The 144179-nt window shown below is 33.5% G+C and overlaps 1 protein-coding gene and 1 pseudogene across 2 annotated transcripts; both read left to right on the top strand.

Moving 5' to 3' along the window:
• Window positions 1–37065: 37065 nt before the first annotated feature.
• LOC143228560 (uncharacterized) lies at window positions 37066–62253 on the top strand (annotated as a pseudogene). Its single transcript, XR_013015348.1, has 8 exons — window positions 37066–37196; window positions 37322–37428; window positions 43059–43083; window positions 48365–48413; window positions 58199–58287; window positions 60434–60512; window positions 61323–61489; window positions 61883–62253. The product of XR_013015348.1 is annotated as an uncharacterized LOC143228560 (transcript).
• Window positions 62254–75226: 12973 nt separating this feature from the next.
• LOC143230830 (protein GPR107-like) lies at window positions 75227–136118 on the top strand. The gene is made up of 16 exons (XM_076465046.1): window positions 75227–75384; window positions 78016–78126; window positions 85473–85523; window positions 87063–87160; window positions 88048–88208; window positions 100074–100234; window positions 106076–106183; window positions 106676–106809; window positions 108306–108381; window positions 110270–110343; window positions 110956–111073; window positions 114983–115113; window positions 118146–118239; window positions 121209–121256; window positions 128835–128992; window positions 132028–136118. The coding sequence occupies exons 1-16, from the start codon at window positions 75289–75291 to the stop codon at window positions 132134–132136; spliced, it is 1728 nt and encodes a 575-aa protein (XP_076321161.1). The 5' UTR covers window positions 75227–75288; the 3' UTR covers window positions 132137–136118.
• The last annotated feature ends 8061 nt before the right edge of the window (window positions 136119–144179 follow it).

The raw sequence follows: 144179 nt of genomic DNA, 5'->3' as shown, positions 1-144179 counted from the left end.
CGCCAAAGCAATTCTATAAATATGGAACAAGAAAATACATCTTGGAATCACGTTGTTGTTTCTTAATGGGTAAAAAAATTACATTAAGTTTGGTTTGTCAACTTCATAAACATATAATTACTCTCTAACGAAAAATGACATTATTTTAATGTATTTACACCCTATTATTGGAAGATAACTGGTTTAGTAAATAGCTGTGCGCGCTATAAAAGATAATCCTCCTTTTGACTGTGTGACGTGCGAAAAAAAGCGTATATTAATAAGAGCTACACTAATTTTCTTTCATCTATTGTTTTTATTATTATACCTGCCAAAGCACAACCTTTAATATAAATCATACTTCTTCAAGCTACTCTTGTTAGGTTTAATAACTGAAGCATAAATCTCGAACTGACATATCTGCATGTAGCCACCCAGAAATTTCTCGCTTCACTGTACATGAAGTAAAAATGAAAGTGCTTGTTATAAGGCACGAACACTTTCCTGTTACATTGGTAGGACAAAACAAAGTATTTACACAATAGTCTGTTTGTTTGTTTTTGGAATTTCGCACAAAGCTACTCGAGGACTATCTGTGCTAGCCGTCCCTAATTTAGCAGTGTAAGACTAGAGGGAAGGCAGCTTGTCATCACCACCCACCGCCAACTCTTGGGCTACTCTTTTACCAACGAAGAGTGGGATTGACCGTCACATTATAACGCCTCCACGGCTGAAAGGGCGAGCATGTTTGGCGCGACCGGGATGCTAACCCGCGACCCTCGGATTACGAGTCGCACGCCTTACGTGTTAGGCCATGCCGGGCCTATTTACATAATAGAAACTCTGTACAATGCTACAATGACACACACTAATTTTGTTTTACTCTCGGTTCGTGTCTAGATCACTTCTTGATTTTTTCAAGCCAATATCTTAGATTTATTCCACTTTTAAAATGCAGTAAAACATAATCCATCGAGCTCATAATTACGGGTTAAAACCTGATGTGTCTAATAATATGAACATTGTCACAATTCGCAAAAAAAATAAATAAAGGAATAATGAGTAAACAAACGTACGTTGCTTCAGGTTTTTGTTTAAAATTTGCAGATTTATCAATTAGTACTATTTTTATGGACTGGAATAATAGAAACTTTTATATCATTCTCGATAATGTGTAAAATGAAAAACAAAGTATAAAAGTAGTTGTAAATAGTTTTAAGCGCATGATCTCAATAAGATTGTACACGTCGATTACCTTATTACCAAAAACTCAAAAACAAACTAGAAAACGTGACATCCTTGAAAAAAAGCACGTTATACCATCACATAGGCAAAAACAAATCGGAGTTTTGTAGAATTTTATTACCTCTCCTTTCAAGTGCTTCACGATACACTGAGATTAATTAATAAAATAAATCAGCGAAACAAATATCTATATTTTCTGTTGGGTTAGGCTTAATGTGGCTTATTAACCCTTAACCGACGGCCATTTTCAATTCATTCTGCTACCTACAACATTTCCGCTGTTTAAGGGTTAACCAAAATTTAATAATTCCTTTGCGAAATGCGAAATATATAATACACATTATTAAACATAGAAAGAACTGAAACGTCTTTGTTACTGATAACATCTGTAGTTAAGCTCCCTACAGTTTCAAAAACCTTGAAACGTTACGTATTCATTCAAGTGAAACGAAATAATTATGTGACATACTTCCTTCGACTCCACCCATGATATGTGTGCTACCCAGAAACAAGCCAAAAGATGACGCCATTAACCTACAGCTTCTCAAAACTACCATTTATAGTTAGGAGTTATTCAGACCTAAACTTTCTTACTATGACCCTAAAAGTACCTCATGCATATTATTAAGCCTGACCCCAAACTGTCCTACAGTTATAAAACACAATGTGTTTTCATACTGTTATCAATAATTCTTAAAACAGTTGTTAGATTTCTTCAGTAACAGATAGATAACAACACCCCAAATAAATAACACAAGGATTTGTTTTGCCGCCAGCTAATTAGTAAATAGGAAGAATTAACTAGTCAATAGCACTTTTAAAAATAAATTAAATATCAGGTCATCCCTTAAGTAATGTCCGATTTAAGCTTCAGAAAAAAAGAAAGGATTTCAAACGCTTTTAATGCTTTTTAATCAATAATGTATGTTCTAATATTATTAATTACTTCCTGTCAATCATTCACAAGCTTCTGAATATTATTTCTATAAAATTCTTGGGGTTTGGAAGAAAAAAATGTAGAGAGGGTAGTTTTGACACCTTCATGTGTTCTAAGCTCTTTTTCCATCAAGACAGTTTGCAAACTTCAGAATAGATGATAAACAGATGGAGCAAGGTCTGGAGAATAAGGAGGATGTGCAAGTTTTTCCCAGTCTAGCTCTTCAGTCTTTGCAGATGTGATTCTTGCTGTGTGGAGCTGTACATTATCCTGGTGTAACGCAATACCCTTACGATTGATCAAAGGTGGTCTCTTTTCTTTCAGTGCAACATTCAAACGCTCTAACTGTTGACAGTAGAAGTCCGATGTAATCAATGCATTGAGTGGCAGCAGTTCAAAGTTGATCACACCAACAATATCCCATCAAATGCATAAGAAGACTTCTTAGGATGGAGGTCCATTTTAGGCTGTGCTTTATCCAGTTTACCGGCACCGAGCCACAGTCTGCGGCGCTTAACACTTTTATAAAATATCCATTTTTCATCTCCAGTCACTGACCTGTCCAAAAAAGGTGAGTTACGTTCACGAGAGTGCAGAGAAGTGCAAGTCTCCACTCTTGTTCTAAGTTAGGCTTCTCTCAAATCATGGGGGACCCATTTTCCATGTTTTCACAACTTTTCAAGCTGTTGCAGATGACGGTGAATTGTTGAATTAAGCCGCTGTGATAGTTCTTCAACTGTTACAACACAATCTTCATCAAGCAGCAAGTCATCATTAAACTCAACAGTACGACTTAAGCTGTGGTCACCTGATCTGAACTTCTGAAACCACCTTCGACATTTTCTTTCATTGAAAGACTCCGCACCAGAAACACTTTGAATGTTTCGTGTAGTTTCTGCTGCACTATTGCCTTTTTTAAACTCATAAAGCATTACATGCTTAATGTGCTCCTCAGACGCATCCATCTTCATAAGGGTTTATTTGATTAATGATCTGAAGAAATGGAGTTGGGTTAGTTTCTTTTATTCGTTTGAACATTTGTATACACGTCCTGCTACATATTGTAGTCATTAAAGCCTTCTACAGATACAGAAATGGTGATACATCTTCTGTATTAAATTTTCTGACATTACTTATGGGATGACCTGATAAATTTAAGTAAAGTTTTCCTAAAGAAGAACATTTTAATAGAGTGATTGGAATGGACTTCATATTGTCTTTAAATACTTAATCTTTAACTATTCTTATACAATATGATTACCAAAGCTAAACAAGACGAAAGAGAACTTGAGTCTTGACGTCTGGTGTAGTTTTTAAAAATTATAACATAGTTTGGTTTTGTGCAAGAACTGTGCAATAAGGATATTATAAAATCGTATTTTTGTTGGCCTTTTCAACATAATAGGCTTTGAATACCTCAGATATTTGTGTTCAAAGTCTCATAAGTGGGTCAAGTATCGTACTAAAATATGCAGCTTCATAAATTTGCCGGTCCGGCATGGCCAGATGGTTAAGACACTCGATTCGTAATCTAAGGGTCGCAGGTTCAAATCCCCATCACGTCAAATATATTCACCCTCTTAGCCGTGGGGGCGTTATAACGTGACGTCACTCCTACTATTTGTTAGTAAAAGAGTAGCCTAAGAGTTGGCGGTGGGTGGTGATGACTAACTGCCTTCCCTCTAGTCTTACACTGCTAAATTAGGGACGGCTAGCGCAGATAGCTCTCGTATAGGTTTGCGCGAAATTCAAAACAAACAAACAAATATAAATTTTATTATTGACTGACGTACCCACATCCTCTGGCACTAAAGAGTATAAAACCTGTAATTTAAGTTGCACATTTTTGGATATTTTTTCTTACATATTTTAATTGACATGAGTCGTAGTATTAATGTAGCATTTGTTAACTGTTTGTTCTTCTCACTTTAGTAACAGGATGGTTAATATGCGGTATATTCCGAAACTTGCAACATGAATGTCAACTTCATGATGACGAGAAACCCACTGAAGTAAAAATGTATTCTAAAGACGGCTGGTAGGGGTATTAAAAATTTAATTAAAATAAAGTACAGAACAACGTTATGATCTTCTTTGGTCATCTTCAAGTTAACAAAGAGAGTTAGCAACTGTTGCTAACTTTTGGTAAGAGTAACCCAGGAGTTGGTGACGTATGGCGTTGACTATACTTTCCTTCCAGTCTATCACTTACAAGTTAGGTTCGGCTAGTACAAATGGTCCTTGAGTATTCTTGCGCAAAATCTACCAAACTAACAAACCTCGAGGGACAATATCCCAGATGCATTTTAATATCCATGAAAAACAAATCGAACAAAAAAACTCAAACTTATTTTCTGATAAAGTCATGAGAATAAATGAGATTTTCGTCATTTTTGCTAATGTTTGGCTGTAATTTCTGTGTTGTCAACTGACGTAGATATGCAAACAACAAATCATGTTGAAGTAATTTGCGATACAATAATGGCAAGAGAAGCAACATATGTTACAGAAGAAAGGTCGCACAGTAACATGTTAAAAAGTGTAAAAACCTGACACAACTTGTGTCACATATTACCTAAACGTGTTATAAAAATATATGTCACAAGGTTGTCAAATACATGACAACAGAAAAAAAAAGGGCTCCACGTCCAAGTTTAAGATTGCTGATCAAGCTATTTTTGTGGATTCTTCGCAGAACTGATAAAAAAAAGGCATGAAGGTATAAGATCCATGGCTCGGCCCCTACATTGAGTCTTCAATTTAAAAAAAATTCCCTATAAACCATCAGAAGTCAGAAAGTGGAACAGTTTTGGGTAAAAAACAAAACCCTATTCAATTCTGAAATTGTTTTATTAACATGATAAACAGAACTTATTTACCACCTTTAGTTACAGTGATATGCCTGTGGAATCTCTGACATTAACTGAAGAGATCCAAGAAGCAAAAACTACCTTGTCAGATTGGTGATCTTTCGCAATAACGAATGGAAAATGGCGAATTTACTGTTGTACGAGGATACATTTTACTAGATCACGATAGTTAACTCATTACCCTAAAATGAGAGACAGATAGTTAGATGAAATAAAGTAGAATGGAATTTTGTTGTTGTTGTTTTAGTAAAGTTGTGCAATTAATGGAGCAGTCAGACAATCAGGTTTATTCAACAGTTCCAGTGTAATAACGTAATAGAATACGATCCCTGAAGATTAAAAAATGGTGTAATTTAGAACTTGGGTAACCGATGTTGAAATAATGGCAATCGCTACTTTATTACAGAAGTACTGTATATGTAAATATTAAATATAATTATAACCTGTACGAGGGGTTGACTTACAAAGTATTGTATATGTATTATACGTTAATGCTGACATAAATGACTTATATCTGCAATAATTAGGCCTATAATAATAGTTATAGGTCGGTCATGTCGGGATCAAACATGACCAGGTAATTAGTGCGCTCGACTCACAATCTGACGGTCGGGAGTTTGAGTCCCCATCCAACTAAACATGTCGCTCTTTTATCCGTAGGGACGTTATAATGTGAGATCAGTCTCACTATTTGTTGGTAAAAAGAGTAGCACAAGAGTTGGCGATGGGTGGTGGTGACTAGCTGCCTTTCCTCTAGTTTTACACTACTAAATGAGGGACAACTCTTGTGCTACTCTTTTTACCAACTAAACATGTCGCTCTTTTATCCGTAGGGACGTTATAATGTGAGATCAGTCTCACTATTTGTTGGTAAAAATAGTAGCACAAGAGTTGGCGATGGGTGGTGGTGACTAGCTGCCTTTCCTCTAGTTGTACACTACTAAATGAGGGACAGCTAGCACAGATAGTCCTTGTGTAACATACATGTTTGTGTTTGTTGTATTCCAGAAAGAAAGTATATGCGTATTATTTGAGTTAAGAGGGATAGTAAAAACAAAGTAAACTCAATACACACAATGCAATGAATAACGTTTCTACTCATCTACGTAACTAATATATCTATAATATTACACTCTGTTTGCTTATTTTTCATTTTGGTTTTGTTTACCATGTGCAACCACCATAACTTTTGGCTCTGTAAACCACATTAACATCAATATCACTTTGTATGGTAATGCGTACACCTAAGAGCAGAAAGATGTCCATCTTATTTGGTCCACAACATAAATATACGTTTCAATGTAAGTGGTCGTATAACTGAAAAATAAATACGAGCGTATATTTTTTTAATTGCTTAGAGACAGTGACCCCATCTCTCGCACAACATGAGAACTCCTGGATTAAAATTAGTCTAACCGTTACGCTTTATGTTCGTGTACTTTCACTGATATTCTAGACACGTTTCATAATATGTAATAGATTCTAGGAAAGCACTACTAAACATGATTTGACCAATTTTTTAGAATATTAGATTACGCCCACCTTGTCCTGAGATGATTGTGTAAATGTGGGAATATCGCAGGTACCTTATTTAAGGACATAAGATTATAACGCGTGCCAGCCTCCAGCTCGTGCCATCCAACTGCGAGTCCAAGGCGCGAAAACCTAAATAACAATAAAAAAAGAAAGCAAAGGAAGATTTCTTTGTTTGTTTTCTTGAATTTCGCGCAAAGCTATCTGCACTAGCTGTTCCTAATTTAATACTATAAGACTAGAGGGAAGACAGCTACTCATCGCTACCCATTGCCAACTCTTGGGCTACTCTTTAGCCAACGAATAGTGGGAATGACCGTCACATTATAACGCTCTCATGGCTAAAAAGGTGAGCATGATTGATGTGACGGGGATTCGAACCCGCGACCCTCGGATTACGAGTCGAGCATCCTAACCACGTGGCCATGCCGGGCGAGGGAAAGAAGGAATCGGACCAGCTCAATCAAACAGCAGGTTTTATTTCTATTCCAAGAAATTTCTGGAGAGTAAACAAAATAACACAGAAGTTAAGGGGTCTGTGGGAACTATTACCCCAAGAAATAAAAACTATACCTGTTGTTAAAATTTGAATTAAACCCTCGTTTTGATCACTAATTACCCCATTTTTAATCTACCATTGTTGCATTTGTAGTTTGAACTATTAGTAAGATTCTATTATACTTAAAACTGTCGTTTTTACCATATATTATAAAGGTTCATCTTCCTCCCTCTCCGAGAGAGTCATCAGTAGATATGATGGATAATAACGCTAAAATCATGGCTTCGATACCCACAGTAGAAACATCACAGATGACACATTGTTTTGATTTGCGCTTAAATAATGAATAAAATATTATTTAAATTCACTCTTACAACTCCTTATATTTTATGGTAATTTCTGATAAAATTAAATCTACAAAGAAGGTGAGAGAAATATCTAGGGGATATTCAAGCTCTAAAAAGTTTACCCAAATGTTGTTCATGACCGTCCAGGTTCATTTACGTTCTGCTATTGGATAAAAAAAAATGTTATTTTGCGGATTTGTCGGCGACTTTAAGTCCTAAATAAAATAATGACTGACTAGGTTAAAATTATAATACACATAGTTCTGAACATGAGATCAAGTAAATTATTATTTTATTCATATTTCACTATTTTAAGATGTTTATACATTTTGAGGTAATATTAATTGTTTAAAATCAAGTGGGTAATAGCGACATGTGAAAACATTCGTTTATATTGTTTGTCAACAGATGGCAGATAAAGTTTGTGTATCAGCAAACTATTGTAGAAACTTTAAAATAACTTTCACTTCCGCATATAACTACATATTTCCAAAAGTTTATGTGTGAACTTTCTGTAGAAATTATTCATTCAGTATTTGGCTTCAAACAAATCCAGACATGCAAAGTTAAGCCTAAAAGTGTCTTCTTTTTCGATGCCATTAATCATAAGAGAAAGCTCTCATGGCTGTCGTCTGGGCGGTGTAAAATAATAATTTATAAACACCGACACTACAGTTTAAATCTTTTTTAAATACTGATAAAAAATATCGTGTAAGAAGATGTAGCTTGTTGATTTAGAATATAAAATTGGCTGTTAAACATGTAATTTTATGTTATTAACACTAGATGTATTGAAGGGTATGGTATTAGCGAATGATTTACGGTTACCATAGCTACCAAAAATATATTTGTTTAAAATATGTTAAAATAGCGTGGAAAACGCAACATAACTGTGTCTTTACATATCAATCAAGCTCAAACCATGAACTGTATTTTGAGTTACACTAATTTCGTAAGTTATTTAAATAACAAGTAATAAAATGCATATAAGTCCAAAACGGTGCAAAATTTAATTACCAAATTTCGACCGCAAATGTACTTGTACGTCATACAATGTGAGACGAAGAATAAGCAACTCGTATCAGGATTCACATGACTTTAGTTTATTTTATTTTAACTCTCGTAGAATAAACGTATAACAGTCATCGTCTGGAAGATTCTACAAAGTGAGAAACTATCGATAAGCTAGAAGCTGGAAAGTCATAGATCCAGATAGTTGAATGGATAAATGAAAGCAGTTATGTTGTTTCCCATCTATGGACACAATTCCATTTGCACGGAGACACTGCTCGAAGATCAGTACAAAGTAGACCATGGGTTGCGTGTTTTAATTCACTAATATTCAAAGTTTTTTTTATATAATGGCAAATCAACCTAAATATTCTGAAGGCTTTCTTTTTCTTCTGTTGTTCCTAATGTTATTTTTCTTTAGCAGATCTGCCTTTGTGCATAAACCTGTAATGCGCACTCAGTATGCACTTTAATCCTTCTACAAACTCTAAAAATTAGATTATTTTCTTAGAACAAAATTATATAACGTATATTTTTTAGAATATTTTTCGTCTATTCTTGATAGATTGTAATATTGCTAAATTATTTTTACATGTAAGCCTAACCATATTTATTTACAAAATCGGAGCTTGTCAGTATTTCTGTCCTTCTTTAAATTGCTTCTGGTAGTCCAAATCAAATTTTTGTTTGTGACAGTTCTTGTTCGCAAGGGGCAACCGAATGTACCAGTTCGATTAACGAAGAACCATACTCTCAAATTTGATCATTTGAACCAAGTGAAACAACTTAAATATTTTCAACCTGTTGTCCAACCACACTACTGATGGGTATTCGCTGCCTAGCCAAGAGCAATTAGGCACTCGACTCGTAATCTGAGGGTCGCGAATTCAAATCCCCGTAATACCAAACATGCTCGCTCTATCAGAAGTAGGGGCCTTATAATATGACGGTCAGTCTGACTATTTGTTGGTAAAAGAGTAGCCCAAGCGTTGGCGATGACTGGTGGTGATGACTAGCTTCCTTCCCTCTAGTCTTACACTACCAAATTAAGGACGGCTAGCGCAGACAGCTCTTGTATAGCTTTGCGCGAAATTCAAAACAAAACAAACAGTAATTAAACACCTCTTGACAATTCAAAGGCACGCCACCTAACGAACAGTAAATATGTATATCAACAGTGTTGAAGTATACGAGATGCCAAAACCTCGTGAACAAAATGAGTTTAAGAGTGAAGAGAAATAACTGTTTTGTGTGAATATGGAAAGGTCGATAAGTAAAACAGTTGCAATGAACGAGTTCTCGCAATGTGATATAAATAGGCGGGGTCTACTAGCTAGCTTACCGAGCTACTGATCTGTTTGTTTCATATTTGCGTCTTGGTAATGCAAAAATAAACAGACATAGCTGTAGGTGCGTTATATGAGTTCTACGATCAGACAAGATTACAAGACTACATCAAGAGTTAGCAGTGGGTGCTGCTCACTAGCTGCCTTTTCTCTAGTCTATTAGTTCGAAATTAGGGTTGGCTAGTACAGATAACCTTTGAGTAACTTTACGCGACTATCCGAAAACAAATAAATACCACGAATAACACCATTAAATGATATTGAGAACTTTACTGAATAGCATGTAAAACAAATTCAGTGGAAAATTCTTTCAGATGTTTACATATTATAACTGTGCTTGTTTGTTTGTTTTGAATTTCGCGCAAACCTACACGAGGGCTATCTGCGCTGGCCGTCCCTAATTTATCAGTGTAAGAATAGAGGGAAGGCAGCTAGTCATTATCACCCACCACCAGCTCTTGGGCTATTCTTTTACCAACGAATAGTGGGATTAACCGTCACATATAACGCCCCCACAGCTGGGAGAGCGAGCATGTTTGTTGCGACAGGGATTCGAACCCGCAACTCTCGGATTACGAGTCGAGTGCCTTAACCACCTGCCCATGTCGGGCCCTTGTTTTTGTTGTTTTATAATTTCGCCCAAAGCTACACGAGGGCTATATGCGTTAGCCGTTCCTAATTTATTAGTGTAAGACTAAAGAGAAGGCAGTTAGTCATCGCCATTCACTGCTAACACTTGGGGTATTCTTTTACCAACAAATAGTGGGGTTGATCGTCATGTTATAACATCCGCACGGTTGAAAGGGCGAGTATGTTTGGTGCGATGGGAATTCGAACTAGTGACCTTGAGATTACAAGTAGAGCGCCGTAACCACCTGGTCATGGTGGCTCATGATTGTGATATAAGGTGTTAGGAATCCTCTTTGTTGTATCCGTTATAATATAATACTAATAGGAATCGTCCAGTATGCTCTCTAGTGGAATTTGGACACTAACCATGTACCACCCACAACAACAACGTTCGTCATGATTTTGCTTGATGTGAAGCTTTTTAGTACCATTAATAACTGCTTGTAATTGCCTCTATACTGATACTGTGTCCAGTAGTGGTTTTAAACATGTGATTCATTCTGATTAATCTGATTCATAGATTAAGTTTTAGTGGAGCCCTAGATCCAGCTAATATTTAGAAATAATGATAATAATAGCTCAGTCTTGACTCTATTCTGCTAGTTTTCAGAACCATAAATAATCATTTTACTTGGATGATCAGCGGAGACCCTGTATGGCTGAGGTCCTCGGCCCGGATCTAGGCAACCTATACGTTAATCTGGTAACAGATGTGATGATGGTCTGACTTATCTCTGTGTCTGAGTAATTATAGCAATAATTTGGCTTTTTATCTTAGTAGGGCTTCAGAATGTGTTATTTGTGGTTAGCTATGGTTCGTTAGTACTTTAAATACTAATTTTAATTAAATATACACTGAGACAATATTGTGTACGTTTGTACGGCTCTATTTGTACAAGTAGGTCAATTAAGGAGGGCCATTTGGCTCGGACCTAAAATGTAGACACTTGTTATCATTTTGGGGACTTGATTTTATGTGCCTTCCATTCAAACCAAAATATGACACCCACTCTTAGCTTAAAACTGAAAATTATACAAATTAAATATCCAAATTATGTTTCACTAATATTTTGGGCTAATGATTGTCTTAATTTGATTTCTTGTGTCGTCATTTTTTTATTTTTTTTATTACCAGAGGCCTAAAACGATAAAAGTGGCAAGGCTTCTCCGAACGTTTCAGAGGGCCTGTATAGGACTAAAGAAAACCTTTTAACAAAGGAAGTAATTGTAAGGATGGCTCGCAGTGTAGATACACAGTGCAGTAGAACGTTAACAGAAAAACAAATGGAATAAACTAAACTCAGTTATGATGTAATAGTTATATCTTGTCTATGATATTACATATGGATGATGCAAATGTCATCCATACTATTTTTTGCATTGTTTTGAAGGATAGATGTTAGGCATCTCTACATTTACTTTCTCTTCACCAAATCCCAGGCTTGTACAGTCGTAAGTCTACAGATTTACAACGCCTAAAATCAGGCGTTCGATTCCAAGTTCTAAATACAATTAGGTTCCAACTCTAATATTTGTTGTTTATCTATTATTGGATGGTAATTACTGTTTCGCCGTGTACTTAAGTTTTTTTTAAGATTATTGTCTGTAAGAAAGTTAATTTCAAATGATAATGAAAGCATCTTTTACACTAGAATTGTGATTTTTTTTAAAATTACTACTAGTTATTAATACTTATAAAAGCTGATACTCCATCTGAAATTATGTTATCTCAGTGAAACTGGTTGACACCATTGTTTTGGTTTTTGAGTTTTCATGTAACAAAAAGAAACAGAAGAAAGAGAAACAAGAAATTCAAATATTTTACAATAATATTTACAGAACTTGTGACTCAGTCATTTCATGGATATTGTTATAAAAGAAAACACTGTATGGTATTGTAAAGTATAGATGACATATTGAGAAGATATTTAAAATACCATTTTGATGAACAATGCCAGCTATCCCTACTTAACTAACGACATCTGCCTGATAAAGTATAAGTTGAACAACCATCAATTTGCACTTCAGACAGTAGAACTGTATAAATGTGAACTGAGGATGGTGAGTGGTATCATTTTATAACAGTGTGTGTGCCTTTTCATACTTGTAAATACTATAAATCCCAGTCATAGTTTAATTATCTTGTAGTATGCAGTAAAACTACTTGTGATGTCCTAATATAGTTACATATCTACTGTCATGCAACCTGCTTTTGATTGTTTGTTTGTTTACTTTAGAGAAAATCCACATTGGGAAAACTACTATGTCCACCACTAGGAAATGAACCCTGAATTTTAGTACTGTGAGTCTGTAAGCTTTCCACTGTCCAACCGTGGACCTGCTTTTGAAACTGGAGCTGAAATGTCATGAAGTAAAAATATTGAAGAAAGAGTGAATGAATACAGTTGCAGATTTACTGTCATGCAACCTGCTTTTGAATTATTTGTTTGTCTATTTTAGAGTAAATCCACACTGGGCTAGCTGCTACGTCCATCACTGAGAAATGAACCCCGGATTTTAGTACTGCGAGTCTGTAAACTTACCAATTTGGCTGAAATGTCATGAAGGAAAAATATTGAAGAAAGCGTGAATGAATAATGGCTGATGTACAATAAAAATAAACTTATAAGTCACTGAAAACTTATCTGTGGTGAATGATGTCTTGAAAAGCTATGACCAAACATGAGTTTCAGTGAAGTAAATCAACTCTTATTTTAATAATTCCAGTCAAGGCTTACGAAACTATGGATCAGTAGTAACTCTTTAACAGGGATCTCCAAACCTTTTTGGACAAGGACAGGGAGGTAGATCTTTTTAGGCTTCGTGTGCCGGAGGGGTTGTGGTAAGATTGAGTAGGGATACATACATTATTAGAATACAAATCACTAATTTATTTCTCGTAAAAGCACATAATTAAAATATTTAAGACACAATCGTCTTTTTTAACATTAGTTACAAGCATGAAACGGTGTTTTTCTAACAAAATTACACTTAATTGAGATTCAAAGTCAGTGCTCCCTATCATCAAAAGTGGTTGTAACTGTTCATCATATAAGGCTGATCTGTAACTAGATATCACGCACTTCATCTTTGAAAATGTCGTTTCACAGAAATAGGTAATGTCAAAAACTGAAATGAATCCACGAGCAAAGTTTTTAAACGAACATATTGATCACTTGGAAGGCATTTATAGAACTTTGTCAGTTTTCCTTCTTTGTATTTGTCCTTTAACATGTCATTGGACTGCAGATCAATCACTTCCATTTAAACTTCAGGTGACAGTTCAGTAATAACACAATCAAATGGGTTTTGGAAGATCCTTATTTCAGTTCCTCTCGCATCAAGGTCAGAAAACATTCCTTGAACTGTAGTTTCAGGTCAGAAAGGATATCTTGTGCAAACCTGCATGGGAATGGGGATCCCTGCTTCTTGCCTGAACTTTTCACAACATGGAAAATGTGTAAAGCAACTCCACATCATTTGGGACTGAAAAAGAATTAGTTTTTTTGCCGAAATGTTTTCACCTCGGTGTGCATATCGCAGATAAACGCGGTTTCGTTTTGTAATTTAAGACTGAATTAATTCAGTTACATGGTCAAGTCTACAGAAAAAGCTAATTTCCAAAGCCATTCACTGTTTGTGAGTAATCCTTAAGGGCAGTTCTTTTGTTTTAATAAAATTTAAATCTCAATTATATGCTCAGAAAATCATGACATAACCTTCCCACAGCTAAGCCATCAAACTGAAGTGTGGTACGACAACTCGAGATATGTTGCTTCTATTTCCACCAAATACTCACAGAATTGACGATAATTGAGTCCATGAGAGCGAATGAAGTCTACTGTTGAAATTAGAGGTTTCATGACACATGACAATTCTAGATATTTTCCATACAGTGCCCGCTGAAGAATAATGCAGTGAAGAACCATAGGCTTGGAACAATCCTCACTTTCAACAGCTTTGTAAATGTGCCCAACTAAACCTTTTCCTGCACTACACATACCTTTACCATCATCTGTTGTAACGCACTTTAGCCGTTTCCATTCCAGGTTGTACTGAGTTAGTGATGTACTCACCTATGGTTGTTCTACGCATAATGTACACAGAAGCTAATTCTTCAGTCACTTCAAAATTAATATTGACTCCGCGAATAAACAATAACAACTATTAAATGTCAGACACATCTGTTGATCCGTCAAGCGCGATGGAAAAGCACTCGAACTCTTCGGTCTTGTCTTTGAGCTGAGACACAATGTTGCTTCCAATGTCCTCAACTCTAGCAGCAACAACTGTGTTCGCCAAAAGGCTAAAAGTTTTAAATAAGTCTACTTTTTCTGGGCACATTTCTTCGGCTGTTTCAATGATACATAATTTAATTAGCTCTCCATCAGGAACTTGTTTTCCTCGCTTGGCTAACAGGTGTGTCACTCGGAAACATGCTCTTGTGGCTAACAGGTGTGTCACTCGGAAACGTGCTCTTGTTGCAGCTTCATCCTCTGCTTTCTTCCTCTTAAATACTAACTGTTGTGATGATACGTTATGTTTCAAGGTTTTGAATTTGTCTGAACGTAACTTTCCCATGAACTGTTGAGTGCTTGGTTTGGAAATGTCTACAAAAGTTATATTATTTTAGCACTGCGATAGTCTCGTTGCATATTAAGCACAACGCTTTGTTACGTGATTCAATAACGAAATAGTCCACATTTCACTGTCCTTTAAAAACACGACATTCAGAGTCAACTTTTCTCTTTTTCCCTTGTCCTGGTCCCCTGGTGGGACAGCGGTAAGACTACGGATTTACAACGCTAAAATCAGGGCTTCGAATCCCTTCGGTGTATTCATTAGATAACCCGATGTGGCTTTACTATAAGAAAAACACACACCCTTGTCCTGACATAATAACTAGGAATAAGTATGAACTCGAATATAAAGAAAATAGCAGCATTCACTGACACACACTGAGGTATCCGGGACAGGCGTGTGAAGAAATACGCAACTTCAGGCCACTGGGGTCGATAAGTGAGATGGCACAGTACTAAGTAATATGACGTTTCCCAGCAAATAGAAAAGTGTATCACACCTAGATTGGCTTTTGCTCAATTGCGTTTTATTTTCCCTCTGTAGACTCAGCAGATAGCCCAATGTAGCTTTACTATAAGAAAGCACACACACATGTTTTATTTTTATATTATTAAAAATGCAAATGATAGTCATATAATTATATCATATTATTGCTTTAATAAACTGTTGGCGGGCCGGATAAACCGAAGTAACGGGCCGTAGTTTGGAGACCCCTGCTGTTTTGTAACGCGTTGGAATACTGACCTAAACCGAAGTATAGAGGAGGGACTGTAATGGAAAACTTATTGGACACTGTGACTTCAGCTACTGTCTAATATAACTCTTATTTGTCACTATGCTTCAAATTAATTGCAGTGTATAAATGAAACATACTTTGAAAAACCGTATTTCAAAAACAAGTTTAGTGTAACGTAGCTCGCTTTGGGATACCTAGGGGCTAAGCAGTGTTTAAAAGAACTTTGCTTGTGTAAAATAAATCAAGCATTGTTATGTACATTAAAAATTCCCTGAAATACTAGTGTTACGGTAAATAGTTACGAACTGTGTTTATTTTCTATATTAAGTTGTGAAATAGGGTCGTATGTTGAAGTAGGTGTAATATCTTTTTTTAAATATACAAGAGCAATTAGATACACGTGTTTATCACGTAATTTACAGATTATCCCCTTTGTATTATAGTAAATAATGTATTATCTGTAAATGCTATAGTAACCACAAAAGGTTGTTGTTCAGTATTAGTAAATTAATATCTAACATTTTACGAGCCAAAGCATGGCCAGGTGGTTAGGGCGCTCGATTCGCAATCTGGCGGTCGCAGGTTTGATTTCCCGTCCCACCAAACATGTTCGCTCTTTCAGCCGTGGAGGCGTTAAAATGTTACGATCAATCCCACTATTCGTTTGTAATAGAGTAGCCCAAGAGCTGGCGGCCGGTGATAATGAATAGCTGCTTTTCCTCTAGTTTTCACTGCTGCATTAAGGACGGCTAGATAGCCCTCGTACAGCTTTGCGCGATATTCAAACACTAATTAACAAACTTAACTTTGTGCATTCGTCAAGCTGACTAGTTTTTAGTATTTGATATATTTCCCCGAAATACTAGTTTTACGGTAAATAGGCTAAACGATCAGACTAGAAATCTCAATCTCAGGTATAGCTGTTCATAATTTCGAATTGCTGACCATGGGAAGAACCACCAGTCAGTAGCACTCGCTGTATACTAAATGTCTACTCTTAAAGAAATAGTTAAATGGACTCTCACTTTTATATCGCGCCCACAGCTGAAAGTATGAAGCGTGTTCGGTTGAATGGTCGCGAGGCTGGACTTTGGACCTTTAGGAATGAAGTCTGTTACATTAATCAAGTCGTCCCTATATTATCCTCTACCCTTAACGTTTTATAAGGGGCTGGGATTAGTCTCACTTAATACTAATAATATTTATTTACCCCTTTATAAAATCCATAATTTATTATTTATTTACAGAATCCACACTAGTAGAAACCTTGGGGTAAGTTGGGTAAAATTTCAGTGTTTAAAGCAGCTAACCAAGAAATTAATTTGTTTTTTAACAGATCATATTTCACGCTAACACTTTACAGTTACGTGCACTACGTTTAATTAATCGCTTACGGTATACCTGTGTAATTTCTACCAACGTGACTACTACATGTTTGTTTATGTATAGGTGATTATACAAATGTCTTGATTATAACAAACTTTAGAAAACCGAGGTTTGTGTTTCCATAGCTGACTCAAGTCTTGAAAGAAAATCTATTTTCAGTACCACTATATTTACTTCTTAAAAACTGTAATTAAAAAGAAACACCTGTAAACTTAATGGCTTTAAATAACATACCAAGTACAGTAAGAGAAAATCAAACTGGACGAAAACATATTACATTATAACATAGTTAGGTCACGTAGTTTATTATTAGTGTTCGTATCGGTTCATGTCAATTTATTCTCAGACATTTAGGAGTCGTTTGCTACTTTATATTGTTAACTTCTTGTTTCTTCATAAATCAATAAAATTGCCATACGAGTAAGTATTGATTGTTCACCAGGAAAGAACTCACATAATTTCTAATCGCAAATTCATATAACTAAAAAAAAGATACGAAATTGTTTCATGTTGTTGGTGGTTTTTTGTTTTGGTTTTTTCAAAAGTCGTCGGTGTGTGTGAGGAGGGAAAACCTTCTCCTATAACTCTGGATTTTGGAGTTGCTAACCGCGTTCGAATCTACTATGATACCACAAAATATTTGCCGCAAATATGTGTGTGCGTGTGTGTGTTTTCCTTATAGCAAAGTCACATCGGGCTATCTGCTGAGCCCACCGAGGGGAATTGAACCCTTGATTTTAGCGTTGTAACTCTGTAGATTTACCGCTGTAACAGCGGGGAAGTTCCGCAAGTAAAGATGTGTGGGCGTATTATAAGAATGATAACGTGAATAGCGTGTAGCATTGGGGTCAGATCAGTAGTTCAAAATTAAGGACGGCGGCAGATGGTCTTAATAGGTTCGTCCCAAATATAAAATACAAAACCATTTTCCTCGTATGTGTGTTTCGATTTCTTCATTTACATTTTTTTCACTTCCTGTTTCCATTGTTTGTAAGTAAAGACAGGTGAATATAACAACCAAAAATTGAATTTTCATGTTTTCCCTTTGGCAAAGCTTTTTTGTTTTTGGGTAATGTAATAATACTCACTTTATTTTTTACACAAATAAATGAAAAAAGAATTATATGATCCAGAACATAGACTGTTGTAACATTACAAACGTGGTGATTACGCAATTACCAAAAATCCAGACGAATCATTTTAATATATGTATGTGTATGTATGTATAGACTGCTTCGAAAATGATGAAGACAAAGACCCACAAAATGACAGCACACATGCCATACCTACTACGCATCATACTATAATGGAACTCTTGCTTATATGATAGCGGAAAACCTTTTTTTATACGATGTTCAACCCTCAACTTCGCGAAATATTTGATCCTGTGTGCATGTAGATTTGCAATATGGATCACTATTTTCCCGTTTTGCCTCCGTTTTCCGTCACGAAGAATTTTATTTTTCTCCATTTTCAGGGTACGAATATGATGTTATGAATGCGTCACATGTGGATCTAATGTTCTGGCGCCACGAGTAATTAAAAATAATCTTTCTACTTACAAAATAGTAGAATTTATCTTCCAAATAAATAACTTTTAGACTAAATAAACAAATTTAGAAACATCATTACGATTACTTGAAACTCGCTGTGACAAAGCATGTAAAGATTTTGAACGTATTTACTTTTATTACGAAAGTAGAAACACGTGAACCTTCTTGTTTACTCTACTGCAACTCGGCTTTTGCTTGTTCTGAAAATATGCGTGCATGTGCACGCACGTCATTTCAATGGATGTAAACAAAAGGCGGGTGTAATTATATTTCAGTGGGCATTTTCTATAACAACGTATTAAAAGCTTATCAATGTTTTTAAAACGCCTAACATTACGCCGTAGAATAACATTATAAGTTTATTTATTGACAGTATATCTTTATGTCAAAAGAAGTACTTTTGCAGTAAAGATACTAATTTGACTGTAAATGTTTTTGGGTTTCTGTTATTTATAAAGAATACACACAAACAACAGTGGCAGATTCACTATCTCAGAAGACTAGGGACATTTCACAGATTAAACATTTACAAATAGTGAATAGTGAAACAGTCAGTTCTTTTAAATAAACAACTTAACTACTCGACTACAGTATACTTTGAAAGATTAATATTACACAACCATAAACATGAAAGACATTTCATGGATAATATTCGTACATGCTTTTCGGGTATAGTTTTATACAAACTATATCTGTATACTGATATGCTGTATGCAATTTTTGGCTTGCTTCGTATTTTAACAGAACCTTAATTTTAACTTTGCGAAAAATAGATGAAGTGAGCACGGGGTGGTTCTTCTGGCTTCTTCTCGCGCTATTCACTAACTAGACTACAATAACCAACAAATGTTTTGTTTTTGTTTCTGTTTCACTCGCGTCGAGGACACAAGACTTACTAGAATACCATAATCAGTTCGTCCTTTTGTTGTTACCCTCTTGCTACCAAGTCTATAGGTCCGTAATACTGTAAATAGGTTTTCACTACCTGTGATGAGCAGAGTATGGATAGTCTGTCATGTAACTTTGTGTTTAACAGCAAACAATCAAACCACCTGGCTCCAATAGAGTTACAAAATTATCAGGAATATAATAAGAAGTGGATATTTTGTAGCTCGTCCCAAACTCAGGCTACTATGTTCAGGATGAAAGAAAAAAAATTATATAGTGAACCTAATTTTGTATCTTATTATAACGGAGGTTGCGATATATACGTCCAAAATTAGAATCTCAGAAACTATCGCACCGATCATCACCAGTCATAACTGGATAATATTTTGATAACTAGGCAGTACTTTTATAGCTGAGCAATAAATAAAACAATTCAAATATCCCACAAAAATAAAGTTTTTCAGATTTAACCAATAAAAAATTACAAAAAAAAGAAGTAAGTTTCAAATATGAAAACAAACTTTAAATAATTTGTTTTTCTTTCGTGGAAATCTCATAAGTGTTGAAATAGAAAAGCTAAGCTCTTTTATTGATAACTGTGTCTAAAAAAATATCAATAAAAACTACTATTTGATGTAATGCTATGATAATAGCTCATTTTCAAACTAAAATTTCAGTAAAATCCTTTTTCTCAAGGATGGTGAACATTATTGAATGTTAAGTATGAACACATTGTTGAAGAACTGTCAAACAATTCCAGAAAAAGCCTCAGGTCTAATAGCCTTCCGCAGGAACTAGTAGTTATACCTGGCCGAAAGGTGGGTAGTTTGTTTGTTTTTGAAATTCGTGTAAAGATACACGAGGGCTGTCTGCGCTAGCCATCTCTAATTTAGCAGTGTAAGACTAGAGGGAAGGCTGCTAGTCATCACCACCCACTGCCAACTCTTGGACTACTTATTTACCAACGAATAGTGGGGTTGTCTGTAACTTTTTAACGCCCCCACGGCTGAAAGGGCGAGCATGTTTGTTACGGTGTTAATTACAGTAAACTTCATTTCTTTCTCTGTTGCATTTTCTTCCAATAAATGATTTGTGTAATTAATGTTTACACTATTTTGTAATTCGTTTCTGTTTCTTTATTCTTTAATTCTCTCTTTGTATTCATCTCATTTCAATTTTTTTCTGTTCTATTTAAGATTTGTCAACTTTCATTCTTAGGCGTTTCTGTCTTTATGTATCTCTATACATTGTTAATGTATAGCCCACGTTGTTAATGGGGGTTCATTGATAATTGTACTCTTTGTAAAATTACATGGGATGTAAGACTCACAAGAAATATCAGCCCCTGGGCCCACACAACCTTAAATTTGCTACTGCTTATGTGAATAATAAGCTAAATTTACATGTGGCTGATTACTTCTTATACGATAAAAGTTTTCACTATATTCACAGGTTTGTTTGTTTTTTTGTTTGAAATTAATCACAAAGCTACATAATGGACTATCTGTGCTTTGCCCACCACTGGCATCAAAACCCAGTTTCCTAGCATTGTAAGTCCGGATCTTTTGAAACCATTGACATTGGCATTCATATTCGCACGCTTACAGAGATCGTTGTTTCGCTTGTCTGTAATACCAATTCAAAGTACTCTCACTAGTTGTTAATTTATCTTAACACGTACAACTCACTGTGCAACATTTAAATAAACAAGTTAAAAATGCATCCACTAATGTCTAAATGTCTCTGTCAAAACTGCCCTGCTTAGGACTGACTTAAATCGAGGTTATACGAAACTAATACAATAGTCGACACATTTTGTTATTATTAATGTTGTTTTGTTTTCTGTGTAATTTAAGTGCAAGCTACGAAAGTAACTGGAATACAATAATCAACAGAACCTCACTTGCTAAGTGACTCAATTCCAGGATACGAAACTGACTAGAATACAATAATCAGCAACTTTTAACAGCTTTAAAATAATTACTTGAGAATAATGCAGTTTTAGTTACCTGTCTGTTCATAAAATCGTGAGTCTTAACTCTCTTATTAATTTGAATAAACAAGGTGTCACTCATTCGCTTTTTCTTTAGTCGATTTAATAAGGAGAAACTAAACTACACAATGAGATGTGCATAATAAGTTATCTAGTGCAGTAAATCAATAAATAGGTAGGAAAATACAAGTATCTGTCTGCATAGGTACAGCTTCAAACTGGTAAAAACTGCATTGCATGCACCGGATTACTTATGGAACAATAAATATTAGTTGTTGTTTTTTAATGGCAATATTGTTTTGCCTGAAAAAAGACAATTATGTTAACTAATTTTTGTTGTTGTTTTTTTCAAAGCCTGGCGTAGTATAACAAGACAAATTACCTTATAACTTGGCTTTTATCAGAATTATAAATTGGATTTGCTTCACAGTGGATACACGTTTTGTTTTAATGGTGTTATCTGTGGCGCAATAAAAGGATTCTCACGGAATTCTTAAGCTCTCTTATTTTTGTTTGTAAAATAATTGCGTAAAATTAAACAAGAGTTATAGGCTTATAGCCGTCTCTAATTCTGAATTGAAAGAATATAAAATAAACAACTAGTTAGCAGCGCCCACCTCTTCAAGTACTTTAACCTTCACTTTTGCAATGTACATCTCTGTTACAACAAGAGAACGAACGTGAATCCTTGCCATTAAAAATCAGAGAAGTAACACTGAAACCACAGTGGATGGTTGGAATAAGGTAATTGCTAAATTATTGCTTATAATATGATCAGTAATGCACACTTTCTTGAAGATATTACTGGTAGAACTCAGGAAATTTCTTAAAAAGCAGGTATTATCATTTGAAAACTCAGTTTTGCAATATCTCAGTGCTTATTTTGTGAAGAAAGACCACGAAGAAAACGTAACACTTACCGTGCTGTAGTTTACCCAATATAAAATTATCGCAAAGGAAAGGTGCGTAGGTCGTCATGAAATAAAAACATAGCGTGTTAAGGCGTTCTACTCGTAATTCGAGGGTCGCGGGTTCGAATCACGGTCGCACCAAACATGCTCGCCCTTTCAGCCGTAGTGGCGTTATAATGTGACGGTCAATCCCACTATTCGTTGGTAAAAAAAGTAACCCAAGAGTTGGCGGTGGGTGGTGATGACTAGCTGCCTTTCCTCTGGTCTTACACTGCTAAATTAGGGACGGCTAACGCAGATAGCCCTCGAGTAGCTTTGCGCAAAATTCAAAACAAAAAACAATAAAAACATAAAACATTATACACGGTTAGGACTAAATGCGTTTCATACCCTTCTAAACCAGCCGCGTCCTATATCACTTTACAAGTTTTATTACTTCATAAAGCAAAATAATAGGTAAAAATAAACTGTGAAAATGCTATAAAATTAATGGTATTTTCAAACGTTTTCTGTTCATTGCCAATCTTCCATTATATTGTTATGAAGAGTGGAGTCCAAAGTGTCTCTTATCAGCTAGAATATCTACGGTAAGATATGCTCACGTGGGAGATGTCACGATCCTAAAAACGTTTCAAGAAGGATACGTTGCTTTTTTTTTCATCTGTTTGATGATCCATCAATACGTAGTTCAAAAATAGTGAGATAAACCGAGTTTGAGTTTTATATGAAAGATAAATAGCAAAATAACTTCAAAATGTAACCACATATCAAATTACACTTATTTTCAATGAATCTTACATTTACAAATGTAATATATGAGTATCAATCTAAATGAAATTACAAATTGGAGACGACATAAAGTGTAAAACTGTTTATTTCATGATGTGTATTAATGTAAATCTAATATGTCGGTGGTTAGGTGGTTCAAAAGAATATTTAACATCTGTAAAACTGTAATTTTCAGTGTAAGTATGTAAATAAAATCCGTTTTTAATTTAAGATGGCAAATATTATTTAACAACATTTTAATTACAGTTTGAAACAGAAGAACGAAAGTATTTTATCTTGTATTATGACTAGTATAATTATGGGATAAGCCGCCGTTCTGTGAGATATTACGAGTGTAGAGTGTTTTTGTTTGTTTGTTGTTTGGTTTGTTTTGAATTTCGCGCAAAACTACTCGAGGGCTATCTATGCTAGCCATCTCTAATTTAACAGCGTAAGACTAGAGGGAAGGTAGCTAGTCATCACCACTCACCGCCAACTCTTGGGCTACTCTTTTACCAACTAATAGTGGGATTGACCGTGACATTATAACACCCCCACGATTACGAGTCGAATGCGTAACTACTTGGCCATGCCGCGCTTTGTTTGTTGTTAAACGTAAAGCTACACAATGGGTTATGTTTGTTGTGACCATTACGGGTATTGAAACTTGATTTTTAGCGTTGTAAACCTTCAGACTTACCGCTGAGCTACAAGAAGGGGGCAAGAATCGTTATTTTCTTTTCCCCAAACTGTGTAGATTACTTTATTTATATTATTGATTATATCATTATATGATTGAATAATGACATATATGTAGTGTTAAGTACACTTTCAACAGCAAAACCTTTTCGAAAACTTATGTTTCACTTGTGTTTTCTTTATCTTCTTTATTGCAAAACTGTACAACAATCTTCTCTCTGTCTACCACGGAAAACTGAACCGTGGGTTTTGGTTTTGTTAATCCCTACTTAATACAGATCTACTAGAGGACATTCCTATAATGGTTATAAATGAGTTTAACCTACTACAGGGTTTGTTTGATAGACGTCATTTTTCATCCAATCACGTTAGTGGAGCCGTTTGTTTGTTTAGTATCATTATAAAAGTTAAATTATCCCGAGGTCCGGGATGGCCACGTGGTTAAGGCGTCGCGGGTTCTAATCCCCGTCACGCCAAACATGCTTGTCCTTTCAGCAGTGGGGGCGTTATAATTCTACGGTCAATCCCACTATTCGTTGGTAAAATAGTAGCCCAAGAGTTGGCGGTGGGTGGTGATGACTTCTTTCCTCTAATCTTGCACTGCTAAATTAGGAACGGCTAGCGCAGATAGCACTCATGTAGCTTTGCGCGAAATTCAAAAACAAACAAACAAGCTATTTCGCATTGTTAATTTAAAGAGTTCAGTAAATCGTGTACGTAAACACATCTAACTATTTTTCATTGTTAAATATTATTCAAACACAACTTTTAAAAAAGTTAGTTAATCATTACGCACAGTTTTATTATTATTAACTTATCGCAAGTGTCATAAAACTGTGCTAAACATGTTAAATATAACGTTTTTATTGTTTCTAATAGCATGATGTTTCTTAAAAGGACAAAATTTAAATTCATTATTTAAAAGGTTTGCACTCCATACAAAATCCACATAGTAAATCAAAGAAACTAATGAAGTGACGACAATGCCTTTATACTAGAATAAGTTTGTTCTATAGCGTATGACACGGAATTAAACACATTATACCTGCGCTTCAAATGTATTAGATACAATATACAAGACTTTGTATCAGTTTAGCGATGTATAATGATTTTGAAATGGGCAAAAACGGAGCAACTGAATATTTGTATTTCTACTGTGCTATTTTCACGAGTTAACACTAAACACCACACCACTATTGATTAAATTTATTCTAGTATTCATTAGACAGTATTTTAAAAACGCTACTTCATTAAAGCAATCCCACATTACCAAGTTATCAGTTATTCAATGATTAACATCGTTTTATGCAGTCCACTGCCAACTACATTATAACAAAGATAATGATTTTCCCCCAGCCACTACTTATCTGTTAACCAACGTTTACTGGTTAACTCAGTAACCATTCGTGACCCGACACGGCCAAGTGATTAGGTCGATCGACTCGTAATCTGAGAGTCGCGGGTTCGCATCCCCGTCACACCAAACATGCTCGTCCTTTTAGACGTAAGGGCGTTATGGTCAATCCCACTATTCGTTGGTCAAAGAGTATCCTAAAAGTTGGTATTACACTGTTAAATTAGGGACGACTATAACAGATAACCACCAACCATTTCTAAACTGAAAGAATTGTTTTTGGAAGTCTTGATAAAAGAAAAAGGAGCACACTTTTCAGAGAACCTTATGTGGTTCTTCTATATTTCTATATGTATTTATAGCACAGCTGTCTGCAGCTGTCCCTCACTCTAAGCCACTAACCAGAGACACATAAGCCATTAAGTAATACAATGCTACTTTCAGTACATACTAAAGGATTGACTCTTGTTCATGTAACGCACTTGCAGCTTAGGCTTAGTTCAGCTTAGCACATCTTATGTTCGAACCAACTTTGTGAGCTGTGAAATCAAGAGCTTTACCATAGAACCATCCCGCCGCCAGCCGTGGCTCTCCTAGCATTATTTCTTGAACCAGCAGAATGCACTTTCCATAACCTTTTTCACATACATCAAAATAATTTGCTCTTATGCTACACAGTTAGGCCTACAGATTCTTCCCAACACTCTTATTAACTTCATAACTACTTAGATAAGTTATCGTTTATATTAAGGCTATCGTTACGACCTTCGTTGTGCTCGTGTTCGAGATTAAAGATTAGTTTAAACTTTACCAGATCAATAGCAAAATGTTTATATTCCAGTTGTTCGTAGATGACTTTATTAATGCTATTATTACATATGTTTAACAGTTAAATATTAAATCTCCTCTACATAAAAAAAATATGATTTACCATGTTAATATACGTTCAGCAAAATGCAATGTCAGAACGTTCTCTTTGATTGATATGGTTTGTTGGTTCAAACAACGATCATAATAAACCAGAAAAATAATTCTAGATCAGCTCAATATAAAATATGGTCTTAATAAGTTATTTATACACAAGTTTATAAAGGTAATATGAATATCGACTTCTAAAGACTGTTTTATACCGAGTATGGTGTTTTTGGTGATTCTTAGAAACATTCCAATTTTATATACTTATTGAAATTATAAATATACCAGGCAGTCCCTTGCACTTCAGCTACATTAAGGGGCGAAACTTGTTGTTTTACTTCTGGGAATAAGTTTCTCCGATCATTGCTATCTATTGATTGTACGCATTTCTTGTTGTTTTCGTATTGGTTATTAAAAAAAAAATTAGTTGCTTTATTTTTCCGTTGCGCGAAATATTTATAATTTTAAATAATTCTTTGACTTTACTCGTTAAAACACATTTCAATTACAATGTATTTCAACTTATTTTTACAAAAAACGTTATATGTGACCATTAGAAAGAGACTAGTGAGAAACTAATATTATTTTCCAAAGAAAACTGACACCTGTTGTCGAAAACAATAATATAAGAAAACATGTAATGCTGCAAAACCCACAAGTCTGTTAAATAACTAGAGAATAATTATTCCTAACATTATTTAAGCCATCAAATCAGAACGAGGGTAAAAATTTATGATACACCATTTTTATTATTAATATCACTTATTTATTTATTTTATTATTAGTTTAACTAACTTCACTAATTCAGAAGACCTACCAATCCGACAAGCTAGCTTTCTTGTATTTAGAGCAGGTTACGCAACTACAAATGAACGAAAAAAATAACTATATTAGTAATTCTCGGAAACTATGAGTGAAAGCAAAAATAATATGTACTAATATCTCAACCACACTGTAGCTGTTACAGCTGGTGCCAACGAGACCTAACGTACAATACCAGGAATCCTCTAACCGGTTCGGATACGGCAGATTAGTTAGGGGTCGAGGTTCTATTTATATGATCAAATGATTTAGATTTGTAATAAAATCATATGTTTTAACTGCAGCTACTTCTTTCGAATAGCTTTTTTTTTCTGTGAAAGTCGATATTTTACGTCATAAAAAACTGATAAATAAACTATTTAATTATTTGTTGGTGTTTACCCGATTTGAATTTTATCCAAGTTAATTCTGTTTCGTTCCAAATTTTCATAATTTTTAAATAATTAAAGCATCGTTAATCTGTAGTTTAAAAGAATATTAGCATGATAGTGAACCAACAATTTAAAATGTGAGACTATATAAAGCTAGTTTTATAAAACAACTGTACCGATAGCGTTATTTCTGAAATGGTTACTTTAGTTATCATTCTTTATGAAAAGCACGATTTAATAATTTTCTAATTTGGTTTACTTACACCTTGACATATCAAATCAAGTCAGTCTTTTCAGAGAATCAGTCTAAGGGTACGTTTGATACACTATATAGCTGTACAAACTACGCATGTGCAGGCTCATATTTTTCTTTTTTCACTTAAAAAACAAGACAAAAAAGAACTTTCGATTTTATGTGACATTTTACATAGCAGTGGATCAATCTTGTCGCTGACCACTCCCAAAACGCGATTAAACCACATGTTATTTTGAATAAAGGAAGGTCTATCGATAAGCTGTCAAATCGGCATAAAATAATAATACCCCAAGTACAGGTAACAATTATCATTATGCCGCAAAACTGACCGCATGAAATAGTTAACCTTTTAAACATTAGCAGTTTCTTTACGAGATTTGACGAGAATACGTAGAGAGCTTTTTTTTTAAAGGACGTTTGCTACGCTCTGTTAAATACAATTATTTATATTAAGTGATTCATTAGATCAAATTAGAATTTCAGGTTCCGTTGAAAAACTTTAATAGTTTTAGAAAGTGCAGTAGTGACTTTTGGTAATCAGTTTTTTTGTACAATAAATTAAAGCTTAGTAGGTCAAGTGCTATATACAATTTTATGAAAGTTGTGAGCTGTGTTCCTTATTTATGTGAATTAATTGCGAATTACGCTGATCTTAGCACAGCTTTTCTTTGTTACGTATTGCGGAGAAACTAAAATAGTAGTGAAAGTAGGTCAAGGAAGTCCCCTAGGGATATAACGGTAAGTCCAAGACTTCTAACTCCAAAACCCGGTGTTCGAGTTCCGCATTGGACAATGTGGCTTTACTCTAAAGAAAACACCAACTACGGTCAGAAAAAGTAAAGGTATGTAGCAATGATATATATTTCTTCAGTGACTGGCGATGTCCTGGTTATATCTAAAGTGATTTTATAGCAGTATTTTCATTAGTGCAGTTAATGTTTTTAAGTAAATTTCGCAGACATAAAAATCTGTGCTAGACACTAAGGTCCCTCTGTGGAACAGTGGTATATCTACAGCTTTGCAAAGCTAAAATTCGAGGTTCAATTCCCCGTGGCGAAAACCTCACAAAGCCTAAAGTGGTTTTACTGTTGTAGCACATACATACTTTAGGTTATGTCTTTTGCCACCAGTTATTATATAAACCACAAGGAATAATTTGATCCCGTAAGTTAGTAAATCATGGCATTCAAACACTGGTTCCTTAAAAATGAACAAAAACGCTACAATTTATAATTTTTGACCTTCCATAAAATTCAGCTGAATTAAATTGACTTATTTATATTCCATTTAACTTTAAAAGATTTCCAACTAAATGCCCATATGATGCTGCAATAATAACCATACATACACAGACTGTGGTTCGACCTGTGTATGTTTATTTGTGTATGTGTGTGTTATTCAACAGTGTTATACCATTATGAAAAAAATTTGTATATAAATATCTCCTTACCATCCATAATCCAACATGGCGGCTATTATATCGCCACTAATTGCTTAAACTCCAACGGGTACATAGTAGTTTATGATATATCTCACCGTATTATTTGAAATGAAGATGTGTACATCACGTTGTCATTTGTCGTCTGAGAAAGCATAATAGGTAAAAGTAATATAAATAATTATTAAAATTTTCTCACGGTTTTGTATAATGTTTTGATAGATAACTTCATTTCCTTCAGGTGTAAAAAAGTTTCAATAAAAAAGAAGGAAACGGGAACACCAAGGAAACAAGGTAGAAATGGGCGGTAAACATGATAACACTTGGTGATTTTTTACACAGTGCAACCTAAAAGTAGATGTGGTCATCGCCTATCCCCTAGTGGGGCACATTCAAACTATCATTTCTCTCGTGCCACTTTGCAAAACTCTGACGTCATCTAATCTTCTGGTTTCAATTGTAATACCCCACACTCTTGATGACGAGAAACCCACTTGGAGTTTAAGCAAATAACATAGTGCACGAAGAAACACAAAAGGTTTACACTTCTCGTATAATCCCCGTTGTGAAGTAATTCGAAAGGTAAGGTCGAAACATCGTTCTCTGCTTGTCAATAAGAGTGCTAATAATCATACCTGCCGTTTGAGATACAGTCCCCAACCCTGTTTGATCTCTCCTCCTCTTCATATTATGAGGCGCCAGCGTTCTTTGGGATGAATACAGTACTACTGTTAAATACACTTAAAGAAGGCACGGCATGGCCAAGCGTGTTAAGGCATTTGACTCGTCATCTGAGGGTCGCGGGTTCGCATTCCCGTCGCGCCAAACATGCTCGCCCTTTTAGCCGTGGGGACGTTATAATGTGACGGTCAATCCCACTATTCGTTGGTAAAAGAGTAGCCCAAGAGTTGGCGGTGGGTGGTGATGACTGGCTGCCTTCCCTCTAGTCTTGCACTGCAAAATTAGGGACGGCTAGCACAGATAGCCCCCGAGTAGCTTTGTGCAAAATTCAAAACAAACAAACAAACAACAAACACTTAAAGAAAGTCGAATTAGGTAACCCTCAAACATGCATCTTCTATACGAAGTAGTAAACAAAATCAGGTGTTAATATATTAATTTGTTCTTATTTAATTTGTTGGGTCAAGAACTATAAGGTAGACGAAAATATTCGAACATCAAAAATCAAATACTGGTCAAATGTCTATGATTCTAATCTTCTTTGCACTTTTAGATTTAAAGATAACGTGGTACAGTGGTAGTACGAGAGAAAGAAGGAAAAACATTTTAAGATGCAGTAAAAGAAAGCTAGTTAAATATTCCCACGATATTATCGTGAGTAAAGAATCCAAGGTTTACGAAGCACACACTTCATGTTATGCTGTAACAGTGAAACGCTGCATTCTAATAAAGTCACATTAACAAATATCAGTACAACAAACAAAGGGAAAACCTAATTAAACTAGAGTGCAAAATCCGAAGATCGAGGGTTCGAATTTCCGTCGCACCAAACATACTCGCTCTTTCAGTCGTGGAAGCGTTATAATGTAACGTTCAATCCCACATTTCGTTGGTAAAAGAGTAGCCTAAGAGTTAGCGGTGGGTGGTGATGACTAGCTGCCTTCCTTCTAGTCTTACACTGCTGAATTATGGATGGCTAGTGCAGATAACCCTTGTGAAGACTTTGCGCGAAATTTAAAAAAAACAAACAAACTGAAAAGAGTTTATAAAATAGTATAAATTAAATAGGCAATAATATGCTACATATATACAGGTTTTTGCGACTACAAGCGTTAAATAAATACGAATCTGTATAAATACAACTAGAATTAAAATGTAAAATTGCAGATCACAAAGTAATCGCTTTCTTATTCCCATTCCACATATTGAAACGTTTAAAACCCACTACATACTACATTACGTACACATTACACACTACATTACGTACTACATTACATGCAAGCCACGGTTAGCGCTGGTATTAACGAAAAGTTGTAACACCACATATTTTATAGACAAATATAACTGCGAAATAATGTGACAAATGCTGTTTGTGTGATAGCAAATGTAGACGCAAAACCATGTGACACTTCACAATTTATCAAATAAAACAATATTCTTGTAGCCAAAACAAAAGAAAAAACATGAATATTTCATGCTTATATAGTTTGTCCGTTATGTATAAAACAATCTTCCTCCGCTCTAACATCATGCACCTCTAGACTTTACTTTTTATCCTAGAACCTTGTAACTTTCCAGAACACTCCAAAAATTGTAAGCACTTCTAATGATTGTCCAACAATAACAAAATGGTGCAAGTGTCATTTTGTTAGTGATGTAAAGGTGGAAAGCTCAATGTGCACACTTAAGCAAAATATTGTAAACAAAGTGCAAATCTGCTTTCAAATGGCTTTCAACATAACCTGTATTTTACCATTATTTACTGCTAAGAAAAATAGCTCTTGAAAATGTAATTACGCAAATTCTGCAATATATACATATATATATATAACCAACCTAACCCTATTAGCAAGAAATTGTGAATTCAATCGGCCTTCTAGTTAGCCGAGACAGGTTTTTGTTTTGTTGTTTTTTTTTTTTTTTTTTGCTGTAAATCAATATATATTCTCCAACCCACGCGACATCATTCGTGAATTAGAGAGAACATGAAGTAATATTGTCATCCTCCCCTTCCTCTGGTAGTTCTCGTTCCATAGGCTCATATCTCATTGTTCAGTTGAGAACCCGAGTGTTATCCGGTGCCACTGCTGTTTCCGGCTCTTTCTGATAAGTTATCATTCTTAAAAAGTAACACACTTTCCAATCTCGTGTAATCTACTTGATTATGTATTTATAATATCAACAATATTCTGATCCTTATATGACTTGAGCTCCTAATTGCTCAGCGATAATTGAGAACTGGGGTTCTGTACCGTGCACGTTAATTATCAAGCCTCGCCTTATCTAACGCATCCAGGGGTATTTGTAAGCATACGTAGAAAAATAATTTATTCGTCCAACGCTCCAATTAATGTTTAAATGGATAATTCGGGGTATTTTACTTTTTACAAAAGTTTGAATCAAAACTATATGTAAACATAAGGTTATAGCGCTACACACCAGGTTTCGATTTCCGTAGTAGGTACAACACACATAGTTCATCGTGTAGCTTCGTGTTTACCAACAAAACAAAGCATATTGTTGTACGTGTTGTCACGCTGTAAAGATCTTGTTGTTGTTGTGGGCTATCTGTGCTCTGCCCACCACGGGTATCGAAACTCGATTTAGCGTGCATTAACATACAGTGGGGCGTGTAAAGATCTAATTAACCAGTAATGTGTGTGTGTGTGTGTGTGTTTGTATTTTTGTATAGCAAAACCACATTGGGCTAGCTTCTGTATCCACTGAGGAAAACCGAATCGCTAATTTTAACGTTGTAAATCTGCAGACTCACCGCTGGCCACCCCAGAGGATTAAATAATAGTGAAATCCGTTCAAAAATTAACTTTTGTCTTGTCAAAACTCGCGCAAGTTTTACCATAAGAAGAGAAGTTTTAAAAAATTATTTGTTCATTGGGTCATTCTGATACAACATTTTACAGTATTTTATTTTGGAATTTCGCACAAAACTACTCGAGGGCTATCTGTGCTAGCCGTCCCTAATTTAGTAGTGTAAGACTAGAGGGAAGGCAGCTAGTCATCACCACCTATCGCCAACTCTTGGGCTACTCTTTTACCAACGTGTAGTGGAATTGACCGTAACATTATAACGCCCCCACGGCTGGGAGGGCGCGCATGTTTGGCGCGACTCGGGCGCGAACCCGCGACCCTCATATTACGAAGCGCACGCCTTAATGCGCTAGGCCATGCCAGGCCCAACAACATTTTACAGTATTATACAATGCGATCTTATGTAATCTGGATTAAGCAATGTTTTTCCACACACATATACGAGACAGTCATGTAATAGCGTATGTGATTCTCATATTGAAGCAGACAACACTATTCCTTAATATAATACTGACATTTTCAAAAGGTCAGGTGGTTAAAACATTCGACTCGTAATCTGAGGACCGTAGGTTCGAATCCCCCTCACACCAAAACATTATTGCCCTTTCAACCGTGGTGGCGTTATAATGTGACGGTCAATCCTACTATTCGTTGGTAAAAGAGTAGTCCAAGAGTTAGCGGTGGGTGGTGATGACTAACTGCCTTCCTTCTAGTCTTACATTGCTAAATCAGGGACGGCTAGTACAGATAATTCTCGTAAAGCTTTGCGCGAAAATCAAAACAAATTAAACCATTTACAAAATGACAAAGAAAAATTATTTTGATTATGAAATAACCTTTAAGCCATATATGTTCGACATGCTTTTTCCAATTCCTTGCACAGCACGGAATATCGATCATTTTCCCTCCAGTAATAGGGTATCAATATTTTACCTTAAACTGTCTTACGTAAAATGTTGATATAGATAAAAGCAGAATACTCCGGCTGAATACTATTTATTTGAAAGTAATAGAACCTTCATAGAAACTTTCTTTTATTTTTCAGTAAGGATGATGTACGTTATACACAACTCTGTACTTTAAATCTTAAGCAGTGTTACTAATTATTGAAAAAAATATTTATTTACAAACGACTTTTGCGATAACGTTTTTCACAAAAATTGCTCGAAGTGTATCAGTTGAGCGTGCAACAACTTTCACAAAACAACTGTACACTGTACGTAGATAACTGCAAAGTATTTCTACTAAATGAAGTCTTCAGTGGATCAACTGTAGTTGTAAGGACTTAAAATGTCAAAACCCAAAGTTCGATTCTCTGCGGTGTTGGTTTGTTTGTTTGTTTGTTTGTTTTGAATTTGCAACAAAGCTACTCGAGGGCTATCTGTGTTAGCCGTCCCTAATTTAGCAGTGTAAGACTAGAGGGAAGGCAGTTAGTCATCACCACCCACCGCCAACTCTTGGGCTACTCTTTTACCAACGAATAGTGGGATTAACCGTCACATTATAACGCCCCACTGCTGAAAGGGCGAGTATGTTTGGCGCGACGGGGATACGAACCCGCGGCCTTCAGATTACGAGTCGAACGCCTTAACACGTTTGGCCATGCCGGGCCATTCGCGGTGTTGGAGAAACCGCAGACACTCTATTGCGTTAAAACAATAAAATATTGTTATACTCCATCATGTACTTACTTTATTGTACTAAAACAGTACGACCCGGCATGGCTAAGCGTGTTAAGGCGTTCGACTGGTAATCTGAGGGTCGCGGATTCTAATCCCGGCGCACCAAACCTGCTCGTCCTTTTAGCCGTGAGGGTGTTATAATGTGACGGTTAATCCTACGATTCATTGGTAAAAGAGTAGCCCAAGAGTTGGCGGTAGGTGGTGATGACTAGCTTACACTGCTAAATTAGAGACGGCTAGCGCAGATAGCCCTCGAGTAGCTGTGCTCGAAATTTGGAAAAATAAACTAAAACAGTAGGGACATGTATATAAATATCTAAAACACATGGGTCATTGTTATGAAAACAGTTATGAGAATTCATCTCTACATGAAAAAAACAGTAGCGATGAATGACAAAAGTAAAGTTAAAAATGTCGAATATATACTGATTAAAACGGTAGTAATAATTTATAACATATGATGTTAACAAAAACACCAGGCCCCCGCTAGTGCAGTGGTAAGTCTACGGATTTACAATGCTGAAATCAGGGGTTCGAGCTTACCAGATAGCCCGATGTGGCTTTACTATAAAAAAACAAACACCAAAGCAGTAATAACGCATAAATATACTGAGGCCACCAGTAGACCAAAAACTGTAATAAGTAAAAATATTAAAAACTTTTAATATACTCAAACAAGGAGTTAATCAATAATACACTAAAACAGTTAGTTAATCAATAAGCTAGTTTAACCTTTGCCGTGGCTTTACAAGGGAGACACTTTCAATATCCAGTTCTAATAGCACAAGTAGATGAGAACGGTGACCGATCTCACCAGTAACGATGCTAGCCCACATCAGAATAATCCCTTAGTGAACAGCAAGCACCCATCATACAGCTTTAAACAATGAGGTAAATGAGATACAATCGCTTGACGTGGAATAGTCTTTAACTCATAACTATCCGACAAGGAGACCGAAACATGAAGTCTTTGGGCCACACTGGACCACATTAAAACTCTTCTTACTGTGAAAACTAACTGGAGAGATAATAAATACACCGAAATCTGATATAGGTCATGAATACGAAAGACTAAACATAATTAAAGTAAATCTCACTGGAGAGATCATCAATACACTAAAATACACCAAAAGCTTGTGTTGGTCATGAATACGACAGACTAAAAATAATTAAAGTAAATCTAACTGGAGAGATCATCAATACACTAAAATACACTAAAAGCTTGTGTTGGTCATGAATACGACAGACTAAAAATAATTAAAGTAAATCTAACTGGAGAGATAATCAATACACTAAAATACACCAAAAGCTTGTGTTGGTCATGAATACGACAGACTAAAAGTAATTAAAGTAAATCTAACTGGAGAGATCATCAATACACTAAAATACACCAAAATGTTATATAGGTCATGAATACGACAAACTAGAAGTAAGTAAAACTTGCAGAAGTCATTATAACATCTAAACAAGAGTATTTATTAATAACAATTTTGTAAGTAACGCGTACGTGAGAACAGTTTCCTTCCAAATGACATCGTATTGAGTAGTAACCCGAGGGGAGGTTTTATTACATCAAAGTAATACTGCCTTACTCCAGTATTTATTACAACAGTTGAGTATTATAAGATAACACATAAATATGGCTCTAACAAAAAGCAGCAGAATATAAAACATCGTAGTTGTAGTAAGTATTATGTTAGAGATTCCTGAGAACAGGACACCACTGGTTATAACCGTAACGATTGTATTGATGAGCAAGCTACGTCACCACAATCCATACTACTTACATTACCTAAATAACGTATTGATACGTTGTCTAATCCAGTTGTCTCTGTGTGTGTTCTCTTATAGTAAAGCTACATTGGGCTATCTGCTGAGTCCACCGAGGGGAAATGAACCCTTGATTTTAGCGTTGTAAATCCGAAGATTTACCAGCGGGGACTCTAATCCAGCTTCACTCCAGTTTCACTTTAATATCTTTTTTTTTTTTCGTAAATAAAACGATTACATTTACAGCGTTTCCAAATAAACAACACTGATCTTCACTGCATAAAGACAGTGCTTAGTTTAATTGAGAAGGTAGTAAAGTTAACGTCGGTTGTAGGTTGCATCATCAGAAAAGCTTTGGCAAATAAACTGTACCAGTTTTCGCAACATAAACATTTTATTAAAGATAAATCAATCCACGCAGCTTTAGGTATGTCGAAATAGGAGTAATGTCCACTACTTGAGGTGGTAAGGAACTCACTGTTGCCTGCTGCTTAACAGAGTATTTTCTTTATACAGTGGATACAACTTGACGAACATGTTAACACATTTTCTTAACTGTCTCAGTGCGAAGAATGTCACAATTTTTGTATTTATATGTTTAATGTAAATGTAAAGTCAGTTATTTATGTTTGTCGGGGAACTTGGTTGAGGTATATAATATAATAAAGAGGGAGGCTTCTCAGGTTTGTAGAACTAATATCAGAAATCATAAACAGATATCATATTACATAATTACAATGCTGTAATCGTTTACATAATTAGGCCTAATAACGTCATTGAGTGATTATTAGGCTTGAAAGGGTTGTTATATGGATTTATGAAAATAAATGAAAAATATACAAAAATCACACTTTTTCAAAGAAAATAACGATTTTTAAGCAACTAAAGTTTTGAATAATCGTCAAGAAATTTCCAGAAACATGACTAAAAAAATCCTAGAGCACTAAAATGATTATTAAATTAAGGTTATTCGTGTTTATTAATAAGTTGTTTTTCTAAATAATGAAGATAAAGGGAGTCATAATTTGATTAACAATGACATTTAGAAAAGCAGAACTGCAGGTTAAATTTTCACAGAAGCGTTCTGCACTGTTACGTTACCACGACAACCGGAGTGTTTACGGTATTGTGAAAGAGGGCGTTGAGAAAGGTAGTACCAGCGCTGGGTTGGTAAAAAGTTGTCAATGAAGTGCATTGCGTTCCTTCCCTGGATAGCGAAGGGAGAAGCCGCCTTCAAGACAAATCCCAATAAAGCCGTAGTTAATATTAACAAATGTTAGTCGTTATGGTAACCTAAATACTATGGGGACGGCAGCTTCTTTCCTTTTCAAGGGTATGGGAAAAGGTCAAGTAAGCTGAATAGAAATGACCTGCTGGAGTTGGAGTCAACAACAGGCTGTAAGTATTCTGTCGAGCACTACATGGCTCAACTGGTGTTTGAAACGGGTAACAAAAGATATGTAGATATCGAAACGTGGTATCCGTTGTGGAACGTTCCTTTTCTCAACTTTATCGTTGTTAAAAAAACGGAATTGTAAAGTACTTTGGTATGAAAATAAACATCCTCGACCTATTTGTTGATATTTTTATAACTTGTACGGTTTGAATAGTTAAATATCGGTTAAGAGTCATTTTTTTCAAACATACTTGTGCTACAAATGAAGTTTGTTATCAAAGAGCACACGGCTCAGTGGGTCAAACAAGGATATATAAAACACGCACACTGACTGTTGAAATTATAAGAAAGTGTATTTCTTTTCTACTTTTAAATAGTGGGTAATATATTACAAAAAATATATAAGTTTTATTTGTGGTCATTTTATATTGACTTTATATATGTAAAAACGGCTCGTTTGGGTTGAGAAAATTTTTTTACGTATAGGAGCGAACAACGTTTCGACCTTGACGATGACCGAAGAAGGTCGAAACGTTGTTCGCTCCTCTACGTAAAATGTTTTTTTTCTCAACCGAAACGAGCCGTTTTTACATATATATTTTTCTCTACAACTGGGTTTTCTCGACATCACTGATTATATTGACTTTATTTACTCGCTTAGCGTTAGTAAGGTAAATATTAAGAAAATGGATGCTTAAATGTCTATACCAGTGACTCCTACGATACAATACTCTTTGTGTTCAACTAACGTTATAATGAGATCAAGCAATCTTATTAAAGCAATATAATTAATAAAATACGGTTAAGTTGATGACAAACAACATCCAGCACACGTTAATTATGGTTTTGATTTACATATTTTAATTAATTTATATAACTATAATTATTTCATGTATTAAATTTGTTTAACTTGCTTTGGGTTATATCATCATAAGCAATTCATAATTATGTATGTGTAAGTGGCTTAAGTTCATTAACACTGGTATTAACATTGCCATATTTGTTCGCGCCTGCCACAATATGCTTTTTTTATATTTCACTTCAACATTATTAGTTCAAGCTTACACTTAACTAGCTGGTAATGTAGCAAAACGCATCATCAGAATTTTCCGGGTTGATCAGTATATAAACCAAGAGAGTTCATTCAAATTTGTAGTATTTACTTGGTAGTCTCACTTTCATTTAATTGCTTCATGTTTACATTTTCATATAATAGTTTTATGTTTACACTTTAATATAATGGCTTCATGTTTACACTAATATAATGGTTTCATGTTTACACTTTCGTACAATGGTTTCATGTTCACCCTTAAATACGATAGTTTACACTTTGATGTAATTTGTAACAGGGATCCTAAAACCGTTAGGTTTTTTAGGCCGGATTCTTTACAGTATGTTTCTGGGGGATATTTCCCCAGACCTCCACAGCACTGCATGCTTATTGTGCTTTGCACAATATGTGTTGACTTCAGATCTCACAAATTTGAACCTCACTTTGAATCATTCTGCGTACAGACCTGCTTAAGTTTGCCAGACGCATTTTATATCTAATTCATTCATACCACGATAAAATAATGCTAAATTACACCTACATAATGCTTCATACATTGTCAGTTTGAATATGCATTACTGCGAATGTCTAGAGCATAAACCAGTATAAGTAATTCTAACTTTCTCAGCACAACTCGTTCCATTATACACTAGATTAATTAATCCGGACTTATATTAATATACCTACCTAGAGCATCTAATAAGATATACTAACTCGAGCTTATACAAACATAGCTAGCACAAACGCATAGCATCTTTGGCAAACGTAGAAATTCTTTCACAAGATTACTAAAATGTAGAGCCAAATAATACGACATTTAAAAAAAAATCACTCTCGTAGAAACCCTCGTGCAGCGGAACTTAGAACAGCAACCGCTCGGAAACGACATCTTAAAATAATTCCGAACAATGTGTTTTTGTTCAACACTACTCTGGTTTTAATACATATTTATACCTTGACTAACACGTAGTTTCAAAAGTGGTTGTACACGTACAGGTTGTGGTAATTGGAAAGTCTGTCAAGACGAGCAAGACTGAGGTTGTTTTTGCGTAGTCAGAAACTGAGTGTGACAATGGAGGAAACAGATCCAAGAGTGCCATGGAGTTTGGGAATCTTCATTATAAATCGCGATTAACTCTGACTTGTGTTTAAGTCTGGATAATAGTGTAGAAGTTACATTAGTGTAACTGTTTTGGTCATTCAATTTACATAACTAACGTGGCCTTGTATCAACATAACTATCTCAGACTTGCATCAATAAAATCGACTCGATCTTCTACAAGTGTAACAAGTGAGAATCCTCAGTAGCCGCGGCACTTGAAATTGTATTAGGCAGGACTAAAGAAATTAATCTATGAAATCTCCTTTTCACATTTTATTATATATGTTTTGTACACCAGCAATAACAAGCGTGGGGCGCATGTATACCCGATTTGATTTCATTACTCATCAGAATATCTACAAACCTGCCCTTATAGTTGAAATTATTTTAGGCACAATTAAGGTATGAGTCTTTGGATGCGTTTATATAGATCAATCGAAAGTGTCTGGTCTCAAGTCCAACACTGTAATTAGATCTGAACTCGATCAAGAAATGACGGATCTACGAGTTTGTACTAGTTAAAAAACAAACAAACTTAGAGCCATTCTATGAACTGCCATGCCAAACATCGACATAACTTTCTTAAACATCCAAATCCACAAATAATTTCGCTTAACTTAACTGACTCGAGTTAACGTCAACATCCAAGCGACCTAATGCTTAGCGTACCCTAACTGTGAACTTGAACATTGTAGTCATGGGTGACATAAAAACAAAGGCCAACTTCCACTATTCGATTACACAAGAGCAGCCCCATAGTTAGCCAGTGGGGGCCGTTGGCCAGCTGCCTTCTCTCTTGTCCATCAGCTCTAAATTAGGAACGGATATGCGCTGACAACTCTTTTGTAGCTTTGTGTGAAAATTTGAACGAAACAAACAAACTTTAGCATCTGTTTAAAGACTAGTTCTTCCATGTGATCTCCTTGTGTCTGGAGTTTCCACGTGTATAACTAACACTGAACTCCTAGTGGCTAAAATTTTCACGTGAATAACTGACATTGAACTTCTAGTAACTAGAGCTTCCAAGTGTGTAACTGACAATAGCTTTCAGAAAAATATCTTCCTTGGTTCTAAATACTTGTTTTTTTTTGTTTTTTTTTGAATTTGTGACACGAGGGCTATCTGCGCTAGCCGTCTCTAATTTAGCAGTGTAAGATTAGAGGGGAGGCAACTAGTCATCATTATCTACCGCCAACTCTTGAGCTACTCTTTTACCAACGAACAGTGGGATTGACCGTCACGTTATAACACACTGAAGGCTGGTAATAAACGTCAGACACCGTCAACTCTTGTCTAACTAATTATTAAGAATTAAACCACCACTGTTATAATGCGCCCATGAGCCCTCGAATTCAGAGTCAATACACGCTGATAATAAGTCCACTCCCGGTCATTTTTCAAACGTACAAACCACTGCTGTGTTATATAGGAAATATTGTCGCTTGTCATAGTTCCTTAGCCACCTGCTTTATCAACATCAACCTATTCAGCTTATTGTACCATATTCATTAGACACTTTAATATTCTGTCAAGATGTATCTTATATTGCATTCATTCATCGAGATATATTATTATATTCTCTATTTTCTGATAAGTAACATTCTCTATACAGACGTTTTTCATTTATTTTGTACTATTTTTCCAAGATAGTGAAGCGTAAGTATAATTAATTATACATATTATAAGACATCGGTATTAAGTTTATTATATTATTGTGTTCGTTATATTCCAGCTGACTCAAAGAGATCAAGGATAGAACGAACCACGTCTTCGACAATGAATATGGCGACCATAATGTTATTGAAATGCCGTTATCATACACTCCTTTAATTCTTGAAAATGTCTCAGAGACTACATACAGAATGTAGTGTTTAAACATATATTGGTCATAAAACTAATGCCTTATGACAAGCGTAATTAATTGCATTTTGTATTTTGTTTAAAATCTCGTTAGCGTTTCATCGAACCCTTTTTATTTCGCGACCAAGTCAGGAATTTGAAAAACTATTTATAGTATACCCTGTCTATGCAATTTTCTATATAACTTATGCTGTTTAAAATATACTCTATGCACTGAATTTTTAACGCTTTACATGAGTTGTTGGATAATTTTGTTTCATCCTATCTGATGATATGTTAAAGGTGTCTTCGACTGACTGAGTATTGGAGAATAAGTTGGTAGATTAACACCTTTAATGCTCATGACATTTTACTTCAGTATGAAAAACGGTTATCACGAACTGTAAAGACAGCCTGACATCGCTGATGCATGCTTAAAATCAGTGTTGGTCAAGTTCGTTTCGTTTGTTTTTTTTAAATTTCGCGCAAAGCTACACGAGGGCTATCTGCGCTAGCCGTCCCTAATTTAGCAGTGTAAAACTAGAGGGAAGACAGCTAGTCAGCACCACCCACCGCCAATTCTTGGGCTACTCATTTAACAATGATTAGTAGGATTGACTGTCACATTATAACGCGCCCACGGTTGAAAGGGCAAGTATGTTTGGTGTGACAGGTATTCGAACCCGCGACCCTCAGATTACGAATCGAGTGTCTTAACCACCTGGCCATGCGAGGCCAACTATGAGAAAACTTTACTTATAAGAAAATCAACACTTTAGCAAAGTGCACAAGGTATCTTATCAAGAATTCAGTATTCTTGATTTGTAATTCTACATTCTTGTCAGACCAAGCGTTACAATTCCGGTTGAGAGGGTAAAATCGTACTTTTGCAACTACATTTACTGCAATAAAATAAAATAAAAAAGGCTGAATTAAATATCACGTTCACATGCCCTACAAATGTACGGTAACCAATTCTTTAAGTTTCAGAACTTCGTTATTTTAATATGATGCTCAATCACGCAATCCTATGAACCTTTATAACTACAGCCTTGCGATAAGACTAGAAAGATTTTTCATTTCCCACACTGTGTATGACATAGGAAACAGAAACATGCAAATAATAATATATTAATTTTCGTATTTTTGTACTTTTATCATTTGGAAATTTATAAAGATGGATTGAAATGAACGAAATACATTTTGGCTTTGTCTTTAAAAATATAATGTTGGCTCTATTGATAAGTATCTCTTCATTTGTTTGTCTGAGCATACGTGACGAAATAAGGAAGACGCTAGGGACACGTGTCCCCAATTTTTATCCAGTAACGAAGTGCCTCTTGGAATGGTAGACGGAACCTTGTGTGTAACTATCGTGAAAGACGCTACTCCAGTTTTGAATTCATTGGTCATGGTTAACATAGCAAAGAAAATGTACCCCAATTGTCGCCCTCACCCCAGTTGAAATAAGTATCGCCACCTATGTGTCGAAAAGCTCCCACACACGACAACTTGTAAGAAGAGCATTCATAGTGTTATAAATAAGTACAGCATACATTTGTTCTCAGTGGATTCTTCTTTGTTAATTAAATCACACAGAAAAACCCAGTCTCATAACTTTTCTTTTCTTTTCTTTACAGTTGAAGCAAGACAGCTGCAGAAATGGTAAGTTTTATCATGGTTGTTGTATTGGAATATTTTTATGAAAAGAAATACTTGCAAGTAACATTATTATAATGTGATTAGACTAAAAAAGTAAGTTCTAAATATAAGGAGTGATTTGTGTTACCGGGAAAAACAAATGTTCCAGCTTTTCACTAGAGCCTGTTTGTTCGTTGTTAAGCGCCAAGCTGCCAGTGGGTTATCTGTGCTTTTCCCACTACGGGTATCGAAACCTTGTGTTTTTTAATTATATGATCCTTCAGCATTACCGCAGAAACATTGGAAGACACATCAGAGTCTAATCTTCCGTGTATATCAGCGGTAAATTTACATATCTACGACGCTAAAATCTGGAATTCAATTTCCCTCAAATAGCCCATCGCATAGCTTTGCGCTAAAGAAAAAAGCAATTAGGGTTTTTATTTCACGCAGAGCTACATGAGAAGTATCTAGACCAGAGGGAAAGCAGCTAGTCATCACTACCCACCGTCAATTCTTGGGCTACTCTTTTACCAACAAATAGTGAGATTGACATTTACATTATAACAATCTCACGGCTGAAAGGGCAAGAATATTTGGTGTGACGGGGTTTCGATCCCGCGACCCTCATATTACGAGTCGAGAGCCCTAACCACTAGGTCTCTTAGCAGAAGAAACAGTGAAGATACTTATTTTTATCTCGAAGTTTTGTAACTTTTCAAATGTGAATTGTAATGAATGTGGTAGATTTGAGCTGTTTACATATCTTAAAGCTTCAAAAAAATTTATTTGGATATCATTTCATTATTTAGTGCATGCCAAACTTGATTATATGCTATAATTGACTATATATATATATATATACTAGACGATTTTGTCGTGGCGCCAGTGCATCATACATACTTGTGACGTTTTTATGACGTCATATATTCACCATGAGAATAGGGAAGAATAAAGTTCTCTGTGATAGGAAATGGGAAAATTGTAACTCCTTCTGCAAATCTGCATGCACACAGGATAAACATTTCGTGAAGTTGGGGTTGTACATCGCGTAATAAATAGGCTTTTCTAGTATCATATAAGCAAGAGTTCCATTATGGTATGATGTTATATTACTTTTAATTTTATATATATATATACTATATTACACGTGATTATATATAAATTATAATTTATTTTATATTATGGCTCTTTGTATATCATGGTTCATCCCTTACACCACAAATGTCATATACACACTGCTAGTACAGCGGTATGTCTACGGATTTACAACGCTAAAATCATGGGTTCGATTCCCCGCGGTGGGCTAGGCAGATAGCCCCCGATGTGGCTTTGCTATAAGAAAACACACAAATATCACACTAATTTATTAAAGATAATTGTTCTATAGATTTTGAAGTACTGTATGTTTGTTCTATTAATATGGGACACAGTGTATAATGGGTTTTTGACCCTGTTTATGGCTAATCTAACCTTTTTAGTGTTTTAGACGCGCAGTAGTAACAATTGAGCTATTGGCATTCTTACACAATAGTACACAGTAAATATTCTTTGAATAACGAATGTTTGCTGTCACTTTGGCTTACTTAAATTATTTTGTTATTTTTGATAAAAGACTTTGCGTCTACATAATTATAGAAAAAAATCAGCTTTGTAGGCAGTATATGATGAAACATGTGGTCATAGTCTTCAAACTAAAAATTAGTGTGAACTTTTATTTAAAAATATAAGTAATTTAAAATTGCACTTATAAAGTGCTGTTTTTTGTTTGTGTCTTTAAACATAGCTTTGCACAATGAATTATCTGCGATGTGCTACAAAGTGGTTGAAATGCCCGCGGTTATTAAAGTCCACTACTTATGCACTGTTACAGGTTGCGAGTACAGCGTTCGAATCCTTGTTATCTCAAACATGCTCGTTCTTTCAGCTGTGAATGCTTTAAAATATGACGGTCAATTGCATTATTTGTTGATAACAATAGTACTATAAGTGTTGGTGGTGAGTGATGTTGACAGGCTGCCGTCTCTCTAGTTTATCACTGCTAAATTAGGGACGGCTAGAGTAGATAGCTCTCCAGCTGCTTTGCGCGAAATTCCAAAGAAACCAAACTTTAGCTATAAATATTCACAAAAATTTGTTGGACTTCACCAATATAACTCACTATTTTTTTAAATCCTCAAGTATTTGTATCATGTGACTTGAAAAACGTGGTTTTATTCAACCAGGTAATAAAACTATTTCTGTCATCACTTTCTGTAATCTTAATTTCTATGGTCAGAATACGCTACAAAAGACACTTGACCAAACAGCAGAAGTGAGGACATCAAAACAGAGAGGGAATTTTGTTTTGGAAACTTGAAATGTCATGCGAAGAATATGAATGAATCATTGCTTTGTTTTGATAAAAATGTTTTGAGCAAATTTTTTATTATTTCGCACATTATTTATTTTATTTTTATTTTATACTTAGGTAAAAAAAATAATTATGATATTTTTTGAAGAAATAAAACGCTTAGGATATTTAAAATTATTTTCTTCAGAGCAGAAAAAGATCAGGCCTGGCATGGCCAAGCGGGTTAAGGCGTTTGACTCGTAATCCGAGGGTCGCGAGTTCGCTTCCCCATCACGCCAAACATGCACGTCCTTTCAGCCGTGGAGGCGTTATAATTTGATGGTCAATCCTACTATTTGTTGGTAAAAGAGTAGCCCAAGAGTTGGCGGTGAGTGGTGATGACTTGCTGCCTTTCCCCTAGTCTTACACTGCTAAATTAGGGACGGCTAGCACAAATTGCCCTCGAGTAGCTTTGTGCGAAATTCAAAAACAAAACAAACAGAAAAATATCAAAACCAAATGAAATGCGTGAGTAATAAGATTAAGAAACACGACTAATGGTTTATAGTTAATGAGGATAATTAAAGAGGAACAAGACAATACATTGGAAAAATTAAACATGCACTTAATTATGAAACCGCGATGTGAGATGTTTAATTCCTGTTCAAAAACCACGTACAGTGAACAATAAATACTTCGGTAAAAAAAAAAAAAGGTATATTTTGGCAACATTTGTTACCAGTCATTTAGAAATAACAGTAGCTATTTTATAATCTACAGTTATAATATTTTAAAGTAATGACAGGTCTGAACTGTTTCTGAGTAGCAAGTGCCACTGTTGTTATGAAAGTCACGTGACAACGTATATCAATGGAGAAAATAATTAATAAACATATACACAAATATGCTACACCCACGTTTCAGGCGAAGATCGGAATATTTTATTTGGTTTTCTACCCACCATGAGTATCGTACCCTACTAAGGGACGATCGGAATACAACACTTGTTCAAAGACAATGTTTCACACGTAAGTTCTTGTATGTTGCTGTATCAGTGTCTTAGTATACGTGTATTAGTGTCCCTTTACGAGGTATAACTACCTTATGAAAACGGTCAATTGGAATGTATTAAAAATATTGATTTATCGATTCTTTCCCTTTCATGTTTGGACAGTACATTTCTTCGAAAAGTTAAACTTATTAATAACCGTTTGCTGTACATTTCATTACTCGATTACGTAAAAAGAAGTCATAATGTAATAGAATTAGAAATGCACAATTCTTTCAACGCTAAATCTGAGAATAATTTAATGCAACCAGGTTGTAATAACTGGAGATTAAACCACTTCAAACTATCAAATTTTGTAAAAGTTGACAAAATTATATTCTGGCCAAACATTTTAAGATGTTATGCAGTACAAAATAAACTTCCTTTTTATATCAAATTGACGATTTTCGTGAAATATGCATAATTGTAAACAGATTTTAAAAGATTTACGAAACTGCTAAATTCTGGTAGAAAATAGATTCGTTTTAAATACGTTGTTCTGTTTCAAACAAAAATTCATTGCTTCAACATTTTTATTATGATTGCTATTTTTAGTTAGATATGTTTATATTACGTGCGAAACATTTGAACAAAAATAATTGAATTTCTACTTACTTTACTAATCCAGAATTTGATACGCACTTTCTAATTATCATTTTTATGGAATTTATGTTGTAATATTGGTGTAATCATAATGTAACAACATAAAATATCTCATATTTTGGTCAATAGTTGATGCTTATGGCTTGTGTAAATACAAAATTCTAATTACAGTAAAGTAAGAGATTGTTGTTTAAACTTTACAAGAACATTTCTGCTTAGTAGCTACGTTTACAAATGCTCTAAGCGTGTGCTGGAAACGTTAATTAAGCAACAAAGTTATATTTACTGGCTGTAAAGTTCCATTAGCAACAAATATCTATGATAGTGTTCAGTATAAGGCTCTACTAAGCTTCGAGATTCGATTCGTTAGCTAGGGCTCCGATATAATATTTTCGAATCTAGACCATTTCCTGTCAACTTTAAAAATTTATGTTTTAATGGAGTCTATACACTGGAGCCTATTTCCTTGTAACGACATTTTTGTACCATTCTCTTCGACATGTTTAAATAGATTATATGTTTTGTTTTCTGAAATTTTTAATATTATACTCACTATTAACTGTACGTAAAAACACTACATAAATAAAAAAAAAACATGTCTTATTTGATTTAAAGTTTAATTCAACCTGAATATCCTGCAATCTATATATGTACAGCCAATTCGAGTTAAGAGTCAATTCGATTCAAAAAAAATATTGTAATTTGCAATGATCTCAGTTCAGTAGCAAAGGTTAAATGAGAAACACAATAAAATTTGTTATTCGATGGAAACTTTAAGTTCTAGCGTTTGCTAGCAAGTAAATTACGTGCAAGTCAAGCAGCCCTTGTCTTGGTAACAGAAGATGTAGCAGCCCTTGTCTAGGTAACAGAAGATGTAGCAGCCCTTGTCTAGGTAACGGAAGATGTAGCAGTCCTTGTCTAGGTAACAGAAGATGTGAAAACATTTTGTTTTTAGTTTCACACGATATTTCGGAAGATTCCAGTTACTCTATATACTTAGTTGTCTAAGTGACGTTAAAAAATGGTAACATTACATCAGTACTTAACAGTCGTTTATTCAATTATAATAACAAAATTTTATGTATACCCTCGAATTACAAAAAAAAAAGAGGGCTTTACTTTGAGGTTAACCCACATTTGTGTTTGACGACTTCGAATGTAGGCAGTTTGTGACTTTCGATTGATTGTAAACAATAATTATAATTAATAAACATTCAGCTTTTTTATAATTATCATAATAGGGGTTAAAGTGTGTGATATTATTTAAACTGATTTCATAATATGAACATATCAAAACTACTTAAATTTATCTATTTTCACAGGTACAGAGACTTTATTCAAGATTGCCCGGATGGTCACATGACGAAGGAGGTAAGCAATCCACAAACGATTATAATAAAGCAACAGATGATCTTGAAACTGAATTAAAATTAACCTCCCATGTAAAAATTACATACGCAAGAAATTGGTATGTAAAAATTAATTATCAGTTGTAGCTTCTTAATGAATGAAATCAAGTGGTGGTACTTTGTATACTTTTATTTTTTCTTTATTTATAAATACTTTACTGCGCAGCTCCTTTCAATGAAGCGTGCGATTTACTTTCGTTGCATTTGTACAATAGTTCCGACAATTTAACCGTTTATAACGTGGCATAAATAACTAATATAAGTAATGCGTAAAATAGTTATTACGCTTATATTAAAATGGCTAAAAAGCAAATTACCCAGGTTTCTCACGTATTTAACAAATGACTTAAACAATCAATTTCTAGTTATGCATAATAATCACAGAATATATTTGTTTGTTTTTTGAATTTCGCGCAAAGCTACGCGAAGGCTATCTGCTCCAGCTGTCCCTAATTTAGCAGTGTAAGACTAGAGGGAAGGCAGCTAGTCATCACCATCCACTGACAACTCTTGGGTTACTCTTTTACCAACGAATAGTGGTATTGACCGTCAAATTATAACACCCCCAAGGCTGAAAAGACGAGCATCTTTGGTAGACGGGGATTCGAACTCGCGGTCCATAGATTGCGAGTAGAACGCTCTAACATCTTGCCATGTTGGGCCTAGAAGATGCTATAGTAAATGCTTTCCACACTTTTGAATCGTTACGTATGGATGTACATTGGAAGAACTATAATAATATATACACTTATGGTAACAGGTATATATATATATTATATGTGTGTGTTTGTGTAATACATTGTAGACCGTATACACAATCCTCCAATACCGGAAAGCTAAGGTACAGTAACACATCAAGCCCTTCTTCGAGATTAAGTTTCATTTGTGTGGGCATTCAATCCAACGTTACAAATTACTTTTATCAAAGTAAACACACTATATGTATAACAGTACAAACGTTTCATAACCGGTATGCTACTTCTACTAAAGCCCAGATACATCAGCCATGTATATAAACAACATATAGAGAAAAGAGAAAAAGAAAAAAAAAGCTGGTTGTCCTGTTTCTGCGAATTTCTGTTTGTTTCCCTCCGCCTGCGTATTTCTACCTTTTATTTAACTATTTACTTTTTACATTTTGTGTAGTGTGCGCTGTATCACGCAAAAGACAATTTGCGCATATGACAACCAATTAATCAATAACGTACCATCCTCCTGCATCTCAAACCTTTATGTTTTATCGTATTTTCAAATAGTTATTTATATATAAATTTTTGTAGGCAATGAATTTATAGTTTATATTGCTTTATGCATGACTGCAGGCAGTTCAAATAAGGACTACTTTTCTTTCGATCTGTTTGTATTATTGTTCCAACTGATACATTATGCAGTGGTCAGTTAGCAAGTCTGTCATTTCATCATAAAGGAGTTTGCCACTTTTGAATAAAAATATTTTTAATTCAATCTTATTCATCATACTGAAAAGTGAATCTACGTACATGTGATTACAACTCGGTTAACAACAATTACCTTTGGTCACTTAGATAATGGTTTGTACCACAATGACATGTACCAGGTTAATTCTAAATGTATTGAAAGAACATGCCTTTTACAAATAAAATATTTTACAAAACATATACATTATGTATCCATAGACATTTATTTAACAGTTTATTTAAATTAAGTACAATTAAATTCAGATACCCCTTGTTATATATAGAGTGAATGTTATACGAGAAGTTTTATTGTTAGAAAAACAATGTACAAAATTAATCCAAATAAAATGGCCTTTAAAAAGTCTCAAAACCTTTAAAAAAGGATTAAGTGATATGATAATTCACGTTTTTCAGCCATTGAAAAGACATATATTTCAACTTCACTAGTAAATTTGTTAGTGCATTGTTTTTGTCACAGTAAAATTCTCACTACTACCACGAAGAAGATTTAAAACACCAACTTCCATTCTTTACATTAGGACAAACTTCTTTATTGTTATTTGTAGAATATTATTGTACACTTTATTGTATTTGCACCCAGAAATATGTTTAATATACATACACAAGCACACTTTGATATTAACAAAAATGTTGGGGCAGCACCCTCTTGTCAAAACGAGTTTCCACTTTCTCCGCTATACATAAAAAGTGAGCTTATTTTAGAAACAATCGAAGCCTATACCTATGTTTGGCTGCTGACAATTGTTATACTTCTGATGGAACAAGCCAATATTCCTCTGATAAGGCATCTTTAAGTGAAATGAAATCTTGGTTCGATCTTTCAGGTGGTGTTCTCAAATTTCCAAGAGCAGTTTAATTCGATTTATAACAGAGGCTAAGATAAGATAACTTACGAGCATTTTTGTATCTCAGGTTGAAACAGCTTGGTTAGAGCATAGCAGTTCAGTTTCATCAGTTCAGCATTGTTTACAACATGTTAAAACATGTCATACATAATTTCTTCAACATACACCAATAAATAGGGTTCAAACAACTTAAGACATACCTGTACAGGCCTACACCATGATATTATCTCATAACTTTTCACGATAAAATCCAAATTTCTCCCAAAGTTGCCAAACCTACAATTCAGTCACCTGAAATAAATTATAAATTATGAGGTACACAGCTCATGATGCTCTTTTCTTCACTTCTGGTAAGGCAAAATATGAATAAACTGTCTTTCATTCATTACTATAACGCCTGTCCGTGAAACTAAGAAGCCTGGAACTCACCATGCAGGCTTAATGCACTGGCATGTAATTTATTTGATGTCATACATGTGGTACTCTTCCGCCACATGTTTCAAATTTCGCATGGAAGTGTCGGTGAATAATTTTGGCAGTCAGGCAGATATTCCACACTGCGTGTTCATATTCGTTTAATTTCTGCTTTACACTATCTATAGTTGATGTGAGCAAAAGCAGGCGGTTTAAAATGTCCCTGGAATCATATGTATAACCATTTATTTTGTTATGCCCGTTAATCGTTCTTTATAACTCCTTGACCTCAGTTGGTTATCAGTTCTTCTTGCAGCGCACCTTAGAATTCATTTTGCAAATTGTAAATGTTTACAGTTATAATGTTTACAAATTGTAGAATATGTGCTGTCCTTACATTGTTCACGATACGGTGTTATTTCTAAAACATAAGTACTTCGGTCTGGAATGGAGTGGGGTTGTGGGTGTATGTGCCTGGTTATCTGTCAGTGTGTGCCTCTACAAGATAATTTGAAACGTTTTCATCTATGAAACTTTGTAGAATGGACGGCAACTGACCTGAAGGCGAAAGGCGGAAGACTTTCGAAATGTCGTCCTCTAGAGTTGTGTCTCCACAACAGGAAGGTGCCGTCCATTCTACAAAGTTTCATCATTAATATAATACTCTGCCTAAACAATCCATCAAAGAACACGTTTTCATCTAGTTTTGATCAAATTTAGTTCAAATGCTGAGTGTCAACTCAGAACCACTTGTTCAACTTTTGGTCTGATAACACTGAATCTCAATCATTGTCGTTATAAAGAAGCCAAAGGGGGATTTGCAAAAACAGTCAAAACTCAAAAACAAATTCAAAAGTAAAGAGGAATTTAGTATATATATTTGAGAATGAGGGATTGTTTAGTGTTTATTTTAGACTGGTCACTGCAAAAGCCATTGCAGGGCTGGATTTGTATCTTTTGGGTGTCTTTCTAGAAGTGCCCCCTAGTGGCTCAGCGGTATGTTTGCGGACTTACAACGCTAAAAACCGAGTTTCAATACTCGTGGCGGGCAGAGCACAGATAGCCCATTGTGTAGCTTTTTGCTTAATTCAAACCAACAACAACAACTTTCTAGAAGTTCATTTGTGGTTGAGTTTTTAATTGTACTTGCAGTTAAATTACCCTTTTAAACACAGGGACACGATAAAGTAGATTGGTCTGTATTTTGAGATCAAAAATATTATCAATCAGATTTTGGATGTGTTTAGATATATTTTATAAATAAAGGAGTTGAAAAATGAAAATAAAGTACGAAAGGGTATCTTAGTAATATCTTTATCCAAACAACGTGCTTACATCATGACTGATTTATAACAATTTGATAAAATATGAATTGTGGCTGTATAATGATGTAACTATGCTTCAGACGTATAGTCAGCTATCATATTATATTAATTCCTATTTTCTAGTGTTAATATTCCTGCTATTTGTTTTTTAATAAACAAATTAAGCTTGACCTAGCAGTTAGCGTGCCGGTATGTGAATTCTAGAGTCCAAAATTCAAGCACTATTTCGAGAAAAATCGTGCTTCGAGTTTGGATCCGTGGATGTATAGGTAAAAGGGACGATCAAATCTCACTATCTAGTCAGTGAAGAGTAGCCTTAGAGTTGGCAAAGGATTCCGTTAACTAAATACTTTCCTCTAGTTTATCAGTTCAAATCCATTTCTGATTATCCGGAACAAACAAACCAAAAGCTTTTAATGATTTAATTATTCTACGTAGGTTGAAGAAAAACATCACCAGAGAACAGTGACTGATTAAAATATTATATTCCCAGTGGCGGCGCCAAAGGGGGCTTGTGGTGGCTTAAACTCCCCCAAAAATAAGCCAAGCCCTCTCAGCCCCCCCCCAGTATTGTTACCTACATATATTCACAAAATATGGAAAACACGATCGTCGTTGTTGCTTAACAATTAATATCAAAGAGACATAGATTTGTATAGCTCAACGTCTTCATTGAGACGGAAGTATGTGTCATTCGTCCCATAGCAACGTACTGAATGCACTGAAACTCATGCGCTTTATTGCCGCTCCCTGTGTAATGCCATTCTATCTTGAGCTTTGACAAAGATTAGATAACCACGTTGATTTCAAATTACAACAGATCATCAGGGATTTTACTTGATAAACCAAAGGTTTCACAGGTATTTACCCATTAATTTCATTTATCTTTTATTGAAAAGTAAAACATAGCATGCATGTATAAGTGTTATATTTCTTTTGATTTGTAGCTTTACTCTTAATGGTATATTAAATGTTCAATCTCAGCTAATCTTGATTTTCTTTCTTATTATGTATTACCTTGGGTGGAATTTAGGTGAGCTTCCTCTCTTACATATACGCATATTTTCATAAACAGATTATTTCTAATTTGTAATAATGAATTATTAATCAGAGTTTGAGTTTCCAATGAAAACTGAATTGAAAACACAGTTCAAAATAACACACCTTTCTGAAATGTACCTTGGTATTTACATTATTATAATTTACCACCTATACTTCATATTGATGGCATTTTGGGAATCCCCTCCACAGTTTACGTTAGCCCCCCCAACGAAAATATCCTGGCGCCGCCACTGTATGTTCTGATGTATAATCTTGAACAATTAGAATTTCTAATTGTACAGTATAGTTCTCAGTAATTGTTATAACGTATTTTTACAACTTTAATTGTTCAAGATCCGTGATTTTAATACAAGTAAAAAAAATTAAAACTTTTCGCTAGCACTTTGGAAAATACATGAGAACATTTGTTCTATGGTTAGCGAACTGATTAAAGTTAATGATTCTTGCTTCATTAACGCTAACAGTTATTTGAATATTTGGCATAAGTTTATTTTACTGACCCCGTTCGTCATGTTTTACTCAAATAAGCAAAATATAATGACGTTTAAATATTTCTTCAAAGCCATAGGTCATTTCGGGCGTGTTTTAATCAACAGTGTAAAATAAGCTTAATGGAACATAACATTATTTTCGCTTATACATATATATATATACATATTTGAATGTGTGTAAGCGTTACTCTAAATCTTAGAATTCGACCAAAACAAAAAAATTATCAAATTATCAATAAATAAGCAGTTTTTTTTATAATGTCTTTGTTCCTTATTTGTGCAAAACAATTTAAACAAATCAAAACGCGTAGTTGCTCCAAACACAATTCACATAAACATCAACATGACTTTTCAACTAAACAAAATGTAATCGAGTTTAACTATTTCTTAAAGGCTACAGTTCAATCTTTTTAAACCATCAAAATCTAAGAAATTTAAATTGACTGGTATGACGGGAGAGTTAGAAGATCAAGGAAATTGTTTAAAAACGAAATTAGGGCATTAAAAATGTATGGAAAGGTTGACAGAAAATATTTAAAAAATAATAAGGATTTCTTTCAATACATTAGTGGCAAACAAAATGTTATGATGAGATTGGATCTTGGAGAAATGGTAAAGGAAGTCTTGTATCTGATGAATATGAGATTGTTGTTTTATTAAATGCTGTTTCTCTTCAGTTTTATACTAAAGATTTAAAATGTATTCCTCACCTTGAAGAGCTGATAGACTGAAACAAAACCGAACAATGTGACCACATTAATTCTGAACTTGTTAAGAAAAAATTGGAAAGTTTACAGAATAATAAGACTCCTGAACAAATAATATTTCCCATGGGTTATGAAGGACGTTAAGGATTGGATACGTGAACCACTTGCTTCTACATTCTGTGAGTTCTTGAAGAGTGGGCAGGCACCAGAAGATTGGAAGCTGGCTAATGTTACTCGTCTCTTTAAAAGAGGTGATAAAATATTGTTCCCAATAACTATGGGTTTATTAGTCTTACATTATTTACGGGAAACGTTTCGAAATGTCTGGTAAAAGATTCTTTGCAAACTTATTTTGCAACATTTAGAATTTTATTCGGTGATCAACGTGGTTTCACTATGGGAAAATTCTTCCCTTTTATCATTCTTTAAAAAGTTTACTACTTATGTAGGTCAGGATAAGAGTGTAGATTTGGTATATCTGGATTTACAAAAAACATTTGATAAGGTGCCACATAAAAGGCTTGTAAAACAACTATCTCGGTAAATGTGGAGGATAAGTTAACTAATTGGATAGAAGAATGGCAGGATGGCAAAAAGCAGATGGTTGTTATTAATGGAGTTCAGTCAAACTGGATTAATGTCATAAGTGGAGTACCTCAGGACTCAATCTTAGGACTTTTGCTCTTTTTGATTTTCATCAATGACGCAGATGAAGGAAAGAATGGTTAATATGCTACTCAAATTTGCAGATTATATTAAGGTCTTGAATGTTTATTTCTGTGAAGAGGATGCTGCTACTTTATAAAAGAATTTAGATCATTCAGTGAGTAGAGTGAATAAATGACAGATGGGTTTTGATTGTAATAAATGCAAGATAATGCATCTGGGTTATTATAACTGGATTGCAATATCCTTAACAGTGTTATGAAAGAAAGGGTTCTTGATGTAGTGGTTGATCAGTCTCTAAAGCCATCCATGCAGTGTGCTGTTGTTGGTGCTAGGGTAAAATAATTTTAGGTTGTATCTACAGAAGTACTAAATACAAGTCTAAAGAAATTATACTTTCATTGTATATGTCACACTGGTTAGGCTACATTTAGAGTATCGTATTCAGTCTGGGGATCAATACCTTAGAAAGAACATTAAAATGTTGGAAAGGGTTCGTAAGAGAGATACTAGAATGATGCCTGGGATGAAAGGGGTTGTCATATGAGAAGAGTTTAGGATCTCTGATTGTGTTTTATTTCTTTTGTTAAGTAAAGCTAAAATTAATTGTGTTGATGTATCGTCTTCATTCACTCTTAATGATGATAATGGTAAGACTAACGGATACAAATATATGTTTTAGCAGGATAGGAATCATCTTCAGCTAAAACAGTTTTATTTTCCTAACTAGGTTATTGACCGTTGTGGAGGTAATAAATTTAAACGGAAAAGCTTGATAACTATTTCAATTATAAAGGCTGGTTTTAGTTTTGTAAATAAGTTTAGATTACTTTGGAAGAAGGGACAGGCTAGATGAACCAATAAATCTCTTGTCGTCCCTAAACATTATGTTATGTTATTCCAGTCATTGATTTTTTTAATAGTTACCGAACTCTAAGATGGGGCGCAACATTTATATGCAAAATAATAGGTAATATATATCTATTTGTATTGTGTGTGTGTGTTTTTATATAGCAAAGCCCCATCGGGCTATCTGCTAAGTCCTCCGAGAGGAATCGAATACTGTTGGTATTGTTATTTTCAAATTGAACATCACGTTAAGCAATAAACAAGCTAAGAAAATAAAATTAGAAAAACGTAAAATTCATGTTTGACTATTGTCAGCATTATTCATCACCGCGAATGTTTCTTTCTTGTTTTGAACCAAGTTTGTTTTGAAGCGTTTCGCACAAATGGCGCTACTCTTGCATAGCACGTTCACCACTACTCCCGAGGGCTATCTGTGTTAGCCGTCCCTAATTTAGCAGTGTAAGACTAGAGGGAAGGCAGCTAGTCATCACCACCCACCGCCAACTCTTGGGCTACTCTTTTACCAACGAATAGTGGGATTGACCGTCACATTATAACGCCCCCACGGCTGGGAGGGCGAGCATGTTTGGCGCGAACCCGCGACCCTCAGATTTCGAAGCGCACGCCTTAACGCGCTAGGCCATGCCAGGCCCCTTAAAATAGCTACGTTACTTAGAACCAAGTAACGGAATTGACTAACTTTAACGAACAATTTATAAAACATACGCAATCAGCGATCAACAGCATTAACATTTTGAAGCGTATTCAGCAAGATGGCGCTGCGAACTTGATGCCTTGGTCAATGTGTAATGGTCAATGCAAGCAACAATAATATACCTCAATATTGGATTATTATTAAACAAATTAACCGTGAAATATCGCTCAGAAAAAAAAATGCATTTGCAGCTTTACTAACATGGGACGAAAAAAAAAAGGAATTATTACACTTGTATGAAGGTTAATAAAGGTATTCACCCCAGTGGCACAGTGGAATGTCTGTGGATTCGCAACACTATGAACCAGATTTCGATACGTGTGGTGGACAGAGCACAGATAGCCCATTATATAGCTTTGTGCTTAATTCAAAACAATATAATACAAGCATAACATTTTATACTAATATTGAAAAATTGTTCAATACAGCGATTCAGTTATCGCATTGAATTAAAATTATGAGTCAGCTGTCTAATTTTTGTTTCGAATTTCGCGCAAAGCTACACGAGGGTTATCTGCACTAGCTATCCCTAATTTTGCAGTGTAAGACTAGAGGGAAGACAGGTAGTTATCACCACCCACTCTTGGGCTGCTTTTTTATCAACGAATAGGAGGATTAATCGTCACATTATAACGCTCTCACAGCTGAAAGGGCGAGCATGTTTGATGTGACGGGGATTCGAACCCGCAACCATCAGGTTACGAGTCGAATGTCTTAACCAGCTGTCCAGAATTTTCTAAAACAGTTTATTTATTTGAAACTTCTGTTGGACGAAACGATCCAGTAGAACTAGTAAACATAGGCAAAGGTTGTTAACGTTCTGTTTTCGTGTGTATATCAACTTCCAATTATGGGATTTCATTTTCTAGTACTTAGAGTGTAAATTTATCATATTTTAAGTAACGTCTTAAGTTTGAACACTCTATGTTGTTTTCCAATAAAACGTTTTAAACATTTGAAAAGTATATTTGTTTTTACCTTATATCAATTTATTTAACTCTATATTTAAGACTTGTCTGTTGTTTAATACATTTTAATAATATATTTTGAATCTTGTTCTCGTAATCGATTTGAAAGTATCCATTGTAGGTAAGCACAGTGTAGAAGAAATATTGTATTAAAAAGTTACAGTATTCTCGTGAATGGAGAGAAATTTTCTTATAAGATATTGAATGAAAAAAATCCTTACATACATGTGTTTGTTTTTGTTTTCTAGGTGTTTGAGAAAATTTATGGTCAGTTTTTTCCAACTGGAAATCCGTCCCCTTTGTTGACTATATTTTTAACGTATTTGATGCTAACAAGGTAATAAATGGCATTTTTCCGTTTAGGAAATATATTTTCATAATCTGTTGCTTTCCTTATTGTATCTTCCATGTGATTTATATGAATGTTTTTGATGTTATTTTCTGCTTGGAGGTAAATGTTATTTTGGTTAAATGTTTTATTATATTCTAATAGTTTTGGTTAAATGTTTTATTATATTCTAATAATTTATCCCAACACTTATTAATACGAAATAAACTGTAAATTATTTAGTTAGTTGTCTTCGTTTAATTATAAAGTCATTAAATAATAATAATTTAATCTAAATTTCAAATATTACATTTATGTGTGATATTAATTATTGCTTAGAAAGTGAGTAATCTGAAAAATAATAAATTGTAACTTTTAAAAAAACGTCTTTTTTGAAGAATTGTTTTCTTGTTTTTGTTATTAAGCTCAAAGCTAAACACTAGGTTTATCTGTATTGTTGGTGTGGGTATTAGCATTTTCATTACAATATAGAACAACATTTCTGCCTTCGTAGGCTATCCTCAGTTTAACGTATTTGATGCTAACAAGGTAATTAATGGCATTTTTCTTTTAAGAAATATATTTTCATAATCTGTCGCTTTCATTATGCTATCTTCCAATGCATAAAGTCAAGAACCAGGTTTTGTAGCTTTATCCGATTCGATAGTGTTGTACGGTCGGAGCTTTTATAGTGTTTTTTTTTTAATATTACTGCTGAGGGAAGACATGTGGAATGAAGAAACAAGTAGGTAATTTTAGGGAGAAAAATAAAAATGTATCTCAAGAGCAACAAGAAAAAGAAGATTGAAACGTTGTTCTGTACTTTATTGTAATAAAAGTGCTAATACCCATACCAGCCGTCTTGAGAATACATTTTTACTTCACGTGAGTTTCTCATCACCACGAACTAAGTTTATCTGTGCCGTGTTCACCACGAGAATCGAAACCCGATTTCTGATGTTATAAGTATTCAGGCTTACCCCTGAGCCACCAAACCAAGAACCTCATTTTTTGTCAAATCCATTTATTTTTATAGATATGCATAATTCACCCAATAGTTTTTTAAATCCATTTATTTTTATAGATATGCATAATTCACCCAATAGTTTTTCAAATCCATTTATTTTTATAAATATGCATAATTCACCCAATAGTTTTTAAAAAGTTTGCGTTTCTACTTTACACTTTCACTTTCATTTTTGTTGCCTAATTTGAAACATTTTTAGTTTTTCTTACGGTTTTAGTTTTATCTTTACTTAATTAGCTATTATTAGCTTTTAATTTCTTATGAATTTTAATTTTCCCTCGTAGGAGTTTAGGTTTTAGTGGTTCAGTGTTTGTTTTTTTATATTGATGACCTACTACCCCGCTAGTATAGCGGTAAGTCTACGGATTTACAAAACTAAAATCAGGGGTTTACAAAACTAAAATCAGGGGTTCGATTCTCCTTGGTGGACATCGATAATCTGTTTGTTTGTAGTTACGAATATAGATACACAATGAGCTATCTGTGTTCTGCCCACCACGATTATCGAAACCCGGTTTTTAGCATTGTGAGTCTGCGAACATATCACTGAGAGGCATTGGTAATCCAAACTCGCTTTCAGCTGATATTAAAACATTTCACGAATTTAGTATTATCTTTGTGTAGTGAGCAAATATTATGGTTTATTTTGTTATTTTTGCACGTTATTTGAATCTTTTATTTGTAAATTAATATATAAACAATACAAAAACGATTCTTAACGTTTCTTGTCTTAAATTATAACAAAGCCACCTATTTTTATAAGACTAGCTAGTGTGGTGTTTTTTGTGGATTCGAAATATTGTTTAAGAAAATATCTGTTCAAAAGATCTTTGATCTATGGTTGAGAAGTTTCTAAATCATCAAGTTGTGTCTCAGCCGTAAGCCTGAAAACTTATTTGTTTAACTTTGCACTTAACAACAAAAACATTTTTTCAAGTTTTAGAGCGACTTACAGGTGTCCCAAACCAATTACGTACAAAATTTAACAGAGTTTGACCATAAGAATACATTATGTAAGGGAAGACCTAAACGTTTGTGTTTAGCCAGGTCATTTGTAATTATATGTGTATAAAATAACGTGATCATCTATTCGAAAGAAACAAACAAACTTTGTTCTCTTTCGTTAAGGATGGTGTCGTCACATTTAAGGAATTTATCACAGCTATCTCTGTGACAACACATGGCTCTATTGACGAAAAACTGAATTGTAAGTACACTGGCTTAGTGCAGGTAGTCTTATATATATAGATGTTTCCAGTTTAGACCTTTAAAAATGTTAGCTGTAGGTTATTAATAGACATGTCTCTATAGTTTTGGAATATAAAAAAGTAATAAACCTCGTCTTAAATACCTGGAACATTTTCTTTAAAGGCACTTAAGTCAATTTCTTAGTTAATAAAAAATTATATTTTAACTGCCTTTTTTGTACCTCATGAAACAGTTTTAAATGTAACTCTATCACAAAAATATATATTTTACTGTTTGAATTTGGTGTAATTAATTGTTTTCTGTAGAATTCTTTAAAGATTCATTTTTTCGGTTTAATATATATTCACTTTTTATTTTTTGTAGAGCCTAAAATAAATAAAAGTATTATGGAAGCTATATTTCATGTCTTAGTTTGATTTGTTTGGAATGTCGCTCAAAGCTACACGAGGGTTATTTGCGCTGGTCTTCTTTAATCTAGCAATGTAAGACTAGAGAGAAGGCAGTTAGTCATCACCACCCACCGCTAACTCTTGGGATACGCTTTTACCAATGAATAGTGGGACTGACCGTCACTATATAACGCCCCCACGGCTCAATGGGCGAGCATGTTTGGTGCGACCGGAATTCGAACCCGCGACCCTCGGATTACGAGTCGAACGTCTTAATACACTTGGCCATTACATTTAGGGAATAACATGTGTATGCAACCATAATAAATTAGATGACCGCACACTTTTAAGTATGCACGTAAGTTCTGATCAATTTTCCTGCGAAATTCAGATATTCGCACTGTTGTTTTTACCGCTAGGGGCATTCCGATTGTATGATATAGACAACGATGGCTATGTCGGACGCAGCGAGATGCTTGACATTGTTACCGCCATCTATCAGCTACATGGAAGATTTTCCAGCTCTCTCGGTACCAGAGATGCCCCAGAACGTAGAGTGAACCAACTGTTTATCAAATTAGATAAGGTAACGAAACACAACATGTAAAATAAAAGTCGTTATAAATGTTTTAAACTTAAATAAATATTTTACTCAATCAAGGTTTCGATGTTCTTCTGAAGTATTTTTTTCTTTTTTAAATAATGTTTATTTATTAAATATTGTATGTATTATATAATAAATTAAAAGATTTACAACGCTAAAATCAAGGGTTCGATTTCTATCGGTGGACTCAGCAGATGGCCCGATGTGGCTTTGCTATAAGAACACACACACATAACTATGTTACTTCAGTTGAAATTATTTTCTTAAAACTATTGCCTGGATGAAAACAAAAAACGAGTAACCCACCCGCTCTACAGCATGGTTGTGTTTTTGTTTTTTTTTCAGAATTTTAATCACAAATGTTTTGTTTTCCAGGACCGTGACGGAAAGATCAGCTGTGCCGACTTTTGCAACGGCTTCAAAACCGACCCTGTGATTGTGAAAGCTCTGCTTTCCGGCAACTTAAAAACCTCACACAGAACTTCCCGCGTGACGTAAACGTTGTGTTACTGCAGTGGCTGTACGAATGTTGTTTTTAGTTTTTATTTAGTGGATGTGAATGTGCCTTGGAACTTTGTAGGCTCTGTTGGAGATCTTTTGTGTAGATTTATTGAGTACGAGTCTTTCAAAGTTTAGAAAACAAATCTCATCAAGTTACATTACGTTCATGTATGTGTTACAAGATATAAATTATGAGTAATTATTTCTGTTGGTACTGACAGAATACTGTATCACTTTGTGGAACAACCTAATATTAAAAATATATATATATATATATTTTCCGACACACTTTGGTTTATTATTGCTACTTCTATGAGAGTTTATTTTTGGCATTAACATTTTACATCTCCTAACACGAATTGTTTCGTAAAGTGTTTGAATTACCATTTGGTAAATTTTAAGGACAAAAATATCTATAAATAATAAGTATTTTAAACTAATGAGAGGTAATATTACGTGAGCTTCAACTGGATATTACGATAAAAGCAAACGAATCACCTGACTTATAGTTTCAAATTAAAACCATCTCTATGTTTTAGGTTTAATCAATTGGGAACAATATTTATTGATGTTCGATAAGAGACAATAATGTTTTCAATAATATCGTCCATAACAACTACTTGAAAATCAAACTTCAATGCAGCTAAACATTGTGAGAAAATAGAAACTTTGGCCTCTCGTATGTTACATTTTAATAAATTTTATTTTACTGGTATGATCCATATGTATTTTAAGAAAATGATAGCGATTTGTTTTGCATGAACTGAGATTAACAATTATCCTTCTCACTTCTTGATTTTATAACGTTATTAAGAATATGTTGTCAATCGATTTTTGATACTTGTGCAAAAAAAAAAAAACCATTATATATAACAATATGCATTAGTTCTTCTTCTGTTAACTCTAGTGAAAACATTGTGAAATATATATATATAAGTGTATCATAGTTTAAAAGTTGTTTTGGCTTTTCTTATTTGCATATTTTTTACACTTTTCATCAATAAATTCATACATATATAATAACATATCCCTCACTGGACATGATCAGTCGTAGTTAGGGCGTTCGACGCGCAATATGCACGTTGTGTGTTTGTATCCCCCTATTCCACCGAATGTGTTCTCCCTTTCAGCCGTCAGGGCGTTATAAAGAGTAGCCCAACAGTTGGCGGTGGGTTGTGATGACTAGTTGCTTTCCTTCTAGTTTTTCACTACTAAGTTAAGGACGGCTAGCGCAGGTAGCCGTTTGTGCAGCTTTATGCGAAATTCAAATAAAACCACCGGTGGGACTGCAGTGTGATGCGAAAATTTGAGGTTTGATTCCTCGCGGTGGACGCAGCAGATAACCCAGTGTGTCTTTCTATTGAAACATAATATTCATGAATAATCACTAGGGAGGTCGTTTTGACATCATCTAATTCTTTACTTGTATAAAAGTCAAACATATTTTTAATCAGGCACAATTAATCAAGCACCACCTATCGTAAGACAAAATTCAAGGAATCTCAAAACAGTGAAGTGAGCTGTGGTATCGAGGGAATTTTTATCCCACTCTGTCAAAATTTAGTTGCGAGTTTTATTTTGGCTTCCTGAAACTTCATGTGGTTGGGTGGAAAACGTTTGGTACGATTTTTGTTCTTTTGGATTTTCAGTGATATTTTTACCTATCTATTTTTGCGCTACCATGCAAATATTTTTGTGCCACTTTGATTCCAGATTTAGTTTTTAACTCTAAAATTTCTAGTTTGAATTTGTTAATGAAATCAATGGATTATATTAAAGTCCGTACGCAGAATGCTTGAAGCTGGGTTATAAATTGTGAGATATGATGCCAACAGATATTGTGCAAAGCACAATCAGTATGCAAAGTATGCCAATGCTAGGGGGATCTGGGGGTATGTGATTATTTGAAGCCAAAAAATGCTAATGCTTCACTAGAAAACGTTAGATACCATAAACAGCTATGCTATAAATATATAAACATATTTTTTTTACATCATCCGTGAACGTGCGTGATATTACGAAGGCTTCGTATGGCTCAGTGGTAGCGCCGAAGAGGATGGATGCCAAAGCCCCGTTTTGGGGGTCTTTCATCTCCTCGTAAATGAAAATGTTTTAATTTTTTTTTCAATATTGGCTACAAATAGCTATAAAATGACTCTTCATAGTTACTTGAAATTCAGCAAGATTGTGTCGTTAAAGAACTGTCCTTTTTCATTCAGAACAAAGGCTTAACTCATAGTATATCTTGGCAAGTATTGTTTATGGGCATTTAACCAAAGGATCAAGGAAATGGTGGTAGTGTATGTAACAGCAGACTTATTTTTATTAAAAACAATAACTTTGCTTAGAGTGTTAATATCATACGAACGAGAAAGCAGATACGATCAACTTCACGTGATGGATGTAGCAAGACAGCAAACACACAAGACCACTCCGACAATTGGCATCTATTCATTTGACACAGATGTATTTATCATACTACGCCCAATACTTTATCAGAGCAGTTATTTCGTTTGATACCGATACAGGCACTAATGCAAGAAAAATCAATATATATGAGAGTTACTCTGTAATTGGAACTGAGAAAGCAACAGGTTTTTTGGACTCCACTTGTTTTCTGGATTAAATTAGAGAATCAAATTTCCTGATGTTTTGAAGTAAAGAGGTTTGACGGTTTACTTTGATCTGAAGCCCTCCAGTGAGATTGCAAATTATTTAGATATCTTTGGAGAGAAATTAATAGATCGTAAGTTAGAAAAAGATGTTTTGGAGAAGCATGTTTGTATGGTGTTCTCAAAGAAAACACATCGTTAAAATAAATTAAAGGAGATGAGGAATATTTAGAACGAAAACCCACGAAGCCGAAGAACTAGCAGCAACAAAATGTGCTATTGTTCCATACGTAAAAAAAACTCGTTTGCATACAATAATCCCCAAAGAGTACAATCGGTCTACACTCAAATTCCACAAATAATTGAGAATGATTGGAGGATAAATAGTTAAATACTTGTAGTTACAACCGTCCAATGCTGTACTATAACTTATGAAACCTGGATGCAACGAACAGTGTAATATTAACAGAAGGTACTCTTGTATGGAAAGCAATTTGTCGTGTACACCAATATGCAAACGATGACTGTAACAGCAAAAATGTTTACCATCTAGATGAAGGCTATAATGATCGAAGACTGATTAGATGGGAAGCGCACTTTTACTGCAGGTTATGAAATGGCTTTTCAGACTTAGTATTGATGATCAAGCGCACAGGTAATTTACGTAATCTGATAAAATTATGTTTGGGTAGAACAACCACATATAGAAGGCGTTTTCAAGTGATGCGAAGAAAAAACATAAAATACTGAGGTCCGCCATTGTTCAAAGTGCCCCAGATTTGTTAAGGATACCAAGCAATGTATGACTTAATTGAACGCATTTTATTTTTGGATAAAATGCTTTATTTTTCTCATATATACTCAAACATTCTGAAATTTACCACCATTTGAATATTTTTGAGCGAAATTGAGTACCTTAAATCGGATCCCCCAGAATTATGCTAAACCCCAGCCACTCCAATAGCGCAGTGGTGTGTCTGACTTACAACGCTAGAAACCGGATTTCGATATCCGTGGTGTGTAGAAAACAGATAGCGCATTATGTAGCTTTGTGCTTAACTACAAGCAAACAAAAATAAAACTGAACCTCAAATAAAAAATGGCACCAAGTATTTCTCGTCTGATTAGATCCCAGTAAATGCAATAAGCAGATGAAGTCAACCTTGGAAAACAAATCTCAAATGAATGAAGTTTTAGAACATTCCCTGCTATGGTTGCATAGTTTCGTTTGTTGTATTTCTTAATCACAAATTAAAAATGCTGTTGCAGTTGTTTTTCCCATATGTTTCAACTACATACAACATTTTAAAATGTTCGTCATTGTATGTTTGGGAAGACACATATATTTTTCAACTTAATTCTATCTGGAAAGTTTTGATAATAACTAGGTATCTAAATTATACTAAAGGTTTAAAAGTATTGAAAACAGTTTATTTTTAAAATTGGAACTTTGTTTTGCTTGCTTAAAAATGAGTTCGCTATTAGCAGAAAGTCGAAACTTATGACACATCTTAGCTGGAAATCGACCGAGTTAGTACGGTTAGAAACCATATTACAAGATGTAAAAGAGACACTGCAGACTGTTTTATGGATTACTTCTGACTTAAGAATGCTTTGAATATGATTAAAAGCGAGCGATAAATTATAGTGTAACAGTAACAAAAATTGAGTTCGGTATGATAGCATGATACACAAATCTAATCTTTATGATGTTTTCACTTGTAATTGTCTTCACTATAAAGTACTTATTTCAATAATACGATACCAACTGTCTGTCTCAGAAATAAGTTTTAAATCGGTTTTTCTTGAAATAGAAAATTAAACAGTATCAACATAAAACATTTAATATCGAGTGGCAGAAAATAACTTCATATATATAAAAATAACATTGCAAAACTTATTTTCTCTATATAAACGCGAGATATTTCAATTAATTTACAGCCCTTTGAAAAGACGTGAAAGTGGTATAAAATTAAAGTAATTATGTTAAGTTAATTAATATCATTATACTGTTTAACATACAATTTCCTCACTTGTTCAAAACTGCTGATATGTACCATTAGGACAAGAAGTAGAATAGTAAAACAAAACGTAAAAAAACAAGATTGAAGTAACAAAACTTCTCTAGTGCTACAGTAATCTTGGAAATATACAAACATTGATCATTTCTAAGACATATTTACAAAACGCCTTTTCTCTCGATGGCATCAAAACGTTCTCTGATAGAACAGTGGTAAGTCTATGGACTTACAATGCTACAATCCGTGGCTCAATTTTTGCAATGGACACTTATTTGTTTGTAATTAAGCACAAAGTTACACAATGGGCTATCTATACTCTGCCAACCATAGGCATCGAAACCCATATTCTAACGTTTCAAGTCCACTGTCATGTCGCTGTGCCATTGGGGAGTTGTAGTGGACGCAAAAGATAGTTCAATGTAGTTTACTTTAAAACAAACAAAGTCACTGGAAAGAAACTGCACAAACTGTACTCATAAAAAGCCAGTTCTGTCTTCCTCATTGCCTCAAAAATTAAGGAAAATGTTTTCACAAAATAAAGTTATATTTCTAGCTCTTACAAGTCCTAAATCTTTTGTTGCATTAATTCATATTAAGAGACGTTTTATCTTTCTAAGCGAATGGTTTGTATTTCATACACATTTCCAATTCCAACTTTTTTAATTCATTTACAGTTTCAGTTGTAAGAATGAGATATACTTTTCTTAAGACTACATGTAAATTTACAAATATTCGAAAAGAAGAAAGTTAAAGAAATTATCATTACAAATGAAACTTAATAGACTAAATATTGAGAACTCGTTAAGTAAATATATCTGGGACATTTTGTCATATTTTGTATAACTAACTCGATATACAACAGAATGGTTATAAAGCTTGTATAATGTGTTTTATTCTATAGATTGAAGTGCACGTAGAAATGCTTGTTTGTTAGTTGTGACAAGTGCCGTCAACTGGAAATAACTCTAGAGCAGTGATTCTCAACGTGTGTACTACGAGAGATTGGCAGGTGTACCGCGGTGTTTTTGAAACACATTCAACTTTCTTGGGATTATACACGCAAATCGAACACATCAGTTAATAAAAGCTAGCATAGAAACACTCTGAAATCTTTCAAAACATTCGATGGTTTTCATTGAACTCGAGCACTGAGAAGTTCATACTTAAATTTCATTCTCGACTGCAACGTTTCGACTGTTAGTTTAATTGTGGCGCAACAAGCGTTTCGTACGTCATAAATGATGCATCAAACAATGAAACTGCTTTCTGGAACACGTTCTCATTCTGCAGTAAGCTACAACTACTACGCTGTAGGTAGGAATTTTATATCAACTGCAGAACTTCGTGCTTATCGTGTATGAATTAGCTTTATCATTTATCCGTGGAAAAATATTTAAGTAAGTCTGGTGCTGCAAAGGAGAATGTGTTGAATCAAAAGCAAGGAATCAAACGAAAGCACAAAAATGAATACATCGAATACGGTTTTATCGTTTTGGAATCGGAACATTCTCAATTACCATTCTGCCTACTCTGCAATGCAGCTTTATTGAACGAAGCGCTTGCTCCTAGCAAACTGAAGAGACACTTGAAAACAGAACATTCATCTGTGAAGGATAAATCAAAAGAATAGTTCGAGAATCTCGCATTTCAACAACATGAAGGAAGCTTGTTACACAAAACGCAAGAAAGTACCGAATGATTGCGCCATTCACAGAAACTATGCTTGAAACGGATACCGCCAAAAGGTTAAGCAAGTTCCACTGTCCAATGACTTTCGTGCAGAATTGTAGACTTGTTATCAGATTTGAAGGATCAAGTTTGCGAACACTTCAGAAGCGCCTGAAGATGAATGCTCTGATATGGTCTCTTCAAGTTGATGAATCTACTGACGTCTGTTCTGGCTTTGTTCTATGTAAAGATAAAAAAATCGTAAACGAATACTTATTTTGCAAAGATTTAAAAAGTTAAGACATTTTGAGTTGGTGAATGAAAACATTTTGCTCTTCAAATTACATTGGAATAACTGTGTCTCGTGTTTGCATTTATGGCTTCAATCAAGGAAAAAAAAGAAGGATTCGTCACTCTGGTGCTCCAACAAAATCTTAGATTGTTCACTACATGATTCACAGAGGCGGCCTGCCGAAAGATTTGCAGTCTGACAAGATATTCAAAAATTTCATCAAGTCTGTATCACACTGAAGTTCGATGGCTTTCGAAAGGAAAGGTGTTAAAGCGTCTTGTCCAACTAGAAACTGAAGTAACTTCTTTCTTGGAGATTGAGAAAGCAGGTTTTGAATTTTCTTTTCACGATGATATCTGGTGGCTGAAGGTTCAATTTCTCTCCGACTTGTTTGACAAATTAAATTCTTTGAACTTTAGTCTCCAAGGACCATTTGAAAACATTATTTCTGCAACGTCCAAACGGAAAGCTTTCGATGAAAGGTGACGCCGTGGAAGAATAATATCTGGAAAGGAGTTCTTGATTGTTTTCCTTCTGTTAACGAATGTTCGTCAAAGAAGAAAATTGTCCTTCAAATTTTGAACACATTAAGCGACCTACAGTCCGCACTAAAACATTACTTCCCGTCACTTGCTGGCGACAAATATAACTGGGTGACCTATCCATTCGGAATTAACGAAACAACAAATTTTATCAGTCATTGTTTCCCGTAAAGAGCTTGGATGAGTTTGGATCTCCATTAAAAATTCATATCCTGCAATCAGTTTAAAAGCAGTTGAAGTTCTGCTTTCATTTGCATCCTCGTAGTTTTGCGAAATTGGATTTTCAGCATTGACTGAATTTAAAGCCAGAAAGAGAGAGAGGCTTCTTACAGTCGTTGATTAAATGCGAGTTTGTTTGTCTACGTTAGAGCCTCGCTTCAATTTGATTTGCTCTCGGAAGCAGGCACAAGCGTCACATTGAAAACATATGTAAAAAGAAAAAGTTTTGATTTTTCTGCTATACCACAAAATCGTTAAAAAGCCTTAGAACGAAAATCACGGCTAAAGCAAACGATATTAATGTCATCTGCACATTGACAATATTGTATAACGTGTACCTAACAAAATCGTTAAGGCTTTCTAGGTGTGGCACGAAAATTTTCAGATTGTCGTAGTGTGCCGCAAGTCAGAAAAGGTTGAGAACTACTGCTCTAGAGGGTTCCAGTGTGAAGACTGTTACTACTGGAAGTAACTCTAGAGGGTTCCAATGTGAAGACTGTTACTACTGAAAGTAACTCTAGAGGGTTCCAATGTGAAGACTTTTGCTACTGGAAGTAACTCTAGAAAGTTCCATTGTGAAGACTGTTACTACTGGAAGTAACTCTAGAGGGTTTCAATCTGAAGACTGTTACTACTGGAAGTAACTCTAGAGGGTTCCAATGTGAAGACTGTTACTAGTGGAAGTAACTTTAAAGGGTTCCAATGTGAAAATTGTTAATAATGCCACCGTTCTTTTACAATCATTGCACCTATCTTTGCAATGGTATTAAATATTGTCATTCTAAACTTCTTCTCAAGGAATCTCTCGAACCTCTATTGCAATACCATCCGTTGTTAATAGTTGCTGGATTATATCAATTGACCTACCCATTCAAGAGAGCATGATGAAAATGGCGACTTTTAACCTGATTCTCTTCAAAAGTCTGTCCGGGTTCTGTATGTAAGTGTTGGTGACTATGAAGCATGAATATTGCAGTCGTTTTTGGTTTTTATTTGTGTTTTTTGTGTTAAAGCTTATATAATCCCTTTTCCAAACTGAAAATTGTTTCTACCTTCAAATGCTGTTTGCTCAAACCTGCACTTTTATACCAGGCTAATCTGGTTACAATCAAAAGCACAATCCCTAGTGCCATATTCAGAAATCACTGAAATGAACTTCTCATGATCTCTTGTACATTCACGAACAATGAGCTGCTTTGGGCTTTGGGGTATCTGTTGTATCCACTAATTGAAATCGAAACCAGGATTTTAACATTGTAAATCCGTGAACTCGCCACTTCCTCATCAGTGGCAACAAAGAGTATAATAAACAATTTAAAATTTTATAAAGACAAGTAGGGATCGATATATACCTAACCTAACTATCTATAGTAATGTAGAAAGTTTTAATATTACGATAAGTATTGAAACAAGAAAGTCAAAACTACGATAAATGAGTTACTTGACCGTTAGAAAATTATCCCTACTTTAGCAAATCACTATGGTTATGTTAGCTTAAGTCAAAGTAGAGATAACTTTTTAAAATTTTAAGTTGTTTAATTTTTAGATGTTTACCTTTCTTGTTTAATACTGTTACATATATAAATACACTGCTACTTGCCTTTATAAAATTTATTTGTTTTGTACTATATTTCTTATAGAAAGAACATGTATAGCACAATAATAAGCTTTTCCATACCAGGATGAGATTTACACTTAAGACGTTAGTGTCTGTTTATTTATTTAATATACGCTTCAAATACTATCGTGATATACAGTTAGCAACCATTTGAAAGAGCTGAGGAATATATATATATATGTATAAATAATAACAGAAATAATATACATTTCTTCATGTTTGTGCGCGAAGTTATACAACAGGCAGCTTCTGTACTGCCAATCGCGGTTATTAGAACCCTATTTTTAGCGTTATAATTCTTCAGACGTACCGTTGAGCCACTAGAGGGCAGAAAAAATTATAGTAAATGATAGAATAGCTTGTTTTTGTTTTTTGAATTTCGCACAAAGCTACTCGAGATCTATCTGCGCTAGCCGTCCCTAATTTAGTAGTGTAAGACTAAAGGGAAGGCAGCTAGTCATCACCACCCACCGCCAACTCTTGGACTACTCTTTTAACAACGAATAGTGGGATTGACCGTCACATTATAACGCCTCCACGGCTGAAAGGGCGAGCATGTTTGGCGCGACGGGGATGTGAACCCGCGACCCTCAGATTACGAGTCGCACGCCTTAACACGCTTGGCCATGCCGGGCCTAAAACGAGAGCTATCTGCGCTAGCCGTTCCTACTTTCCAGTGTAAGCCACATCTTGAGCTTCTTTTTTACCACAGCTGAAAGGACGAACGTATTAGGTGAGAAGGGGTTTTGAACCCGCGACCCTCGGATTAGAAGTCGAGTTCCTCAACCAACTGGCCATACCGGGCCAAAATATATCTGATAGTAATCGGGACTTTAGTAAGAGTTGTTGTTTGTTGTTGTTTTCAATTAAGCACAAAGTTACACAATGGGCTATCTGTGCTCTGCTCGAAACCCGGATGTTAACGTTGTAAGTACGCAAAAGTATCGTTGAGCCACTAGAGGGCAAAAACAATTATAGTAAATAACAGAGTAACATCAGTTGGATAGCTTAAAGCATAAGGAAATAATTAGCTAACTTTATACATTTCGTTAGATTACAATGATTTTTGTTTAGTTTTCAATGTCTTATTGAAATTTTCCACCGTGCGATCTTAGTGAATTTGAGAAACACGTAGTTTAAACATTTACAGAATGTTTTAAATATTGTACCAATTGCTACTCTTTCATATTTTGGAATGATTAATTGCTAATATTTACGGCATGTTAAAGATCGTTGGTCAAACTCTTATCATTTACCGATGGAAAAATAATTTGAAAAATAACAGAATTAATTATTCGTAAAGTGTTTCTCTCACACTGTACAGTTCTTTCTCAAATAAATGAATGTTGTAAATTACCAAAGAAATACTAATGTAAAAAAAGAGCATACATTTTGAACACAAAACATAAAGAATCAGCGCAGTGTTTAGTTAAACAAGTGAAGTTTTTTCATCAATAAAACAACAGCATCTGTAAATAAATCTGAGTTTTATTTCCATGAAAAAGTAACATAGATATCAACATTTTCAATAAGAACTTAACCATTCTCTTGAATACAAATCATCTAAATAAAGAAATCATTACAAATAGAAATAATTGTGAGGCATTCGAAAATGCGCTTACATTATATAATATACTCTTATGTTACACTCAGTTTTAATATTGGCATTGGTGTAAGTGTGTGTTGCTTATATATATAACAAAGCCACATTGGGCTCTCTGCTGTGCCCACCGAGGAGAATCGAATTCCTGATCTTAACATTGAATCCCTAAACTTATGGCTGCTCATTGGGTAACATGGCCATTAGGATATCAATTGGATGTTATTAATTGAGTAACGTCATCTCCAGGGTATCAAGAACAAAACAATTGTTTTTAATGTATACAATTTAATGTTGCATATAAGATTAATAGAAAACAACAAAAGTTGTTTCAAGAAGCATTTCAAAAGTTATAACTTTCAGTTAACTAATCGAGTAATGAACCATTTTAAACTTATTTGGACCTAAATATGTTTCATCAATCTGATTAAGAGTAATACCATTCCACAACGTGTTTTGTGATTGAATCCAAATAACAACAACTTCAACCATATGACACTGATTACTAAATCAGTGGATCATTGTGTTTACCAATGTTTGAAACATAAAAGAATTGCATTCACACTCTCTCTTTTTCGGTCATTTGATGACAGTTTAAAACAAAATTTATTGTCATGTCGAAGTATAATTTCACAAACACGTGGTGACTTTTACGGTATGGAAGAGAAGATGTATGTATGTGATTTCTTATAACAAGGCCACATCAGGCTATCCGCTGAGTCTACCGACGAGAATCGAACCGCTGATACAGTAGGCTTACTGCTGTACCAGCAGAGGACGGATTGTTTGTTTGTTTTTGAATTTTGCGCAAAGCTTAACAAGGGCTATCTGCGCTATCCGACCCTAATTTAGCAGTGTAAGAATAGAGGGAAGGCAGCTAGTCATCACCACCTGCCACCAACTCTTGGGCTACTCTTTTACCAACGAATAGTCACATTATAACTCCCCACGCTTCAAAAGACGAGAATGTTTGGTGCGACGGTGATTCGAAACCGCAACCCTCGGATTAATAGTCGAACGCTTTAACCACCTAACCATGCCGGGTCCGGAGGACGGAAGAGAAGAAAGGAAAATAGCATAAAGAGTGAAAACAGTTGACAAAAAGAAATATCTTTGATGAGAATAATTATTTTATCAAATTGTTCTGATCAACTGTACACCATTTATGAGAACACAGGTTTTGAGTGATAACAGTTTCATAAAATATGATTGATTTATAATATTATTTTCGTGCTTTGATTCAAAATATCAAAATGGTTTACATATTCTGGTAAAACAGAATAAAAACTCGATCCAGCTTATTTTACCATCCATGGTATATTACTGACTTATAATATAGGGTAACTGGGAATTTGCTTTTTAACTTGATTTTCTTAACTACGTTGGTGTTTTAAAGAGAAAAAAAAACATTATTGGAAAGTTTACTAGTTGAGCTTCAGAACACGTTTTGATGATCGTTGTTTAGGAAGTTACTATCCAAAAAACGTTTTAACCAGTTTGTTTAAAATTCAAGAAATTATTGGATCCCCATTTGACCAAAACACAAACCTAAAATTATAAAACCATTAACTAACGCCATCTGAAATGTTTCTGTTTGTTTGCAAAGTTTACTCAAAGCTGTGTATATGTGTGTTTTCTTATAGTAAAACTACATCGGACTATCTACTTTGTCCACCGAGTAGAATCAAACCCCTGATTTTAGTGTTGTAAATCTGAAGACTTACCGTTGTCCCAGCAGGGGACTTACACATAGCTAAAGAAGGATTATCTGTTCTAGCCATCTCTGATTTTAAAGTGACAGATTAGAATTTAGACATTTATTTAATAACACGAACTACAACCTCTTAGGCTTCTCTAATCAAATAGTTAGGTTAACTATTATAACGTTCCCATCCCTTAAAAGACGTGCATGTTCAGTGATGGGATTCGAACCCATAACTCATAAATTACGAGTGGAGCGCCCAAACCACCAACTCCTATTCAGTGGCAAGAAATTATTTTTTTGCCATTTCAATAATTAGTCATTGGAATTATTTTTATTGATTTCTAACCTTTGTGTATACATGTATGTGTGTCTACCACGCAACACTCCAGTATTTATAGTCCGAAAATACTATTTATTTCACTGCAATGTTTGGTAAATATTTTTGTGCAGCTGTAAAATAAAACACACCATCTTAACTGGCTCAAAATATTCGTAATTGACCAATTTAGTTTAATTCAATTAATAACATGCTTTAGGTCATTGAACTAATTTGTGGGATAGTAGTAAGTCTATATATTTACAAAACTAAATTTTCAGTTCGATTTCCTTAGATGAACGCAGCATATAAGCTATCGTGGCTTTTCTAAAAAAGTAAAAAATTCTTTTGGTGTAGCATTTTATCGAAACATTTTATGAAAATTGAAATCCACCGAGTTCGTACATTTTCTAATACCCAAATAATATGTAACATTCTCAAAAAGTATATATTTATACCAATTACACATTTGACTTTATAATTTGATGAGGAGAAATACACTTTACGTCTAATACAGTTTAAAGATAGTTTCCCAATCAAGCCGTCTTTAAACTTGAAATACGATTTCGTTGTGCATTTATATATTTTTTCTAAGTAATAGGATTTAATTAGACATTTAGGGAATATGTTAAATAATAAGATAAGTAAAGTTAGGTGTCAGCACTTTACTTTTGGGATAGGAGAATAATGAATGTTGTACGATTTCAACGTTTCGGGCTTTTATTAATATTTATTTTATTTTTTAGTATAGTGAAAGGACGGAAACACCATTTAACGTTAATAGTAGGTATTTCTTATTGTTTAATAATATATATATCGTATATATTATATATAATAACGGTACTATGACTTTGAAATCGATGTTGTAGTGGTAATATGATACGATACTCCTAATCTTATGTTTAGGGCTATGGCCTACAGTGCTATTGCTGATTAGTAATGTATTTTTAAGGAATGTGCCTGAGCTTTTATCAAAGAGCGTTTACTTGTAACTTAATTTTTACTTGTTCTCCAAACATATTCTAATAATTTCGAATTAAACCAGAAGAGCTTACCCATACAAATTTAAAGTGCCTTTTATATAAGTAGGGAATTTAATAAACTATTTTCTGTAGTGTAAACATTTTAATTTGTAAAATGTCAAAGAAAAAAGTTAATTCCACATTACTTGAAATTGTTGCACTGTGGTGATTATAAAAGAAGTTGTGACACCTTTACTCTTAACTGTTGAAAGAATGCTAATTCATTCCATGTAAATTTCAAAAACTATAAATATAAATGTTGGATATGTCCCATAATGTACAAAATTTAAAAATCAAAAACAGTTATTATGGGATAGAAAAATACATTTTTTAAAAATAAATCAAACACTAGGAATTTTATACTTATGTGGTTAACATCACTGATTGGGTATAGTTAGTGTCTTTTACAATTATGCTGAGTATATGATGATGCCATGCTAAGTTCCAAAATATTGTTTTTCAATAATGCATTTTTTCTCTCCCACATTAGATATTTTTGAATTTAAATTTTAAGTCTGTGACCAGTAAAACTTATTTTTAGCTATTGAATTTGTAGAAACAAAACCATTCAATAAGCTTTTTAGTGTGTATTACATGATGCATAAACCAATATATGGATATGTCTGCCCAAGATGAATTAACAGCATGTCAAATAATGATAAATGGGGATTTTAAACAGACAGTATGTTCTGACACAGTTTGCTGTGTCATGTTGTTAAGTGTGGGGAAATGAAAGAATGTTACAATAGTCTGATAAAAGTGATATGAATGATTTATCAATTACTTCAGGACATAACATAGAACAGGTGGAGGATACTACTGTACATATCTGTTAGTCACAGTATTTGAAGTTTACAACCATTATAATTAGAAAATCTTATACCTTCTTAGGCACACAAGTAAGCTCAAATTCCATTTTTAATACTTGGTCATTGACAGTTTTTAGTTGGTGTAATTAAAAGTTATTTGCACATTATTTGCTTAACTTACCAGTTGATCCAACTTGTTTTGAATTACCTCCACCTCTTCATTAACATTATATATTCTTTCTAGCAAATCCCTATGGAATAAACAGGACAAGTACTCAGTATAAACTTATATTGATTCAATACTCTGATACAAATAGCATATACTTGTTTTGAGTCAGTAAATGGAAATGCAGGCTTTTAAAAAGCTGTTAAATATCCACAATAAAAGCAGTTACTGTTTTTTGGCTAATTTTTTTGTATGTGTTGCAGTATGATATACATTATAATATATATATATATAGGGAACAATAAGGAAACTGTTAATCCTATAAGGCTGTTCTATACAGTTAGCTCCTTCTGTATTGGGCTCTTTTTGGGTGGAATGAGCTCAAAAAAGTCAGGTTTTATTATTTGTCTTTATGATAGCCTATACTTGTATATTAATGAAATAAAAGTTATTTTATGATCAGTTATTATACTTCTGAACAAAATATACTTGCTTTAAGTTTTAATAATGGTATAATTTAGTATCTCTTAAACATTATAATTGCTTGGTGTGAAAACATTTAGAAAGCAAGATTAAGCCTGTAAGTCCTAATGCTTTGGGAAAATGTCATCTTGAGGTTTAAGTGAATCAGTAGCAGTGGATTTTCTAAGAACAAAAGTCTATATCATCAGTACTTTTTATGTAAGTGGTGAAGTTAGTGTGAATGTGTTTTAAAATATGAATGTTCTTGGAAACAAAAAAGTAGTGATATACTAATAACTGAGTTGGTAAAAATACATAGCTGGTGTGTAATAACATTGTGAATATAGGCACCAGTTAATAAAGTTAATTAACAGGAAGTTTCAAGAAATTAGAGAAATTAATTAATCAAAATGACACTAAACAACCTTGAACTAATAAAAAACAATTATGAAAAATCATTATGGCAGTTCTTTAACTGCCAAGGAAAGTGGAATAACTAAAATCACTAATTTTGATTTATTTATTATTTTCATGATACTAATCTGTTTAATCATAATATTGATTAATCAGTTATATTGCATGACACTTGTTGATGTAATCAATGTGTACATTATTGAGTTAAGCATCTTGCCTTACTCATGTAATAAACTTGTGTAAATTACGTGGTATAGCCAGTTTAACTATTTGCATATATTGCATTTCAGAATATGTGGATGCCACTTGTATACAATAACTTTCATAATTCTGTGTAAAGGACAAAATGATAAACACATTATACATGATCAAGCTGAATTTCATTTTTGTTGCAATAATTTCTTGTTACAACATTGTAGTTTGATTGGTATTAATGGTTTAAGCTAGTGGATAGGTGAAACTTTAGCATGTAATATTTGAAATATTTTCAGAAACTAAAGTTTATAGTGTTAAAGTATTTTGTGATTGTTTTTCTTTTCAGAAAGATGTCCGTAGATACTTCACTGTTAGTACATTTGGTTTCCTGAGAGGTGGAAAACTTGATGTACAAGTGAATGAGTTATCATTTGTTCCCCCAAATTTTGAAACGAAGGTGAGTTAAAAATTTTACACAGTTTTCTGCTTATTCTGTGTAATACAAAACACAACTTTTACAATGATAAAAGCTTTTTGAATTGTAGCCAGTTTATGTGTGAAGACAATTGAGACTTAATACCAGTAATTTTTTTACTTGATATGTACATGTAACATTTCAATTTAAAGGACAATACAAGTATTTTAATGAGACGAAAATGAATTGTACATGTAAAGTTTGTGAAAACTAATTTTGTGCAAAAAATATTAATGATTATATAAACATATGTAATTTAGCTGTGGAAAGTGTAAATGTACATCATCAGTCTATACTTACACATGATTATGTAGTGGTAGCATGTGTATGGTGTTTGAAGTGAGAGGTAAAACAACATTTCTTTTTCAGTTTTATTACACACACTAGAAATATGGTTGAGTAGAATCAAAGTAGAAAGTATATTGCATGAAATATTCCAACTTAATTCTCAAATTATGCAGTATGTATAAATAAATAAGCAGCAAATTTAATATTTGTTTACCATATTTTTCTGTGTATAAGATGCACCCCTATTTTTGAGGCTGTCTTCAAGAAAAAAATATTTTTCACAGTTGTAATTTATTTATTTGTTCAACATCAGCATAATCTTTCATTATTCTTTAGAATACTTCACAAATAATAGAGGCATAACATTTTTGACCTTCAGTGTATAGGATGCAGGGTCAGGGATTGAGACCCCTTTTTATGCACCAAAAAATATGGTAATTTATTGTGAACTTCTTTATAATCTATAGTAATTTATCAGTGAAAAGTACAGTGAACTCTTTTTATCTTCTACATTTTTTGTTTTCAATGAGGTAATATTACTGAAGTACTGTAGACCTTTGTACTTGAGTTTGCTATGATGTTTTTAACAAATATGATTTAGAATTTTGATTGACTCTTAGGTATCAAAGCATGCTTTATTTCCTCATAATTCTCCACTCGTGTGCCTTTCTTGTGATGTACAGCACATTCCCCAAAATATCTTGCATCTGTTTGTTTTTTGTGTGAGTTGTAAATTCTGAAGTTCACATTACTACTGAAACTAATACTTCAGCCAATGTGACAACTTATTTTTTCTTCTAATGCTTCTATCAAAGATACAAGTACTTTTACTTTTCTGAATTATTATTTCAGTAGTCTTCCCCTGCTGTACAGGTAATTCCTGTAGCTGTACTCTCAGTCTGTAATGATGATCATGTTTGGGCCATTAATGCCATGGCGTGTGTGTGTGTGTTCTTTGCAAGTAGCAAGACCTCATTGATGCCACTTTGATTGGCAATCAACCTCTGTCCTCTTTCTTCTTTTCTTTAAGGAATAACATTTTCTAGTCAGTTCTAGTACTGGTAGAACTACTGTTGAACTTGTACCAAGTATGAATAATTTTAAATCTTGAAACAGTTTATTACATTTTATGGTTCTAGTGTTTTATTCCTATATTTCATTTTGACATGTTTATTTCTCCTTCATTTTGGCATTTGGGCTAATGCTGATGCTTTTAGAAATAGAGGCAGTTCCCAATTTTCTCATTCCACTGATTTTTGAGCAGAGTCTTCTTTATATGTTCATTTATTATCTCAACTTTTAGATCCTTAATTAGTTTTTTTTCTGGGGATCATCCATGGGGTGTCCCTTCATGTCTTCTCATTAGCATTCTTACTTTTTCTCAGTTATTAGCTATAAGCTGTTCTTGTTCTGTTTGTTTTTAAGAAAGATAAATGGTTTATTTGTTTCTTTTTGTGCAACACAAACTGACTTGGTCTCAGGTACAAGGCAACTTGCTTGTACTTTTATGTTATTAACTCATTGAACTTATTTTACAAAGGATTCACTTTATTTATGATGATATCCAAAGGACCTACTTCTTGCAGCCTTTTGTTTTTATTGATATTTCTCATGAATTAATTTCTCACTCAGGACAAGCTTGTCAACAGGTGCTGATGAGAAATCTACTTTTCAACATACATCTAGTTGTTGGTGTCCTTTTGAATTACCCATTTCTTCCTCTGACACCCTCAGATTTTTAACTTCTACTGCTTCTTCTTAATCTTGCTCCTTTAGAGTTGCAAAGCATCAAAACAACCAGGGAGTCTTCTCAGCCCAAACACTGACTTTCTTTTTTTTCCAAGTAGCCTCTCTTCTCAATCCTTTAGGTGGCTATCTGGATATCTGTATGAACTTTTGAAACCCTTTGGTTCACCAGATTTTTTCTATCCTATTTCATCATACTCCAGTCTCTCTTCCTCTTCTCTCCAGTCTAATTTGTATTCATGTTTTAGGCCAGAAAATTTCAGATTTTCTACTTGAGAGTTGTACTTGTTTGGGATATGTTTTGAGCTTTTTGCTTATTTCATTTATAAAATACTTATAAGATATCCGTAGTGAAATGTTAGCTTTTGTCTTAAAATGTTTTACTTTATTTTCTTTTGAACGTTGGTGATTTGTTTCTCTCTACCAACTTTTCTCAAAGACATGTTTTCTTCAGTTTCTGGGTTTAGGTAGATGATGATCATGCTTTTATCTCATAGATGCTTATACCCTTTATCTAGGAAGGCTGTTTACTGGTGTCCTAAGAGGATCTTCCTTCCAAAGACTTGGGCTAGAAGAGAGAGTAAATTCTGTTTTCATTGAATCATGTCATCTACCCTATTTTATGCAGATTCTCATTCAATAGAATGTTTTCTATGTCATCTCTAGACTGTTGATTGCTATATTGCACAAACAATATTTTAAAGGAGATTGACATTGGTTGCTTACATCCTATGACAAATCATTCTCCACCCACATTAAAGAATTGGCTTGTGCAGCTAATATGTATTATTTGTTGAGAGTACCTGAACTTCTTAAGGTTGTGTTTAAGGTTACATCTCATTAAAGTTGCCATTTTTAAATGTCCAATAAAGACTATACCATTTAGTAGACAGGGGTAGAAATATTCTAAATTTTCAGCTGGACAGTGAAACTTGCTGAACATTTGAAATTTAAGCAGGACACCTCAAAATTGTCACCAGACGTTACCAAAAACAAGAAATCAAGTAGAGACAATTATTATATAAAACAGAATCATTTTATTTGTGGCACTGAAACATTATTTCAAAACAAGTGGCAACAAGCCTTGTATCCATTAAAAATGACACATTAATCAAACTGGTAGATTTAGTCGTCCAGCACTAAGACATCAGCTGATGTAAACTCAGTATCTCTATTGTCTCTATGTGTGTGAGTTCTATGTGGACTCACAAATCATCTGGTTTTTTTACTGTCCTTCCACTAGGATTCTACAGACTTGCACAGTAATTCTGTGCTTGCAAGATCGCAGGTCTTATTTCATAGCTAATTTTATTGTCATCAAATCATTAAGAGAATCATTTATTAGTTTGGACTGCCAGTCATCCTTAATAACTGCCATCTAGGAAAATCCACGTTCTGGTTCAGCAGATGACATGGAAATCACCTGCATCAGGCATACCAAAGCCAACACTGTTAATCCAGGGAAAGGTTTACTGTCCTCAACAGTAATTTTACTTAACATGTGGGCCCACAATCCACTTGCACAGCCAGGAACTCATCTGATTTGGCAAATCTTGTGGCTTTGAGTAGTGTCTCACGTAAGTCAACTTGGCAAATATCAGCTGCAATGTTGAAACCTGTAGCTTCTAGCAGAGCACCAAAGTGGTCCAGTAGTGTCTGGAGTTCATTATGGCCATAAGATGACAATGCTTTCTTGATTTTAGGCCAGTTGCTTGGTTCAAAAATTTGAAAGGCACCAATAAAATCCTTATCAAATTCTTAACTCTCTCATTCAGACATGTGACAATTTTACATATGAAGATGGCAGTTTCTTCAGCCACGGATTGAGCCTCTGGCCCTTGTCTGACCACTAATAGCAATCACCTTTCCTTTAAGTAACCACTTGCCAGTTTGTTCACATGTTGTGAACTAGTTAACAATTTTGTGGGATCTCTCAACATGATTCAGATTGCCCAGCTTCTCTTTGCAAACAGCGATTTTGTCAGAAACAACGTTCACAGTATCAAAATTGTCTTGCATTTTGAGACTAAGAGATGTCAAAACAGGCAGAACTGCCAAGAGTATGTCCATGTACAGGATGAATTTAAGGCTTGTCAAATTACTGTATAATCCTGCAGCTTTCTGTCCACATTACCCTTTGTCATGCTGCTTTACTTGATACAAATGCTCTGCTGAAGCTGGCCAGTTATGAGAAACTGACTCCAGAGCATGCTCTTTGTAGGCCATCCACCTGTCCCTTTTGCTGGCTTTCTAACAACAATGTTGTTGGCTTTACCAGTTTCTTTGAGGCCAGCCCAATTCTGTGGCAAATTATCATAAAACTTCCATAGGTTTTCTAAAAAAGGTTTGGATACTATCAAGGTAATGGATGTCCTTGATGGTCTTCTTGATTGCAAATTCCAATCTGTGACTAACACAGTGGATCCCTATCAAATAAGGTTTTTGCACCATCAATCTGTTGACAAGTCCTTTATTTGTGCCAAAATTGACAGCTGCTCCATCAGCTGTCAGGCATACAATTGATTCAAGCCAGTTGGAAAACTTGCCATATATGGACAATGCTGCAAGTACAAAAAATTAGTACCCAATATTAGTTACTTTCTGTGAAAAAAACACAAAATGTAGATTTGTACTTTGGAAAATTCAATTGCTCCATTATCTGTTACACTAGTTGTGTTAGGTTAAGCTCCAGTTCTGTCAGTGGTAAATACATGGTTCTTCTTGGTTTAAATCAATTGAAAAATGCTTGAGTTTTCACTGATGTATATTAATAATGGAGTGACTATGTAAACCTGAATTAAAACACAAATGTATATGAAATATTGTCCATTTGTGTTTATAGAAAGTTGGAGAGTGTAGAATTATGGATAATTAACATAAAAGACATTCATAATTTTGAGTCATGCTTGTCAACAAGATGAAAGTCACTCAGTAGGGAAAGATCTACAATATCTTAGAAGTTGCTGTTTGATATTAATTTTAGTTCAAAAAAACATTGAAAATTAAACAGGTCTTTGTGTATTTGTAAAAAGCTAAAATAATCAATGTTCTTGCTATTTTTAAAACCTTCAAGATTGTTGAATAATTTATTTTAGTTATATTGAATATATAAACATTTCATTACCAGTCTGTATATTTCTTTATTGATATTGTGAATACATCCCTTGTATTTTCATTTTTTGAAAAATGTGAATCAATTTAAATAGTTTACAGTGTTTTATGTTACAATATTTTATAAATGAAAGGCAGGATACCTGTACAGTATAGTCTCTTAGGCCTAGGGTATAATGATAAATTTTATGTATAGCACTGGTGCTAGAATGAAGTAGAGTGAACTGTAATTATAATCTACTAAAACATTTAAGTATATATTTCTCTGTTTAATTTCTTCCACATCCACAAGTTGTGATTTTAAACCTAATAAAGTTGTATTAATGTATTGTAATAATGTGAAAGTTAAGATAATACTGTGTAAAGTATGGTGATTGTTTAGAAATTCTAATCATTTTGGTCATGAGCAACATAATACGTGACTTAGAACTTCAGAAGTGAGATTTGCACAGCAGTGGACATGTAGGTTAGGGAAAGAAAATTATCTCTTCCCAATGCCCAACTTTACTAATGTTGAGTGAACAAAATAATACACATTTGTAATATAAATAAAAGAAAACCACATTTTACATTGTTTTATCTTTTTGTATAATATTATGGAAGAGATCATGGAGGGAATCTAGTTTTAACTTTCACATTGCAACTGTTTTCAGACAAGACCTCAAGGCAGCTGTCCAACCTATATATACATCACTATTACACAATATTACAAAATTTAATTGGTCAGTAGGAAGAAGTTTTGGTATAACAAGACAGGTTTCTTATCATAAACCAGGAGATACATTGTACTGGACAATTGATACTTTTACAATCATATAAATAATCAATAAAGTAGTTATTCTGTGATAGCTTCATGCAAATTCTTAGTCAGTTAAAAAATATCATAACATACATGCTTTACTAAAGTAGCCTTATATCTGTCAGTAAAAGTGAATATGCTGATATTTTCACAGCATTACACTTTTACAGTTAAATCACATATGATGTATGTACTAAATGCAGCAGTGGCCATGTTCATTATACAGCAACATTTTCATGTGCTTATTGTAGATTAACATTGAGTCATTAACTATAAGCTATTTAGCAGTTGTTAATTATACATGTACATCTTGCCTTAAGGTATAGGCTATGTGCAAAATGTTTTAACTATGTTCTGGACACTTTAAAAAAATGTTAGCAGCTAACAACTTTTAAATCTACTCCTGATGACAGTTTTTTATTCTAGAGTATTATTGTAAATCTGTTTTCAGTTTCTGATTAAATACCATTTCAATTAAACAGATGCTTTTTTTTCCATATTTAAATACTTCCCCTCTCCTCAGTGTGGTGAGCAGTGAGTAGAGCTAATAACATTAAAAACTGTTTTTTGATACCTATGGTTGGCACAGCACAGATAACCTGTTATGTAGCTTTTTACGTAGAAGTAAACATATTGTAAATTCATGATCTACAGATGTGTTTTGATGAATTTATAACTTATATTCCTACAATTAAAAGATGTTCCCCTAAATCCTGATTTCTAATGTAATATGGTGTCATATTTTACAAAAAAATAAATAATCAATAAACTAATTTGCTCTACAGCTTTTCTTTTTACCTCTTTGACTCGTAATCTGAGGGTTGCATGTTTGAATCCCCGTCGCACCAAACATGCTCACCCTTTCAGTCATGTGGGGCATTATAATGTGATGGTCAGTTCCACTATTCATTGGTAAAAAGAGTAGCCCAAGAGTTGGCAGTGGGTGGTGGTGACTAGCTGCCTTCTCTCTAGTCTTACACTGCTATATTAGGGACAGCTAGTGCAGATAGCCCTTGTGTAGCCATGTGCAACATTCAAAACAAACAAACAATTTAAAAATATAAAGTTTCATATTTGCAATACTTCCTTGAAATCTCCACTACTTAAGTGTGTACCTCAAACATCATGGTGTTTGTTCATCTGTTTCTCAGTGAATAGTTAGAAATTATTCCTATAGGTTTTTTTTATACAAATATGTTTGAATTCTTGTGCAACATGACAATAATTTGAAGTTCAATACATAATATTAATGCTGACTTGCTAGTATTCTTGGCATAACTTTAGGTTTGATAATATAATTACTACATTTGTTTTATGAAGTACATATAGAGATATTATTTGAAGGTATTTTAAGAACAGTTTACCAAATTTCTGTATTTTTCAGTTTGGATTTACTCTAATCAGAACAAATAGTGACAGTGTGACCCCATATTTGGTAAGTGTATTTCACATTTTGAAAGCATAGTGTGAAATAATTGAAATTAGAATTATGGGTTGCTCCTATTACTCAAGTGATAAAAATATAGCCATTGTGATTTATCATTATTATTCCAATTCTTATGTGAGAATAATCAGCTATTTGACTGTTATTAGTTAACTCCTTAAATCAGTTGTGTTTTTTTTATGTTCCATTGGAGATCTGAAATTTTTTCAAAATAAATAAAAATCCTCATGGAACTTCTGGTCTATTTATATAAGGTGAGCAATAACATGGTTTGGATTAGTTTTCAGTCATAAGAGACACAAATGTTATTGGATACTATTACCATCCCTCCTTGTGGGTAAATTGGGATTTTTTGACCAGGTGCTAGTAGTGTCAGCTTATGTTTATGAAGTTAATGATTGATAAGCTTTCATTAATCATCCAGCTGAATTAACTTTATCTACTGGTTAGCTCTTTAGACTAGTAACGGAAAGACTATGAAGTCAAAAGTTACCCATCCATAGTCATTTAGTCATTGAACAAAACACTTGCCCAAATTTGGTTTGTCTGCCCATCTGTAAAATGGATACCATGTAATAACTATGGATTAACCTGTGATTGACTGACATCATATTCGAAAGAATGTGAAAACACAGGAAGCCAGAGGAAAGCACTGACTCTACTTGACTTGAAGACAAGGAAACAATTCAACTATCAAAATAATTGCTTTTTAATACATTACATTTAAAAATAAGTTATTGAAAATTAACAAAATAAAACTTGTGATTAACACAGATCATAACATTGGCCTTATTTATTTTCATGTCATCACATGTATTTGTATATTATCTGTCTTACCGGTTTGCAATATTAAACATCCCAGCATCTTAAAAGTTATTTTTTCTTTTAATCCTGTTGATTAAATTTGCTGTTTTACCAAATACATACCTTCAAAAAGTATGAGTCACAGATATTTGACAAAGGTTTCAAATGTTCCCTTAACCCTACTTAAAAGAAACCATTAAACTCTTAGGCAGAGAAATGGCACAATGAATTGGCCTGTTTATTATTACTACTCCATGTTATCATATGAGCAAGTTTTGTATAGTGATAAGTGAAACCAAGAAACAAAGATTGAGAACTGCAAAGTAGATAAATACTATGCAAGTTCATAATATTTTTCAAATACTCAAAATATTTAAGTTATATCACAATAAGCATTGTAGAGAGACTTAAAAAAAGGAAGAAATACAAGTTTAATACTATACCAGTAATCTATTTTGTAAAGTTTGTTAAATAAAGCAAGTTAATATCTGTGCAGAAAGTGATGTCCCTTTATATATATATATAATATACATGTTTTGTTGTTGTTAAGTGCTGTAAAGTTAGGGCTAAGCCTCTTGGAAAGGAAGTGAAATAATCAGTTTAATTCTTAATTTTAATATTTCATGTATGAATTTGTAGTAAATAGTAAGGTTTACAATCCAGGGGCATGTAAGGGCACTATTGAATACCTTTGTTGTTGTTGTTTTTTTGTTAATTGTGTTATAGGAAAACCACCAAGAGAAATGTCTTCTTCTTGATGACTCATTTAAAGATGATACCAGTATTGATATAGTTTCTTTTGTATTGGATTTGGGAAAACAGATGTAAGTTTACATATTATTCACTCTGTCTTTTTTCATATCTTTTTTTACTGAAAATGTTATTGATCTAATAATTTGAATTAGAAAATTCCCTTCCTCTCACAACCTGGTAGGTTTTTGTGTGTTTGTCACCATTGAATTTTTATTTAACTGGTAGTAAAAAAAATAAAACAAATTGTGATTGTACCAAATTTAAAAAAAAATAATTTGGCCAACCTCAGTAAAAAAAAAAAAAAAAAAATTCAGTTGAAGCCTCAGTGATTTTGTTTTTCTATGTATGTTTTTACTTGTAAATCTACTGTCAGAGTGGAGAGGATGTTATTTATATACTTCATCCTTTCAATTCTAAAATCAGTTTTTTATAAGATATCCCAACAAAATGTACTTTTTCTCTGTTGATTAGCTCATTCTTTAATTATTCTTTTATTTCAAGAACATGCACTAAAATGTGTAGTTTGTAACATTATAATTACTTATATGAAAAAAATGTACACTACTTTAATAAATTTACAAATAACTTACCAGATAGTGAAACAGAAAGATAATAAGGTATACCAAGGTGCAAATCAAAAAGACCATGATTTGAGGCACAATATGCAGCTTAATCTATTTCACAGTTTCAACTATGTGACAGTTGGTTCAGCTTGTCTCTTAAAGATTAGATGTATAGGTAATGGATAATACTGACCAGTTGTTTGCTCTCTGGCCATGTGTCACAGAAGATGTTATTCAATTTGAAAATAAATGTACCCAATACCAGGCTGTTGTTGTTTTTTTCCAAATTCCAGAACAAAGAAAGAAATGAAAAACATACTCTTAAAAACTGAAGTTCAGAAAACCCTTCATGTATTAATTTCTAATTTATATGCATATTCTTTGTGATCTTTCAGAATTAGTGTTAACTGTAGCCATATGTTGTCGACACTTATTATTGAAAGAGATCAGAAATGGAACCCAGCAAGTGAAACCTCTACTCGGAAAAGACGAAACATCGGAGAACTAACTAGTGATAGTTATCTTCTTGCTCGCCGAAAAAGAGAAGATAGAAAAAGTTAGTCTTTATTAAGTGAAATATCCATGAGAACATAACTAATAAATCAATGAAAAGAAAGGTTAACTAAAATGTTAGACAATATAAACAAAAATTATATTATATAAGACCTTTATGAATAGTTCATTCCATAGGTAACACCAAGAAATATCAGTTTATATTACTATGGGTTATTTTTAAAGTCAGTTCAGTGGTTTTCAACCATTTTATATCCATGGAACTCTTCAGGCATCGAAATTGTGTCATAAAACCCTTCACAGCAATTGTTGCAAAAAACATTACTGCAATTCTAGCAGCTGTTTGTACCTAGTCACACTTGTTAATTTAAAACAGTGCTGTAATTTGTTGTTATGTTATGTCTTTATAAAACTCATTGTACAAAAAACGAAATGTGATGTAGTCAGATTATAATCATGTGATTATTGTGTATTCATACACTAGAATATGGGGAACTCTTGCATTCCACAGAACCCTAATATCTTGCAGAATACCCAGATGTCTGTCAAGGAACTTGGGGGTTCTGTAGAACCCTCTTGTTTTTATGTGGTCAAAAAAACTTAGTCTAATCTTAATCATTCTGTAAATGGACTACTGAAAGACAATATATGGCATCTAAATGTCTTGAATAAAATTTAAGATGGGAAGTTTTTGCAAAATTTTTTTCTGTAATTTATTGATATGTTTTCATCTTTTTACACTCAACTACATTCTTGTTTTATTTATTTTGTAAAAACTCTGCTATTACAGATTATGTTCTTTGCTAGGAACAGTCTTGTTTTGTACATCTTTCATAATAAGTGTTGTTGTCTGGATATATATGTATCTAAGAAGGATTTAGCTATAGATTAAACAGTTTGTGAACTAGTGTTCCAAGTAAAATGTTTGAAGTTTGATACAAAACAAACTACTTTCAACTTTAGAAAAACAAACCTGAAAAGTGAAGAAAGATTCAGGTACAATACAATACAAAAGAGAGTATAACTGATATAAAATTATGGTGTTTTTTTTTTACAATGTTCTCAAAATAAGTGTACTGAGAAGTCTTGTGACATAGCATAAGACAGCTATGCTAAATTTAATTCTTTAATCACATGGCTAAGGCTTGACATTGTTGCATAGATGGTGAGTATAGAAATTCTTTAACCATAATAAGAAAAAGAAATGTAGAGAAATATAATAAAAAGAAACACATAGATTTTGTGTGAAAAGTACCATTATTGAAGAAACAAGCTTCAGTGTATGATTGGGGAGTAAATGAAACCTGTAATTTTGGAAATAAAGTTTCAGGTTGTGTCACCTTAAGTGTAAAAAAAGTGTCAATATTTGAATGTTTAGACATTAAAATTGACTCTTTTTTTTTTCATAAATGAGGGAATTGATATTAAATTTAATACAAAGACATACACAAGAAAATTTATTGCAAGTGGTGACCAAGTATAAATTTATATACCTTTTTTTTTAATTAGATTAGAATTAACTGTAAAATATTAAGACTGTTTGTTAGAGAACAAAGACCCAAAACTTGTGTTAATGAGAATAGTTTAAAGATTGAATAAAATAAGAGCCTTCTATACGTTTTCTGGGAATGAACATTACTTCCTGTCACATGTTCAGTTTTGCTCCATATATATGCAAAAAAAAAAAAAATTAACATGCCACAAGCCTTGAACTTCCACCATTAGTGTGGTTTAACTGCATCATAAATGTAAATCATCATGTAATTCTTGATGAGGAGAAACCCACTTGAAATAAAAATATATCAGAATGGCTGGTATGTGTATTAATGCTTTTATTGATAAGCAGAGAACAACGTTTTGACCTTCCAAGGTCATCTTCAGGTTAACCTTTGATGGTTTTTCTGTCTAGTGGGTATATATTTGGCTGATTTTGTGCACTTGTGATGGGTATTCACTGCCAGTTTGGATGATCCAAGGTCTGTCAGAAAGACTTTTAATTTGTTTCATTTTCTGATCAGTCATTTCCCATACCAGTTTTCTTCCCAATAAATAGGTTTTCTTACCAGTCTGCATCTGTTCATTTCTTTGCAGACAGTTTTATCACAGAGAGCTATTAAGCCTGACAGTTGTCCTTCTCCAGGCTTTTTGTCATCCTAAAAAAACAAATCAGGGCACTGGCATTCAATGATTCATCTATTCTCTCTAAATGTATTTCTGGATCTTCCCCCAATTTTTTTACCATGGAGTCCTTTATCACACCCTGGTGGACTTCTTATCCAGAATTGTGGTTGACCATGAAGGATATTTCAAATGTCTACCTCCATATTCCGGTTTCTTATCACTTTCGACACTCTCTTTAGTTTGTCCACTATAGAGTTGTGTATCAGTTTCAAGCCTATCCTTTTAAGCTTTATTCAATATGGTATGTATTTTTTTGGGTGATCATAGCCTTTTCCCAACTTATGCATGCTCGATTGTTGTGTTTTCACCACTACTAGGACAACTTGTTCCTGTTAGCTCATTCTGAACTGGAGTCTTCTCAACACGTGCATCTGCTTCTAGAAGAAGCAACTCATGTTGGTTGGATTTTCATGTAAAAGAAGATTTTCTTGTAGCCTACCCACTATTTTATCCACTTGGGTGTACTTTTACACACCCACCTCATTCAGACCCAACCTTCTCCACTTTGTCTTCAATCGATAGAGCTTTTCTCCTTGCACTTACTACATGTACTGTTTTTGCATGCAAGGTACTTTCACTTTTTGGACTTGGATTTCTGTGGAAACATTTATTCCTTTGTGTCAGACATGTATTCATTCTTTGGAATGGATTATCACTGAGGATCCTTTGGACTCCCATATTAGTCATCCTTCTTCCATTACAGATAATTTTATTTGGTGGCTGAAGAAGGTCAACACACAGATGAGGGTACTTCTTCCTTTATTGGGTTTATGTGCTACATATCACTTTCCTTGCATAACTACCGTCCAATTACTTTGACGAGCTGTCTCTGTAAGACCTTAGAAAGGATGGTTAATGCTCATCTTGTTTGGTTCCTCAAATCAAACAACCTCCTCTCACCTGCCCAGTGTGGGTTCCGATGACAGCACTCCACCACAGACCACCTAATTTGACTTAAAACATCAATCAGAGAAGCCTTTCTCAAACGCCAACATCTTGTATCAATATTCTTTGACATTGAGAAGGCTTATGACACAACATGGAGGTATGGCATTTTGCAAGACCTCCATACATATGGGTTACATGGCCATTTACCCACGTTTATTAAAAATTTTTTAATGGACAGGAGATTCCAAGTTCACGTGGCTTCGACACTTTCCCATTCTTTTGTACAGGAACTTGGAGTCCCTCAGGGCAAGAGTGCCACACTTTTCAGTATAAAGATAAATGCCATCACTGAACAACTCCCTCTCACTGTTGCGAATGGGCTGTATGTCGACGACTTTCACATCTCGTGTCAGTCGTCGAACATGAGATTTTTTGAGTGGCAACTACAAACTGCCCTCAATCGTGTACTGAAGTGGACTATGGTGAACGGCTTTAATTTTTCTCTCTCTAAAACCGTTTGCATGCACTTTTGCCACCAACGGGGTATTCGCCCTGATCCTGAACTTCATATTGGTGAAGTTTAGCTGCCAGTGGTCCCTGAGACCAAGTTCTTGGGGCTTATCTTTGACTGTAAGCTGACCTTTATACCACACTTAAAACAGCTACGGGTCAAATGCACAAGAGCACTAAACATCCTCCGTGTCCTCTCTACTGCCAGTTGGGGAGCAGATCGATGTTCTATGTTAAAGGTATATCATGCTCTTATTCGATCAAAACTCAACTATGGATCAATGGTCTATGGCTCTGCCAGACCCTTGGCTTTAAAGATGCTGGACCCCATTCATTAACAACAACATCGACTCTGCACTGGGGCTTTCCGCACCTCTCCAGTTCAAAGCTTATACATCGAATCTCATGAATCTTGTCTGCACCTTCGCTGTTTGCAACTATCTTTACTATATTTGAAACTTTGTTCCTTACCAAAGCATCCCATCTGGGGATTTGTTTTCCTTCCTCAGTGGGCCGTACTTTTTTCAGAACAGATGATTTGCCATTGCTCCTTTTGGCCTTCGCATCCAGGCTCAAGTGGATGAATTGGGTCTGTCCTTGGATAACATTGCAGAATCCACAGGTCATCCCATCCCACCATGGCTTATTACAACCCCCAAATGTGACCTTTCTTTCAGTCATCTGAAAAAGGCAGATACTCCTGATTGGAAGTATTGTCTTTTATTTACTGAACATCTTTCAAACAATCATTCCATTCCAATTTATACAGATGGTTCCTAATTAGGTAATTCAGTGGGCTCTGCCATGGTTTGCTGCAGTTCGGTGGTTGTGCGCAGAATCCCCTCTACAGCTTCTGTGTTCACTGCTGAACTGTACGCCATATCTTTTGCCCTGGATCATATTGAAACTGAGCAGTACTCCAACTGCACTATTTACACTGACTCGCTTAGTTCTCTACTGTTTCTGGAATTGCTACACATTGGCTCACACCCTGTTCTCGCTGATATTCAAAACTTACTGGCCCATTTCTCATTAACTGCTACTTCTATCCAGTTTTTCTGGATACCAGGCCATGTTAGTATTCGCGGGAACGAGCTTGCAGACACGGCAACTGAATCTGTCTGCTCAGACACTATCACCACTGTGCGTATTCCGTACATGGACTGTGGTCCTGTATTCAAGGCTTGGCTCCATGCCAGCTGGCAGTCCACTTGGAGTGAGTAACGCAACAACAAGCTTTTTCAAATAAAACCCTGTATTGGGCTTTGGCCATCTAGCTTCCGTAAGGTACGGAAGGAGGAAGTTGTTCTAACTAGACTACGCATTGGTCACAGTTTTTTAACTCATCATTTTCTTTTATCTGGAACTGATGCACCAGTTTGTAGTTTGTGTAACACGCAAATCACTGTAAGCCACATTTTACTTTCTTGCCATCGTTATGACTCTCAACGACGGCACTATTTTAAACATGTTTTTTCCCAGGGTTTATCTGTAACATTGGACAGTGTTATTGGTGAGAGTGACACTGTCCACCTTAATAAAGTTTTTAGTTTTTTAATGGCCATTAATCTTTTTAATCTCATTTAAGTGTTGGATATTTATTCATTACACCTTTTTTAATTGTGGTTCCTTTTTCAAAGTTTCAATCTCTCTGGTTCAATTTGAAATTGGAAAATGGCCAGAACATTAAATAACTCGACACCAGGACTGGAAAGGCCAACTTCAGGTGACTAATGCTGCTGTTTGAACTACCTGTTAGTCATCCTGGCGAGTTGTTATTCCAATTTTGCTGCATGTCTTTTAAACTTTTATTACTTTACCCTTTGATACTGGCCATAATGACACATAACTCGGAACTAGGACTTTACAACTTTATAGACTGGATGTCAACATCAGTTTTATGCAATTTTCTGCTCTTAATTGCTGTTTTGTTTTTACCTTCATTTACGTTTACAAATTTTACTACATTTACTTTACTTTTACCTTTTTACTGGACATTTGGCTACTCATTGTTACGATTTTGCTATGTCTTTTAAAACTTCTATTATTTTACATTTTGATAATGGCTGCTATGACACATAACCTGGAACCAGGACTGGAAAGGCCAACTTCAGGTGTTAGTCTTCCTGACGGGTTATGATCATTACCATTTGGCTAGAGAAAGTACTTTACAACTTCTCTTACTCTGCTTTCTCTCTTAACATTGTAAACTAGGTGTCAACATTGGTTTTATACTTTTTCTGTTTTTCAATTTTACCTTCATTTCCTTTTCTGTATTTTACTACATTTAATTTGTTTTTACCTTTTTACCGGACATTTGGCGCAGATAGCCTAGCTGTTTTGTGCCATAAAACACTAAATCAATCAATCCTTGCATAACATGTTCTGGGGGCTTTCCACCATGTTTCACATTATTTTTCAAAGATCTGACTAGGTTTATTCAATGTAGTTGTCTCTTGATCTTTAGTTTTTCAGGTGGCTATGCAATTAGTGAGATACATCTCATGTGGATGCCTATATGACACTTTACTCAAACACCAATTTTCTTTAGTCTTCTATTCTTATTCTTCATCCTCTGGTCCTAACAGTGGATGTTCTCAGTCAGGAATGGCCTGACTGGTACTTTTTTCATTTTTTTCTCTCATCATTCAGTTCTTTCAGATTTTAATGTTAATATTGTTCTTCACTGCCTTCCACTCCATCTTTTTGAACCTTTGTCCTCATGTTCAATTTTTCAGCTATCTATTCAAGCTTATTCTTGTATGTCTTAAATCTGTTGTATTTGCCACAACTGTTTCACATAATTTCTTCTCCATATATGTTCACCTTTACTTGGATCAACCTTTCCTGCCTAACATTTTTGGCATCTAGTGAGGGACATTGTTTCCTTCTTATTTATTTCACTTTCGTTAATTTCCCACCTTTATTCCCAGTCTGATTTGGATAGATTTCAATATCCATCACAAGTTCTTTATTGTTACATTACTGTTTGGCCTCTTTTTGCAGTTACCATTCTCTCCTTTTCTTTTCCTAGCATCATTCATTTGTACACGACCTTTCTCCTTCTAGCCCTCCAAGTTGGATTCATCAGCTATTTCTTCCAATATTCTGTTCCAGTTGTTGTTGTATCAGTTTAGGCATCTTATTTGTTCCTGTTGTTTCACCTTTATTGTAATTGAAGGAAACTATTCAGTAAGCCATTTGACTACACCCTATATATTCATCTCTCACTGCCTTCATTATGTAGCTGTTTTTTTCCTTGTCAGAATAACTGCTTTCCACTTCCACCTGTTGCCATCCTTTAACCTTTAGTGTGGCTGTATATGTTGTTTTTTCTGTGTATACATATGCACTTTTCTCTCCTCCAGGGACTTGCTCCATTTAGGATTAGGATCCTAGTCAGTGGTGAGTGTTCCTTGTCCAGGTATGCTTACTATCTCTCAAATCTACACTGTACAGCCAAGATCTATAGCTATGGCCAGTAACACTCAATTTTGAGATGGGATGTTTTACAAGATCACTAGTTGGTGTTTCCTCATGATATGTTTCCTTCATCAGTATGCCAGTTCCAGACCTTACTAACCCATGGAACTACCTGAATAAAACAGAAGGGATAAGCTTCCTATAGAATGCTTTCTCTTCAATTGAATGAACAGTGGTTTGCTTTTTAGTTTGTGTTTGCATGGTTACCCATTGTACTGTCTCCAGTGTTGGTGTTCATCCAGATCCTGTACTTTGTTTCTTCTCTCTTGTTTTTCTAGTAGAGTATTGGAGTCCTTACCACTTTCTAGCTCTGAGCCATGGGGTGGTGGATCCTGAAAGTATCCTGCTGAATGTAATCACTTCTATTCAGTACACTCCACCTCCTTGTGGTTGGACCTGGAGGTTGATGTTGAACCCAGTTTTTGTGAAGTCCTGTCCTGAGGGTTAGGTTTAATATGTTTTGTACAGGTGATTCACTTTTGTATGGTGGGAACTGAAGGTTGGTGTTGTATTTCTACTTCTTTGCAGTCCTATCAGGGGATGTGTATGTTCCCCAATACATACTCTCCATCTCCTTGAGATTGGTCATAGAAGTTGATATTGCACCCAGAGTCTGTTTGGTTCTATCTAGAGAGAGAAAGGTTGTGTATATTTTGCAGAAGCAATCCACTTCTGTATGATGTGACTCAGAAGTTGATGTTGCACTACAGCATTTTTGTGATCCTAACTTGAGAATGATGGTGCTTTGTAGTAAATCCATCACATTGCAGTTCATCCCTTCTATTAGAACTCCTCTTGCTATCACATGGATGTCAGTTCCCAATGAATGCTTTTGGATTAGAGCTGGATCAATCAACATAAATATTCAAAAGTGGGTCCCAGCAGTTGATGTTGTGCACATGTGCCCCAACTTCTGTGTAGTCCTATCCAGAAGATGATGATAATGGTTGGGATTAAGGTTCTCCTTCTAGCTTTTCATCTGCTTGAGGCTGCTGTTGTGCTGAGGGATTTCAGTTGGATTAGGTTCAATATGAACCACCACATCAGCAAATCCTTTCATACTCTCATTCAGATGTTGATTTACTGGATTTATGAGTGGTTGTGGAATTGTATACATGAGCCCTATATAGTAGATCTATTCAAAAGGTATATAATTTCATTCTACTCAAAGTGAAGGCAATATGGACCCTTCTCCTCTCATGTTGTAATCTCAATGCAACATGGTTTTAGACTACATTTGGAACACACTCATTTTAGCTTTCTCCAAATTTTTGTCTGTCAATGGTCCTTCTGTAGATCTTTCTTTACCAGAATTGAGATTCTGGTATGTTGTAGAGTAAACCCACTCTATTTATTTCTTCCACTTTGATTGTTCTTTTCCCACTTTCTGCCCATGTATATGTCATCTATTTTCACACTGGCAGAGAAGTGATGTGGTTTCATGTGTGTGTTTCTTTTTTGCAATGACAATCACACTTCATGGGTGTTCTTGAGATGCTTCTTTCCTTCCTGGTTCCTCCTCCTATTCAATGTGGAATTTTGGCTATACATGTGAAAAGAAGTAACATACTGTATCAGAAATTATTATTCTGATAATGAAAATATATTTCCCATTGGTATTTACCTCCTTTTATGCTTCCCATACTTCCTCCCCACTGAAAAACCTGTGCATTCTTTTTTGCCTAATCTCAAAGTGATAGTTTGGTAGAATTGGTTAGAGAAAATTGTGTATAGTGGGGTTTGCCGCATGATGATTTTCATGCAATATACAATTGAACCATGTTGGTTGTAGAGTACGTGGGAGTTCGTGGCTTGTTGCACGCCAAAAATATTTTGCATATAAAAAGCAAAACTGAATGAGAATAGCTATGGAAGTAGGTGCCTATTATAAATATAATTTCAATATAGGAAAGTAACTTTGCACTTCAGAGAATTGGGATTTTTCAAAATGAATTGTGTATGACTGATGTCATCAGTGATGTAAAAGGTTGCTCTGTATTCTCAAGATGGCTAGTATGGGTATTAAAACTTTAATTAAAATAAAGTACAAAACAATGAGTTTGTTAATGGTCAGTTGCAAACTCTTTTTGTCAACCTTAAGATGACCTAAGAAGGTTAAAAAACTTTGTCCTTTACTTTATTTTAATTAAAGTTTTAAAACACATATCAGCCGTATCGAGAATACATTTTTACTTCAAGTGTGTTTCTCATCACAAGAAAAGGTTGTTCTGTTTCTCTAATGTTGATTTGGAAGCAAACTCTGCATCATAAATCTTATGCTAAGTGGCCAGGTTGTCAGGGCTTTTGACTCTTCACTTTTCAGGTTGTGGGGTTAAAACTTGTTGCCAGACATGTTTGCCCTTTCAGCTAGACAGGCATTACAATGTAGGGTTCATTCTCTCTGTTTTTTGGGGAAAGAGTTGGCGATGGATGTAATTGATTAACTGCCTTCTAGTAAGTCATTTTAAAGTTATGGACAACTAGTACAGATAGCCCTCAAGCAGCTTTATAAAAAATTAAATGAACAAGTTTATGCAAGTTTTTTATGACACAAAGGATGTCCATTTCTAATAATAATAATAGATTCTTCTCTGTGCACACACTGTCCCATTATACAGCTTATGTGATGCACATCTCATTTATTCACTGAAATTTGTTTGTTTACCAGTACTAGTTTTAAACATACTGTCAGGTTTGAGAATTTTTAATACTTATTTATTAATTGAAAAGTTTCCACTTTAAGAAATAAAAAAAATATTTATGATTTTCAGACAAATAAGTATCTATGCATGGAAAAGTATGTAAGTTCTTTTCACTAGTCATGGTATTACTTCTGCTTTCAAGTTGATTAAGAACTGATATTAGATCCTGAAGTATAAAGTTATACTGTAAGAAGTACTGTCTGTTTCACTGCTTATTGGACATTGTACTTGAAGGTGAAACATTTTCTTTGAACTTGTCTAGTATGATCAGTCCTTGGAATTAACAACAAACATCATACTTGCTGTTAATATACAGCTTTGCAGTGTGATGAAAAACAAATTGCAAGTTTCTTTTTTTCCATTAATTTCATGCTCTTCACAAGAAAAGTCAAGGTTAGTTAATTGTACCACTGATATTCTAGGAATTTACACCAGTTTTATTTTTTGTGTAAAATATCTAGAATATCAGTGGTACAATTAACTAACCTTGTCTATTTTGGGATGTCAGTTGTGATTCAATTTAGTAGATTGTTGTAACAAACCAAGGTGAATGTCAAATTTGTAAAGTTTCTGTTAAGTGAGTAATTACCTGTATGTTTTTAAATGGGTGTGAAGTGCTACCCTTTGTAAATAAACAGTTTGCTGTTATCTTGATTATCCTACTTTAAGTGTAATGAAAAAATAAAATGACACAAGATAATGAACATGTTATATTTAACCCTTTTTAATTTATATTTTTAGATATGATAGATTAATTAATATTGCTAAAATTTAAGTGTTTTTTTTCTATCTATTCATGACATCAGTAACTGAAATTATACTGTTACAAATAACAAGGAACTTTCTGGATTATCTTTCTGTAAATGTCATTACAAATGGCAGCAGTTATAAATCAGTCATCACTTTGAATTTACAGTAAATTAACGAAACTTGTATTCTACTTCATACAGAGCAAAGAGAAAAGATAAGTTTCTCTATATGTTATTTGAAGAATGAAGAATATCTGTTTTGAAAGGATGTTATGACTGTTTCACTGTATGATTCTAACATTAAACAATAAGTTTTCTTTTTGTATGTTTTTTACATACCTGAAAATTGAGTATAATGTGGTTGGAATATGACAAAGCTGATGCCTGAAGGTGAACTGGAAGTCTTTCTCTTATTATATGATTTTATCAAAAAAAATTAATGCACAAATGTAAGGCAAATTCTTTGTTATGTACCTTGATGAGTCAGTGCATGCCTTGCATCCCATTTATGTATTAGGTGTCTTTAAGTGAAGGAATTTCTTCAGAATAGGCCAAGGCATTTGCAGTTATATTATCCTGATTAATGCGCTTATGATCTAATTTCGAGTTCCGGATGATATGGTATTAAGAGATGTTTCATTGAATGTATGTAGTATTACTCTTAGAGGTTGTTTTTGAAAAGTTTATTGTGCAAAAATGTTTTGTTTTTTTTGGCATGTGTTTTAGAAACAAATGCATTTCTCTATTTTGCTTTAAAGTACTTGAAATTTCATAGTATTGTGGTGACTATAAACTGAGAGGCACTAGAAGTGTGTACTTATTAAAATGCTACATACATTTCAACTGCAAGTCAACAAGATATTTAAAATCTTTTTATGTTTGTGAAATTTTACTCAGTCAAATTACAGTAGGTAATTTTTAATTTCTACCTCTCACTATCATGGGCACGCCTCCCCATTGTACCACTGACATGGGAGTTTAGAGTTTTTATTAAAATGGGAAACAAAAGTGCTTTTGAAACATTCCAGAGTTTACAGCTTTCAAGCTTTAATTAAGTAATTAAATATAAAATGTTCTGTAGCTAAAACTTGGTAATAGGTAGGAGAGCTATTCTATAAACATGGCAGTGAAAGAGTTAAGTGAGGCCTAAAATGCTTCACATTATTCATTATATAAGTATGGAAATTTAGTAATAATAATAATAATAATTAATATAAAATATAAATGTGACTTGATTAGTGCAGAGATTTTAAGATTTATCAAACCTGCATTCTATTCACATTGTGTATTTTTTGGGGGAAAATAAAACTTGTGAAGAACTTATCTACGAAAATCATTTTTTATTAACATTTGGACACATGCATTAATCTGTTTCCTAATATTCTGTGTTAACAGGCCAGAATAAACTTTCTAACATAACTAAAGAAGAACTTCCAAGTACAAGCACCAATGTCAAAAGTGAAGCAGAGACTGCAGAGAAGAAAACTCTTAAAAATTTATGCTCTACTGTACAGACTCTGCCAGTAAATAAAACAGGAAATATTTACAGTTTTCAGGTAAAATTTTTTAGCAGTTAATCAGAGCTAGTCAGTTTTATAGGTTGTGAAATACATTTGAGTTTTCTCAGTTAGGTTTTAGAGAATTTCTTTTACAAGTAAGAATTTTAAAAGTAAAATATGATTAAAAATTACCAAAACAAATAAATATTAATGTGATTTCAAACATAACTGAAAATATTTTTGTTGACAAAAATATTTTGGTACTTTCTACATTATAGAAAATTCTGAAGTTTAAACTAGCAGGTAAACCATAAATTAATATTGATATATGTGGAAATTAGTTGTAAAAATGAGCTTCAAATGCTCTTTTATACCTGTTTAAAGTCAACAGAATATTGACCCTTTTAGCATTGTCCAAAACAAGAGCCAAAGAAATCATAAATAGTGTTCACGTCTTAAAGTACAGAGATACCATCCTTAACAATAAACTATACATTATAAATCAGTGCCTTAAAAAAAACAAATTTTACACATAGTTATGGAAAGCAATAGGCTGTATAATTTGCTAAATATTCTATCTGAAGATCTTGACTCTTTAAATGAAAAGATAAAAAACACCATTTATTTAGGCACATTAAACAGAAATGCTGGCAAGGAATGAAATCTTTAAGTAAATTCTTAAGGATATTGAATGAAATCAGAAAGTAATTTCTTTCTATCAGACTGTAAATTTTCAAGTTCTTTGTGATATTTACAGAAATGATGGACGAAGTTGTAATGTCATTAAGAGACAAGGAGAAAGTAAACCTAATCCTTTAATGTTGAGCATTTAAATGAACAAAATATAAAACAACTGTGTGCAAGTTTTTCTTTTGTTTTAAATAAGTAACAGTATTATTTACATAACTATGGTGTGATGAAAGTTAAATTCTCTGGAACACTGTTTTAACCTCTTGTTTATGACAAACAATTAGATGAACTGTGAGTTAAAAGAGTTATTTCATTCATATTATAATTCTTATCTGATCTTAACTTGAAAAGGTATAAATAGCTGGCAAGGCTAAGAACAAGTAGATAAATGAAAGTCAGGAAAGGAAAAGAAGTAGAGAAAAGACAACAGATCACCATCTTAACATAATTTTCTGTATAAACAAATCAAATACCATAAAGTACATCATATACCTAAATATTAGTTATTTATAAATAAAAGTTCACTAAAAATCAATGCAAAAAATGTACTTAATTTTTGCATATATAGATATAATAACTGTATTCTTCATAATGATAAACCCATTTGAAATAAAAATGTATCTCAGAATAGCTGGTATTGGTATTAACACTTTTATTGATAAGCAGAGAACAACGTTTTGACCTTCCTAGGCCATCTTCAGATTAAGAAATAGAAAGTTTGAATGTGACAACTGTTGGATATGTCTTAGGGACATGAGTATAAACTGGTATGGGATTTTAGGGGGCGTTGCAAGTGGATGTTAGGTTATTAATTAGTATAGGTATAAAGGTGTTCCTTTATATTGATTTAATTTTGGTTTCAGTTGCGGTATAAGTAGGGCTTCTTTGATTTTGTATTTGTTGCCCTGCTTAATATCTAGCATGGGCATTTTCTAAATATGTAACATCAGCTGGTTTCTTTTTCAAAAACACTTTCAACTTTAGATATATTCCTAATCAACTAATTCATAAAGCCTTAATGGCCAGTTTTGATGTAATCTCTCTTCACAGAAGTCCCAACAATTGAAGCCTGTAAGACAGCTTTAGAACTTTATATCCAATTGATACAAATCCCCAGCAACCAGTGAACTACTTTTATACAATTCACTGCCACCAAAACTAACTTTATGTTCAATAACCAAAACTACCAACAAATAAATGGCCTAAGTAGAGGGAATCCCTTGTCACCAGTTCTAGCCAACATTTTTACGACACAAATGATCAATTCAGCCTTACACTCACCACTATATTGCTACAGGTATGTTGATAATATACTTGCTGGATTCACATCTACAGAACACATGCTTAGTTATTTTCAGTCACGTTAACTCGATACACCCCAACATTACGTTCACCTAAGAACAGGAAAAAACTAACTGAATAGCATTTCTTAACCTCAAAATCACTAGAACTGATACAGAGTTAAAAACAGAAATCCACAGAAAAATCACCCATGCTAGATCATACATTCCCTGTATAATGAAACACATTAAACACATGAAACAAAACAAAAATTCAACATACTAAGAAACCAAATAAACACAGCCATAAAACTATGTTCACCTGATAAAAGTAATGATGAATTAGACAAAATAAAACAATACTTCATCAACATCAACAAATTTCCTGAAAAAACAATTGAAAAATTATGCACACACACCTAGGTCAACAACGTAGTCAACAACAAACAAACATTAATAAATTCCAAGATACAACAAACTACAAAACCTTACACTACTACATACCATATATTCTTGACATCAGTGGAAAATAACCAACATTTAGAAAACAAACTTATAACAAAATACAACATTCTTGTAAATATCAAATTTATTCAAAAACCAGGTACAAAACTAAAATCCATACTATGTAAAAACTACACTGAGAAACACAACACCAACATAATTTATAAAAAAACAATGCAACAATTGCCAAAACTTCTGTATTGGAGGAAAAGCAGAAAAATGGAAACTAGATTCAAAGAACACATAAAACTACTTCACACATTTTTGAACACTGCAAATAAAATAAACACAACACAACCATAGAACATACCCAGGTATTAAGTAGGGAAACAAATATAAACAAATGCAAAATCAAAGAAGCTCTACTTATACAGTAACTAAAACCAAAATTAAACCAATATAAAGGAACACCTTTATACCTATACTAATTAATAACCTAACATCCACCTGCAATGCCCCTACAATTCCATACCTGTTTATACTCATGTCCCTAAGACATATCCAACAGTTGTCACATTCAAACACTCTTTCTTAACCTGACGATGACCTAGGAAATTCGAAACATTGTTCTCTCCTTATCAGTAAAAGTGTTAATACCCATACCAGCCTTTCTGAGATATATTAATGACCATTTTGTTTTTAATGAACAAGTTTTTAAACAGTTAATTGGCATTAGTGTGTAAACCAGTCTGTTCTCAAATATATTTAACTTGTATCTGTATTTTTATAAATATTGTTAAACAAATTACAACACCTATCTCATATGGCTTCACTCTCCATTATATTTGATCACTTCTATTTCATTTTATCCCCTGTTAAATCTATTCTACAGAACATACATTAGAAACAAGTATCAACAGTAATCATAGTGCTTGTCATTTCTATATATATATATTATTATTATTATTTTAGAGAGTAGAGCATAATTAGTCATCTTTTGATAAAAGATGAAATTTAAATTTGCCCACCACAAATAGTGAAGTTCCATATGTTCTATTGAAATCAGTAGCAATTTCTCAATTAAAAATATGTTCAAATGTTTACAGTAATAATGGTTTATGTATCGAGAATTCTAACTTGTTACCAAATAAATTAATATTTAATGGTTTTAAAATCTGGGAAAGTATTTGCATTTTTAAGCTTTTGTAGCCTCCCAGTAGCACAATGGTATATCTGTGGACTTGCATCACTAGAAACTGGATTTCAATACTTGTGATAGACAAACCACAGAGAGCCCATTGTATAGCTTTGTGTTTAATTCCAAACGAACAATCAATCAAGCATTTGTAACAAATACTAAATTACTTAAAACATAAATCCTTTCAAGTGGTCTGATTACCTATAATATGTGATTCTGAAGAGGATGTTAGCATTTCAAGGGCTCCTAGGTTTTACAAATGCCATCATTAAACTTGATTTTATAATTTAATTGGTGACTCATTCAGTATACAAAGCCTGAAAAGGCCAATTTCAAGTAGCTGGGCTTGTTGTGGTTAGCCCAGCTTGTTCTTGAATAATATTCATAAGGACAGGGGACAGGCACTTAGTTATTGTGAACATTTCTAGGTAAAGGTTTTTATATTTCTTTCCATTTTGTATTAATTGTCCATGAGTGGAGGGTTAGAAGTTTTATCAATAAACAAAATTTTATACATCAGTGTTAAGCATAAAGAATGTGTAATTAAGAAATGTAGAAATTAAGGGGTGGGTTTTAACAAGAGTCATTCCTATAGTGAGCTCAGTTTTAACATCATTCATGGTTTTTAGAGATGATTACCATTCTCAAAACTGTCTATGGATGATAAGTTTTAGTAACATTAGAACATTGTAGATTTGTGGATTAAAGCACCCAATACATAATCCCTGTTTGATCTTCTTTACCAGATATTTCTCATCTGCAGTTTTTGGATTATTTCTAGTAGATGTGGTATTCCCAATACTTTTAGGAACTATTACTACAGGAATTTTCCTTAAAAGTTAAATTTTCTTGTTTATTGTGTGTGTGTTACAAATGTGATAGTTGATTTATTTGGATTTATTTAGATAATTTTGGTTTTGTTCTAACTAGCAGTAGTAATTTTGAGCTTTTGCTCTTGATATTTTGGTTGTGTGTTCTCTATTTTTTCATCAGTTTTATATAATACAGAATTTATCAATTTATCACTCATACATAATGTAATTTATAAAATTAGGCTTGCTTTTTTGTGTTTTATTTATTTTATAAATATCTATATATGATGCCATGCATGCATGGCTAGGAAGATTTTCCATTTACAATATCAGTAATACATTTGTGATACCTGCCTTCTAAAAACAATTATATGTAAAACTAAAATACAGCAGAACTCAAAATTATTTTGGGGATCTTCATAACAACAAACTTATTAAGGGGAACCACCAAAGCCTGTTACCAGTAATTCAGTTACTACAAACTATCAGATATGGCAGGTTTGTCTGGTTTCTGAATGAATATTCAAGTGCTCATTTTTAAATATGGATTTCTTTCTTTGAAGGCTGGTTTATTATTTTAATTTATGATTTAATATAGTTTTATGTATTCTTTAGTAATGATAGTGGGAATTGCACATATAAGTATTTGGACATTTTAGAAAATTTTAATAAGACTATAAGTGTTATAATACAGTTAGAAACATTGCAGGTGCACTTTACAGAAATGTTTTCACACTAATTGCTACAAATTAACTCTCATTTTCTGTACAAGCAGGAGCTAAAAATAGCCTCAAGTGTTGCAAATGAAGCATGAACAGAATAGGCTTAGTTTAATGAAAAAATATGAATTAAATTAATTAAAGGATTTTTCAACTCTAGTTTTAAAGTTTGCTTTTTATAAGTAAAGAAGGTTTTAAGACTTTATATTATGTAGACTTTGACTATTGACAAAATACCTAATGGTTCACTGTTAATTTGTGTCTTAAAACATGATGTGAAAGTGAGTTTCTTTGTGTACTGTAAATACTGTGATGTCTACATCATTATATTGGCAGCAGGTAATCATTATCAGATACATATATTGGTAACTGTATCCTTGGTGTGTGGACAAATATTTGTTCCAAAGCTTTCATGTTTTCTAATCATTAAGTACAGAATTATCTTTAAAAAAAGAGGGTTTATATCCCAATGAAATTAGTTTTAAAATATACCATAGAATAACTTTTATCTGTCAGTAATTTTAATCTTTCCAGTTTTTTAAATTTAACTCATTTGGTTTTCTAAATAAGCAGTTTTATAATAAGAACAGAACAATTCTATAATGTGCAGTTTTGTTTTGCAAAGTTAAATATTTTGATATTTGTATGTAGTTGCATATACATATAGATACAAAACTGAATGTATCTTGTGTATTAAGGTAATTGTATGTGATTGAGAGCTGCTGTTGAACGTAAGATAATTTTGTTATTTCTAGTTTTCTGTTGTTGTTGGAGATGATGTGCACAAGGGACTGTATAGCTTGTATTTTCACAACTGTGCTAATTATGGAAAAAATATGGAGAAAACTGTGGTTAATCTAACTGTAAGTATTGCATGATTGATATTAGAAGATTTATTTTTACTAATAGCATTGTCAGTATAATTTTGATTAAATGTAACTGTTATGTTAAATACTGTATTTTTGTCATATTATTTTTTAGAATTTTTTATTCTATTATTATTTTTCTGTTTGGTACCACTTTGTTTTTTATTAGCTGTAACAGATCTATCTTCACAAAATTAAACTCAAACACATAAAGCTTGAAAATCAATTAGGGTACAAATTTGATAGAGTTAGGAATACACAAATGCTTAAAGAATGTACATAAGTGCAGGTAAGGAGGTTAATTTGAACAAAACAAGAGAGAGTCGAGTCTTAAATTTCAATGATTTAATATTCATTAAAAATTTAGATGTTTTCTATATTTTGTTGCGTTATTACATTGCAGTGTCCTACTGTTTGATGGGTATTAGTTATTACAGATTTACACACAAGGGAAAGTATGGTAAAGATCAGTAATTTGTAATGTTTCAGATGACCATTAAAGAAGAAAACCAAGGTACTTACTTATCTGCGGGAGAGATGCCCCTGCCACATATGTATTTTGGACTATCAGTAGTTTTCTTTAGTGTTGGCTGCTTTTGGATTTATGTCATTAGAAAAAAGAAGTAAGTCTCTTGTTTTCATATTATTTGTAAAACATACTCTTAGAAACATGTTACTCATCAGCCATCAAGTTCATGCCAGTTCTATTAATTTCTATGCTTTTATTGCTGTTTTATTTTTAAGTATGTGGCTGTACTAAATTTCTGTATGTCTTTGTTTTAAATCACAAGAAGTTTGTTTTTCTCTTTAGGCAAATGTATTTTCGTTAAATGCAGAAAAGTAAGAATTGTTTTATTTAAGCATAGATGAATTGTGCTTAAAGACTCAGATTATAAAACAGTATAAGTAACTTTTTATGTTTACGTGGTACTACTATTTTGATGTATTCCAAAGATGTATAATTCCTACATCAGAATATCTGAGAATTTACAATTTTTCAATTTGTGAAAAAAAATTAGAGCAGTTTTATACCTTGTAGTACTTGTCTTTATGCAAGATTTTATGTAAGTAATGTGAATAGATGTTTGTTGAACACTTAAAAACATCCATGATGCACCTGTTGGAACGTATAAAAGTGACTGATTTATCTACCCAGTTACAATATTGTACAAAAAGAGATGTAATATTTAATATCATTTATATGTGTGGATAAAAATAAGACTTGTAGGAACATTTTGGGAATTTCAGTGTAGCATGTGCTATATGTGTCACAAAATACATTGGCATAATTTGATGTCACATGTTTGGTGCAGTTGTAGTAAAATGTCTACTATTTTTGAAATTTGATAATTTATTTCAGTGGACAAAGTGACAAAAACTACAATCATCCTTGTTTATTATGTGTAACAGAATTATTTAATTATGGATGGACACAAGCAGTTATTAACTTTTTCAGTCTACTTGTTTATACTATACATTCCAAGTAACTTAATTCTAAAACTATTAGAATATTGAATTGTATGAAGTTTGCTGCTACTAAGTTTATAAAACAAGAGAATTGTAGTGTTAGTCATCTTATAAACATACATAAGATGGTTAATGATGTTTCTTTGAAGGTAAAATATAAGCCTAACATTCTTTGTAGTTAACACAACAGAATAGTAAAATTAAATATGCTTATTTAGCGCACAGTATAGACACCATTAAATAGCAGAAACCATCTTTCAAAAGTATTACATATTTTTCTATAGGTATGGCTTATGCAACTTTTAATTCAAAGACTAATTCATGTGTCTTAGTGTTCATAACATATCTTTCGTTTCTTGATCATTCATTTCAGAGCAATGTTTTACATACAAATGTTGTAATTCTTGCACAGTGATTTCTTGTGACTTGTTTCAGTATTTTAAAAGTTTTTTGTTTGTTATTACATTTTTAAAGAAAGAGGATAGACAAGACTCTAGGTCAGCTGGAGGTCAGAGTTAGTTTTCTTATGTTTTTCATACATTTTTTGTTTTAAGAAGGCATAAATTTTCCAACTACACATAATATGATAGAACTAATAATGTGTAACAGCTTGTTTGTCTTTTATACATAAAATATTTTTCTGTGTTTACAGAGATGAAGCTTTCAAAATTCATTATTTAATGGGATTATTAGTCTTTCTGAAGTCCTTTTCTCTACTCTTTCATGGGGTAAGTCTTTGACTATGAACAAATATGAAACTGTTCTTATATGCTCATATATGTGCAATCTTAATTACACATCAGTAAATATTTAGTTATTTATTAGTTATTGCATCTGTTTAGCCATGGTAAATGTATTTTACTGGATAAAATCTGTGTTTGATATTGTAAGATGAATGGAATATTCCAGAGCTACTAGGATATTATAAAACTGTAATCTGGTAATGAAGTAGTTATTACTCACCAGTAGCAAGTGAAGCATCTAGTGATAAAATAATAAAATGAATGCTTTCTAATAGAAAAATGTTCTCAAAACTAAGTCTAAAAGTCAATAATAGTAACACAAGTTTAATTTCCAAATGTTGTAAGTTGCTTAACTTTACAACCATATATTACAGTGCTGATGAATCTAAACTTTTTCCTCAAACATTTTTTTCCATGGGTAGTTTATGCAGGATTATACTCAAACTTAAATTTAATCACAACTGAAAAGTAGAGGCAGTATAAGTAATGGTTTTTCTGATAGCTTTATCGTAAAACAACAACAACATTGAAATTAAATGTTTTTTTGACTTATATTCAAAATGAAAAACTTTGCATGATTGTTTTAATAGATTCTGGTTTTGTAGTTTGAGTGATTTAATAAGAAAGCTAGAGACATAAATTCAAACATTTGCAGTAAAACTTCATCTGAATCAGGTGACAAGACATTATTTTTACAATGGTTTGTAAATTGTCTTATCAGTATGTTTGCACATAGTTTCTAAAATACTTGGTGCACACAGATATAGAAGTATATGTTATTATAACCCTCTTGCTGTGGGTAGGTTAAAGTGCACATATCATGAATTCTTACAGAACTATATTCAAAAGTTAATTAAACAACTTTATTATCAACATATGTGAATAAACTTAAAATCAAAACATAGTTAATACTTTCACTAAGTGTCTTTTTCTGTGCATATCACAAGGTTTTAGTGAATTACATTCAAAATTTAATCAAACTACTTTCTTATCAAAATATATAAATAAATTTGGCATGAAAACGTAGCTTATAAACTAAATTTTAATATATAGGGTTAAAGTTCTTAATTTTATAAACAATATTAAAATAAATCTGAATTTCCTCTGGTATGAGAAATATGAAACATACTTTCTAAATATCCCTTCTTTACTAGTTTATTTATTACTCCTGCAAGAAATTTAATGTAAATTAGTCATTACAATGTTCTCACCACTCAGGCAAAGCATTATTTTTATATTTTTTAATCTTATTTTATTACAGAGCCATAAAATAGAAATCAGATTTCTCGTACCATGCCCACCTGTCACATCCTCTTTCAGTTATTGCCAATAGTTTACTTTCACATTAAATATTTTATATATAATGAACAGAAACCCAGAGTTTCAATATATCAAATGATGTATTATATTACATTATTTTCATTACAAATAATTGTCTGTTTTGTTTCCAGTTTAAACTTTATTCCCACAGGAAACACATCAATGAACATAGTTGAATTTTTAACTGCTATTGTCACATACTTAGAAAGCCATAAATTGATATTTATGGGATATTGTCTGCTTTTTGCATGTGATTATTCTTTGTTCTGTGGTGCATAATTTAACTGAATAATTAAGTATCAACACATTTTCTGACTTGTAGATAAATTACACACATAATCAATCAAATTTCATATCATTATACTTGTATTTTTTATGTTTAAAATACGGTATTTTATAGTTTAAATATGTTAATAGTTGCAGAGACAAAGGTTTTTATAAAATAGAAAATTGTACCTTTGAATAATTTATTGCAAAATATTACTTTCAAGTGCTGTGTGTTGAAAAGAAAAAATAATGAATATAACCCACATTGCTATTTTTTCTCCATTAGATAAACTTCTACTTTATAGCACGTGAAGGTTTTCACATTGAAGCTTGGGCTGTATTGTTTTACATCACCCATCTGTAAGTATTATTGAGATGACAGTTGAAGACCAACGCTTGGTAGATTTGTTTATTTATATGTTCATTATACTTTATTCTGCTATTTTCCTATAGATAATTTAAGCTTTTTACTTGGTATTTAATTATGTGCTTAACAGTTAATTTTCACTGGCCAAAATCGATTAAAGTTAACTCGACTTAACACTCCTACGAAAAGACGTTTCTAGTCCTGATTTCTCCAAGCCCGTTCCCTTGGCTGTGGTTTCGCTAGATAGTAGATAGGGACAGTGGGAATATCGTTAATCCATTCATTAATGGATTTAAATGGCAATTTCATTTAAATACAAAATCATTAGCCTAATATTAATAACCTTTTAAGTTGCTCTGGGGCCTATTAGGCCCCACTTTTCGTAGGAGTGTTAAATATTATTTTGAAACGAGCATTAATGTATTTTATATCAGTGATGAAATGCTCATTAACCTTTAGAATAAAGAATGTTTTATTGCACTAAACGTTGTTACTAATTAATTAAATTTAACAACTTTACAGAACCTTCATTTTGTAAGCTTTTTATGAAGAGTTTTTTTGTTTTTTTATTGTGCATATAAGTAGTAAACATTTTGTCTTAACAGCCTGAAAGGAGCACTTCTCTTCATCACCCTTGTGCTGATTGGTACAGGTTGGACATTCATAAAACATATTCTGTCTGACAAAGAAAAGAAAATTTTTATAATTGTGATACCTCTTCAGGTAAAAAAGATTTTTATTTTTCTTCATTGAGTCAGAAATATTTAATAATTGCATTAATCACTCATTATGTGATTAGAAAATCAAATAACACACACAAGTTATCCATGAAACTTGTAAGAAAGTGTACAAGCTACTTGTTATTTTAAAACTTTATTGCTTTCTTCATATTGTTTGGATTTAGGCTTACCTCGTCATTTCATCATTTTTTGCAGAAATTTATAATAGTGGAGGTTTTTACTCTATATAAAATGCACAAGTTATGATGTGATTGTGTCAAATATTTTTTAGTATTTTTTTCTATCAAAAGACACATCCACCAGAATGGAAAGGAAAAACAAAATTTCTTTTTCTTAGTGCTATAAAATTTGAAAGAATACAATCTAGTTTAGAATTAAACTCTTTTGATGCTTTTTCAATGCTACAGTTTGCTCCTTTAAAGTATTAACTCCTTAAACCTAAACAAATGCTTTTAGTGTTTTGCCAAAAATCCTGATTTACTCATCAGGTTGTGATAGCATCTGATAATGTCTCTATGGCTGAAAACTGATTCAAACAATGTTATTATCCACCCTTTATAAAAAGACTGGAAGTTTGTTTTGAAAGATCAACAAATTGGGTTTGAGACTGTTTTTTTCCCAGTGCTTTCTTATGAAGTCTAACAGTTTGTTTACATCAATTGTAAAACAAGGATAGTGATTGGAAAGAGGCCACCAAAATGTTTTTATTGCTGAGCAATCAAAGAATCTATTCAGTCAGTTTGATAAAGAAAAGAGTGATGACTGCAGTGATTCTGATGCTGAATTTGATTTTGGAAAAGACTAGTGATGAAACTAACTCAGAACAGTCATAAAGACCCAGTTCCAGTCCTTCTCAAGTAGCTTATCAGAGGAGTCGTCATCCCAACCAAGATCTAATGGTACAAAGAGGCCATGAAAGTGAGCCACGTCTAGATTTGATCCATCTCCTAGATCTACATCCACTATCAGAACCAGAAATCATTAATAGGCTGAGGTAGATTTGCAAGGCAGGTGAGTCACAAGTAATGACTTTGAGTTTTTTTTCAAAACACAGACATGATCCTGGTGTATGTGCCAACATCAATGATAAATCGGTGCCCCTTGATTGTTTCAAAGGTATGTTTATAGAAGACATAAATAATGCTTTCATCACTGCTATCAACAAGTGTGTCAAATCACAAGTTGTAAAGAAACTTCCTAATCAGAGGTAGTCAAGACATTTGAACTGGACTTCCTTTACCTAGTATGAGTTGATTATATTTCTTGTGATGACAACATCAAAGGGCATCAACAAATGATCTAATATTTGAGACTACTTAACCACTCACCAGTCTCTGTATACACTCTTGATTTGCCAAATGTTCAACATGGAGAAGTGTGAAGTTATTCATTTAATATTACTTCATGTGGGTACCCCTGATGTTGAAGGGAAAAAAAAATCTTTATAAGGTGTGTTAGTAATTATTTGGACATCATGAAAATATTTCTGGCAGAATGTGCAAAAACGTATAGGTTTGAAGAGTTAATACAGTTTCTGACTTGGATGGCTAGCTCCTATTTTTAAGAAATAGCAATTTTTATATATTTATAGTACATGTTTGTGCAGCTGTCACTAAATCAAAAATTTAAGAGACAGTATTTAATAATATTTTAATGTTTGTTATGTATTGTGGCTAAAATGTTTAAAATTTGAAGCTAATGAAGCATTATTGTTTTTGTGTTTTCTGTAATGGAGCATAGAAAGTATGCAGTAGACCAGTTTGTGATAGATTAAGTACCAAGTATACATATACATGAACTAATTGTTATGTTGTATTATGGTTACTAATTGTTATGGCTTTTTAAGTGCTGGTGAAACATTATTATAATCAGTAATACTTGTCCTAAGACATTGTTTGGCTCATTATGTCTTTAACACAACATTCTCAGTCTAGTCCATTAGGAATTTTCAAGAATTAAGCCTAACGTAACAGTGTGGTTGAAATGCTATTATTATACACACTTTTAATTTTTGAAAATACATGAGAAACTAAATTAAGAATGTAGTAGTAAAATTACAATAGGTTTAATGTCATGTTTATGGTAAGTACAATTATGTATGCATTAGTTAATATTTTAATACAGGAATCTTATTAGTAAGATTTATACTGAAGAAGTATATTTTGTTAATTCCATAATTCTCTTAAATCTTTTCACTATTTTATTTTTTCTGAAATGTATTAACTTCTAGTGATAAATTCTGTGATATATTTTGTAAGAAAGTGTAAGTAATCCTTGAGTTTATAAAAACCATCAGTTCTTCACTTCTTCTTAAAGTTAGTTTTATATAACAAAATTTTGTCTTTTATAAAGCAGTAAAAGATGTGAGACAAAAATCACACTCCCCGGGCCTGGTATGGCCAGGAGGTTAACGCATGCGACTCATAATCTGAGGGTCATGGGTTCGAATCCCCATAGCACCAAACATGCTCGCCCTTTAAGCCGTGGAGGCGTTATGTGATGGTCAATCCAACTATTCATTGGTAAAAGAGTATCCCAGGAGTTGGCAGTGGGTGGTGATGACTAGCTGCCTTCCCTCTAGTCTTACACTGCTAAATTAGGGACAGCTAGTGCAGATAGCCCTCATGCAGCTTTGCATGAAATTCAAAACAAACCAAACCACCCTCCCCAGCAGCCACAAAAACACAGATAGTAATGGAAAACAAAATTGTAGGAATTACCTCAAACATAAAAAACAGAAGAAGACAACATATAAGAATATGGTACAAACTCCATGACTAAAAACAAAGGACTTCCTAAACAAACCTTACAATAATGAAGTTTACACAGGTAAATGTATCTATCAAATTAATTGAGAATATATGTAATAGTTAAAACTAGTATAAATCTAGAAACAAGGTTTAATAAACTCTTAAAAGGACCATCACACGTAAATGGACACACAAGAAACTTAACCATAAAAGAAATGATGAAAACATGAAGGTATTTGGTAAAGAACAAGACTTACACAAACAAAATCAAAGAAGTAGTGTGAATAAAAGTACACAAATATGTATAAAGAATGTCCCTTTTATCTGTATTGAGTGTATTCTACTGCATACACAACCTGTGTTTCATTAATTTAAAAGACCAATGTACAATCTTTCTTACCATTTGAGGAAGCTTTGCATCAGAAGTAAAACATCTTGATTCAAAATTCTATTCAGCTGTTCAAGAAAAGATGCAATTTGTTGTTCTTTAATCACATTTAACTGGAGCTGAATGTAGCCCAGTTGTTAGGGTACTGGACTGTAGCCTTGAATTTCTGTAGTTTGTGCACTGTTACTGCCATAAAACAAAATTTTTCTCTGAATTTTTTATATTGGTGCCATAGAGATGTTATAAAAGTAACAATAAAGCCTCACTATTTAATTCAATAGCCTAAATGTTGTTGATGACTAGCTGCTTCCACCCTAGCCTATTGCTTTAAATTTATGGATGGCTAGCACAAGTTACCTTTGAGTACCTTATGAGAAATGAAATACAATCAATCACTTTTAAATGTGTTAGTGGACAGCAGCTTATATGTTTTAAGGAGTGGTGGACTGTTTATAGAGCTTTGTTCTTTGTGGTATTTGTTAATAGGTGATTTCTGCTTTCAGTTTCATGAGGAAGCTAGAATTTGTATAGGAAAACATCTTGGCAATGTGTATGAAACAGTCTTGAAGAGTGTGTGTGAAAATTATGAAAATTTCTTTTGAAGCATTTTATTGTTCCTGTTATAAATAATTTTTGTATTTTAAACTCTATTTCATCCAAAAGACTTAGTTTCATAGAAAGTAGTATTGGTTAAACCATGTTTGTATTAAAATCTTATTGTACTTAGAGTTCATTTGAAATGTCTGTTTTGCAGTTTCTGGCCAATGTAGCAGAAATCATCATGGAAGAAAGTGAAGAAGGAGAAGCTGAACACACCACTTGGAGAGAAGTCTTCATCTTAGTTGATCTTTTGTGTTGTGGAGCCATTTTATTTCCTGTTGTGTGGTAAACACTTGAATAATTTAATGAAGAACTAAGTTCATATGCTTACCAACCATAAGTTATTAAATTGATAATAATATTAAATATTGCTCTTTCATTACTTACATAAGTGTATATTAGAAAATTTTGAGTGTTGTTTTTTGAATATAAAAGAAAAAAAGGATGAATATTTTTCTGAAAGACAATTTTGAATGTGGAATTTTTTTTACTTTTATAGTCTTATTCTGAAATAAAATGTAAATTCAGTTAAACCACAAAACATTTTATTAGGTTGTTTGAAAAATAATGGCAGATTTTTTTATACTAAAATTATAGTCATTTATAGGGATAAATGTGTCCATTTTGGATGTGTCCATTTGTGTTCATTATGATTATAGCATTTCCTTTATCTGCTTTTAGAATATTTATGTTTTTATCTTGTTTTAGGTTTTTAATGGAATTAATGTCTCTTTTTGTAAGATTGTTTTTTAGCTTTCTGTTTTGTGAAATTATGTTGATGGTTTTGTGAGAAAATTTTTTGAAAAAATTGTTTAAGATGTTGTCTTTGGGTGTTTCTGGAAAATATTTTTTATTTATTCTAGGAAGTTTGGCTGTTGGACGTCAATAAAATTGTCGAAGTTGTCTTCTTTCTGTTTGTTGTTTTCTTTTTTTTTGTTTTCTGAGGAAAGTATCACAAGTCTCCTGGCTAGGTCTTCTAAACATGTTTTAATTTCTAAGGTTGGAATGTACCTCGGTGCTATTGCGAAGTTGAGTCCTTTGTTAAGTAGATGTATCTTGTCTGTGTTTAATTGTCGGTCGGATCTGTTAAATATGAGGTTAGTCAATGGTTTGTCATGTTGGTGTCTTTTCTGTTGTTTACATCTTAGTTTTTCTAGTTTTTTGTTGTGACAGATCTTTTTGTCCCTGTCATTCCTACTGTTGATTTGGTTTATGTTTTGTTGTATAATTCCGTAAATCTCTGGTTTAATGCAGCATGCCAGTTGATGGTCTAGGTTCATTTTTTATTTTTATAAGTCATGTAGTTCTTTATATTTCATGTTCAACATGGCTTTAAGTAGTTTCTCCAGTAAATTTTGGATAAAAACTACTTAAAGCTGTGTTGTACATGAAATACAAAAAACTACATTAAACTTAAACCAAAGAATTATCAATAGAAGAAATTACATCTGTTTCATTCAATAATGTAGAAAGGAACAACTAACCCCTAATTTTGTAAAGGTTGAACTATCAAAATATTTTAATCAATGCACAAAGATTATCCAAAATTTACAGAAAAAACTTCTTAAAGCCATGTTTTCTCAACCCAAACTAGCCATTTTTACATGTATAGTGATGCCTCAGTTACCTTTGAAAAACTAAAGCTTTCTTCTGTTCATTAGTGCTTTTATTTTCTAAAACTTTATTTCCAATATTTCAGACCCTTACAACTAATGATGGAAAAAATTGCACAGCATTTTTGCAAGAATTTAAACTTGTTCATAATACATTGCAAATACCTCACAATATCAACCAAGCATAAGGCAAAGGAACCACCTCTGAACATACAGTACGGCATTGATTCTTGAAGAAAGGAGGACAGAGAACATCCTTCTGCTGTTGGAAATGATCAACTGGGAGTATTAGTGGAAAGAAACACATGCCATACTGTTTGCAAAATGGCACAAATTTGGTTGTTGGCATTTCCACAATTTGGGACATTCTCGAGATAATTGGAAAAGTGAAAAAGCTTGAAAAGTGAGTTCTACACAAACTCAATGAAAATTAGAAGGTTCACTGTTTTGAATTGTGCTCTATGGTGATTTTGCGAAACTGAAATGGCACATTTCTTGATTGAATTGTCACCTACGATGAGAAGTGGATACTTTATGACAACAGAAAGTGATCTGCACAATGGCTGAACTGTAACAAAGCTCCAAAACACTTCCCAAAGCCAAAGTTGCACTGACAGAAGATTATGGTTACTGTATGAGTATGATGGCCTACGGCCGATAACATCCATTACATCTTGCTCAACCAGGTTCAGAATATCACTGCAGATGTTTACTGTCAAGAATTGGAAGAAATGCATAGAAAATTGCATGAAAAAATGACAGCATTAGTCCATCGAAGAGAACCAAACTTGCTTCATGATAATGCAGAACCACACGTTGCTCAAATGATGCCCCAGAAGCTCAGTGAAATGGGTTACAAAACACTGCCTCTTCTCCTTACTCTCCAAACCTGTTGCCCACCAATTACCACTTTTTCAAGCAATTGGACAACATTTTCCAGGACAAAAGCTTCAACAACAGAACAAGAGCAGAGAATGGCTTTAAAAATTTTTTTAGTTCTAGGACTTCAGAGTTTTATCATCATGGCATAAATAATCCTATTTCTCCTTGGCAAAACTGTGTAGATTCATTAGGTTCGTGTTTTTTTGTAGAACTTAAACCCAAGCATGTTCTAACAGTTAACATACCCAACTTTGTGTTGAAAGGTTCGAGGCTCAAACTGCAGTGCTGGTCAACATGTTTTGTACATTTAGCTGTGGTATTTTATGAATGTGACAGTCAATCATACATGATTACATTTAACCACGTGTAGAAGGTTCTACTGAGATGTATTTGCAAATATTTTTATAAAGAGTTTGGAAGTTGTTTTTACCAACAGTTTCCTTCTGTTATTTCCAAAATAACCCTAAGAAGTTAGACATAACTAAATGCTGTGTTTTTTTGTAGAACTTAAACCCAAGCATGTTCTAACAGTTAACATACCCAACTTTGTGTTGAAAGGTTCGAGGCTTAAACTGCAGTGCTGGTCAACATGTTTTGTACTTTTAGCTGTGGTATTTTATGAATGTGACAGTCAATCATACATGATTACATTTAACCACATGTGTAGAAGGTTCTACTGAGATGTATTTGCAAATATTTTTATAAAGAGTTTGGAAGTTGTTTTTACCAACAGTTTCCTTCTTACTATCATTTAAAGTAATTAACATATTTTGTTAAAATTGAAATATTACACTATTATATTCATATATAAATATATTTTAGGTCTATCAGGCATCTTCAAGAAGCTTCTCAAACTGATGGAAAAGCAGCCATGAACTTGGAGAAACTTAAGCTTTTCAGACACTTCTATATCATGGTAAGATAAATTACAGAAGCAGTTTCTCTTTTGAGTAAGCCTTTTGTTGTATATTAACACTAGAATTACTCTCTTAAAAGAGTTGGATGTTTTCAGATAAAAAAAATTTTAACTTTTTCCTTTATATAAAAAAGTTCAGAATTTTTATACACACAAGTTCTATTTATTTGAAACTTGTTAATGAAAAAGAAAGCTGTTGCAGTTATTGAGATTATCTTCTAGCAGTTATTATTTAAATTTATTTGAAATAAATCTCAAAACTTAAGTTAATAGTTCGTTTTGATTTTAAATTCTAGTTTAGTCTTGAGAATATAGAAAATCCACTTAATTTTCCTTCTTATTTTAATATTATATTTACTATAAAATAATAAGCACTTTATACAGAGCCAAATCTCTGGAGCATTCTTTTGATGATATATTGTGGTTATGAAACTCATGGATACATTCTTATTAAATTTACATCAATGATGCCATGAATATAACATAAAGCTCAGGGTTAGTCAGTATATATAATTTCATGTTTTATTCTATTATTATTACAGAATGCTCAAAATGAAGAATACCACACTTCTTTACTCATGGTTATATTCTTATGTGAACAGTATTTTTAACACTTCATTGCTAACCTATTATTAAGTGTCACTACTTCATATAGTATTTGAATTCCTTTAGATATACTCATATGCTTAGTTATACTTTCATGTGAACAGTATTTTTAACGCTTCAATGCAAATCTATTATTAAGTGCCAGTACATCCCCTGATGGGACATCAGTAAGTTTCCAGACTTTAACACAAAAATAAGCATAAGTTCAGTAATTTGATAATAACTTGGCCATACGTTCGGGACTAGAAATATCTAATCAGCTATTTTTTAGGGCCCACTTTCATATTAAACTTTTTGAAATTATTAAATTTTACTGGTTTTGATTTTATGTATAGCATTTTGTGCATAATATATGGTACTAACAATATAGTTAGAATAAAATAGAATTAATGTTGTAGAATGTAGTGGTATTGTGATTTGCTGTTTTGGTTCTTTTTTAACGTTTTATTTTTTGTGTGTGTATTTAAACATACAGGCACAAGATTGAGAAAGATATTGTTAAATTGAGGCATTATGGGATATGTTTGAAAGTATCACTGACAATTTAAATAATTTTGGAGGATTGTGTCTGTTAAATGGGTAACTGTTAAGGATAAGAGAATAGTGGTGGGGATCACTGAATAACTGAATAAGTTCCTATTTGTAGAATCACTTCAGTTGGCTTGTGCACAAGTCTTTTGAAATATCCCTTTTTCTATTTAACGTTTTTCTTGTGGGATTCATTATAAACATAGTAATGTAAGTATCTGAGTCAAGTCAGTAAATATCAGTGTCAAAGGCACCACCACTTTGGTAGGAAAAACTACAACTGACTCATTTGGTTTTTTATTTTTTGTAATATTTAGTTGATTAGATGTGAAACTATATATCTGTGTAAATATACATTTGCTAAGTCTAAGAAATTTTTTTGCATATAAATATGAAAGATCTTTTACATAATTCAGTGCTAATTGATGTGATACAATCTTTAACAAACATGACTAGTTTTATTTTTTAAAGCTCTAACAAAGGAAATTGAAAAATGGTTTTATTCTGCCTCACTCTATGTACAAAAAGATTTGATAAGAGTGGACTATAGATCCCTAACTAAAGTTATGTGGGTAAAAAGTTATGTTCTAGAGGCCTCTAATAGCTACTTTAGAAACAAGAATTTACCAAACTTTTTGGAAATGGTATTACTTTGGTTGTCATGTGCACAATGCAGTACAAATCTACAATACAAGAACTTATAAAATAAGCATGGACTGTTGTTGTCGAAGGTGATTGACTTTCTGTGATAAATTGTTTTTGTTGAGAATACGTCATAAAACTGAGAGACATTTGACATATAATGCCATGATTTTCTCTAAGCTGCTACTCATACACACGGCTTCTTAATATATGCGTGTGTTATGGAATTAGACATCAAAGAAATAAATACTGAATCACAGGCATTTGTGCATTGTTGATGTCAGATGGTGTTTTTATGACATGCATGCTTGTATCAGGAGTTAAATATCTCAGTTGCTATAACTTAAACATTTAGTGTCAAAATTTTATATTCATATTACTATTGTTAACAACAAATGTGAGAAGAAGAAGATTCTATAAAAAAGTAGTTGTTTTTAATCACCAGTTGCACCAACAGCTTCTAAAATTTTACTGTTCTGTGAAAGCTTTAAACTTTTAAGGATAGATTTAAACAAAGTTTATCTCTAGTAGTAAAGATTATCTAAGCCTACTTCTTACAAAGAACTGATTTCACTTCATACTTTTGTAGATGAATTAATTAAAATATGGATAAGAACCACTTTGAATTGAAAAATGTTAATTATTATAGTAGAAACATTGGTACATATTTTCTCCTTTATATCATTCTTATTTAAGATGTTACTTTGTAAGGTTTAATTTCAGAATTTTGAAACTTTTTTGTGGTAAAAAAATTATACATCCATTTTATTTAGAAAATTACTGTTAAATGTAATTCCAGTTTAGTATTATCAAGTAACAAACGATAATATTTGTAACAACATTAAAGTTTGACGAGAAGGAATAACAGTGTAACATCATAACTAGAGTATGAAAGATGCATTTATGAGATTGACTTAAGGAACACAATAAAAATATGTTTTGAAACACACTTTGTATACCTCTGATGAGAATTACAAAATAATTGTTCTTTATTTCATGTTTAAAAGTTAAATGTCAGTTTTATTGTTTGCTTTTAAGAAGCAAGTTCTTAAAGTATATCTGTAATGATTTCTTATCCGATTGAAGTGTTGTGAATTGAACATACTTATTCACTTTTGTTCATTACAGAACATAAATTGTGATACATATATTTAATATTTTTTATCCATTAATAGTTGTTTTTTCTGCTTTAGATTGTCTGCTACATCTACTTCACCAGGATCATTGTCTACCTTCTCAAGGTATCATTAGTTTTTTGTTATAAATATACAATTAAAGTTCTAATATATGCATGAAAAAGAAATGTTTATGAAGTAAACATAATAACAACAATAAAAAACCTACATCATCATAGAGGTTGCTAAAACTTGTAGTTTCTATTAATTCCATCAGACATATCTACCACCACCTTCACATTTTACCCCTTGGTGTGGATTCCTGTATATGGTGAGGGGACCTCACAGGGAAGGTTCTGTTCTTTCAGTTTACCTCCTCTGGGATGTAAACATCCACCCATGTGTTTGTCGTGCATGGGGTCCAACCCCATCACACCACTTTGGCCTTACATTCCTGTAGATGGGCAGACTTGAGGTGGCCCCCTTGGTTCATTCGGCTTGTCCACTTGGGCTAGGGTCAACCAAGTACCAGTGTTGGATGTTCTCAACAGATGTTGTGGACATTGTATCTGATGCTGGTGTTTGGGTATAGTGCTCACAAAACCTTGGCATTGTAGTGTGTCCCTTTGTAGGGCTCCATGGTGGGTGGGGTTAATGGGCACCAAAACTTTCCTTTATTTATTAAGGATACTCCAATTAAAAACCTAAATAAAATAGTGAAAAAACAGTCTATAGGTAAATGACCACATCTTGAGGATTCTGAACAACAATCCTCACCATCTGTACCACCTGTTGTATCTCTTTTTCTTATATTGCATTCACTTTCAGACAAATTTAGGGCAAACGTCTCCCTTTTTCATTCAGAAGGAACTAGAGGGACTTGCTGGCTCTCAAAAGCCAGTAAAGAAGCTTTAATCTGGTGACATTGGTGGAAACATCCACATCTCAACACAGTGAACTCCTCTTGCATTCAAAGGCAATTGGAGATATACCTATTGAAGTTACACCTCATGCTAATTTGAATTCATCATGAGGAGTTCTTGTTGAGAGGGGTTTGAAGAACATCCCAGAATCAGAGATTCTCGCTGGTTTCTCCACACAAGGAGTTTCTGCAGTGAGATGTATATCCAGTTGCAAAGATGAAATTATGATGCCGATCAGTGTCCTCATTTTCACATTTATGTCACCATGTCCACCTGCCACCATTAAGGGAGGTTATCTTAATTGCATAGTACAGCCATACATTCCAAATCCTCTATAATGTTTCCAGTGTCAGCAGTTCGGTCACTTGAAGACGTTATGTTGTGATTCCTTAATATGTGCTCAGTGCGGTGGCAAGGACCATGATGCCCACGAGTGTGAAACGGACCCTCATTGCATCAATTGCAATGGCTCTAATCCATTCTACTTTCATTCTTGCCCTAAATGGTTGGAAGAAAAAGAGGTGCAGCATTTGAAAATGATTCATAACATTACTTATCCTGAGGCTCGCAAGTTGCTGTCCACCACTTTATCTCAGACATATGCTGCTGCATTCTGTTTCACTACTACAGTAGGAGTGCAGACAGATATCTCTGTGCCTTTAAAAGTATAATTTTCAAAACAAATGAAAAGTTTTTTGACCTCCATGATTAAAAAGGTTGATGAATCAACTTCAACACCCAACTCTGTCCCTTCCATACATTCCAACAAATCCCAAGATCCACTTCCTTTGGTTTTGGGTACAGGCATTTCCTTGAATACATCTTCTTCTCCCACCCCACGATGCAAAATGATCATTTCTTCACATTCTCAGTCACTGGAATCCTCTTTCAACAGCAAAGACCTGCCCAATCGATCTAGGGCAGGATTCATGAAGGTCATTTGACCTCCTTGAATAAAGACAGTGAAGAAAAAAGACGTGGTCATAAACAGAAGGGTTTTCCACCCAATTCATCTACACGTAAATAAAAATGGCCACCTTGATACAAGGTTTACGTTCTAATCTGGATGACACCAAAACACTGATTGCTTCCTACCATCCTGTATGTCTCTCCTTTCAGGAAACATTTCTGAAACCTGCCGATACAGTCGTCTTTTCTTAGTACAGAACTGACAGGCTGTGTGATGAACGAGTGCATGGAGGGGTGACATTGTTGGTTGATCAGCATGTGCCTACCCTGTCTTTGCCACTTGACACACCCTTGGAGGCCATAGCCATCCGTGTTTCCTTGAGTCGTACCATTAGTATTTGTTCTCTACCTGTCACCTGAAGAGACCTATGATCAATAAGACCTTGGTGCTGTCACTGAACAGTTGTCGTGTCCCCTTTTCAATCCTGGGGTCTATAATAGACATCATTCCCTCTGGGGAAGTGCTGATGTTGATAGGAGAGGTTGCACCATAGAACATATGCTGTCTGATCACAACCTTTCTCTTTTCAATACTGGTTTTTCTACTTATTTTTATGCACCTAGCCAGTCCTTTACTGCTATTGACCTCCCAATTGGCTTCCCTTCACTACTCTCCCATTTTTTTGGGGGGGTTGACAGTAATCCACGAGGCAGTGATCATTTCCCTATAATTTTGAGAGAGATTGGCTGTGGTCAATACTACCCAACCCGTGTACCCTGGTGGAAGCTGGATCAAGCAAACTGGCCCTCTTTCACTGCTTTTGTATAACTTGATCCTGCCATTGTCTGTCAGCCATCAATAGATGATTATGTAGTAGCAGTAACTGACTGTATTATATAGGCAGCTGCTCAGTTTATTCCTAAAACCTCAACACATTTTCCACGATATCCTTGTCCGTGGTGGAATCCTGCCTGCCACATGGCACAGAAGGCCCAAAAACAGGCCTGGGATACTTGTCGTAGGTATCCCACACTCTTGCATTGCATCGCTTTCCAGCAGGCCTGTGCACATGCTTGGTGGGTAAGATGTCAAAGCCAGAAGGAATCTTGGATTAAGCTCACAACCAGCATATCTTCTATCACCAGTTCCAAAGTATATGGGACAAGATTTGAAAGGTCAGTTGGCAGTATAATTCTGTCCCCCTCTCGATCTTGCTCTCTGATGGTCAAGAAATAGATGATACCTGGAGCATCACTGATACTCTAGGTGAAAGTTTTTGCCAGGTATCTAGCACTTCTGCTTCTTCCTCCACCTTCTTAGCCATCAAGACTCAGGCAGAACAAACACCTGTGTCCTTTCAAGCTGATTGTCTCTATGACTATAATAGTCCCTTTACACTTGTGGAACTAAAAATGGCCCTTCATCGGTTTTACCTGATGATGTACACTGTGAAATGCTGTGCCATCTATCTCCTGCTTTTCCTACTATTTTCCTCTGCTTGTTTTTAACCAATTCTGGCAGGAGAATGTTTTTCCTGCTGTCTGGCACCAGGCTATTCTCCTACCTTTCTCTTAGCCTGGGAAGGATCCCAAGATTCCTTCAAACTATCATCCAATTGCTTTGATGAGCTGTCTCTGTAAGACCTTTGAGAGGATGGTTAATGCTCATCTCATTTGGTTCCTTGAATCAAACAATCTCTTCTCACCCACCCAGTGTGTTTTCCGATGACAGCCCTCCACCATGGACCACCTGATTCGACTTGAAACATCCATCGGAGAAGCCTTTCTCAAATGATAATATCATGTATCAGTATTCTTTAACATTGAGAAGGCTTATGATAGAACTTGGAGTTATGGCATTTTGCAAGACCATATATATGGGTTACATGGCCATTTGCCCATTTTTATTAAAAAATTTTTAATGGACAGGAGATTCTTTCCCATTCTTTTCTACAGGAATTTGGAGTTCCTCAAACCTGTGTTTTGAGTGTCAAACTTTTCAGTATAAATATTAATGCAGTCACTAAACAATTCCCTCTCACTGTTGCAAACAGGCTCTATGTCGACGACTTTCACATTTCATGTCAGTCATCGAACATGAGAAATATTGAGCACCAGCTACAAACTGCCCTCAATCATGTACTGAAGTGGACCATGGCAAACGGCTTTAATTTCTCTCTCTCTCAAACTGTTTACATGCACTTTTGATGCCAACAGTGTATTCACCCTGATCCCGAACACTGTATTGGTGAAGTTGTTGTGCCTGTGATGTCTAACACCACGTTCTTGGGGCTTAGCTTTGACTGTAAGCACATTAAGCAGCTATGGGTCAAATGTACAAGAGCACTGAACATCCTCCATGTCCTCTCTTCCACCACCTGGAGAGCAGATCGATGTTCTATGTTAATGATATATCATGCTCTTATTTGATCGAAACTCGACTTTGGATCACTGGTCTATGGGTCTGCCAAGACTTCGGCCTTACAAATGCTGGACTCCATTCATCATCAAGAACTTCAGCTCTGCACTGGGGCTTTCCGCACTACCCCAGTTAAGAGCTTATATACAGTCTCATGAGCCTTCTTAGCACATCTGCCGTTTGCAACTGGCTTTACTATATGCTTTGAAACTTCGTTCCTTACCAAAGCATCCCACCAGGAATTGTGTTTTCCTTCCTCGGTGGGCCATACTTTTTCAGGATAAATGACCTACCATTGCTCCTTTTGGCCTTCGTATCCAGGTGCAGTTGGATGAATTGTGTCTGTCTTTGGATAACATTGCTGTATCCACTGGTCAGCCCATCCCACCATGGCTTCTTACGGTCTCCCAATGTGACCTATCTTTAAGTCATCTGAGAAAAGCAGACACTCCTGATTGGAAATATTGTCTGTTATTTGCTGAACATCTTTTGAACCATCCTTTCATTCCTGTTTATACAGATGGTTTGAAATGAGGTGATTTTGGTGTGGTTTGGTGGTTGCATGCAGAATTCACTCTACAGCTTCTGTGTTCACTGCTGAACTGTATGCCATTTCTCTTGCCCTGGATCACATAAAAGCTAAGCAGTATTCAAACTGCACTATTTATACTGACTCACTTTGTTCTCTACTGGCCCTGGAATTGCTTCACGTTAGTTCACACCTTGTTCTCACTGATATTCAAAACCGAGTGGCCCAGTTATCTTTAACATCTACTTTTATCCAATTTTTTTGCATACCAGGCCACATTGGTATTTGTGGGAATGAGCTCACTGATGCCGTAGCAAAATCTATCTGCTCTGGCACTACCACTGTTGTGCTTGTTCTATATGTGGACTATGGTCCTGTATTAAAGGCTCAGTTCCATGTCAATTGGGAGTCGACTTGAAATGAGGAATATGACAACAAGCTTTTCCAAATAAAACCCTATATTGGACTTTGGTTGTCTTGCTTCCGTAAGGATTGGAAAGAGGAAGTTGTTCTAACTAGACTACGCATTGATCACAGTTTTTTAAGTAATTGTTTTCTTTTATCTGGAACTGATGCACCATTGTGTTATCTGTGTGATACTTAGGTCACAGTAAATCATATTTTACTTTTTTGTCGTCGTAATGACTCTCAATGACGGAGCCATTTTCACCATATTCTGTCCCAAGGTTTGTCCATAACATTAGACAGTGTTATTGGTGATGGTGACACTGTACACCTTGAAAATATTTTTAGTTTTTTATAGGCCATTAATCTTTTTAATGCTATTTAAGTTTTTTTAATTCATACATTAGATTTTTTTAATGAGATTCCCTTTTAAGAATCACAGTACATCTAGTTTGATTTGAAATTAGAAAATGGCTGTAAAGTCAAATAACTAGAAACCAGGTCTGGAAAGGCCAACTTCATGTAACTAACGCCACTATTCGAACTACCTGTTAGTCATCCTGGGAAGTTATTATTAAAAATTTTGCTTCAAGTCATTTAAAATTTTTATTACTTTTTGAAAATGGCCATAGCATCAAATAACTTGGAACCAGGACTGGAAAATCCAACTTCAGGTGACTGACTGTGGTTTTTATACTTGCCTGTTAGCCTTCCTGGCAAGTTCAGATAATTACAGTTATGCTACAGAAAGTCCTCTACAACTTGTATTACTGTAGTGTTTCTCGTAATGCTGTAGACTAGATGTGAACATTGGTTTCCTGCTTTTTTTTAACTTTGTTTTATTTTACCTTAATTTACTTTTATAAATTTCCTAATTTTACTTTAAATTTAATTTTTTACTGGATGTTTGGCATAGATAGCCTATCTGCTTTGTGCCATAAAACACCAAATCAACCAACCAATCTTCACATTTTATAGTTTAACATTCCAGAAACTTTCATAGAAGTACTTTGAGAATATATTAAGTGCAATAAAGCTCAAAGATGATCATACTTAAGATTTATATACATCTTGTCTTCATGAATTATCTTTATATATGGAACAAAAGCTATTAAAGTAGCTAGAAAGGTGGTTTAAGAGTTGATTAGTCAAAAATATTTGATTGTATTTAAGACTTCTTCCTTCCATTGTAATACCATTCCTTTTTTGCTGATAATGAACCTCCACCCATTGATAGCTTAACCCCTTAACCCTTATTTTCAATAGTAGAGAATAAAAAATATATCTACTATTAAAAACTGGAAGGTAAATGTTTATGGTGTTAAAATTTGAGGCTACGAAATATGAACTGTTGTCTTTGTTAGTAGCCGATACATTCACCTATTTTTCATTATTGATTTGTTTATCTTTAATATATACTCATTTTTATTATCTAGTTTTATCCTACATTTCAGTTGCTAATTTGCTGCTGTCTTGAGGAAAGTCTTAAAAAGGACTGTTTATGTGATGAGAGTAGCCAAGATTTAACCCTGGGTTTTTTCGATAAAGAGACTATTGTGCTATTCACATGCCTGGAGGCTCCTGAAAATAACAGGAAGCTAACAGATGAAATTGAGGATAAAACTAGTTACTAAATAGTATCTGGTAATTAAAAAAATAAATAATTACTAATTACATATAAGTGGTTGTTTAAATTAATATCTAACAACAATCAGTGAGAAACAGAGGATTTGACCAATAGCGCCAGTAAAGTAAGTTTGAATTTTAATTTGTTTAAGTAAGAGGTAATTTTAAAATATTGTGTATAACTTTGTGTTTTGTTGATTCATCACAATTTATGAGAAGCATGTGTGTTATTTATGGTGAGAAAACAGAGATTTTGTGCAAATTAAAAGAGCTAGAGAAAGCTACCATGTCTGGCAAACCATGTTGGTACTTTCGAAAGTTATACCCTTTGGTCTGAATTTAAAAAACAAGGGAATAATTGTACCTTGTAATATATTTTTTGGATTGAGACCAGTTTGTTAGTTTTAATTTATATCTTGCAAAATGTAAATTGAACCTATTTTGGGATTTTTTTTATATTTGAATGAATTTATTTTTTCCTTAGAAACTAAAATCATTTAGGCATTAGACTAGTGATCAAATATTTGTGAGTTAATGTAGTTCTTAACATCGTTTTTTGCTGTTAAAATATGTCCAAAGATGTAACAGTGGAGAAAATTTTTGTATTACACTTTTGTAACATGTTAAAGTAAAGCTATAACCATTAAATACTTGAAATAATATATTTATGTCTTTTCTTTGTTAATCCTCTTCATATGTGTTGTGATATCTTTAAGTATTTATTTTGACTTTGTGGTTTATGATTATTATAAGTGATGTAGTAAAGCTGAAACCCAAGAACTGAGAGTTTACTCTTATCTTTGTGAATTTCATGCTTGTAAGTTTAATGTATTTATCTGAGCATAATCTTCACTTGACTTCAAAAGTTGTTTGTTTGTTTCTTATACCATCAGATCACCGTGCCTTTTCAGTATGAGTGGCTCAATGAGTTTTTCCGTGAAACAGCCACGCTGGGATTTTTTGTTCTGACTGGTTATAATTTCCGCCCCACAACCAAAAATCCTTACTTCCGATTGTCCCAAGATGACTCTGATCTAGAAATGGAAGAAGTGTAAGAATATAAATATTAATTATTTATCACACAGTTCTTTTTTATGATGAACACAGAGAAAATAATATTATGCATATTTCTTTACACATGTTTATGCCATAGTTTGCCTACTTCAGAAGCTATAAAAATATGTTAGGCTATAAAATTATTATTCAGCTCACAAAATTCACAATGACAAAAAATGATTTTTTTCTTTTTGTAACAATTCAGTACATCAAACTTAAAATTTTTAGTTACCCATTTATAATAAAATTTTACAGTATGTAACTAAATATTTCAGTAACAATATACAAATATTGAATGGTTATGAGGGCAACAAATGATCTGTTGCCTGGAATTTCTTGTATCAGCTCTTGTTATTTTATTACCATTAAGGTATTTTTACCAGAAAGCCTTCAACAGCTTATACCAAACAGACATTGTCGTAAATATGTGTTAATAATGTGTTTAATATCCATCAAAGGAAGTATTATTAATTGTGATAACGTCTGAATCCCTTGTTTCTTGAGTTACTTGATAATTTCTTTCATTTATTTGAAAGTAAATATTTATAACATACAGTTTTCTACCCAAACACTAATTGCCTGCATATAGAGTTGGCAGTTAGTGTGCTTACTTAATGAATAGATTATTGAGGTAATATCACTTGTTCAATCTAGCTGCCCTGAGCATAGAGTGATAAATAACCCTTGCACATGTATTGGAGAAAGTACAATCAGAAGTCTGTGTAATATTAAAGGGAGCTACTTTAACCTCATTACTGTTGCAGTGTAATGAAATATGAAATAATTATATGTGTGTCAGTATTCCTAAAATTTAGATGTCTGTCTGATGCCCAGTCTACAATGATGAAAAATAATTTTATGAGAATGTTTAATTTAAAACTTCATGTTAAATATGTCTATTTGCATAAACACATTTTGATGCATTTTGTGTAAAGTTTCTTTTTTACTGTTAATACAACATTCATAAAGTTAAATAAATTTTATGTAGTTATTTTAGGCCTGGCATGGCTGTGTGGTTAGGGTGCTTTATTTGCAACCTGAGGGTCATAGGGTTGAATCTCTATCCCCCCCCAAACTTGCTTGCATGTCCAGCCATTGGGATGTTATTACATGACAGTCATTCTGATTATTTTTTGATAAAAGAGTAACCCAACAATTGATGGTAGGTTGTGATGACTAGCTGTATTCCCTCTGGTTTTATGCTGCTAAATTTGGGATGGCCTGTGCAGATAGCCCTCATGTAGCTCTGCACAAAATTCAAACCAAACCACACTAAATTTTTATATTCATATAATGCAATAAAAACAAAATGAAATTAGATAGTAGATATATTTGAAATTTGCCCAAAGTTTTACAACATGTTTTGTATCTATTAGTTAACTATGTGATTCACACTAAGGAAAATTATCATCCATAAAATTGTACTTTTATGTAAATTATGTTTGAAGCTGTAATATGAAGTAAATAATTACATGTAACATAATGTATCACTATTGTTATTTTATATCAGAAATGTTTCTTGTCTCTATTATTTTCACTTCTCCCACAGTTTTCTTTCATAAAGTTCTTATGATTTGGGGATTCAGTTTCTGTTCCTTGATTTTTCATCTAACTTCAAATGCTTTTTAGATTTCTGATCATCTGTAATTTCTCATCATCCTTATGGTAGGATTTAACAAATATTCCTTCTCTGCCTTTAATTGTTGTTGTTTTTGAGAGATTTATAATATTCCTCTGCAAGAACATTTAATTCTTTTTCATTTTAAAGTCTTCTTTTTTATATACTTTTAATTTTAAATGTTGGCACTTAAGCAATTTATGTAAAACTTTTCTTAAGTTCTATCCAGCCACAACCTGGAATTCATATGCTACTTTACTGGTGGTTTAGTAAAATTTGTTAACTTAATTATAGCACTCAAAATGAGTCAATAAAAATTTGAAAAATAATTATGAAATCCTCTTGGAATTCCATAGTGTAAAGAAACTACATGAAATTCTGACCATTTTAAACCAATAATTGGTGTTTAAAAGCTTGAAATAATTAGTTGTTCAGAGTTTTTGTTTTCAAGCATTTGTTTCAACCATCTTAGACACACTGCTGTGTAATGTGTGCACAGAGCAGTACACATAGTGTTACTGTGACATTAAATGATGACTACATACATATATATGCATATATAATTTCTATATAAGAAATGAGTTTTTAAGATTTCTATCTCTCAGAAAAGTTTTTTTTTCATCTATCAAATACATCAAAAAGGTTTTTAATTTGCATTACACATTCTGAAATTCAAAAGTTTCTTAATTTTCACATAGTCTATAATGTTGAGAATATTACGACACAACTTGTACACTCTGCCTGATATACTTTTATCTCCCTTTTGAAATATAGCTTATATATGAATATCATATAAGAATAACTTGACAAGATAGTAAAACATTCATCACAGTTATCCAAAATAAATGTTCTTATAGGCAATTCTAACATGTTTTAAGGAAACGTAGTGACCTGTAATTGTTCTACTGAAACAATTTAAGGAGGAGTATAAAGGTATCTGACATTTTGCTGTTGGTGTTCTAGGCTGGTTGATTGTTTTATATCCAGAAATTGTGTTCCCAAAAGTTCAGCCAGTAAAGTAGGTCGTTAGATATCAAACATGGAATTCCTCATTATTTAACTTCATCTTTAAATTGCTGTTTTTTGTTGTTTTTTTCATTGGCATTAGACTAATATTACTATAAGCCTGTATTTATATAACAAAATGCAAGCTGTTGTTTAAACTGAACTATGTTTTTTGGAATATATCAAAATGGTTCAAATTCTAAATTTGTGTTTTATGGTTTTGATTTTATAAAACTTAATATGCAGATAAAAATTGGTTTTTAGTGTCATTTGCATTGCCAATATCAGAAATATACTTGACTAAAAATGTTTATAAAAGAATAAATAGGAAAGTTAATGGTTTTAGTTTAGTGTACTTTACAATTGATAAAGAAGAAAAATTGTGTACTTTTTTATTTTTATTTCAGGATAACTCAAACAGGACTGACTGAAGGTGTATCGAAAAGTGTCAGGTCAAGAGATCCTGCAAAGGATTGTAAAGTTTCGCAGCGAGAAATAAGTCATGAGTTTGACTGATATTGTAAATCTTGCATGCATGCATATTGTAAAGTTTGGTTTTTATTTGTCCATCGTTAAGTCAGTTTTATGTCTTCTGTTTCACTAATTTTTCACACTAGAGTTCCAAAAAGTGTTGTTTTTTTTATCTAGTATCTCTTTTAAAATTCTTGAAAATGTTTTCTGTAGAAAAATCTGAAAATGTAACTGTTCTGAAATTCCATAATATTTACATAGTTAATAATTATTTTTTGTTTAAAATCTTCGTTACTAAATATATGTCAACATGTTTTAAAATTTGTTCTTTAAGAAACATATACAATATTATTTTTAGAAGAAGCTTTTCAAGCTTCAGAACACTTTCATTATGGCAATTGCTTTTCATCTGTTACTCATTTTTGATATCACCAATTTGTTAGTTTTTTTATTCAATATATTGAGAAATTATGAATTAGAAAAGCTGAATATCCTGCTAAACTTTAACCAATTATCTTGAAATACTTTTCTGCAGTTATTTAAACACCAGCCTCTTTTACAGATCAGCATATAAATAGTTTAATTCTATGCTAAGGACTAATGAAAACAAAATTGTATCTTATTAATATGAAAAGTGCAACAGTCTAGAAGCAACACGTACATACTAAATATGTAATAATATGGTTAATTTGTTCATTGGAAGGTCGTATGTGATAATTTGTCTAAAATATTCTGTATGTTGCAAATACAAACTACATTCCACACATAGTAATAAACATTTTATGACAGTTACTGTATTTTAATGAGGCTTAATATTCTAGAAACTATGTACAGTTTTATTATTCAGTGCTTTAAAAGAATAGGTTACATTACCTGTTATCTTGTTAGAAACAAAATCTCGTCTCCTGTAAATTTTCCAAATAAAAGAACGTCTATGCTCATGTTTATTTATGTGTGTGCATAGAAAAAAGAATTTTATTCAATATGTATGGTTGAAAGCTATTTGCTACACTAACTGAGCTACAGACTGGCATTTTAAATTTATGAGCACTAGGTATCATTATGAGTTTAATGTTAAAAAAATTACTGAATCATCAGTTTTATATTTATATGAAGTCACTAGCTATTTAGAAAGATTTCCTAAAACTTTATACATTTTTACAGCTAATTTATTGAGTAGTTGATTCAAAACTTTGATTCTAAAATTGTTTTATTTTTGTTGGCATTATACTAGGCCAAATTTTAGTGACAGGCATGGAAGGGCTAAAGCCAACATGGACAGCCTGCATACTTTTTATATAAAGGTTAAAACCACTAGAAGAATTAATCTTTATTTAAATCATCATTGAAAATTGCAACACTTTCAAATGCTTGACCTCATAAGAACAGACAGTTGATATTTTCAAAGTTCTGTCTCTCTAGTACAGTGTTCAATGCTCATATAATATTGTAATGTTATAAGAATAATGTTCTACCAGTATAAAAGTAAAAAAAAAAAGATATTTATTGATGATTGTACCTGCATAAAATTTTTAATCATCACAAACTTGACATTTGGTATTTAAACTTTAACATTTTATATTTGTGATGTATGTAGTGTAGTACTTCCAAATGTGAATTTTTAAAACAATGTAATCATTACATTTGTAATGTTTGACGATTACTTCAGGAACTTATATTCTCTAGTAGTGCTTGTACGTAGCTTTAAAACCTGATGTGAACTTGTGATTTTTATAAGCATAGAAGAGTATTCAAAAAGTAAATTATGAATATTGATGTAATTAGACTTCTGTACATGAATAATCTGTTATTAATGCAGGTGTTAGTGCTTGGTTAGGAATTTTTACATTCAATGACAAGAACAATTCTGTAGCATCTTTCACAGTAAGCATACTGTGTATTTAACGGGTTTAACTGAACTGGCCTGTGTTTCTTATGCAGAAAAGAAAAAATGATTATTGCAGTGTAATGCATTAGGTTCATACTTTAACAATTCATTTTGTTTATATCAACATAATGTGTCTATATTCAAAGTGAATATTTGATCTGTGTGTATTCGTCAAATGTTTTGTTTTTATTATACTGTAATGGGAATGTGATTATTTTTCAAAGTGTGTTTAAAAACTATCTAAGGAATGTAAATTATTAAATTATTTGTGAAAGTTTAGAAAATGGCAAGAACTAAAGTAGAAAATTCTGTTTTTTAAAGAGTTAGTGCAGGTAACCTAGCGATTTATTTTAAGTATATTTTACTGATGAAGTTAAGACTTTTTTTCACGACATGGAAAAACAATCATATTTCTATACTCTATGCTAGTACAATAATAAAATTTATCAACAATGATACAAGTATAACAAAAATGTTATGTAAAGAACATATAACATGTAATAGTATAAAATGAACATGCTGCTACAGTCAGTGTTCATCAACAAAAAAAAGTTTATTCACAATAACAACAGTTAGAAGTAAATACAACACTTACCAAAACACAGGTAATAAAAAAGTGCTTAGCCAGGACTTCACACTGAAATTAATAAACAATTTATAAATATTAATAAATCAATAATAATGAAATCAGGAAAAATAACCAAAAAGAAAAAGAAATCTAATTTTTAAAAAAAATACATTGAATACAATACTCCAACAATATCTTTCAATGTCAATAACAATATCAGGTAACAATCAACAGTAACTATATCCTTCAGTAACTTATCTTGTGATTCTCTTTCTTGCTAGTAGAATGGTAACTGTGTGTGTTAATATTTCTGCCTGTACTTTCAATACTGACACGGTCTGCTTCAAGTTTGACACATCAGACTCACTTTACTACCTGAGTAACACAGTCATTCTCAAACTAATTAACTTATGTTTAACTAAAATTATTGCTAAATAAATTACTCAATATCAACTTGAAAAACAACCAAAAAATTCCAGTCACACATGTTCCAAAGGAACATTGGTTTGTATTCTTCAGATATGACAAACATCAAGCATACAGGATTTATATACAAAATCAACATATGAAACAGTAAAAGACTCAAGGGCTTATAATATATAGCAGTGAAGTTTACTTCACATTTATTTAAGTGTGGGGATGAACTCGACCCAATTTTGCTGGTGTTATTAGGGACACTATTGTAGTTTAGTGAAAAATACCTGCTCCAATAGGTTCTCTTGTTTCTAAATATACTCTTTCCTTAATTTTTGACTGGTATAGAAGAAATATTTCACCCCAGAGTATCTTATAACCTAATTCAATTTGATGATATATGTATACAGATTGATCAGATTATCAAGGAAAGTAAGATTTGTGCTATACATTTCTTATAAATGTTTAGATATTTCTGTTCCTTTAGATATTTCAAGTGAGGTGTTGAGGTGCTTACCTAGTGTGAAGATTTAAGAGTTTTTATACTGTGGTCATGTGACAATATTCTCCTGTAGTGTAAACCTTGTATGCTTAAGAACACAGACCAACCTTCTGTTGAAATATGGGGTATGTTCTCTGCCTAAAGTTTTCGTTATTATAAGTCGTCATTGGTCAATTTTCTATCCTATTTCTTTAGTTACAAAACTTAATTTGGGATTAGTTGTTTTTATTTTCATTGTGAAAAGTAGCACATTACCATATTAAATAACCATAACTTGAATGTTTACTCCCTTGTAACTTATTTATTAATACATCATATGATCAAAAGACTAATTTATGTCGGTAATAGTTACTGTCTTATTGATGAAGGAAGAATCACTGCTGGTCTTATTAATATAACATTAATGTAATTGTGTGTGGAGTAATGAACCTAAAGTGTGTTTTAAACTTCAGTAGTGTACATATCTTTGAGATACTCAAAATAACAAATCTACTCACCAGTCCAGTGAAATAGTCTTAAAGAGAGAGGGAGATAGCCAAAAGATACAATTAGATGTTGGTATGAGAATGGTGTTTATTCATGAAATGTAATATGTATAAGTGTTCTGAATATATTCTTTTTGCTTAAATTGGTTTAATAAAGGTAATTATTTAAAGTGTGATTTTGGTGTGAATATCATAAAGGTATTGATCTTGATTCTAAAATTGAAATTTAACTTGTGAAATGTTGCTTGAATATCTTATATTTAATTTCCTTACACTGAGGTATTACTGCCAGGCCTGTAACTTGTGGGGTGAGGGCTCAGATCTCCTCATTGAAGAATCTTTCCCTTTCATGCATGGAGAGAGTTGTAATGTGATGATAAATCCCACTATTCAATTGCAGTATCTCAGGGAAGTAATGCTGACTCTTCTAAAATAGGGACAGTTTGCACAGATGGCTCTTGAATAGCTTTTCATGACATTCAACAAACAATCTTGTTCCTCCAAAAATTATTATGAGATGTAACTTACATTCGATGCTTATGTTTAAAGATGTTAACCATTTCACACAACCTCAAAAAATGGAAAAATATTTTCTTAGTTTATCATTTCATTATCTTTGAAAATCTGGACAAATCTCAAAGCCAATTAAGGAAATGCTAATAAAAAAAAATGTCTGTAACTATTTGGTTGCTGTGTTTGGTTAGGTATTCTGTTTTGTGTGTGTGACCTGGAATGGATCAGGTTCTACTTGTATCTCTTTCTCCTTCCTTTAGTGTTGTATAATAAACTGTCAAATGCTATAGCCTATAATAGTATTCACAAAATCAGGGCTTGAATACAATGTGAAAGACTGATTCTAGATTTTGCTTTAAGGCCATGTCCATGAGTACAATGTTTATAGCATTTAGTGTAATCTTACCATTTTTCTTTGTTTTGTTGGTTACACTTGCAAACAGTTCTGTCATAAAATGCAACTTTTTCACTTGAAGTGGTTACCAGGCGTATATTTCACGTATAATATCTTTTCAAATACATACGTGAGACTTAAATCTAACCAATATATTGCAGTGTAGTGCAGTAATATGTATATAGTAAACAATGAGTGGAGAAATATCTTCGAACAATCATCACCATCTAAGATGTAACGATCTTGTGAGGTTAGTGGGACTTATTTAAACATGCCCTTTGGTTTTGTTGTTCTGGGCATACTGAAACGTCTGGTGCTTAGTGCATTTTGTATAGTGTAAAATTTCTTCATGTGTGTTTGTCCTACATTGGGCTAAACAGGACAGGCGTATTTTACTACAAGTCGTATGTATTGTTTATAAATATTAAAGATATATTCTGGTGTGGCTCCTATGTTAATCATGTGGCATGAGTTAATTATGATTAATTTAGAATTTCGCGCCAGTCTACACAAGGACTATCTGTGCGGGTCGGTTCCAAATTTTGAACTTATAAAATAAGGAAAAGAAACAAAGTAAACAGCATCCAGTGCTGAACCCAAGGTTACTCGTCTACGGTCGAATAATGAGATCTGACAGTCGTTCCCCAAATTACGGAACCAACGAATCGCGAACCATGAATTTTTCATATTCGCATTTCGGACATGCAGCAGATAGCCTTGGTGTCGATGTGCACAAAATTCAAAGACAAGCACTAGATCAGTTCCGACCCATTATCGTGAAACAATAATGAGTAATATCTGCAAACAGAAAGGTTTATAACAACATATATTTATGACGATAAGACGGTTAATTGCAAATTATGTTTTTCAAACTTCTCTTAATTTGTCCATTACGAATTTCAAATTAGTGATATCTGCCTTTTATCTATCTCTAGTCATTGTTTGAGGCCTTTCATTTAACTCCAGAACTTATCATTTATATTCGAATGGCAGATTAACAAAGGCTTAGCTAAATTGCTATTTAGTTTTCAATGTCGAAATCTGGTGAGGCATTATTTGGCGATTACAAATTTTGAAAGCACAGAAACGCGAAGAAAAGGAAATTGCAATTTAACGTGATTTTTATTACGAATATTAGGCTTACTGGTTTACAGTTCGAAGCTAGCTTTCGACGTTCAAACTGTTATCGTATATGTATAAGCAGTGTTATAATAAAAAAAAAACTACTTTATTCGTCCAACCCAACAGACAGTATGTCGTTTTGACTTGGGAAAAAACAAAACATAATTAGATATGTTATCACTTATTCTTTACCCTCCTATTTTTTTGCGTTTTTACCTTTTGTGCAAAAATCTATACAACAAGTGGCCACCACACGGGTTAGACACTAAAATTTACCGTTATAGGTCCTTAAACTTGCTGCTGAGGCAGAGGTCACCTGCCTATAAATAATGAATTGGATATGTAGAAGACTGAAAATAGTATATAGTGGAAAGAGCAATTTGATCGTAAACCAAAGTTAGTACAGCGGTAAGTCTACTGATTTACAGCGCTAAAATTAGAGGTTCGATCCCCCTCGATAGGCTTAACAGATAGCCCGATGTGGCTTTGCCACAAGAATTTGTTTTTGAATTTCGCACAAAGCTACTCGAGGGCTATCTGTTCTAGCCGTCCCTAATTTAGCAGTGTAAGACTAGAGAGAAGACAGCTATTCAACACCGCCAACTCTTGGGCTACTCTTTTACCAACGAATAGTGGGATTGACCGTAACATTATAACGCCCCCACGGCTGAAAGGGTGAGCATGTTTGGTGCGACCGGAGCTCGAACCCGCGACTCTCAGATTACCAGTCGAACGCCTTAACCCACCTGGCCATGCCGGACCTGCCGTAAGAAAACACATCAAAAAAGCTTTTATAAAAAAACTAAAAGAATAATGTTATAATGAATGAAAGTTACCATATTAAATGACAAGAATCTCCAGTAAATTTAATTTAATAAAAATTAAGTAACTACATACTAAAACCTTCCATTGTTTTACAAATGGAAAAGCTGGATATTTTTACGTAGTTCCTGAAGTTAAAATTTAATTTTAAAAGATCTCTCTAGATTTCTTTAGATGTCGTTTAAAAACTTTTTATTGGTGAAATAACTTGTTGTATAAAAGTTGATTTTAACAACTTTTGTCAGTAATTCCAATGATCCACGCCACAAATCTTTATTCAGAGCTACAAACAGCTTATTCAAATTTACTCATGATTTTCAAGATACTTAATTTAATAGAAATGTTATTTTATGGTTCTTCAAACTTTTTTGAATGATCGCCTCTTAAGATTCTATGATGGGGTTTAAAATACATGATTATTAAATAATCTATAACAGGGTTTTAACCGTTTGATGACAAAACAGCTATGCACCCATAGTTTTACGTTAGATTAAGTATCGTTTATTAACACTGTTTCAGTTTTATTCAGTATCTCATAATAATAGATTAAAATTAATCACTGAATAATATCTTCACTCATCAGAGATATTTATACAGAGGGTTGTATACGTTATATTATATATATTTTAATGTGTACATTAGTAGTAAGTCACGTGATTACCATACCCCGTTCATAGTCGTAGTAGAAAAACATACATGGTAATACATGTTGACCTTATTTGGTATTGCGTAGTTAGTGTGATGCCACCGAAAACTTGGAAGGTATGATCTTTCCTGTAAAAAAATATTCATACACTTAGGTCATAAAGATGTATTCAAATAAAATATTTATAACTTCCAGGACAGGAATATCTTTTACACTTAATGGTGTTGAGAAACAATCGAATGTGAATAAACCAGGACCATCTAGAAAGAAGCCTGCTACAAGGTCATACACTAGCCGCGGTATAGAAAAGTGCAAGTAAAAATACGTGAGCACAAAAGTCAATAGCAAAATCTGTCCATGTGCTCCAGGAAACAGTATACGAAGTAATCAAGAATGATCTTCGTCGGGAAAAATGGTACAAGTCGCACTCATATTGGTTCATCCATCTGGAAAATGAATCGGGCATTCACACTATTCCATACGAAGACATACTGAAATTATGCGCACCTTTGGTATACTAAAGGAAACATAGCTTCTTCTAAATTTATCACAAAGCAATACATTATATCTAGCTATATCTATAGATTGCGTTAAGATCAACTGTTGAAACGATCACAGGGAAACTGTAGTTCTTGAGCACTAATTGGCTTTTGGAAAGCTTACAGGAAGTAGGGATGTGCTGTATACGTGAAAACATTACGACGGAGCTTTAAGCAATGGAAAATCAATTGTAGGTCTATTACCAAAATGCATGATTGTCAATAAAGTATGAACTAACGTGACGAAATGAACTGTAACAATGAAGCGATGTCATAAAATAATTCAATATTACGTATTCAACATCTCCGTAAGTTAAAACATTCAACAGAAAGGCATATGTAAGTTATACTCCACATAAACCTGTTCAATATTTTGGTGTTAATGTGGTTACCTTTTGGAAAAACTTAAAGTATTAACTCTACCTTCGATTCAGCTAATCATGTTTATCTCTGTTACATTTTGAAACTTATATCTTATAAATATATAAACTGAATTCCAGACATTATCTGAATTTCTATTCGGCAAACATCCTAAACATATAAGATTAAACACAATAGATAATATGAGAAATATCACGGATTATGAAATAGCATACTAAGATCTTGGCATGTTTTGAAAGTGTGTTATAGACACGTTCTCACATTCTCTTGCCTCGTGAATAAATGGTCTTCGTTTATTCCAGCAGCCAAAATTATGCCTTTCTGCCTTAAAAGATAGTGTTATGTTAGATACATCAGCAAACATTGGTTTGTTTGTTTGTTTGGAATTTCGCGCAAAGCTATTCGAGGGCTATCTGCGTTAGCCGTCCCTAATTTAGCAGTGTAAGACTAGAGGGAAGGCAGCTAGTCATCACGACCCACTGCCAACTCTTGAGCTACTCTTTTACCAACAAATAGTGGGATTGACCGTCACATCATAACGCCCCCACGGCTGAAAGGGCGAGCATGTTTGGTGCGTCCGGGATTCTAACCAGCGACCCTCCGATTATGAGTCGCACGCCTTAACACGCTTGGCCATGCCGGACCGCAAACATTGGTGGTTGAAGTTTGAGTTGGAAACAAATGTTATTATCTATTCTGTTCTTTTTTACGTATTTTTGTTGCTTTCTATGGGTAGAGTGTGAAGCTATTAAATCATTGGGAAATGTGAGGGAACAATCAATACTCAATAGGGACTTCTCTGAATCAATTGTAGGTCTTCTGATTCCACACAGAGATTGACTTGGCCTTCTTGTTTAGTCATTGCAAGAAGGCAGAGACATCTCTTGGCTGATATTTAGCAATAACTACAAAGAGAAGAAATTACTTAAAAGAATCAAAGACACAAATGCATTTACCACTTTCATAATAATTAAGTCAAATAGATGATACTAAATATTTTTCTATCGAGGAAATATGAATTAATTTAAGGCTTAACCTAGAACACAGTTACGTGATATTTGATTCAAGAATTTAGTATAATAGAGAGAAAAAGTTTGTTTCTTTGTTTAGAATTAAGCACAAAACCTGGTTTCCAGTGGTATGAGTCCGCAGACATACCGCTGTGCCATTGAGGGGATGAGCAGAGGGAAAGATACAATACTCAGTGTGAAACTCTGGCAAAGTAAATACTTTATATATTAGAGAAAACAGAATAACATTCGATCATACATGTGTGGAGAAGTATTCAACTGATGACAGTTGTGACGTTTAAATAAGATAAATATTAACCATACTTAAAATTATTGATATTGAACTGTTTGAAGAAAACCGAAATAAGACTTTTAAAGTGAGTGTTACTCTCATACGAACTCGGTGATACAAAATTTTAATTATATTGTTTTCAAGCTATGTGACAGAATAAGACTGCAATGCTAACAAATGAAATATTAGTTAATTAATTTACCTCTGCATGGCTAGGTGTTAAGGGTACTCGAGTCGCAATCTGAGGATGGCACGTTTGAATGCTCGTCCCTCCAAACATGCTCGCCCTCTCAGCCGTGGGGGCGTTATAATGTGACACTTAATCCCACTATTCTTTGATAAAAGAGTAGTACAAGAGTTGGCGTTGGGTGGTGATGACTAGTTCCCATCCTCTAGTCTTTCACTGTTAAATTAAGGATGGCTAGTGCAGATAGCTCTCGTGTAGCTTTGCGCGAAATTCAAAACAGACACACAAACTTATCTTTTTATTATTTTAAGCGTATTTTGCAGTTAGTTTTAACCCCAAATTTAAGTTAGGCCTAACAACAGCATGTAAAAGAAAATAGATTAGTCAAAAATTATTTTTAATTGTTATATATTTTATAACATATCTTTGATGTGGAATTCAAGTCACAAAAAATAGAGTGATACTAACTGAACAGATGTTAAAACAATTTTCAATCTCTACTTTATTTGGCGGATTTAGACTTCTTCGTTTTGCTATGCGGATTGCAATGCCAAACAAAGTAAGGATTTAAAGTCGTTCAAAAACCGATCCTACTGGTATCACTTTACCTGTTTGTGTACTTTTTACTGCAATATTTATTTTATTTTTGATATGTCTTGCTGTCATTCTACGAATAACGAATGATCCCTACTTTTCGTTTAAAATTTTGTTCTCCCATATATAATACACATAGAACACATATGTTGTAATTTAGTTATGGAGGAGTGAATTTTATGACTATTTCAATCAGTTCTTAAGACCTTTATTGCTTATCACAAACTATATATGTCGTTATTTATTGTTTATATTTTGATTTAAGGTGTGTTTTTTTTCTAGCGTTTTATCCGACAAGCATATTTGTTTTTTGGAATTAAGCACAAAGCTATACAGTGGGCTACCTGTGATCGGCCCACCACGGGTATCGAAACCCTCTTTCTTGCGGTGTGAGTCTTTGAGTCAATAGACATATCACTGGGCAACTGGGGGCCGACAAGCATACACTGCTGATTCTGTATCACTATAAGACAAAAACTTTTGAATACGTAAAAAGGCAAAATACTGAATAATACAAATAGGGCTGTATTCTAAGAATAAAGGTCCTATATGTACATATGTACCTGATTAATGTAAAAAACAATTCTCAAAAGCTCCAGATAAAGTTCGAAAATATTAAGTTCCGCGAGTTTTACATAAATCATATAAACACTAAAACACCATGTAAACGGCTTACTACTTGTTAACCCAAAAACTTATCCAGGTATTCTCGTTTTAGCGACATTTTTGCTTTTCTGGCTCTGACAGGGAGTTTTTAAGTGTAATAAGTGTAGCAGTTTGCTTTATTACATTTTACGTAAAATATTTGTTAGTCTTATTAAAAGTCCAGAAAATGGTTACGCAGTTTGAATATTAATATGACGAATTTTAAAGGTTTTATAACTCGTTTTAAATTTGTCTCTCTCTCTTTTTTTTAATATAGTTAACTTTAGCCTAATGTGTTTACGCCGTGGGTGGATTTAAGCTTATTTTCTGATTTTTTGGTGTTTGGTGAACCAGTAACAATGCTTAGTTCTTGTTTTGAAAAAGATATGTTTAGTATGCTATAGTTACATGTAAACCTAGTCGAAGGTTAGTGCTTAAATAAATAATGTTTTATAAATATTTTTATCTGGTCATATATGTACGTACATAAATAACAATAATACTATGATGATTATTAATAATAACGACAGTTGCTAAAATTTAATATTTAGTTTGTCCAAGTAACCATAAAACGAGCCAATGTTATAATTAAAAATAGGCCTACGCTATTGGTACGCATCACTAAGCCTGAAAGGAGGATTTGTTGAGGTTGAAATGCAGGCATAGATGTATATTTCATTTAACTGGTAACTAGGAAAGACTTGTCCTTTTAGTGATGTATATTTGTCTCAAGTTGACCGTACATTTTTTTTTTATTGAAAGCCTTTTTTTTTATTCAACAGAGAGTTAAACCTGGCAGTGTTGATTTTGTCAAAAACTTTGGAGATCTGATTAACTGTAGAAAGTGTTAATCTGATCGTCAACATATACTTGATACTATACGAGTAAATACGTTTGATATCGAAGATGCAGAGAAACAGATCTGACAAACTCACTAAATACAGTAAGTTTTAAATATATATACTATTATAAATATATATATAAATGAAAATAGGTTATTTCTGTGAATAATATGGTTTGTTGGTGGCAGATACTTTTATGTTTTAGTTAAAGTATAAGGATGAGAGTTCCAACATACGTTTACTG

The sequence above is a fragment of the Tachypleus tridentatus genome, chromosome 10 (genome assembly GCF_004210375.1).
Source record: "Tachypleus tridentatus isolate NWPU-2018 chromosome 10, ASM421037v1, whole genome shotgun sequence".
In the NCBI taxonomy this organism is placed as follows: Eukaryota; Metazoa; Arthropoda; class Merostomata; order Xiphosura; family Limulidae; genus Tachypleus; species Tachypleus tridentatus.
This window is presented reverse-complemented; position numbering and strand designations above follow the sequence as displayed.

Excerpts from the sequence above, each read along its gene's own strand:
- LOC143230830 (XM_076465046.1), top strand. The coding sequence starts at position 75,289 with ATGAATGTTGTACGATTTCAACGTTTCGGGCTTTTATTAATATTTATT. Across the intron at positions 110,344-110,955 it reads TTGTTTTACATCACCCATCT|CCTGAAAGGAGCACTTCTCT; the intron begins GTAAGTATTATT and ends TTGTCTTAACAG. Across the intron at positions 128,993-132,027 it reads GATCTAGAAATGGAAGAAGT|GATAACTCAAACAGGACTGA; the intron begins GTAAGAATATAA and ends TTTTTATTTCAG.